Below are 109128 nucleotides of genomic sequence, written 5' to 3' on the forward strand. Positions count from 1 at the left end.
GCTAATCTCCGAGGCAGGACAGATTAAAAAAAACAGCCTTTGATTGTCCTCTCCTTCTTCATACACCGCTGCTTTGACAGAGGGGGTTTGTTTTGCTAACAGGCACCATATTTTACCCATAAACTGTCACCGTGTGAAGTTAATCTGAACCCTGCTGCTGCTGCTGCTGCTGCTTCTCAATGAGAAACCATTTCACAAACTGCAGCTGAGCTACATAATAAAGCTGTCCAATAAGAGAAAACCTGAAATTGTCACTGAAATGAAGTCATTCCCTGGCTATGATTGTTCCACCACCTCCACCACCACTGTGGTCCAGTTCATCAACCAGTTTGTAAAAAGTAAGTGATCATTAATTACAATTAAAACACTGTTCTCATTCAACACTAAGTGAGGAAATTAAAATAAATAAAAAAACATATCAAACCTGAGTCTCCATTAAAGCAGAATAGCAGAAGGACCTAAATCAAAACTGAAGACATTAAGAGAAACGGTGAGAAAATGTTCTCACTATAAGACAGTATATGGATATTAGTTGACAATAATTGGAATTGGGACACGTGAAATGTCCCTCGTTTCATCCATTTTGATGTGAAATATGCAAAAGAAAAGGGAATTGGTTTAATTTAAGTCGACTACCACACTCACGATTGTGTTTCTGACTAAACAATACAACAAAGTTTAAAGAATGAAACAATGCATTGTTTTTGGTTGCACATAGGTGATATTCTTAACTTTCTGTTTTTCTACTGCATCACATTTTAAGAAGTAAATAAAAACACCTTTATCAAAATTGTCTGAAAACTTTGGTTACAAGTCACCTAAAAGTCATAACACAGATAAAGTTAATGAATTAGAAATGTTAGTCAAATAATATGCAAAAATTAATAGCGAAATTTTGTTCAAAATCAGAAACAGAGGCCGGTATCCCCTGACTTTTTAATGAATCATAATTAGTCCTATATTTAAGTCCCATCAGGGTTTCAAAAAGGATCTTTCATTAAACTTATTCTTCAATTTCTATGAGTCCACTTCTTTCAAACTGCACACACGTCACATCGATAATCCTAAATACACATTTAATCTCAATATCTTTCATTTGACAACAAGAAATAACTTCATGTGTAAGATTAATGACTGTAAAAATAACCATCTCACATAACTTCATGGATATTTCAGAGGCTGCAACCTTAGATACTGGATTTGGATTTAAAAAAACAAAAAAACAAGTTTGGATCATTCACTAGACAATTCAACTATTATACAAGACCTTTAAAACGTTAGACTGCTAATTCCTTTTGGGCAATATGAGTACTATTCATCTCTGTACGAGTAAGGTCTATTTAAGATTCTACAATTTACAATTTACAGTGCAAAATAGAGAGATCATCACAAAAGGTATTTACAGAAACATATTCATCCATGTTTAATGTTTGCAATGTAAAAAAAAAGTGTTTATAAAAGCTTCTGTGACTAAATAAAAGTAAAGTATGTAGAATCTGGTGTGTAAATGTTGAATGTTGCAGCTGAATATGCTCACATAACTAAAACTTTGTTTTTGGAACTTCTATATTAACTTATGTTTGTTTAGAAGACCCGCTTCTGATTTTAAATATAAACAGCTCATTCTGTGGCAATGAAAACATAAATTCAGGGGATTATACTCTTAAAACGATGTGTAATACGATGCTACTACAGGTGCATTCCTGCACCAAAAACCTGCTAAATTAAAGAAAACAAAGTCAATATTCACACATAAACATGCGAGACGTCTCCATCGGCTGTGCAGGCTCATTAGAGTGTGGACAAATAACCATGGTTCACTTCTTCCTCTGCGCCTTGCACACAATAAACAGCTCAGACTCCCAGAATATGTGAAAATGTTTGTGCTCTTTTTTCTCTTTTTTAACCCTGGCTCCTTTTTTTTTTTTTTCCTCCTCCTTTCGCCGTTCTTGGCTGTCAAGCTATATTAGTGTCCGATAGAAATAAGTCATTTAGAAGAGCCTCTGTCGACCAGCCTCCTCAGCCCCACTAAAAGCTCCAGGATTAGGTCCCCGAGGCCTTTGTCTCCGCAGCCCGCAGGATTAGGGGAGATTTACTGCGAGCAGAGGAAAAAAAAAGTAGTTATTTCATGGCACTTTCATGATGAAACCTGGCCAAAGCTGTGTTGGCTGGGGGGATTAAAGGCACACAAAGAGTGTGGTTGTGTGTGACCCTCCCCATCCCGGAGCTGCTACCACCGACTCACTCACTGCACTCCCCCCCATCGTCCTACCACCCTCCCTCCCTCCCTCCCTCCGGATCATTTCCCCTTCTGCAGGCCTTGACCACGTTCACCTCCAACCCATTCTGGTGACCACAGTCCAGACCTTAATTAGCTCCTCACTTTTCAAACTAACTGCTAACTGATTCCCATCGTCCTCCAGGTCTCACTAGCGTTCCACTGGCTGAAGAGACGAGTCTGGTCCAATCACCAGGTCGTGAGTTGCTTTGAAAAGACTGGAGTGCAGCGGTAAATGAGGAGTTAGTGGATTTTAGTGCCTCCTGTTGTGTTTTAAACTGCTTGAAAAGGACTTATCCTGGTCTTAGAGGATCCACTTGCACATGCATGGATTACAGGGAATAAAAGACCTAAAAAAAACAAAAACTGAGGCACATCACTGACAACAGTCTCACTGCAGAACAGGTGGAAACTTGCATGCGGGTTTAATAAGTGTTGTCACACAGCACCAGGGGGATTTACACAAGCCTTACTGCTTTGCACCAAAACAACTTCCTCCTGCACAGAGTCAAGCTTTTAAAAGTTCACTTGTTAGAACATTTGACACAAGAAGAAAAAGTAAACTGTTGAGTAACCCGTGTATAAGGACGTTGGAATATTTAATATTATTTGGAGGCTCTTTGATCCTACAAAATAATTTGCATTGCAACTTTTGTTAAGATTTTAAATCACTTAGAGATGCTACAGGCCATTAACAAGAACTATGTCTGAATTTGACAGCTTTAACAACCCTTAAAGGTCACATTATGACTTATTACCCTTTCTTAAAACATTTATTAGTTACTAAAAAACATTTGAAAGCGGAAAAGAGAGCAAGATATTTATATTTATGGCTCACCAGTGTTGTATTAGTTCACTATTACTGACTTTATAACACCTGCAACTGTAATTGAAGCCATTAACTACAAATTGCAACATCTTATAAAGTGTCATTTATCAAAAAAAAATATTTTTTATAATACAAATTATTAAAATGACTTGGATGTTACCCTATATGTTACAATAACAAACGTTATTGATTCATTAACTTTAACCAAGTAGTAAAAGTGCCTTTCACAGGCTGATATAGATCTATAGGTGCCAAGTTTAGTACACACACTTTTATATTTTTGTTTAAAAGTGATTTTAACTTGTTGATTAGGTTTTACATCTACAGTTTACGTTAAAACTGAGAGACAGCAACAAACCATTTTAACATATTTTAAACATTCTTGCAACTGGAAATAAAAATAAATTGACCAGTAAATCTGTAACCCTCAGTATGTAATATAGAGATATAGTCACACCTGTTATGTGCATCATTCTGTGGTGTTTAGGTGACAATATCAGTCCTGGTGACGCGTCAAACACGCACTGGCTCTGTAATATTGACTAAAAAGCTTCTAAACCAAACAGATTCAGCATTAAAACAACAAAAAAAGCAGCAAATAATCACAATTAGGACCATATTTGACGACTAAAATAATCTGCTTTAGACCAACTGTGTTCATGCATGACATCATTAAAGGAATAAACCAAATGGAAATTTGGATTCTGTTGAGAACAGTGACGAGGGCGGAGGGGGAGTAAATTTCCGTCTATTCTTTCTTTCTTTTCTTTTCTTTCGCGTTTTTTGTTGATGTCCCCCTGTTTAACAGATGCTTTATAAAGTAAACCTCCCGTATGTTCAGGCTTTCTCTAATTACTTATCAATAGTGGAAATTTGTATTGACAAGGGCCTGTCAGGAGGGGAGCTTTGTAGTTGTCAGTTATCTCAAAGGACGGCACCCGTCCCCACCCCCCCCCAGACACCAAATGGATCGATCGGCATGCAAAACAACTGTGAGGCCTTTCTGGGGCCGGGATGTTAGTCCGGGAGCATGTTGGCCAAAGCAGGGAGAGCAGGCGGGGGAACTAAAGAGTTCTTCATCGGGGTGATCAATGGGGCCGGCTGGCCTTTGACCTGAGGGAGACAGGGAGCGCAGGCGGCAGGTCAGTCACTCGTCCTAAGCTGCTCTCTGAGCGCCAGGATCACGCTGTGAGGCCTGACACTGGCTATGACACACTCAGGGCTTAGAGAGTGACATTGACCTGGCTACAAACAACACACAAATCTCAAACGCACACATGGAGATGGCCTCGGAATGTCATGTTATGATGGGCAGAGACGAAATGAACAAAGTAATCAATTTGTCTGACGTAAAATGAGTTTTAAAAGTTGCCCCAGACTGTAATAATTCCTCTTTTATACAACCCAGAGATCTATTAGCTCCCAATTAAGTTCTTATGAGCTGCTGCACGGCCCTGTGGGAGCATAGCAATAAGCAGATCAATGGTAGGGACTGAGTAAAGATTAGACTCTTAATAATTGGGCGAGATTGCCAGAGGGAAGGTCAAGCAGCTGAGGGTGAGACAGTCTTACAAAAGTATAAAGTACCTTAAAGGAATACTTTTAGAGTAAAAGTATCTTACCAGAGAATTACTTTGGTAGACGTTGAAGTTACATTTTAAACTTAAAGTATATGACATGTATCAAAAGTAATTTTCTGCTCAGTGGTAATTAGTCTTTTAATCCTTTTTGGAACGAGTCATGAGTTATGAGTTGCACTTCCACTTTTTTTTTTCCACTTAATGTGATAAAAACTATACACAGTTTTACCTTTTTTTTGTGCTAAAGTTGTGTTTCATTATTATTTACCGACATTGATAAGACAAAAAACCCCTAATAAATTGATATTTGAACTAATGATGAATTAACGTAGCAGTAAGTTTAGTATAAGGACTTAAGGACTTAAGAACTATGTGCTCGGTACTTTTATTCGATTATTTTTATTATTGTTTTGTCTTATAAGAATGCCAGAAGAGATTTGTGTTCAGACTGACGTCCTCCAATGTCTCCAGTTGAATATTATGATCACGTTTTTCTGCAGGACAAGTGACTGATTTAATTGCTTCAGGTCTCTTTAGGATGTGGGCAGTATATAATGTTTATTTACGGAAGCTCTCAGAGAAGATAATGCAGCTCTTCATCTCCCAGCATGGGGTCACTTTCAGAGCCTCAGCTTGTAGATACCCCCCCCCCCCCCAAGTGACCCCCACTAGTTAAAGGTGATCACAGCGGAGAGAGAGGGAGAGAGAAAGAGAGAGGCACTGATCGAATTTGATAATGAAGACGAGCCCTAAGCTGCTTCGCTCCACATGTTCAGAATCTCTGCAACTCTCGGTAAACACAAGGACGCCCCCCTTCCCTGTCACTGGGACAATGTGTTGGTATTGATCTCAGCTAACTGGCTCTTTTAATACCTGCGCTCTGTGGCTCGGTCTGGGGAAATGCATACTGACATGTGACGGGAGGAGCTTAATAGGCAAACACACCGAAGAAAGGATGGGCCTCTCCGTTTAGCATTTCTCTCCCATTTTCTTCCACTTTACACATCTGCTGAAGAGAGAATTACTGCCACTGCACCTGCTGTTAAGGATATATATATATATATTTAGTATATAGAGAGTGGCCATTAGGGGCCCAGCACTGTACCGAGAAGAAGCAGTCACACTGTCAAAAACTATTTGGGCAGCAGAAATATTGTTGATTTGAGATTTACTGAAGCAAAGGAGCACTTAAACGGAGTAAAAATAAAATAAGCTATTTCAGAAAAAGGCAGGTTATGATCTGTAAAATGTAAAAAGTAAATGTAATACGCTTTAAAATGGAGTATCAAAAGTAGTATTTTGTTTTAAGTTGAACTACTAGACATAAGTGCACTTATCTCATCGTTTTCCATTCACTAAATATACATTAAGCAGATTAGGTTCAACTGCTTGATAGAGTAAATATCTCATCAGCCAATCACAGAGCAGCAACTCAATGCATTTAAGCACGAAGACGTGGTCAAGATGACTGAGCATCACTGCCGTCTGTAACCTTATTGTACTTTGTTTGTTTGTAACTGTGCTGCTGCTCGTCTTGGCCATGACACAATGTGTATTTTCCTGATTAAATAAAGGTTAAATAAAAAAAATGTCTTAAATAAATAACAACTGGTTACAAACCAAGGTACGAAGAAGATCATCTCAGACCCCACCAGTCGTCACTCTGGGTTAGCCCATCATTTAGTGAAGGTTTCATTAGAACGGGCAGAAGCAGGGTGAATATATAAAAAAAAAGAGCAACATCTTATTTTAACTAATTATTTTTTAATAGAAAAAGATTAACAACCAAAAATACAAAAAGAAACTGCATATGTACAGCACTCTGGGGTTCTTTTCCAACATAAAACAGCACGTTAGCTGATATACACTAAATGATAAGTGTAAATTGTAATAACCAGGGGTTAATTCGACAACAGTGAACCTAGTCTTGTCTTCATGAAGTATTAACACTTCATAGCTAGTATCAGCATGACCTATGTTGTTGTTATTTCATGCAGTGAGACAACAGTGGATATTTTTGTCCGAACTATGAAAACAGAGCGATGTGTTCTTTCAGCTCCACCAAACAGGTCATAGCACAGAGTTTACACGTCTGCTCGGGGTGTTCTTAATAATCAAGTATTATAGGATTAATCAGGTTTGAGAGCAAACCAACACAACAAAACCCGCCGTATAAACAAGAGCATCACTGACGATAAACGAGGTGCAAAGTGCATTTTACATAGCAACGCCCGACAGACTAAGACAACAATGCACTTAAGTGTAACTATGAAACGAGTACTGTGTTATTAAGAAGAAGAAGTGAATGCATTTGAACACAGATGAGGTACTCAAACTTTGGCCCGATGCGACGAGAGCATTTCTATAGTGCAATTTAGGCTGAGGACAGAGTCTAACATGAATATCATATCTATCGTCGTCGTCGTTCAGCAGACAATGCCCCGGCATGTTGAGTAGTTCTTCTGTAAGAAAGGTTTCATTTATAAACTGTTTTGAGGCCTTAACTGACGCCACTTAAATAACAGAAATACTGCTAAACTAACGTTGTTTAGAGGTGAAATAACAACAAAACTAAAGAAAACACTGTCAGGTGGGCTCCTATTGCTTTGAAGGCCTTCGCGTTTCTCGTGTCAGATAAAGTCGGCGTTAGCAACTGAGCTCCTCTCAGTCTGTTCAGCTGAAAATGTCCCACTGTGCTGAACCATCTCTGACCTCTGACCTCCACTCTCTGAGAGCGGGCGCAGGTCTCCCGAACTTCTGTCTCCCTGCAACCAACAGGACGTCCAGCTGAGGAAAGTGAAGTGGAGGGGGTCAGGGGTCATCTTTTAACCTTCGCATCCTCTTTGAGCTTCCAAATCATCAGCTCCATGCAGGCAGAGGCATCTTCACTCGAGTCGTGGCCCTCCACTGGAAACACACGGACAAACAATAAAACCAAGTTATTTCTTCTTCTTCTTTTTTCTTTTTAAATGAAAAAGGGCAATTTCAAAAAACAGGGCGATTTCAATTTGAAGAAAATAGATCAATTAACTTTAACCTGCAACTTTACAACATGTACACATTGTAAAGGATGTTGTAAAAGATGACGTCGACAATTTAACATGTTTACAGTCCCAGTGTTAGCCTATTCAATTCACTTACGGTTACGGTCATTAGTTGTGCAAGCATGTTTACTTAATGATGGTGTTTAAAAACCAATGTTTTTACTATTCATTCTGGATTAAATTTTTGTATTAAATTTCATGGAAATCTGTGAAAGAACCATTAAATATGTCCTCATGATACTGTACCTCCAGAGAATAAAACAAACAGACCTCTTGTCTTCTTCATGTCCCACTTAAAGATACGATACGATACACTTTTATTGTCCTCATGGGGACATTTGTCTTGGACTCGATTTGTACAATAACGCCTTCACAGATAAAATAAAAACAACACGTGACAAAATATAACACTCAAAATTAACAGCATATACACTTTATACATATTGCACGCACCCAATACTCATAATAAATAATAAAAATACAAAAATAATGATAATAAAAGCACCATTTTTAAAACAGTTGAGTTTTCTGTAAAGTCTGCAAACACAGCGTGCTACAGGTATGGCTCAGAAACACCAGCTGTTATCAAACCTAAAAGACCTTAATACCCAACTCAAAAACGTCTCCACCAGAGGAGAGGGAAACTGAGGGTCTGCGGCGGAGATGACTTAAAATGAAGACGCCTACTCTGTTACTATCACCTCCTCATTTCTCCTCTCGTCATGTGCTTAGCGAAGACAGCTTTCACTCCACATGAGAGTCGTGTTGGGATAGAGCCAATCCCAGCTGACATAGGGAACACCCTAGACAGGTTGCCAGTCCATCACAGGGCCAACACACACAGACAAACAACCAATCACTCTCACACCCAACGTGTCCGATTGATCTTATTTGCATTTTTTTGGACTGTGGGAGGAAGCCAGACCCCCCAGAGAGAACGCACAGGCAACCTACACACCTTGTTGTTTCAATAACTGTTTAAAATGCTAATTATTGCTGTTTTCAATGTTTTACATGCAGCAGCTTTAAGGTTAGACAAAGATAGAGATAAGAAAGGTTCGTGAAAGTGGCATCTTAAGGAATCTTGAGTTGTGCTGTAAACCGTTTCATCAGTGTGGGTGAGTGACATCTGCTGGTGACGTGGCCAACATGCAGTCATATTCACATTTAGATTTATGAGCCAATTCTGCATTTTGCATTTTTTTATTAAAAAGGTGAAAACCTGTCGAATAATTGTCTCTAACTTGACTGCAACACTAATATTCATTCACTGGCTACTCATAAACACTGGTTGTCCTGTGTAATGTTTCTCACCATTGTCCTGAATGATGCGTTTGAGGTGGTCAGCCATCAGGTTTCTCAAGGCACGTTTGTAGGGCAAGCCAATGCGGTGAGGGAACACGATGGCTGTGTCTATGACTGAACTGTGGATAAGCTGGAAATGAACAGAAAGAGACAGTGGATATTATTGAAAGCATTTCTTTTACTCCACTCCTTAAAGTATTTGTATTCAGTATTTTGATGCTGTATTTTGAACTAGGATTTTTCTGGGAACTCTTGGTTTCCAATAATATATTAATACTGCATGTCAGTGATTCCAAAAGACGGTTAGGGTCATGGGAGATATTTTTATGGTCCCCCAAACAAATTTGCAGATTTTTTCCGACCTTTTAGTTAAGATGTATATGCTTATGTTTTAAATAAAAATAAATAAAATGAAGTTGTAATTAATTTGCTAAACATAGAAATAGTTAGGTTACCAATTCAAAATGACATTGTTAAAATATTTTTGATATTGTGATATGGGTCACAATAGTTTGGCATGAGTATTAAAAAGAAAGTTTGAAAGTTCAACACTGCTATATTTTATGTCCTCAGCTGCAATATTTTACAATAAATATTTTTGAAAAATGAAATGTGTTTCACAAAGACATTAAGCAATTTACATGTTTATCTCATGAGGGGCTTCATTTAAACTGGTTGTAAATAAGACATTTATGGACAGTAAGCACCTCTGGTAAATTAATCTAAACCCATGGTTCTCAAACTGTGGTACCACCAGTGGTATGCAAGCTTCCTCTGGTGGCACGTGGAGGAAAATCAGAAATACTCTTCTACTGAGCTGAGGAATTTTGACATAGAAAATGAAACAAATAACAAAATAATAATAATTAGTGTCCCCTTATCTCACGCTCCATCTTAAACTAATTTCACTATACCAGTGTGTGAAGTATATGTGAGGAAGAGGAGGATGATGAGAGAGCAAATGATCTTATCGGGAATAAATCTGTCTCCTCCGACTTTGCTCGACCTATTTACACCACTGTATTTTAAAGTCTGTGATAACCGTGTTACTTCCAGAGCTCAATATTCTCTCAAGTGGTACTTGGTATAAAAAGTTTGAGAACCACTGAATAAATGCATAGATTTCCTTGATGGTGATGATACTGATGGTACCTTCAGGGCGAGGAGGTCGCTCTCCAGACTGTGTCCAATCAGGATGGAGTCAGCGCTGAACATACTGAGCAACACGGCCTGAACATCTCTCAGAGTGATGGTGGCGTTCTCCAAGTCCTCCTCTGTCACACCTGAAAACCTGTGGATCAAGTATGAAATGAACGCGGCCGTTACAAAAACACAACACAAAGAATTGTTGTGTTTTCAATGCCAGTTGAAAGACATAAACTCACCGCGTGTTATAGTCGACCACTTTCTTTACAGGTTTGACAAAGGTGTCGTAGATGACTTTCATCTTCGAGTCGATGACGGTCACTCTCGTCAGTTCCAGGCCCAGTTTTGTATAACACTGTTACACAGAAGAGGTAAATAACCCCCTCAAAATATAATAAAACTCACTTTGATAAGTAGATTAGACAGATTTGAGATCACTCACCATCTCACAATCCAAAGCAAACACCCCTCCGTTGCCATCTGGAGGTAGAGGTTTACTGAAAGTTGACACATAACCGTCTAATAACTCCTTACGTCCGTCCTGAACATGTTGCTGTGGAAGTATGGAAAACGTCAACTCAGAGACTCATCATCAAAAACAAATAAAGAAGCTTTGACATTGCCTTTGAAACTAATTCTGGGAGTGTTTTATGTTCAACTGGGAGACACAGAAATAAAGGAAACTGATTGACCTCTAGTGGTCAAACTCAAGTCAAGTCAAACTTAAGTTATATATTTCCTGTGTTATAGATTTTTTAAAAAGCAGTACTGATTTAGATTAAATCAAAAATATTAACCAAAGTACAAAAGGTTTGGGAAACTCAAACCTGAATACAAGAATGAGAGTTTTGAGATATGAATTGTTTCTATCATGTATGCACCGTGCTTCTTATGATGACATTTAACACAAAACAATCAAAAACAGATGCAGAAACGGAGTTAATGTTGATGCTGTAAACCTATCCCAGTCATTTTATGCTGCACAACGTTTGTACCTTTGACACTTGGCATCCTGGAGCACCCACAGCGGCAGCACAGCAGTTGTAATTGGTCTCCCAGCCTCCAGCGACTGATGGAGAGGACAGAAGAGATAAAGTCAGGAACTGACGTTGAGGAAGTTGAGGACGGCAATGGATAAAGTTGGGAAATCCACAATTTTATACATGAAATTCACACTAAATAAATGTAAATAATAAAAACTATGACATACCTTTATGTCTGCGTAATCGTCCCCAGTGATGACTGCATTCCTCCTTTCGGACACAGTTGCCATTGACGTTGATTTTGTATTCTGCCCCACATCGACAGCATATCTTGGAAAACGCTGGGAAAAACATTGCAGAGTCAACTACTCTCACATACGCACCAGCCAAACCTCCACTGTAATGTGTCAGCACCAGAGCAAGGTATGGCCACACCCACTGTAATACTGTTGTACGGGAAACACCGCAGTTTGTTTATGCTTCTTTAAACTAATAATAAAGGTCTTGAGTTCAGGATTTATCATCAGTGCCCCAGTAAATCTGTATATAATATACAGTATATATACATATATACATATATATATATATATATATATATATATATATACATATACATATACATATATATATATATATATATATATATATATATATATATATATATATACACACACACAGTAAACCATCTGCTGGACCATACATCTACATCTAGAGCTATGGGAGAAACTTACGGTCTGCAGGGGGTTTTTTCTCTGGAAGGTTGTATATCAGTGCCTTGCCAGGGGCTTCTGGGTTTACTCTTGGATATCCGTGCTCCTGGAGCTGCTCTTCTGTCATCAGATATGACTTCAGCTTCATGTACAGTGTGACTCCTAGACACAGACAGAGTAAAATTAAATGAATAAATCATGCACTTACACATGGACTCATGCTAATCTCAAACTGGACTGGGTTAAGTTTGGCAGTGTTAATAGTAATGTAAGTAGTATATCCAGTGTATATCCCCAAGATATATGTCATACGTCCAATTGAGCAATGCTATTTTTTTTAATTGAACCAAAGTTTTTTTTCCAATGGATTTTCAATAGTCCATCAACTGTTTTGAATTTACTACGACAGAGATGGGACAAATGGTGGTGCAACTGTGCTTGTGCAAAAGATAAGTGCTTGTATTTTCTGTTTGATAAATAATTAAAAGAGTTTCCTCTTAATCAGACAAATGAGAAGTCCTTTTAATTGTACTAACATTTTGGAAGCATGTTTCTGATGTCACAATATGGGGCAGACAGTTTGCAGTAGCAGGAACTGAAAAAGACACTGAAAGCATGATCCTATATGTCATGACATATAGGATCATGCTTTGTTGTTGGCTGAGGAGAAATGAAATGTGTCCCCTCACCACTGAGTTTCTCCTCCTGCTGTTTTCCCATCCTGTTGATAGTGAAGCTGGTTGTAGCAGCCAGACGACCTCCCAGAACTTCCTCGTGAGACTGGGCCTTCCTGTTGGCAAGTAACCCCGGCTCCTCTGTAAACACACGCACACACACGTACACAACTGAAACAAATGTGATAAAATCCAATACATCTTGTAAAATGCCATAATATATTGTATATTCATAAAGAGTTTCCCAATCTTTTATATGGGGACCGGGGACACACATTTGTATGGTGACAAACTATCATGACCCAATGTCCGACTATTTTTACTGCCATTTCTACAACAAATAATATTACTGTGAACAGGTAAACCAGCCATTTTCAAGAGAATTGTTAGAAAAATGACTCCTCATTGAAATAAAAGGCTGACCATTTCTGTGTTTTTGTTATTGTTTTTGTACCACATTTTTATCACTGGCTGTCACTATGACTTCAAGGGGAAATCATATTTTGGTGAAGAACAAAAACAAACCATGCAAATAATGACCGACAATTCTGTATAATGTACTGTTTGTGCACAGGGAATGAGTGGGGAGAGACATACTGGTGGCAGGTGAGGGACCGGAGCTGCTCTTGCTGCGTAGCTTCTTCAGAGTGTTGACAGCTACATTGAGGTAGATGCTTTTACTGCTACTTCGGTCATATACCAGCTTCTCCTCTTCAAGGGCCTGCAAAAAGGATAAACACTTCTTTCACTGTCTAAGAAATGGCTTACTCTACTGGAAAATAAACAAGAGTCCTGAACACACACTATCACTCTTTCAAAACAGATCACAGTGGGTGTTATTTTTACCATCTCAAAGGCAATATCTTCCGATGGGCAGAATTTCGCACATTCATCGATGAAAGTGTTGAGGTAGCGCTGGCGGACGTTGGTAGGAACTTTGGCCCCAAACTCACAGGGGATGATGGGTCGTTTCATTGAAGTACTCTAAAACAAGTCAAATTACAGAGAGAACACTGGCAGTAAATCATACTCACAATACAGATTAGAGCAGTGGTTCTCAAACTTTTGGAGGAAGAAATTTCCCAGGGCCTCCCCGGCTGACGTTGGCTTGTTGTTAGTATCCGAAATATTGCACATTTCTCTTTTTGCCCCTGTCAGAAACTTCTCTATTATCCAAACCTTGTCACCAGTGTAGATTTAGTTGTGGTACGTCAGTTCCACCTGCTAAACCTTAGTTAGGACTTAAAAAAAAAACAGAACTTGCACCCCTCCTGGAAAGTCTCCACGCTCCCCCAGGGGGGCCCACCCCACAGTTTGAAAAGGGCTGGATTAGAGCAACATTTACCCACAAAACACTGTAAAATGTGTAGCCTGAAAGTTTAAAGAAAAAAGATGAAAGAGACACAACTTGAACCAAATGACAAAAACAAGCTACAGAAACCTCGAGATACCTTCATGGTGGGTGTGTGTGCCACCCTCTTTGCCATTACGGTGGACGTGGTCTTAGACAAAATACCAGCAGTCGTTTGAGCCTTGACAGTCTGATGAGATTGGCTGGGCGATAGCACTCGACTCACAGCTGATTTAGCATCTGCTGAACCTAGTTAGACAAATGTACACAGATGTGTCTTTAAAATCTGAAACCAGAGTGTGAACCCCCCCCCCCCCATGCTGAATGGTGCAACACCAGAGTAGTGGAGGTGCTCATACTTGATTTGGATGATGTTATCTGTGGGCTGGGACGGTGTGCTATTCTCTTCCTCTCTCCAGAGAAGCTGGGGTTGGTACTCCGTGAGGCAGTTTTGACTGAAGCAGAAAGCTGGGCAGCTTGCTGCTGCGACAGCTGCATTCGCTGGTAACAGACCTCCTGGGCGGTGGGTCTCTTGTACGTACGCACCGCAGTCTTAGAAGGTGCGTCGGCCTGAAAAACAGGAACAAGTCTTATTACCAAGTTCTAAATAGGACTCTTATTACAGGGCAAGGAATAGATCAAATCATTAATCTTAATAATAGCGGATTAACTGCAACTGATGGTTCAGTGACAACACCCACATGTCTCATACCTTTCTCTGATAATTGTATATGTGGAAATCTCAAATTGAAGGACCGAATGCACCGATGGGAGGGCATGTGCTGATTCGCTCACATCTGGACAAGTGATTGTCTTTGGGATCCAGAGATCTTTGGAATTTGCATTTCCCAGGCATCATGTAATTTGCTCTCTCTTGCTCAACGTGGGGAAAGACAGTGTCCACAACATCGCTAGTAATTACGGCTCAAGCATCAAGCAATGCAGGGCACATGAAACAGTGAGTGGTGTTGTAACAAACGGCGGGAGACATTTATCTCAATGTCAACTGAACTTCTTTCTGGGATTTCAAAACTTTCAAGAATTTCAAGGACTTGTGGGAACACTGTGTTTGGTTTCATATCATCATCTACAATCACACAGTAATTCATTCTGCCGCAACAACAACCCCATACACACAAGCAGCACAACAAACAGCAACCACAAAAACACAACAAGAGCAGAGGTCGACCAGTATGTAAAAATGATGCTGCTTTCTCAGAAATCTGATCTCAGTTTCATGCAGTCAGTGTAGCATGATATGAAGAGAGAGTGGGCACTGAACTTTGTATTGTTTTTCCATTAAATAATTTAGATGGAATTATCGTTGAAAGCGCAATTAAAGTGCCTAAGACATCATGTTGAATATTGTCCCACATGTCTCTCAGTTAATAACCATATAAATGCTGAATTTGTCATCTATATTCAGTGTTTTTGATCAGTTTACATTGAGTATACCACATACACACAAAGCATTGTTTAATTAAATGATAATAGCTTAAATTCATGTGAACAAGAAATTAAAACAGGCATTTTTATTAAATCTTCTGATGATGCATTGTTCACTGAAGAGACCTCAGCGGACTGGTTAGCTCACTCTCCTTTTGACAGCTGGTTTACAGTCAAATCAGACCCACTGGAAAGCCCCACTTATTCTCATATCACACTTCCTTGTGTGATGTAATCGCACCAGCAGAAGCACACACTGCCTTTGGCCAACATAAATGTCATTATATCGCCTTGTGACCCACTACAGAACAATAGCATATGAAGTTCTACTGAAATTAGTCAGGCCTTTGGTGTCACAGGTGACGACCTTGAGTTCACAACAGTGTCATACTGAGTGAAATGTCTTCCAAAAATCTGGAAATGTTCTGGTGCACTGACGACGACACAATGTAGTAGTAATTTAGTTTGCCAACTATGTGTCTAAAGCCTGGAAGAACATCAGAACAGTTTTTATGTTCAATATTATCAGTAATGTATGTCATTCTCTGGCCTACTGGTCTGTATTTCTGAATATAAGTGTCTTGTAAGCCAGTTTGGGCTGAACTTGTTTTCTATGCATGACATTGAAATAAAAAATAAAGATAATAAAGATTGTTGTATCCTGATGTTATGGTTTATAAAACAGACAGATATAATGTGTTCATTACTGCCTTGTTACATCCTTGTGTGATGGATGAAGAAGTTGTATAACTTACATTTCCTTTGGCAACAAAATGAGAGACTCTCTTCTTTTGACCAGGGAAGAGAGTGGTTAAAGTGCTCTCTGTGCTTCCCTCCTCCACTGAATCCCTGGAGGGCTGAGAGGAAAAACACACAATGTTTTTTCAAATCTAATTCCACTGCCTGGCAAGAGCAAAATGTCCAAATAAAACCAGTATGTGGAAAATGAAGAAGACACAACATGAGTATGGAAAGAAGAACAAAACAGCCATACCAGTTTAGTTTGCCGTCCCTTGTCTTCCTTCTTCACATCCTTGGATTCGTTGAAGATACGCAAACACTCCTCCATGGGATCCGAGTCAAAGTCCAGCTCGTCCTGGAAGCTGGATAAGTCGATTCCAACATGATCGATCTCGTCCTTACCTGCACTGCTGCCCTCCATGCCGTAGTCATCCTCATAATCAGAGGAAGACGGAGTCAGCTCAGAAGCTTTCCTCTTGTTAAGGGATCCCCTCTTTAAGGCATCGGCTGATTTTCTCACCAAAACCTCCTCTGAATCATCATCACTGTCATCAACCTCTATTGGTTCAGCTTGCTCTGGACTCTCATCTCCAAACAGATCAGCGTGGCTCAGACTCACATTCTGTCGTTTCTTAAATCTTTTCTCATTTGATGAGCCGATGTTTTGCTTCATCTTATTGCTGTTTGCAGAACTCCCTTTACTGGAACTGCTACTGCTCCCACTATGAGAACTGCTTTTAATGACTCTCTTCACATCCTTTTCTCTTTTACTACCATCAAGTTTACCATTTTTATGTAAGTGGTCCTTATTCTTGCTGTGTTCCTTTCCCTTGTCTAATAATCTGTCTTTCTTGCTTTCCCTCGCACCATTATCTGAGTCTTTATCTCTTTTGATTGAGTCCGTTTTGACCTTTTCCACAGCTTTGATCTTCCCATCACTTCTCTTTTCATCTCTGCCTTCCTTCTGAATTTTGTCCCTTGTCTTTTCCTTTACTATGATTTTTCTGTCATCTCTCTTCCCAAGACTCTTATTCTCCTTTTTTGCAGACACCTGGTTTGAGCTCTTGATTGAACTTTTGTCCTTACTACTGCTGCTACTACTCTTAGTACTAAACTGTCTGTTTACATCTTTTTCAAGTTTATGGATCTTATCAGATTTAACACTTTTCTCATGACCTGTTCGACTAGCCGCCTTCATTTTCTCTGGACTGCTCTTTTGCTTCATATGAATGTCTGAGTCTTTTACTAAGTCCTGTTTATTCTTCTGTGTCAGAGCATTTAATACACTTTCAGTTCTCTCCTTTCTCTCCTTCCCAAAAGTGACACCAGCTAATCCAGAGTTGTTTTTTCTCTGCTGGAGGTTGCTAAGAGTGGTGGGTCGATACTCTGTTCCAGAGCTCTCCCCATCAGAGTCAGAGAAAGTGTATTTTCTCATGTCTACAGTCAGCTGCTGTGGTTTTTTTACAGCTACAACATACTCCTCGTCTGACAAATCACACGCAAGCAGTTTCTGTTTCTTGCTCCCATCTGTCCTAACAGCATGGGCCACCTTAACCCTCTTGCCTTTTACTGTGATTCCTGCTGTGTAGTTTGAGAGTGGATCATACTCCATGTCTGTAGATGGCCTTGAATTATCCACAGTGTATTTACACTTGGAGGATAATGCGCTGTTTGAACTATTTGTGGTGGGAGGGGAAGAGGGTGGTTGGTGAGCATGTGTCCGAGTAGGAGGCTTTTTCACTGAAGTAGGAACATATTCCATGGAGTTACTGTTTTTCCCCTGGTTATCTGAATCCAAGGTGTACTTGCTGCAGCCAGGGGTGGGATTATAACCTCCTGATGTGATCTGATAACTGCCAGGATCATAGGCCATGTGTGAAGTTGCCCTTTTCTTTTTAGCAGCACCACCCGAAGACAAACTGATATTCGGTCTGGGACTGTACGGTTCATCCCCAATTCGAGAGAGCTTCCTCTTCTCCCTCTCCACCTCACTGCGGACCTCCTCGATGGCCTTGTTGACCATCTCCAGAGCTCCGTCGAGGTCGTCTGAGGCATCCGGCTTCCCATTCTGCTGCTCCTGAGGCCTCACTACTTCTGGGTTGAATGGATCATAACCTTGTTCTGCCGAGAGAGAGACAAGGAAAACAGTGTTAATAACAAATAAGGACAGGCAAGTAACACAACAAACGAGATGCAGCTGAATTAGTTTATTCTTATGTTTTCTCTCATAGTGAAATTACGTGAATACTATGATTTACAACCCGTCGTTAAATGTGATTAAACCTTTGGACAAAGCAGCTTAAAAATGTGATATAAAACCAAACTCTAATATTCAGCAAGTAACATTTGAACCAAGTTTTAATAGAGCATTTCAAAAGTTGCAACAACCCTGCAACTAATCCATGTTCCAGAGTAAACATTTCAGGGGATGTAGGTTATGTTCCGAGATAGAAATTAATAGATTTAAGTGGCAATCTGGAATGAATTTCCTTGCAATATAGGAGAGTGTTGGTGGTCTTGGCAGAGGTGCGCTCTCTCTTGATGGGATATGTACCACTTGTGAATGATGGTTAGACGTTTTTTAAGCCAGAAAAAAATCCATGAATACTTTTTTTTGAGGGAAAAGGGTTGAGATATAAGGGAATATACCCAAGATGACTGCTGTACTAACATACACTTCAAACACATAGTAATTTGCTATTAGTTTGCTACTCCAATGATAATGCAGAGACTCTTGTTTGCTATATTCCTCCAGTAGAACTTATATTAGATGTCAGTTTATTAGGTACACATAGCAAGAAGTGAAGTTCAGATAAGAATTCTGGTTTTACCTATGTGTCAGGAATGTTTTCATTCTCCATTTAGTACAGCACTTCATTACGTTTGAGCGCATTCTTTACTTAGCTACTTAGCATGCACCCTTAATATCATAGCTTTAGTTTGTCCTGTTCTTCACTTTAATGAGATACACATCTAATAAGGTGATGCAAATGTGGCACAGTGTCCGACGACGACACAAAACCGCTTTACACCTTTGTCTCATGGATATTTCCATCAGTGGTGTCTGTTTCACACACAGACACGGTCTTGACTGAGACGTTGAAGGATTTACGTGTACATTGCGGGTTTTATGTAATAATAACAACAAAGCTAAGCACCTCTGTGTGTGGAGTGGAGGTCTCTCTGCTTTTTAACGTCTGTCGTTGCTCCGTAGGACGTTCGTCTTTGCTGGCTGTGCCTGAAGTGACAGTAGGGTCTGTTACACCCATTCCTGCCGTCTTTGCCCTCGGTGCACTCCGTGTAAAACGGACATTCGATCCCTCGAAAGAAGCCGGTGGACCGTAACATGATGTCGGGGTGATTCTCTCATGCCCGCACGAATCACTCGGTCGTTTGTCCGCGTTGTTTCCCTTCGAACTGCAAGAGCGACGGAACAATAATAACAACGTCCCTACGGTGCCATGTTGGATTGGAAAGCGATCGCGAGAAATCGCGCGTGAAATCTCGTGTGAAGTTGCAAGTGCCTCCTTCCCTCTGACGTCACATAGGACGTAAAACGTGATCACTTAATGTACGTCACATAAACCTAGCGAAATCAGACTAAACGGGTTAAGTTACCTTTTCCCCAAATTATGTTTATCAAATTTATGTCTTAACTTTTTATTCATTAATGAATAATGCGGAAGTAGTTGGACATACTTCTGTAAACTTTGACTTGATTGTTATTGCATTAGTATTCAGAAAAACTTATCAGAGCTTAATTGTGATGTAAAAGCCCAGGGTTGGACAACAGTGAGTGAGACAAGTATTTCAACATGTTTATTTTACAGGACAGGATGTGGTTTCCTTGGCAGGTGGAGGTTAAAATGAAACTGAACGATGGCCCCAAACAATCACATGTCAACATTTTATTCATTAATTCATCTTCTACCATTTCATCCCCCACATGAAGGTCACATAGTGAAAGGCGCGGTACGCCCTGGACATGTCGCCATCACAGAGCCACATGGAGACAAACAACCATCCACACGCCAATTTGCCTAAACCTCAAATCTGCATGTTTGGACAGTGGGACTCAACCACATGGAGAACATGTTAATGCCATGCAGGAAGGCCCTTGTTCTTAGCGGGGTTGTGAACCCAGGTCTTCTTGCTGCAAAGGCAAGTCACCAAAATTGGACATAAGGTAACATGGGAGTCATCTTTTTTTTTTTTTAAAAACTGGTTGACATCACCGGATTCTTCCCTCATGGCAGACATGTACAGGTCACAGCAGGAAAACAGCAAATGTAACTAAATTCCCTTCAGCTTTGTCAGTGCACCCTTTACACTTCCACCATTGACACGTTTTAGTTAAAAAAAAAAAAAAAAAGACAGATGATACCGATAACGTTCACAATGGCGCTGTTCACTTCATGCAAGTCAGGACAGCGAACCAACATGCACCCTGAAACCGAGAAGCTAAATGAAACTCCTGCTCCTACTCAAAATGGCTGCTGTGCCAACAACTTATTTCAGGATATATGCTGACTCACTGTCCCAAATCTGATCTCACAAACACCTGTGCTTTTCCTGCTAAAGCTGCTGAAGAAACCTATAGGCACCAAAATAAATCTAATTTTCCTAAACATCCACTAAGGCTAAACTGTATTCAAGACATGTTTTCAACACATGCTAAACTCAGCGTTACACTTTACAGGCTCTAGAAAATAGCTAGTTTTAATCTTTATACATTTGTTTTCTCCAGACAAAGAGCTTGTAAACTTAGTTAAAGAACCTTTACTAAAGTACACATTCTGACTACGTACATCACAGGCACTGAATGTAATCAATTACCGTCATTATTCTGACTACACTAAAGAAGACACTTTACAAATGCTCCCTGAAGTGCTTCATGATACCTACCTGTAGTTGGCCTCTTAACCTTCTCTATTGCTCTGCTCTGGCTTTTTGTGCAACACACACACATACCTGATGCAATCAGTCCATCATCATCATCATCATCATTATCATCATTGACTTCAGCTGTGGTGGGCAGAGAACCACTGACAAAGCTAAGAGTTGATGTTCACATGTTCCTTGAACCTCCACATTTATTTTGACATGGACTCTACTGTGCTGACAGTTCAATTAATGTTGCCTATAGATGTTCTGTTGCATATCCAGTAAAATTATTTTTCTAAGTACTGACAAATGTGATTAAGTTATTTACTGACATGAAGGAAAGTCATAGACAACCTTTAATAAATAAATATAGCCTAATTTGCTAAATACAGATCAGCAGAAATTGAGATTTATTTAGATTCAGTTGACAGACAGGAATCATTTTCAACAGTGTTAAGATGTACAGAAATATAATCCACTTGAGAACTAACAAGTCTCATGACTTTACATCTCATGATCTGGCTGTGGCTCAAACAAGGTCAGTCTGTCCCCATCTCACATTACATTTGATATCATCACATTCAAATTAAAACATTTTCTTAATTTGTTCAGCAAGGGCATAATCTCATGTACCCTACTTGTATTAAGTCATTTATCATAACAACTAACAAGAGAGGATACACTTGTTTTTTCAACAAGATTAAACATGCAGCTGTGAAAACTCTCCACCAGAGGGAAACAAACGCCTGTGAAATTGATCAGTGATCTGAGGTCGTACTGAAAACACACTGTTGTTGCATCATTTAATGTCCACCTTCCATGACTTTTGAAATTGTAGGGGAATGAAAGAGGAATTACAAAGACGAAATATAGTAATGGGTAATAAATGATATCTCACTATATTTTGTACAAAGTGTCAGAATATAGTTAAAATATACAGTGTAGACTACAGATAAAATCAATTAATTTTTTATTCATCTCATATATGACTAAAAATAACATCATGCACAATAAAAATAACAGATTGCTTTAACCTTTGGAGTTTTAATATCAGTAAAAAAAATTCCTACAGGTGTAATTTCAGCTTGCTCAGCTAGTTTAAACCAGAGGAAACAAATCCTAAACGGTTTGTTAATTCAGCAGAAGTCTTTTTCTATCACCAGTGAGACCATGAATCGACACACAGGAGCTGCAGCTCTTGCAGCAGGTTGCATCAGTCGCAACAGGCCCATCTTGATGTCTGCAGTGCCTCCCACAGTCACAGTCATAGTCATGAGGTGAAGCTACTGTCACATTTCAGGGAGTGTGAGGAGACAACTGAGCTCATATTTACCAAGGACATGTGTGACAAAGTCAGTTCAGATATGTGGGAGGGTGTTGCTGATAGAGGGATTTACAGCAGTGACTCAGATGAAATGGCCTCAGCCTTGGCAAAGTGATAAGATGGCCAGTTAATATCCAACTAGCGATACAGGAGGCACTGTTGTTTTCAGCCTTCTGTGGTTTCATTCTAAAAGCCAAAACATTGCAGTCATCAGACGGACGCCGGTATAGTCTGAAACATTTTTATTGCATTTTTTTTTTACAAAAACCATACAAAAATCTGTAGCATCTGTCATAAATGTTGCCTTGAGTGAACTGCAATCATTCACATGGTACAGTAAAGTGCTTATTTTAAATCAAAAATATTTTTTGTACTTAAGGATGAATTTATGTCCAATTTCTTCCCAATGGAGACAATTGGTTTAGGGTGATTTGGGTTAAAGCAGGTGTCAATTCTCAAAAAGCTTGAGGTCTTATTTTAGATTTTTAAAAAATCAGGTCCATGAAACATTTCATCAGTGTTGATGGACTGTAAATAATTTTGGGCTACATTCAATTTGTGGGGAGATTTGTGAACTGTCCATTTGAATGAATGACTGAATTTTAACCCTTCATCAAAATGACATACAATACAAAAGTTGTGAGGCTTTAGGATATCATTTTGTCCCGTTATCACCAGTAAAAGGCAGTCCAAATGGCGACCGCCATTCGACGAAGAAATGGTAATGACCAAAAAAGCTCCAACATATCATTGAGGATAGTACAGAGTATGGTCAATGTGTGTGCGCAGTTTTGTTTTTTTCTGAATATCCAGCCCTATCAAAAAGTAGGGACCGACTTGTCTGATGCTCAAAAGGGAGAAAAAGGCAGAATACTGAAGTGTACAGGTATTTTAAAACCCAAAGATTGCCTTGATCATTAGCTTAATGCTTTGAGATTACAGATAGAAAGTAGTTTCCCAAATGGAGAAGAACAGCTGCATACACAAATTCAAGTAAGTCTTATTATAAGACATAGAACCCCATAACGATGAATCTGTAGAAAGGTATTTTAAGAACTATTACAGTGTCCTATTATCAGCAATGGGTCCTTTGACACCATTTCCAGAGTACCGTTGTTGCAGTGCTGGCAACAGAACATGGACAATCAGAAGTCCCCCACTTTTCACTGGTAGGTGATGGATCATGTATTAAATGTCATGACTTGAAGCCTCTTTTGCGAAATGGCTACAGTGTTATGAGACCACCTCATCACCAGTCCATTAACCTGTCAGTTTCAGAATGAGCATCAACTTAATCTGAACAAAAAAAATTGCCAACTCTTTACAAAAAAAAAAGAAAAAAAAAAGAACTTGCCTTCACTGGGCATGAACGCTCCAGGTCAAATAAACAAACACTTTCCATCTTCTCACCTCATACACCACATACTCTGAACTTTTAAAAACATAAAAAAAAAAAAAATTAACTGGTGTTTCACCTCAACTGAACAGCACCTGCATGAAAGTCACCATATAGAAAATAGAAGCTTATTAACAGCCATACAAAAGGGAGAGAAAAAAAAAAGTGGCACAATAACATGGAGTTCTCAAACATGAAAGTAAACTTAATACAGCTACAACTTTGGAAGACTTGTCATTTTTCTTTATGTGGAATGTTTTCTCTTTTTTTAATTATTTTTTTCCCCCCTTAGAAAAATCTGCCTCTTATTGTCATCAATTTGAAATGGGGGCATCCCTTTAGAAAAAAGACAATGTTGAACACCGAAAAAAAAAAGTGATGTATATTTGATCAAAAGAAAACAGTCACAACAGCCAAAATGTGCTTTTCAACCCCTTAATAGGAGCTCTAACCTTTACTGACAATTTATGATTTTAATCTAATGCATCATTAGATTTGTAGAAAAATTACAAAAAAGGAAAAAACTGAAGGAAAAAACAACAAGTTAATCTTGTGGCAGGGGGACAAATTCTTTAAAAAGAAAGTACATTGCCCAGTTTAACTTGTTTAGCCATTTAGGATTCTGTAGAACTAGCCTGTACCAAGATGCCAGGTGTATTTGAGAGCAAGCCAGGAAGGTCTTTGTTAAAGCAGCCATACATAAAAAAGTCAATACTAACACTTGTCCAATTATGTCGTTAACATTGAATGTGTGGCCACTGATAATTTGGCATATTCTTATAACAAAACTGTATGATTGCAACAGTAAGTTCTCACAATATTGTTACAAAACAAATAATTATCTGCTTTGGGAGCATTAAGTGCACAGCAACTATACAGAGTGACTGTTTTACTGATGAGACAAATTTGTCCTTAATGGAGGAAAACAAAAAAACTTTAAGGAGTCCCCAGCCACATAATGGACCACATCATTCATGAACAGCTTTGACTCCCATACCCATATACTGAATCCCTTTCAGGCAGGAACAGCCTTCCTCTTGGCATATTGCATAAGCTTGTACGAATCTGCATATGGGCCATTCATGCGTACACATACAAAGAAAACATTCCAGATAACTTAATTCACAGTGGATCCAGTTGTAACGTGGGAGCAGCACAACAGGTTGTCCTTTGGTGTCTGAGCTTAGTTTCCAAGATACATGTTCTGATTTCTTCTGAACAGAGTTGTATGAAAAAAAAATAAATTACAAAAAAATACTTCTTCCTCCCTCTCTCACAAATCATAAACTGGCCCCCCCTCCCCAACCCGGACATGTACATTTGTGTGTTTGCTATATGCAGGCCCTGGGCTAATGTGCTTCAAGAAGTGCTGCAAAAGGGCAGAAGGCATTTAGAGGAAGTGCTGCAAGCAGCATCTCCATTTACAGCGAGGCATAGAGCCTAAACGGCAGAGGAATCAAGGCCAGCTAGAGTCTGAGAGAGTGTCCAGAACTGGGAGGGACAGTTCAGGGCAGTCTTGGATCAGGACTTCAATCATAACGGAAGGATGGGGGTCAGGGATGAACCCGTTTCAGGCACAGTCGCCTACGATGACCAGAGGGGCCAAGAGCTGACAGAGCTCTGCAGCAGAGACGGGCCCTCCTTTGAGCTGGCTGTTACGTTGCCTGCGCCTAGCGAGCTTGGAGTTGGAAGGAGGAGAGAGGCGCATTGAAGAGCCAGCAGCAGTAATGACGAATGGTTCTTCCTGCTGCTGCTGATCTTCCATGTCATCCTGTTCCGCCAGCTGCCTGTTCACAGCCATGGCCTTGTCAGCAAACACTGTGAGATCCCTGGCACTGCTGGTTCTAATTGACAACAGAGACAGTTTTAAATGTCGATACTTAAATATTTTATATCTAAGAATGTTATCAAACTGTAACTTCAATGTCCTCTCACCTTTGATGCAATTTTGATGTTCGCAAAGTTTCAGATGCACCCTGACAATGACATACAGACATTTGTTAAAAATAAAATTTAAACTCAGAATAAAAACAAACATTAGTCAATGATATGCAGAAATGTCTTAGTGGATTTAGACTTACCCCCTGCACCCAGGGATGCTGCAGCACCTGGCTGGCACTCAGGCGGTTTTTGGCGTCCCGAACCAGAAGTTTGGATATTAGGTCTTTGGCACTTGAGGAGATGTGAGCCCAATCTTCCTTTGGAAACTCATATTTTCCTTCCTGGATACTTTCAAATAAATTGTTCTGAAATGGACAATAAACATTTACCATTAATTACAATGGCCTGAAAGGACAAGGTTCATAAGTTTTTTTTCCTATGCAAGTACACATCAGATTTTTACCTGGCAGGTGTGACAGGGTTCACCCAATTCCCAGCCACAGTTGCCACCACAACGGCCAACAAACGGAGGGTAGCCGCTCAGCATAATGTACAGGATGACTCCAAGACTCCACAGGTCACAGCGCTTGTCATAGATTGTAGCCTCTTCACTGAAGGCCTCAACCACCTCAGGTGCCATGTACTCTGCTGAGCCACACTGAAAACAGGAAAGGAAAACAAGTTAATAATAGATATAAAAAAACAACAACAAAAGGAATGAACAACTGCAGCAGAGAAAGAGGCTTCTGTGCACACTTTGTTCAGCTGATACCTCATGATTTCAAGTGCTAAGGCCTACAGCCTACTTTTGCTGGAGGGAGCCTATGTCATAGTCACATGTTTATGTACATTGCCATTTCATCTAAAATGTCTTACAAAGCTTTTGTTCATGTGTCTGGGATACAAATAAACATTGTGTGCAATTACACAGAAAAGGACAGCTTGGCTAAAGTGACGCAGGTTAGTGCAGTGAAGAAGAAGCAGTGAGTCAGTGCTGACCATCTAGCCATGCACAAGCCAGGCTAAACAGGCTGATGGCAAAGATGGGCTCAGCTCTGACACTGCCTTGTTATGTAGCTATTGCTGAGGAAGAAACTAGGCCAAACACTGAGCTGGGAAAAGAGGATTTGGTGTCCTGCAGCGTGTTCTTGCCAATTACATAACTTGGAAAAGCCTTTTTTTATATACAAGCTACAAAAAAAAGAGCAGGTCACTAGTTCAGCGGAACACAGATGTTTGTTGATTAGACATATTGAAGCTGCCCTACTCACAAGAATTGTATACTTGTGTTCAATGTCGGGAGAGATTTATCAACAACTAATATTGTCTGCATCATCATTTAACTGATTAGGTACTTTCAGAATTATAGCACATTAGCATTGTTTCCCTTTAAAATGTGTATCCTGCAAACTCTTCTGTCCTATATCCTTCCATCTGTGGATGTGCATGTTTACATTTATCAGGCATCTATTGTGTCCCAGTACCATATCCCAGCTGTCCCCCAACTCCTCCTCCACCCTTATGTAATGACATTTGCTGCACAGGAATCTAATCTCAGACAAAGCTGCTTCTGTTGGAGAGAAAGACACCCCATCCCCCCCATGTATCCACCAACATCACGTCTGGAGTGGCTGCTTCTACAGACAAGCTCCCAGGATTGAGGCAAAACACAGCTGTCCCACCCACACATGACACACTATGCCTCCTATGGTGCCCTGAAAGGTATTTTAGCCATTTTATCAAAAACTGCTACAAAAGGTGAAACACTAATCAAAGACAAGTCCAGGACCAACTGAAACTGCAACAGATAAGAAAATGGGAGAATAGGTTATTGTGGGTCTTCTGCCTCACATTTGTTCTTGCTGTGCTGCTGCAAACTTGCATCAGTCACAACCTCTTCAAAGCTAAGCCACAGACTGTTCAGCTGTTACCACCGGATTCTTTGGAACAGCAGCCTGGGGCTTTCCTGAAACCATGTGACCAATCACACCATACTGACGACAGACACCTTTGCTGTTTGTAAAGTAAACTAAAGGATTATCTGAATAGGCTTACAAGACGTGAACCGGTTATGTGAAGTTGTACCCGCAACAAGACTGGATGAGGGTTGCAGAGGTTGCTGTAGTGTTTCAGTTGCTGGTGTGTTCATGTTACAGTTCCAACCCGTTTACAACTGCTGCACATGAGCATGACATGTGAACATTCAGATTTACTTCATGTTGAGGAGACAGACAGGCAGTTACTTGTGTGGTATTCTTAGAAAATTTAAATTAGCCTTTTCCTCGAAAGGTACCTCTCCTTTTCTGCATTCCTGATACTGCACCAGAGGGCACAAACACAGTAAACAGACAGGTTCTTGTTTTGTTTTTTTAAATCAGGTACTAATAAAGTGGTGTTGCAATAAAAGCAGCACCACAACAACTGTAGGAATGTCCACAAAAGAGGGGGCAGAGTGAAAATACCAATAGTGAGATGAAAATGGGATAACATTGTTCCTGTGAGCAAGACAAAAAAAAAAAAAAAGCATAGCGCATGAGCAGACTGGGTATTTGTCCCTACCAGTTACCCAATAACCTCCCCCTCCCTCTGTCCGTCCAATCACATCTCAGTTGCTAGGTATGGGGGTGGGGGGAGGCTAAAATTTCGAGAAGCTGTATGCGCAGCCTTTGTATAAAGAACATAAAGAAAGAGCAGGCCAGCCCAGGCTGTGGTTGGGGCCATGGGGCGGAGACTAAACGGAGAGAATGGATGTTTTTTTCTTCATACCACAGAAGAAAAGGGAAATGAGCACAAGTGTGTGCGCGCGTGTGTGTTTTGGTTTCAGAGTAACTTCTTCATACCAGAGGACATGGCGTGTGATGTCGTTGAGTGTCAAAATGTGTTCCCTGCAGCCTTGCTACATTTCATGGCTATCACACTGTGTCCTGTCTCCAGGGATCAACTTTTCTTCCACAGAAAATCCTTGGATATGAGATGTAGTTAAAATATCCTAAATAAACTAAAACAAGCAGTCACTGCACTCATAATTATTTAAGGCCCTTCATTTAACCTAGACTAGACATGTGAGGCTTCAAAACTCTTCTTCAAATAGTAAGAGGATGAGCTCTCTATTTCCTCTGCCAGAAGACAAAGATACTAGTGTAAGAAACCTTTTAACCCCCCGCCATACCACCACACTCGCTAAACCACAATCCTTCACCTGCTCTGATCCATCTATGTTGCCCAAAGACAACCAACAGACGCCATGTGTTGACACAAGTAGAAACCTTGCCAGTTCAATTGTAACCATTTCTCTGAGTTTGCAAACATTCCACTTTTCTGGGCAAAGTTCAGAGAATTCACTGTGTTGTGACAATACAGAGGGTTAAAGACTCACAACTCAACAAACCCATGGGCCTAAATATTTGTTTTTGATAAGCAACAGGCATTAAACTAAGAGGTATGTTAAAGTGTTGCAAATAATTCAGCACAATGTGGGAGTAAAGGCTGCCATGCAGGGACATTTCTTTTCAGAAAACCTTGGAAGACCACAAAACAGCATTTTCTCATGACCAATCAGAGAGCTGACCTGCCGCTAACGCCACTGAGGACAGCCCAACAGTAAATAACTTAGACCTGATAAAGACTGTTGTACAGCTTTCTTATCCACAACTAGGAAGAAAAACATTGCCATGTTGGGAAATGTGAAAGACTGTAAAAGAGTATCATTTACAACCTTTGATTAGCTATACATATCAAGCATGCATTTCCCCTACTAGTTGTTTAAATTGTACAACAAACAAGATAAGCATGATAAGCAGCAGCACTTACAGGAGTGAGGAGCTCAGGGGTGGAGATGGGTGAGCTGTCGCTGTTCAACTTGATCCCACTGCCCAAGTCAAAGTCACAGATCTTGACTGGGGAAATCTAGTAAAGGTATGAGAGTTTATTATTATTCAAATACATCTACATTTTTTCAATTTCCATACATTTTGTAGAACATCTTCTTGGAACAGATTCTCAACTGTCCTTTATCATTACCAAGGTTCATACTATAATCTTCAAGTCACTTCTCAAAAGCTTATCTGCACATTAGCTGCCCTTTGAACAATTTGAGTAAAAACATGGGTGCAATGAACTCACCCTGACTGCACTCTCACAGAGAATGTTTTCAGGCTTCAGGTCTCTATGTGCCATTCCTAAAAAAAATAAAAAAAATAATCAAATTGTCACTTTTCTTCATTTAAAATTCTGGTCATACAAAATACATATTAAAACAAGCAGGTCAGTTGTTGTGCTTCATTTGTAATCATTAACAGTGGCTTATTTGTTTAGTATAATGTACAAGTGGAATTACCTTTGTTATGCAGAAAATCTAGAGCACTGGCAATGTCCTGTACAACATCACTGGCTTCCTGCTCACTGAAGTGCTGCCTCTTGTGAATCTGTGCCAAGACTGACCCTAAAAATGGAAATGGAAAATGTGAGCACATCAGCACCATTTACACCAACAGCACAAATGAACATACATTACAGTCTACAAAAAACCAAAAGGAATGTATATGTAGGCATCCTGCAGCAGCTATAATTCACTAACCTCCTCTGAGCTTCTCGAAAACCAGGTAGAATTTGTCTTCCTCTTCAAAGAACTCCACCAGCTCTAGGATGTTCCTTAAAAGAGTAAAAAAAGCCACATGAGTCAGCCAGAGGTATGTCCTGTAATACTCAACTTAAAATGCCATGTGATTTCTGTGATATGGTACAGGATGACTGACTAACATACATCTCAAATTAAGTAAGCCTGCAGAGCCATCACTATATATTCATTGGGTGGCATTATATTTAGCTGGATATGACAAAAGGTAAATTACCTGTGACCCTGGCACTGGTAGAGCATTTCCACCTCACGGAAGACACGGCTGCGGCTGTGACCTGGTCTTTTGTCGATGATCTGGAACAGAACATTAGAAAGGTTGAGCGACAGTTTTAAAATTGGGCCACTGAACAAATGAGCCTGCAGTTCTTGTGTTTTTCCACATCCGCAGGATGAAGGAAATTATGTTAGTGCTGCGAGTGCTGACAAAAACTGAGCCCAAGTGTGAGAGCTTATACTTAGGAAGTATACTTATACTTGTGAAGGCCACCCCCTCACACTGCACCACAAAATCCTGCCTGTGGCCGTGTTTACTGTAGAGCTAGCGTCATAACCGAGATTATATGCTCCATATGCAATTCCCTGGAACCGTTTAACCTTCCAGACCAAACCAGCATTTTTCCAGCTTGCCCACATTTGTCCCACCCAGCAACACAAATGCAAGGACAGTCCAGCCTACTTTCAGTGCTGCCTGCCAAAGCAGGGACAAAACGGAATGGAACATACACAGCATCTCTAAATTTAGCCGCTGTGTGTGACCCAGATGTAAATCTTAATTGCTCTTAAAGAGTCATAAGTACATCATGAGCTTATCAGAATTGTTTGTGATAACAAAAATTATCTTGAAATATGACTTTGCGTGATCAGGATATAAACCACTGAGGGGGCACCAGCTGCATGATGTCCTGCCAAAAAGAGCCCGAAAAGACAGACTGCTGACAGTGAAGCCTGAAATTTCCAGCCATGGTTGTTATTGTCAGCTTGGGAGGCTGTGCATGTTTTTCTTCCTGGTAGGTGGATTACAGCTGCTATTGAGGCCTAGTGGGGCCAGAGTTGCAGTGTGTGCGTGTCTAGGATTAATGCACAGACAAGAGGCCAAAGCCTGCACACTGTTGCTGTCTGAGTCAGCAGCACAAACTGCTCCAAATCAGCTCACATTCTCCTCTATCAAACAAAAACCTCGCTCCCACCCAGATAATGACGTACCAATTAAGAATCAACAAAACACCGCTGACAAATGCAAGTCAGCATAAGTTGGTAGATGGTTATTAGTGAGGTGCTTCATTTAAGGTTTATCCAAATCATATATCAGAACTACAGCAGCTGGCAGCAAAACAAGTTGCTTAGCCACACTGCAGGTTCAAACAGTAAACCAGAGTTATGAAATAATACTCTTCTGAAGAAAAGAGTTGTTTAGGAACCTTATAGGCATGCAAGCACACAGCCCTTGTGTGCATCCTTGATGCTAATGATTATGTTGCAATCAAAACACAAGGAGCCCACACATACAACTCTCCCTGCCTGGAGGGGGAGGGTAGACACAGGACATCTGGCAGCAGAAGTCTTAACCCCTCCAGCTCCCAAATGACCGCCAATGGCGTCAGACCCTCATGTCTCCTCCCCCAGAACAACAAAGTCCCTTGGGACTCAATCAACCAGTGGATCATGGTCACATCTGATAATCGGTTTCTCCATTTCTCTAAAATATTAATCACTATGATATGGACACTTGCTCAGTGGGGAATAAAACTTTGTGTCCATTTGTTTTAAACCTCAGGAGATTTCATCAGTAAATAGAATTTAATGAATTAGATGTGACAAGACAGATTATTGTTTAAGCCCAGAGTCCCAATGGATGAGTGGGTAGAGGCCAAGAACCTTTAATAATAAAAAGCAGTTCAATTTCTCTTAATGTCAGCAGAGACAAATCTTTCACAATGTCTTTTTGGTGATGAAATAGGCATTATAAAAGCAAACAAGGAAGTTTCCACAAGTTGAGACACACACCTTCATATCCACACCCCATTTGGAGAGGAAAAAGAAAGAGAGAACTGCACTAAGTCAGGAGAACAAAGCAGTGTCAACAACCTGGGTCACAACCCTCACCCAGCACCCCCCCCCCCCCTCTGTGGGTTTTGTTTTGGAACAGTTGCCAGTACATTATGTTCTCACTATGAGCGTCCTCTGCAGGCAAGAGGAGTAATGAAAAAGGGGGTGGGTACATTGCTCCCTGCCATCTGATTGGCTAACTAGTTATAAAAACAAAAAGTGCCTGCTTGCAGTGCACACAGAGAAAATGGAAACGCACAAAACAAATGAGAGCCTACGGATATCTGCACCAGAATCTTGAACTAGAGGAAGGAAGATGTATCCTGTCCCAGAACCACAAATTTACTCAATAAAGGTCTCAAGAATGAGCTGAAGGTGGCAAACAAGCACCTACAGCCAACAGCCTAGCTCCCATCTTATTCAACACAGGCTTCCACTTTCATTACAGAATACACGGCACCAAGCAAGGTCCTAGAAAGATATCATCTCCATGCTGAATTCCAGCCTTGATAATCAAACCAAGCAGCAAGCAAGTGATATATGGCAACACCAATACAACAACACTCAGTGAGAGAAATGACTTCATGTAGTATGAATATTTGTTTCAAAAACTATACACTTTGAGTGTGTATGAATGTCCTACCTTGACCGCATATTCTTTGTTGGTGATGAGGTTGATGCAAGTTAGCACTCTGGCATAAGCGCCCTCCCCTAGAACCTCTTCTTGTAGTTGATAGACATCTGTGGCAGAAAGGTTGAGAAAATATTATTTAAATCATAAGGAAAAGAGCATTGCTAGTTGCTAAAGATGTTTTAGTTCCATTAACAGCAAGCTAATGGTAGTGGAATAAAAAAGTTTTTACCCTCAAATCGTCCAGAGAAACTGTCAGTTGCCCGGCAACGCTTTTTCTTCTTGTTTCTCTTCTTGGCATCGGGGATGTCAATCGGCTGGCTGGAGGGCATGTCTGTAAGAAGAGGAGTGTTTATGAGGTGTGCACCCAAACAAACTAAAATGTGAAAAAAAAAACTGCACTGACAATATACATAACTCAAATAAACTCACCATGTCTTGGGGAGGAATCAAAATTAAATGAATCAATAAGATGGGACCCATTTTTAGTGAAGTCATCCGATTCAAAGGGATTTTGACCCTAAGGGAAAAAACAACAAATACATGTGTTAAGGTATGCAATCTTGCTGCACTCAACGGATTAGAAAACCTTACCAAACTTTAAAATTACCAAAACGCAAATGGAGATGTGCATTCAATAAACCTAATAAGGTGTGCACATAAGAGAAAGTAAAAGATATATATATATAATATTTAACGCACTTATTTAAAAGTCATGCGTACCTAACAAAGTGACCAGTGAGTGTGAAAGTGTCAGTGAGGCACATGGTTCGTGTGTCGGCCGTGAGGTGTGGGAGAGCAGCAGATGATGTTTATATATAGCGAGGTGAAGACGTGACATGCTGACAACTGCACTGTGCCAACGGAAATCCCCGCGACAAAACCTCACCTTGAAGGAGCGATGGAATCCGGTGACTCCGGTGACTTCTGCGATCTTATTTTGCACCATTTTGCTTCGATTTGGGTTGATTGTTTTTGGTGGGCGTGCGGCGGCAGCAGTGGTGGGGTTTTGTCGGGATATAAATTTGCACGTCCCCGAAACACCGAGTCGTTTCAGAGAGTCGCAAGTGGTGACACTGCGCTGGGTGGTCAGCTTGAAACGGGAGCCCTGCGGATACAATACAGGCGCAGCACACAGTCAAAAACCGCAAATAACAAATGAAAATAGCTGAAGTTTCAAATAAATATCATAATTTACACTTAATGTAGGTGAAAATGGACAAATGACAGACGGCACCTAACACCACTTAGGCCAATGCTCGTCACATGCCCGTAAAAACAAGCAGCACACGTTAACAGGGCCGCCTTCTTAAAACAGAACTGAAAATTGTACACGAATAAAAAGCCAATGAAACAGAGGAGATAAACTCTTCGTGGTACAGGGGTTAGAGGAAAGACGAGGAACTAGAAAAACCACCACACGTTCGGTGACGAGTGAAGACAATAACAGCCGCAGGGTGGCTAACAGCTAACATGAACGCAGTGTGCACGAGAGCGGAGTCGCGTGCACACCAGTAGAACATATTTAACTGAAACGTTAGAAAACTACCTTTTTATATATAACGTAACGTTACGTTACAATAGGTGATTTAATGTTTTTGTTATTGTTATTTTCATCCAGCACTAATACAGAATAGAAACAAAACAATCAAATTCAAATCAACATTAACTCTTTTTTTTTTTTCTTCCTTTTCACTTACCCCGTTGTTAATATTAAAGCTCCAGTGTTAGCGTCGTTGTTTGGCCCACTGCTCCGACAGCCGCGAGGACAGAGAGGGGGACACGCCTGATAGAGAATGGGTGGAAGGTGACGACGGTTTCGCAGCGTGGGCGATTTTATAACCTCCACACGGAACTCCTCCCACTGCTCTGAGCTGACTGCGTCGAAAGACGTGGATGGATCACGTACTTTCTAGAAGGGACGTGATGGCCAGGTTCCTTTTCGCTTCAACCCTTAATAGCATCCCGTGCATTGCAGAGTTCTTGCATCAGGAAGGCAGCTTGAGAGATTCTTATCGACTTCACCAGTCCTGTATAAAGTACCTTAAAGGGATACTTGAGTAAAATCACAAGTATCTTACCAGAAAATTACTTAGAAGTTGAATTACTTTTTATAATATTACTTAAGTAAAAGTTTATGACATGCACTGTACTTAAGTATCAAGTATCACGTTTTGGAAGTAAAAATATATAAAAAAGTGAGGAGTTAGGATTGACCCATGGTAGCTCAGTGGTAGGGTGAGTTGTCTTTCAACTGGAAGGTTGTGGGTTAAATCCCTGGCTCTGCTGGTCTATATGTGTCCTTGAGCTAGACACTTAACCTCATGTTGAAATGTGTGAATGGGTGAATGGCAAAACTGTAGTGTAAAGCGGAGACATCATGACTAGAAAAGCGATATATAAATAGAGACCATTACCAACTCTTCTTCTTCTGATTTTATTTGGTAGTAACAAGTAGCAAAGATAATTATAGGAAATGTAGTGGAGTAAAAGTACACACAAGTTTTGCTGGATTCTCCGGTTTCCTCCACAGACCAAAAACATGTATATTTGGGGATCAGATAAATTGGACATTCTAAATTGACCATAGGTGTGAGGGTATGTGGATGGTTGTTTGTCTCTATGTGTCCCTGTGATGGACTGGCGACCTGTCCAGGGTGTTACAACACACATGTGTAGGATAAAGTGGTAAAAGATGAATGAAAAAACTTCCGATATCAATAACCCTGAGGTATCCAACATGTCCTTAAATGAAAAATGAGTTTAGCTTTCAGCGTCGTGAGGGGACAAGAGCAGAACATTGCTGTATCTGTCTGTGCACATAATCCTTCTGCAGACAGTGTAGAACAATCTCTGCATCCGTGGCTTATAGAAGACCAGATGGTGACCGTGCATATAGTCAGGCGTCAAAAGTTGCATCCCACTTATTGGGCACATTAAATGTTCAGCAATGCCACTTCTCCTTGTTTACATTAGATTCCTTTATTGTCACTGTACAAGCACCATAAATTTGGAACAAGCGCCTTCAGCAGATGCTTATTTTAAGTACAAGATAAATACAATATAACTCAAGTAAATACAATAACTATTCTATAAACTCTCAGCTGACACCTTCATCATATTTGCATTTCTTTATTCTTTCAATTCTTTCTATGTTGTGTTTTTAATGTCTGTGCAGGACAGTGAATCTACCGTGAAGTGTTTCGAAAGTGGTTTATAAATAAAGACAGCTGGATTCAAAATCGGTGGAGAACACGAAATGGTACGCGGCCATCGAGGCCATATGATGAGACGCAGCGAGAGAAGAAGAAGAAAGGAGGGGGTGGAATTATCGAGTACGTGCGTATCAGCGCTACAAGCCCCTGTGTCCTGTTCTGATGAAACATTTCAGAACTGATGCAGCTCAGCACAACTGATCCACCAGCTCACACAAGATCTGCTGCTGCCACTACACCGCGTCACAAATAAGATCCATTCACAAAAGAACAAATGGTTTGCATTGTGTGTGTCTGTGTGTGTGTGTGTAAACAAGGAGAGCAAGCACACACACACACACAGTCTCACACACACACACACACACGCCCTCTGCCTCTTTGTGTGTCATAAAACTGGAAACATTTGCATTTACAGTGCCATAAACTTCACTGTCTCACACACAATAATGGACGACTGAAGACAGATGGATGCTCCAGAGACATAGGATGTCATTACACACAACACACACACACACACACACACACATCAGAAGTAGGTCACTAAAGATAAGGGCATGATGTGCAGAAAAACATACTGTATGGTGTTTGGTGCAATCCTTTTTGTTTAATTTAAAAAAATAAATATAAAATCAAAAAAATGATTTAACAACACAGAATAAGGCTAAACGACATTACACTCCTGTTTCATAGTTATTAAATACAATTCAATTCACATATAGGCATTAAAATAAGAATGTAACAGCACAATTTCTACAGTGTTGCATAGATTCATAAAGTTTGAATACAGGCGGTGGCAGAATATAAACCCTGTATGAATCCCTGTAGCACTGGGCCTGGTATAATGTGGTGTAAAATTCTTGTACATACACTAAGTTCACGTACCTTTAAACTGCAATGAAGAGTAGAGACTTTCCTCAACATGGATAAAAACACTATTTCTCATGTTTTTGAGTCTCATCTTGTGGGTTCTTAAAAGAGAAAACATTAAAATACTTTGTTATTTGATGATTAGAGTAGAGTTATGTCATGATATATCTCTAAATCAGACCCAATTATTCATGCAATGCACAATAATTATGGATATGAGGGTGTGTGCGCATTGGCCCAGCGTCAGCTCCCCCCACCATGGAAAGAGTATTGCACAACACACTGTACATGTTTTGGAGCCTGATGTGGAGGCTGTTCCGACAAGAGTGCAGACACTGTCGCATGGTTGTGATAATGAAATCCAAGAACTCTGAAGATGTAAAACACACCTGCTAATTGTGAGATGCCACATGTGCGTACAGTATTTTCTGGGGATTGAAGACGGAGGTATTTTTCAACAGAGGCACAGCACTGAGGCGCTAGATCTCATCTTATGTCATATCGCTGTTGTTTTGCATGCATCCCCCAGTGCAGTGCAGGGGTCTGCAAGCTATAGGATGTAAAAGAGACATTTTTGTCCAACAAATGAAGATAATAACATGTAAAAAGGTTTTTATACAGATATACTCTCTATACAGTATATACATATAAAAAAGAACGATGTTTGTTGCATTTAATGAAATTCAAGAACTACAAAAAGGTAACTGTGTACATTTCATTGCTGTTTATACCCAGCCTCTGATAAAGTGTAGAAAAATGAACCCACTTTGAAGTAAATGAAGCAATATTTGGATTGTATGTAGTTCATGCTTGAGAACACCAGCCTGACATAAACAGGTATGCGGATCCAAAGATGAAGAGGACTCCAAATGTTCACTTCTTCATGTCCACACTTACTGCATTTCAGTGTCGCGAATGGCTTCACATATTTCACACACACGTTTGTCGAGCCTTTTTTAATATTGCATTTGACGTAGACATTGAATGCGACGCACAGAATATTAAAACACTTGTATTTATCGTCTCAATCTCTAAATGTGAGGTGTTCAATCAGCTCTGCATGGAGCTGCAGGTTGCAGACCCCTGCCCTGGAAAAATATTTTGTCTTACCTTTAATGTAAAGGTTTGTTATGCCACGTTGCACTTTGTTGACAATCTATATGCACTCTGCTCTATTATTATTATTACTGTAATTTGCTAATCCATAGTTCAGAGAATTGTTGAATGTACCATTCATATATTGTTTATCAAGGGTGTCTCAGTGAAAACCATGTAGGGTTTGTTTTCAGGAGTGTCTGTCTTGTGACTCTCCTCCCCCTCCTCCTTTCACCTCCTAAACCCTATGGTAGCAAACATTATGCAAGCCGTTGGCAGACACATCCAAGAGCACATGGTTTTAATAGGAAAACAAGAACACACGTCAAAGTGCAGGGGGGTGGGTCAGAGTCACTACAGGTCAAAAGTAAGTGTTGGTGGTGGGGGCATCATAAATAACTTCAGGTGCAGTTTCTGATTCAGTGAGAGGCCCCCACAGAGGAGAGGAGGTTTAGAATTAAATGTGACAGAACAGAGAGGCGTGTCTGTCTTGTTTTTGTTGTTGACGTTGATGGTGGCAGTTGCAGTTGAGATTCTAATCCTCTACACTGTTCCGATGCTGTGGCATGTGTTGTTGTATCCCGTGAATCATTGTCACTGCATACAGTAAACTGCACATTTTACACGATGTTCCAGCATTTTTATTAGTGGCCTCAGCACTGGATTCACATAAAAAATGTTTTGTTTTGGGTCCCTGTTCCAATTAATATTCTTCTTTATGTCGAAACACATTAAACTGTATCTATTTCATTCAGTAGTGCAGGCAAATACAAGAATAATGTACAAAAAGCCTGGGTTTGAATATTTTACTCAGTGAAAACATTATATGACTTAAAGTGCACCCTAATAGGAAAGTTGCACAATATATAAACTATATACGTGCACATCATGTACCTGCAAGTAATATACACATACTCCAAATAAAACCATGAAAAGCCTGAAAAGATTAAGTGTGTTTGAAGTAGGCAGGAGTCTCACACTGTACACGTCTTAAGAATGAAGGTTGTGCTGACCTAGAGGCGGATGAGTGACACTTTTCTAAGAAGGCTTCTCTGAATCATTCTGAGAAAATGTTCTCACTTGGGAACAACTCAAATGTGATCCCATGGGCAAAAAGAGTCCGTGTTTGAAAAGTATGAAAAGAGACAAAGAGACAGACATTCTCCAAATTCAATGGAATGAATCCAATATCCAGCAAAATCTTTGAACATACACAAAGAAAAGAAATTACCAGGAATTTTGCCTCTGTTTTTGTTCTGTCCTAACTCTGGAAACTACTGTCCTCACTTTCCCCTTGTTCTGAACCGGTTATATAACCATGCAGAGGAAAGCACTTGGAACGAGTCGCGTCTTTAATTTCTAAGAAAATCCTGTGAGGTTTGGCAGCACACCAGCACCTGCAGTCAGGTACATGTCAGAACGCAGGCCAGAGGGAGGTTTAATGGCTTTATGCAAATGCTTTTACTGTGTTGTTACTGTGGGTTTAACAATATAGAATGCATGTTAAAACATTTTTATTTACATAAAGAGGACTTTGAGTTTCCTGTCTTGTATTGCAGTTAAGGACTATGACCTCCAAATGAACATAATTGTTAAATTGCTTAGGGTTTTATAGGAAAAATAAGCCAAATAATGTATCTTTAAATTGTTTTTTCCCCCCGAAGATTGTCCACAAGTCACAGTCTCTTTTCATTGGTTCCTGTTTCAAACAACCCATTTTTTACTGGAAATGTTGTGAGTCCAGCTGTGCGCCTCCTAAAATTATCATCACCTTCTTCCTCCCCCCCAGTGGCTGTGGCACTGCGTGAGGCAAACCACATAACCGTTGAGGGTGTGTGCTCAATCCAACGTCAGCTGAGTCACATCATGTCCCAAACCCTTTCGCTACATGCTAACAATCACACTGTGCCATCACAACAACAGACAGACAGACAGACACCGCTGTGTAAACCCTGACAGAGTTGGACAAGCTTCTTTCGGTCTGATTTAACCTCCCCCCGCCGCCCCCCCAGGCCTCTCTCCTCTCCAGTACTTCACTTTCTCAGTCTTGCCTCGGCTCAGTCCCCCTTAAAAACTCCCTGATACATTCCATAGCAGAGAAACACAGAGCAGAGGGGAGGGCCATCTCACACGTAACAAGCGTACAGTTTATGCTGCCAGTGTTTAGAGGAAATGACTCCACTGACAAAGAGGAGGGACGGTCCTGCTCAGAGGATCAGGTTTCAGCAGGCAGTGAAGTCATTTCAACAGTGGTTGATGTTGTTGGAACACATAGTTACATCATGGTTTTTATTTTTTTTTTTATTTGTTTATTATGCCTATAAACATCCAGTTCAATTGTGGTCTGACAGGCCAAACCTGCAGCTTCCCTGTGGTCTGAGTACATTTAAGTACAACTACTGTAATAAAGTACAGCTTTGATGTACTGAACCTTCTCTATCATATTCCTACTCCTCTTTATCTCATGGATGGAAAATGTCAATCTAGACTATATTTTTTTAATGACAGTTACACGTTTCATGAAGTCGAAGACACAGTAACTTCACAAGTCTAAACACAAAAACTAGCAAAATAAAGAAATAAGAGCTTTTTTTGGATCGTTTATTAAAGGCTCACTACCATATTTCAAATGTCTATTTTAGCATGTTTTACTAGATGACTTTCACCTCTAAACTTATGAACTTAAACTCATTAAGGTCATATTAACAAAAAGTTTAAAGATTATTTTTGGAGCCAAAATTGAAAAGAGAAATTTAAAAATACTTTTTACTTTACACTGGTGTATGTAATAAAGTGGCCTGTGAGTGTACATTTTACTGAGTCTAAATTAAAAGTACCTTTATATTTTAATAGTTAAATACATTAATCAGACAATAGTTAAATACTATGACAACTATGTAAATTACATATATATATATATGTAATTTACATAGTTGTCATAGTTTATGTACAAGATCACTGTATATAATCCAAACCATTATGAATGATGTCTGCCTCGAAAATCCCACCAACAATGTTGTTCTCAAGCCCTGTTAACGCAAAACAAAAGCTCTCTCTGTATTCATTACAGCACAGTGTGGCCTGATTTTTATATAACCTGCTTAGTGGAATCATTAACCCGAATCGGGCGCTCACTTCCCCTCTTTATGACTATAACTGGGACATTGGACTGATTTCATAAGGGCAAAAACAAGAACTGTGGGATTAGAGGGTGTTCCCGACACAGACTTTGGAGTCTTGACGCCACCCAGTGGTTGTTTTCTTGTAGAAGGTCATCAGATCATGTGCCGCCTTGCCACCGGTGTTTTGTCACGTGAGCTCTGAATCTCGTGCAACCTTCAACTGCCAAGAGTATCTGCAACAAACACCTGCAGGTTTGACACATGAGAAACCTGCCCGGTGGCTCAAGGCCCAAAGTGTAGTATGACACAGACTTGATAACGTTTGCACTACTTTATCACAGGAGATTATGTAAAACGTATAGTATATATAACCATATATATATACACACATACACCTCACATAATCTTAAATGATTGAACACTGATGCAAACATTAACAGAATCAAAAGCTACAGATTTAAATATAAAAACCAAACATACAAATTCATCAACAATAATTATTGGGCAATTTAATTTAAAAGTACTCTGCTGTTGTGGACACTAGAACAAATTCTAAGGGAAACGTTGTATTGAGTGTAAAAATGATTCATCTTTTGCCTGAAAATGACTAACTTATTTATGTAGTAAAATAGTAAATAGTCAAAATGAATAAACTGTAATTTTATCACATTTTTGTGATTCAGCAAAGTAAATCATATAGTGATCAATGAATTCAAATTATAACAGAGTAGAGAGTTATTTTAATGTAGCGACACAGAGATTTTTTTTTTATAGATTTACAGAAAGAACTCGTACTATTTTAGATCAGATTTTTGAAAACAGGAGGAAAGACGATTGAAGATTGCTGTAATGATTTGAGATTCAAACAAAATAGAAAAAACAAAACAAACATCAACACAAAACATACTTCTCTCTTAATACTGTGCTCTGATAAAATGTCTGAAAAACCTTTTGGAAAGCAACACCTCACATGACGAAGTTTCTTGTTTAAAAACCTACAGTATGCGGCTAAAATAGATTACAGTACTTAAATACAAAAATAGACTCTTCTGAATGTTTGTTCTCTGCTGCAGTCTTCCAGACGGACGGATGTGTGGTATGTGTCCTTAGGTCCCGCGCACTGTGCTCCTTCAGTGGCACATCTGAGAGGTCATCTCTTTCTGTAACAGACACACACACACACAAACACAAGAGTGAGCTGCAGCAATGAAGGAAACACTTGTTCTCAGTCTGGACCGGATGATGTCTTCTGAAATGGGATGTGATCACGCGCACAGAGGAACACTGTGATGAACGACGACACTGGCTGCGTAGCAACAGTCGAACACAACCTGAAGCATGTACTGTATTAAAATCGAGTTAGTAGTCTTTTTTTCCACTGGTGGAGTTTGTTGGGACGGTGCTACTGCAAACGGCCACAAGATCAGAGGACGTCAGAACATCTGCTCATGTATCTCCGGGCTTATGTTCACACTGACCTACTTCAGACCATACAGTCTCTAAGCGAGTGCAAAGAACTCATTAACATGAATTAATCAGCACACACTCAACAATACACTCAATAACAGCGTAGCAGTCAGTCAGAGTCGTGCAGCGGTTCAATAGCTCCATTTCATTAGACTGTGATATTAATCCGCTCATAAAATCTAAAAGAAAAAGAAAAGTTGAGGGCACTAACACAATTGTATGACTCAAATGTCTCTCGTTTACATTAATGTTTTCAATAATAGCCAGACACACTCGTTTTGTGAAATGGCTTAAATACACACGATGTATAAATATACATACATATCACAACATATTTATGACACACAATGTGATTCATGTTTACGTGTCCTCTCGCTCTCTCTCCGGGACTCACCAGAGGTTCCAGCTCTTTGTGGTCTGTCAGGTTGAACTCAGTGACAAAGTAATAGAAATGCTTGTAGCAGGTATTGACATGAGCCTCGGCCCCCATCTGTCTCACGCGGTCAAAGTGGTGGATGTAGACGTGGACGAACACGCGGAACAGACGAGACAAAATCTTCTTAGCCACCTGCATGAAGGTCTTAGGGAAGGGAGTACCTGTGGGTCAAACAGATGGAAACGCAGAGGTCAATCCAGGATGACCTTTTACTCTCTGCCCCACAGAGAGCCTCATTACAAATGTGCCCCAATCAAGTGATTCAATTACAACTTGTTTAACAATGACTAATTCAATGATATTTCAGGAATTTGTTCCAGAGGACAGCAGGGATTTCAGAGGTCGTTTCTATTCATAGCCTACTGTACGTTATGTGACCTATTTTTTTTTTTAAATCTACTGCTTAGATGTTTCCATAGTTAAGTCCGACGTCGAGCCAGTGAACATACAGTCGTCCACACATGCACAACACTACAGAGTGAGGTAACAGACCAGCGAGGTTGCCACAGCAAGTGAAAGATAAAACAGCAATGTTTACAGCCCGTACTATGTGAAGGTAATCTAACAAATGTGGCCTCGCACATTTCATCTCAAATGTATCATCGTCTTATCCACTTGCTGCACTCCAGGTTTTTGATGCATTCCAGCATTATGGGAGGTTTTGTGACTAATGCTGAAAGGACAGAGGGATTACTCATTAAGGTCACTCATTAAGAGAAAATACAGACTCGAGCACCGTGTGTTGTGATACCAGAATCATTTTTTAGAATCCACAAAAGTGGTGGTAAAGGTTCTGATGTACTTTCAAGTCAGAGAGGAAAAAAAAAAAAACAATATACTGCAAACACACGCCTTAAGGTGACACTTTGAGTTCCCGTGATATGGGATGGGCACTTAGTTTGTGTCTCTTCAGTGACCAGATAATGACTTTAAATTGCTTTATTTATAATTAATGCCACAGCAGCGTACAGCCCTCCTAATTATGTGTGTAGACATTGCATGTGAAATAGGCGGTGGCTTGTTTTGCACACAAGGTGCGTGCATGTTCCCTATGTGACTTTGCACGATGGTTGAACCTAAACTTTACACTTCTGCTGAACTGAGTAACACTCAAAACCCCAAAAGGGTTGTGATTTTATTCACAAGGTGTGTTCACACACACACACACAACACCTGTGCCTATCGTACATGTCAGCACTTACCAACATTGGTAGGGAAGATGTTCTCGTTGTTGATTTGTACCTCAATCCAGTCCATGAGCAGACTCATGTACTTGGGGGCCGACAGCGGAGTCGGCCTCTTGTACTTGTGCTCATCCTGCCAGCGGTATTCATACTTGGGCCCGCCAGACATGACGGGGCAGGTCTGATCGGTGCATGAGTCGCTGATGGTGCCGTAGATGAGGTTGATCCGGTTGAAGAAGTCGACGACGTGGACGGCCACCCAGTCGTTGAGGTCTTCGCCGTGGGGCAGCTGCACCGCCTGCTTCAGGTCCAGTCCTGCGTTGAGAGATGCCTGGGCCTTCTTATGCAGGTCGAAGCGCTGCGTCCCGGGGTCAAATTTACGCTTGGGGCGGAATGTCCTGTCTTTGTTGAAGACTTGTTTCAGGGCCATGGACATGGTTGTTTGAACGCTTCAAGGTGAATTATTTACTATTCAAATGGAAGCAGTCAGAAGGTTTAGCGTAAACAAGCAGAGCAGAGCAGAGCTTTGTTATGAGCCGCGTTTTGACGTTTGCTTCAGCACGATCTGTGATCCTGTGTGTGATAAAAACAGAGGAGAGAAAGAGAGTCTTTGGTCAGTAAATGCACATTTTCACATTTTTAACCCTAACCCTTATAGAAGAAGTCTGGGACTGAAAGTAATGTTCATTGTTCATAAGGTTTCTGATCATGTTTATAGATAAATTAATACATTCAGCATTTAAACATCAATTAACTGACTAATGATTTCGATGAAAATCTCTTAATTAAACATCATTTTGTTGAAAAATCACTCTGCAATAACCACTTATCATTTTAAATCAGTTAGTATTTTCTGCTTTTCTCTTACAAAGTTACAAAATGAATATTTATGTTCACATGTGGTCCAGAAACTAGAAAAGTGAATTGGTTATTCAGAAAAATCTTCAGTAGTTAAAAGAAAATACTCATTACATGCAGCAACAATAGCATTTATTTCTTGTGTGGGTCTGAACTTGCATGCAGCGATGAATGTGGTAAAGTCTAAGCCCCTTATCCACCTTCCAAAGCTGATAGAAATCTTGCATTCACAGAGTTTATCTTATAGTGTTGCGTAACATATTGAGGTCAAAATCGGAGTGAACACGTGCGCAATTAAATTGTTTGAGGTCAACTGACAATCAGAAAGATGCCTTTTAACAGTAAATATTTGACCTACTGTAGGGACAGGACAATATATTATATTGTCACACATTGTGACAAAAAGCACAATAAATTAGTTGTGGTTAATTACCATGACCAGATTAATCATGAATGAAGAAAATTATTAACATTTCACGTGATTGACTTGCCAACATACCACAACACACAGTCCTAGTGATTCATTTGATTTATGACAACACATGATTTTTGGTAATGTTGCATACATTGTAACACATTTTGTACATTATACTCAAACAACAATTATTTTCATAATTCATCTGTAGATTAACAATTATTTGTTTGGTCCACAGAATGTCATTGTTATAAAGTTTTAATGATATCTTTGTCAAATGGAGCAATGAAACCAGAAACTATTCACATTTAAGAAGCTGAAATATCAGGAAACAGATGAATTGATTATCATAAGGGTTGATCAATAAGATCCATAACAGTTCAATTGTTTCAGCCCTAATTACAGTTAGAAACTATTGTTTGTTTGGCAACACAAGATTTGTTTTTGCAGTTTCTGGTAACAAAAGTAACATTTGTAAAGTTAGCAATGTGTTTTATTCACATTACAACACATATTTTAACATTAATTCATCTGTTTACTCTGTATCCATCGGTTTTCAGAAAATGTGTGCAAAATGCTCCACCCATTTCTTCTTGAGAAAAACTATATTTAAAAAGGCACAGTGTGTAACATTTATGATATTTCTTTTGGCCAAAATTGAATCAACTACCCACAAGAATGTTTGCACAAGTGTATAATAGCTTTAAAAATAAAAAATGGTTTGATGTTTCCTTATCCTAAAATAAGCACTTTATGTGTATTTTATGAAAGAGGCTGCCATCTTGTGCGGCCATGTTTCTACAGTTTGAATAGTTTGAATGGACAAAGTACTACGCAAAAATTGTGAAGCCACTGTAATTTGTTCCATTAGATGTCACTAAGGCGCTTTTCCACAATATAGTTCTAGCATGACTCGGCTCGACCCGGCTGAGCTCTACTCGTTACTACTAATTAGTTCAGTACTGCATGACAAGAGCACAGACTCCATCTGACACAGTCACTGAACTACAATATGGCAGAACACCAGGTTGTAATTTGACTCCTCTTTTAAATATTGAGATTTTAGAAATGTTGGAGATAAACGCATATTTTCAGGATTTTATTTTTCTTTTATCCGATCTACACTTTGGCATTGATCAGTTTGATTCTCCGACGTCACATTTTAGTATCGGCTCAGCTCGCTTGGAGCCTCGCCACAGCAGGCACTAAAAAAAGAACCAGGTTGCAGCTACTATCCTAAATGTAAAAGCAAGAACTGTATAGTGCAGGCTTGTCCAAAGTCTGGCCCGCGGGCCAATCACAGCCCTCTGTCAGATTTTGTACGGTCCACAGCTTCAGTTTATATAATGTATTATTCATGGCCGGGACAGAGTAGGACAGAAAATCGGTTATTATGTTATCTGACTCCATATGTGAAAGAAAGGCAGAATTCTGAATGAAATTAAAATTGTTATAAAACAGTGCCTTTGAAGGTACCTTTTACTATACTAAAAAAAAAAAAAAAAAGGTCTGAAGGGACCATTGGCCTCCAGCAATCTTGGCCATTGTTAAAAATTCTTTGGACACCCCTGGTATAATGGAAAAGCACCATCATTTTTTCACACTGGAACTTTTTGCCCCCTTTTTTCACACAGTTATGACAATAATATCATGAAGTATTTTTACTATGTTCAAGTTATCGCATGTCTATTGCATAAAATATTAAGATCATGTGAAAATGAGTGGATTCAGCATGAATAAAGAATTTGAGAGAAAATATGTGCAAATCTAATGGTTTGAGGTCAATTGTTGAAACTGTAAAACACTGGAACAATATTACATGGTTGTCTGACAAGGCAGGGTTTTAAGTTCATTAAACAGGACCTGGATTCCTCCTCTTCCTCCTCCAGCTGCCTCGTCATCAGCTCAGGTAAACGACAAGTCTGAGCAGAGGCAGCACGAACATGAAACACCAGTCATTTCCTATTTCAGACAATAAATCCGCCGTGAGACCAACACTCTGCGGAATGTCAAAAATAAGCAAGTACAGAACAAAACCGTGTGTTTCCACAATAAAAACACACTTCATTCACACTTGAGTCGTTTTTAGTCGCATTTTCAGCGATGAGAGTTCTAGAGATTAACACGGCGGGGCACATGACGACTGTACCAAGTTTATTCGTGACGTTACAGTGACTAGCTAACACGGGCGGACTTGTTGCTTCCTAAAACAGCTCAAAAACACCAACAGAACGCGACAAATCCACTCGCTTCGGTGCTCATTCGCGCCACAGGTGAAATAAAACCGTGTGAACACTGTAATTGAAGCAGACGGGCGATCGAACGGTGATGAAACGGAACAGTTGAACGCCACTTTACCCCCAACTTACTTGTTCCGCCTTCCTGTTCCGTTAGTTTCCCTCGATGTTTTATCGACAGTTGTCTGGTCGCGGATCAACAGCTTTGCGTCGGCAACACACACACTCTACATTATGGACACATGGTGCGATTCATGTTGTAGAATTTCTGATAAACCCGATAAACATGCCACTTTAATAAAGAAACTAACCACTGACTCCTCCCTACGCAACGAAAAGTATACCAGAGTCAAGTTAGAGGAAGTAACGCTAGCTTCCGGTGGGGAATTTCAAAATAATACAAACGTTTACAGATATCCGCTATGTGCAGAGTATTTTCAGACGGGGGGAGCAGTCGTTTTAATTATTTGCACAGTTTTCCTACGAAAGAAAAGAAACGCTTTCACAGCATAGGCAAAGCTATTGTTTTGGGAGTAACTTGAGCAAACATCAACTGCTAACAACTGGGCTAATGCTAGAATTAGTTTTATTTGCACATACCAATTAGAGATAATGCACATGATTTCTGCATTTAACCCATCCTTAGACACACCAGTAGTGAACACACACACAATCCAGGCACTGGAGCAGTGGGGGGTTGAGTACTTTGGTCAGGGGCACCTCGGCTCTTGACCTATACTGAGATTTGAACCAGCAACCCGGTTACAAGCCCAATTCCCTTCCACTTGGCCAATGGGAATGCAAGGGTTAACTATCTCCTCAGTAGTACAGTAGACACAGCATTTTTAATACAAGGCTGGGATATTGAAAGAATCAAAGTGCTGTTTGGCTCACATGATCTCAAATCATTCAGCTAGAGTAAATTAAACCAATTAGGGGATTAATGTGGCAAGATCTTTGTGAAATTTGCATTTTTTTTCCCTCTTAAAAGTGAATGTGAAATATCAATGTTATTATGTTATTATTGCCACTAAACCTAAGGAATATTAATTCTGGGCCATATCACCCAGCCCGAGTATGAAGGCATTTAATAATTTATTGATTTTCACCTCAGGAATGTGGGTCCCACGACTATATAATTTGAGAGCCATTGCTGTCAACTACAGTAGAGCTATTGGTCTACAAATGACTAAAATTTAAAACTGGAAATGTGTATGTATGTCTCTGCTTAGACATAATGTCTCTGCTGTCTCCAGTCACATTAAAGCAATATTGAAATCAGGATCAGTCCTCTTCAAACAGGCAGGGTTCAGAATTCTGTCACTGACTCTGCATATGTACCTTATATGGACAAAAGGAGGAAAAAAAAAACCTTAACTACACCTTTAAATGCAGGATTAATTATGAAATAAAACCTCAGTGTCTCATAGACTCATAGAAGGAGGATTGTAAGTCATGTTTTCTCATGAGTCACTTTGTGGTGACTCTGTCTCTAATTGACGTACACTCTGTGTCCCTTTGTTGCTTCTCTTTTAAGTTTCTCTTTTTTAAATATTAAGTCTTGCTGTCATTTTGTGTTGCTTTGTAGTAGTTTTGTGTCTCTTTGAAGGAATTTTGCATCCATATTTTCTTTTTCTTCTGTTTTCTATCACTTGACATCTTGCCTTGATGCTTCTGAACATTTTTATTTCCATTTTAGGTGAAATTAACCTGTCCATATTTTCACTTTCATGGTCATTTCTCATTGTTTAACTGAATGCATTACATACAAGTCGTTTCACACACAAATGGTTCCTGGTGTGAACATTTTAGACCTTTATTTTGAAAACTCATTAACTCTCAGTCTTGTGTTGCAGTTACTGTTGCCTGGCAGCTCAAACATATACTTCCTTCAGCTATTTCCATTTATTGTACAACACAATCATTTTGAACAACAATACATCATGTACTGATAGGAAAACCAAAGTCAACTCAGTGATTTAATGTTTTCCCCTGTAAATTTGACTCACAGCCCTTTCACATGTATGTTTCAACTCAAAATACCCCTTTAAAACACATGTTATTTACACCAATTATTATAAAGCACATCATAGGTGGCAATAATCCTCTCCAAAACACTATGAAAGACTTTTTCTGCAAGAACATACCTGAATATTAGTTTGCTTATTAACGTGACGACGTTGACACTTACATTCAAACCACAACAGACAGACAGAGATCCTCCTTACATGGCTGATACACTGAAGGTCATCATAAAAATGCACATATATTGTCACTGAGGCCTGCTTAGCTGTGTTGGTACTGTGTCAGTGTGCACTAATCACAAAAAGGTCTTTGTTTTGGTTGTTTAATGGCCAGTTGAAAGGACGCTTTGTGCACCACTGGAACAGAACGTGGCTTGTTTCTGTCTATTCGACAGGCTCAGCAGCTGCTGCAGCTCCCTCAAGCTTGGCCTTGTTCGATAGGGAGTAATGGTACGACCTCATGGACTCTTCCACCTTCTTGAAATCTGGGCGCTCTTCATGCCTAGTGGGAGAGGAAGGCCCAAAGCAGTCGTTAGAAAGGTTGTGATGAATGTAAGACAGTCAGTGCGTTTGCATGCATGTTAAAAGTCAGATTTTAGTCAGACTAAGACAATAACACATTAGTCCAACTAAAATCGACCTAGACTTAGTCAGACTAACCTACCTGGATAATGCAATTCATAGTCTGATTACTCTTGCATGTATACACTTAGTCGGACTGAAGTCGACGTATAAACTGCAGTACTGTTGCTGGAGATCATATGGCTCATGTATACTTGGACTATACTTGGCAAGTTGTCCGATTGTCTGTCTTAGTCGGACTATGACCTTAACGTGATTAAACGGTAAACTGTCAATGTAGTGTCATATGACATGCTAAACCATTTAGCTACAAGCCCCCGCCATTTGTTACTCATTTGTAGTCTAAACATGGCAAAGTCAATTGTTATGCTGATGATAACATAATCTTATATGTTGACATATTTTTGCCTGGTTACAGTCTGCTTTTGACAACCTCCAAACCTCTTTTATCAATTGAATACTTATTCTAACCTGGTTATGACATTGTTATAATCATATTTGATCACTGCCAAACATAAACATATAAAAAAACTAATCAGTCATTCTTGAACCAGAGCTAAGCTTGTTTCTGCTTATTGTCCTAAAACATAAAAATGATGAATCCATGGTATGCTCTACAGTCTTTGGAGAATTTTTGGAGATGTACTACTATGTAAGACAACAACAAACAACATATGCACATATCTGATAATTAGTTTCTCACTTGTATGTCCAGCACTCTTTCATCAGCTCATAAATTCTCTCAGGACATGCTGCTGGACAGTCCATGCGGCTCCCGCTTTCAATGAACCGGATCACCTCTGGTCCTTTCAATTTCTAGACAAAGTCGAAAAAGACGAGAGTTGTAAGGTGGCGTTCGTGACCAAGAAGGGGTTTTGCACTGCAGTGAATTTAGTACCTTGTAAGGCTTCCCTCCGTAGGAAAAGGCCTCCCACATGGTGATACCAAAACTCCACACATCACTTTTACTGGAGAATTTGTGGAAGTTTATACACTCTGGAGCGTACCATTTCAGTGGCCACTTACCTCCACTGCGAGCCTGTATGACACAAGATGTTTGACAATAAGCATACTTATTCAAAATTTGTAGAGGGAAAAGGGGATTGTTCCAAAAGTGAGGTGAGGTGATGTTTTTAGCACCCTAAAAAATCTGCATTTTATATTGGCCACCAGCTACACTGATTTCCAAAGACACGAATCGGCTATAAAAAATTCTAGTTTCTAGTAAGCATTTGTGTAGTGGGATGGCAATCATTGCCAGAAAAGAAAACACTTTTTCTGAATTTGTGTCACTTTGGCCTGTAGCATGATTGAAAGAAAACGTGTACCTTGTAGTAATTGTTGTCTGCTCCCAGGGCCTTTGAGAGCCCGAAATCACTAATTTTGGCGAATTGTTGGTTGACCAGCAGGACGTTACGAGCTGCCAAATCTCTGTGCACAAAGTTCTTCTCCTCCAGATACTTCATCCCCATCGACACCTGGTGCATCAGGTTGACAAGGTTCTCTGGGCTCACGTTGTCCCTGTGGGATAAAAGATGAAAAGCAGGTCTTTCATTTGCCGTGTACTAAAGTAAATCTTCCTGATGCACATCGCATGTGATGAGGCTAAGAAATCCTGAGGTGATTTAAGAGATTGTAGGTAGTTAAGTGCTCTTAACATTGGCAGCTAAGTGTTGCATTTTAGGTAGGAACTTGGAAAAATTAATAATTGAAACCCCTTAAAAGGAGATTTTGGGCAGATCCTTTGTAGTCATGTGATGTCTTGTAGGTCATTTTGCATTTATAATTTGTTTTTATAGTAATTACCATCCCTTCTGTACTCGCTGTCTGAACTGAACTTTGTTGATTTGAATTATGCAAAACGTACTGAACACATTTGCACAGACTTGGTGAAGGAATGAGACCTGAGTCAGAGAAGGACAAGTTTTGATCATTTGTTTGGCCTTGGTAAAGGTTTGTGTTCTATTATATTTATGTTAACAAATGCAGATTTGTGTGTGATATTAATGCAAACCATATTAAAACACAAGTAATTCCTTTTAACCCACTGCACCTTATGTGTTACTGTATACATTTCTTTTTCTTTCACATGTGTAAATGTCCTTGGAAATAAATGCCGATTCTGATTCTACTGTTTTTAGTCTGATAATGTACTAATGTGTCTACGATTACTCACTTATTGCTGCTGAGGAATTTATTGAGAGGTCCAGCAGAGGCCATCTCCATGACCAGCATCAGATTCTCAGCATTGCAGAGGCCCAGGATTCGTACGATGAAGGGGTTGCTCAGCTGGTACATGATCTCTGCTTCTCTCATCATCTCCTCCTTCACCAGCTTCTCGTTCTCATTCTTCAGCACTTTGATGGCCACGTCTATCTGACCTCTGAATACACCAATAGAAACATTTGCTTGTGTAATGTACATACATAAATCATACATAGGTATAAACTGTATGTTTTTTTTTTTTGCAGACTCACGAGTCAGTCTTCAGGACTCCCTTCTTGACACTGCCGAAGTTTCCAGAACCGAGTTCCACCTCGTCCATCAGCAGCTGACTCCTCTTGATGTTAAATCTCTTCACGTCGTTGGGGTCGTGGTACGGGTTGAACTCGTCGCAGTCCATGGGCAGAACTTCACGCCCTATGGGCTCAGCGGGCGTTGGTGTGGAAGCTGCTGCCACAGCTGTAAAGTGAAGTCCAGCATGTTTAAATCGTATTTTTTATCCATATTTGTACCTTTTCATTTTATATTGATGTGTTTTTATTGTTTTTTCTTATGGTGCAATGCATATTTATATATATATATATAAATATATATGTATATATATATATAATTTTATATATACTGTATATACATATATATATCATATTTATCATTATTATTATTATTATTATTATTATCATCATTAGTATTAGTATTATTATTAGTGATAATAATAATAACAATAAGAATAATAATAGTGGATTACATATATCATATAAGAAGTTAAAATTAAAATTAGCACCTACTCCACCTACACTTTTAAATTGGTACTCATATCTTATAGTAATACAACTGTAACAATGTAATAAGGGGAGAAAAATCTGCTTTCATTCATAAAATGGAGCGGTAGAAACTGCTTTGAGCTGACTGCATTACAGGGGACTGACCTCTAGGTGCCGGTGTGTATCCATTTGCACCAGTCCGCCTCTGAAAGTAAGACAGTGAAACATATCTCAGACAGTGAGAAAGCAGAAGAAAGCTGTTGCTGCCTTAAACAGTGCAGGGTGTCTATACTCACATTTCCAGGAAGACTGGGTGTCTCTGCATGGTCATGAGACACAGCAAGAGTTACATGAACAAATCAAGCAAATAAATTCAATCATTTAAATAATGAATAATGTGAAATAATAACAGATGTTGTTCAGTACTTCCAGCAGGTTTGCCGTTAAGACAAGCCTCTCCAAGAACAGTCACTAGGCCGTCAGGTTTCATCTTCAGGTATTCAACCAGCTGGTGACATTTAAGTTAAAAAGTTTAATTCAGAAAAGGTCATTACCGCAACAGAAATAACGTCTCAAAGGTAAAGGAAATCAGCGTCTACCTGCCAGACAGTGTCAAACTTTGTTCCCTCTGGCATCGAGAATTTCCCTGATTTTTCTTGGAGAATCTGATAGTGGTAAACTGTTTTCCCATACATCATGGAGAGAGCAAAAGTACCTGAATCCTCTCTTTCTCTCAATCTGAACAACACACACACACACACACACACACACACACAAAAGGTTGTACTACTTGTGCAGTAAATAAAAAAACACACATTTTAGATACAGTAGATCTGCAGAGGTCGAGTCAACATCACTTACAGAAACTTTCCATCTGGTTGTGCTCCAGAGTAAAGCCGCCTCTCGCCTTCCTGCCGGGTGATTTTCCCATGATACCAGGGCATCCTCTCGTGGGCCGTAGTGGCGATCAGCTTCTCAAGCTGAGGAGCTTGACTGATGATGGCCTGCTCCATGGCTTCCCCCTGAAGCCAAAAAACAGAACGTTTAAGTGTATTTCGTACACTTAATTAAGTGTATGAAATGTATTACTGTATATTAAAATTATTATATTATTATCAGTTTGTTCTGGCCAACTGAAGGATCAGACAGTCACTGGTATACTTTCATAAATAAGACAATACTCAGACTACTGCCTACCTACATTTGTACCTTCATTTCACTGAGAAGTGCTGATCAGTAGTCAAGATCATTTGTTGCTTTCTGTTCCATTTGCCCGTACTGAACTGGGTAAAAGGGCTTTTGTACATTCGGCACCTTTTTGCATGTAAATTGTTGTAGAAACACTGGAAACTAACTTGAGTTAATTTCACTGGACGCTTTCTAATCCAAACTGAGAGTTCTTGAGACTGACTCCTCAACATGCACTTGTTTTTCATAATATGCTTGTAAATTTAATCTGGATTCTTTTTACTTGTTTTCTGATTGTGTTCTCACTGTGTAAATGTGTTACTGTTGAGCGTTTGCTACTGCCTTATAGCACTTTTCTAGTCTTGATGACCACGCAAAGCTGCTTCACACTACAGTTTTGCCGCCATTCACTCACAGTTTCATATAACACATCAAGATTTTTTCTATCATCTTTCATACCCATTCTGTTGCATGTAGACTAGCAACGCTGGGAATTGAACCCACAACCAGTTGAAAGATGACTCCCTCTACCACTGAGCTACAGTGGCACCCTATAGTTGTGTTTCAATCGTGTGTTGTCTAGTGACATTTCTGCACTGCACACAGGAAGCGATTTGTTTTATGTCAAGACAGACAGAGGCAACCGCACCACTGTGCTAGTAAAGCAAGACGACTTTAAATGGGTTGGAATATGACTGGAAACACAAAGAAGATAAAATTGTACTGCTCAAAAAAGTCAATCAGCAGTTTTAAACCCTTTCTCTCTGTCAGGTCTGATAGTTTTGCTTGGCAGAGCCCTTTTTTTTGTAGATGAAAGACACTGTTATTTGTTTTGATTTGATTTGTAAAGTTATACACAGTATCAGCGATACAATTGAATTAAGGCCTTAAATATTTAACAGTCACAGTTCTACAGAGAGCAGAGCCTCACCTCCAGGTTCCAGGTCTGCCTCACGTACTCTCTCAGCATGTTTTCTCTCAGGCTGTCAAAGACCCCGGGTCGTATCGGTGTATCAGGAGGCCGCAGGCAGGGCTTCCTCAGCATGCACACCAGCCCATCAGGGTCTTTGCTGTAGAACTCACAGAGCTCTGCGGGCCCACAGTGAGGCTTCCCCCCTGTGATGCAGTACGTGCCGTTGAGCTGCTTCTCTATGGTGTAGTGGTGAAACTCCAGGTTCCACACAAGTGAGAGGACGTAGCCGCCCAGACTTCGGAGACACTGACGAAGCAAAAAGAGGCCATCGGACATGCCGGCCAGTTTCAGATTCTGCTCAGCGTCAGAGCGACCGATGCTGCCGTAGAAGAAAGGCAGCTCAGCTGCAGGGTCAGTGGACATGGTAAGACTTCAAGGTGGAATTTGGCTATAGATGGTGGAGAGAAACCAGAGAAAAATGATCAGCATTTCAACAAGTACTAAAGTATAGCAGAATATGAGCAGGGCACAACATTAAATCTAGTCTGCGACCTCAAACCTGTCTACACTCTCTGTACGACCGGCCTTCATCTTCCGAATTATTTGTTGAATAATTGTTGAAACGCAACACAATTTAGTGACACAAATCTTTACAAACAGCCTCACCTCCTTTTCTTTTCTAAATAATGGACAGATTGATGTTTGTGTTCAGGTCTGTTGGCTCTACACAGACGAGCTGGAAAGAATCATATGTCTGGGTGAGAAATTTCACAAGCAGCACCCCAGACTGCACAAGTTTGCACATGAACACATTGGTGACAAAAGCCACAACAGGAAGTCGCAGTCCGCCCTCGCAGCCTCCTTTTCGCCGGCATCTCTCTTTTCAGCCGAACAGGTGCTTTTCCGTTGTAGAACATTCCATCTGCTTTAGAAAGTACGCAAGTTTTCCTTTCGTCAGAGGAAAACTTTGGGAGCGGTGACATTACTGTGTTGTCAGATTAACGGCTGCGCACAGGAGCTGAAGTGAGAGTATGAAGATTAAAATCTGGCAGATTGTAGAAATCGGGTGACAGCAGGCAGAAAATGTCTGATGTAGGTCAAGAGAAAAATCTACAGTGAGCATAAAACGATAACACTCTCAGCTTAACACTAAAGAGCAGATAAGAATTAGTTTTTTGCATTTTAGTGACAGTGAATTTGACCTTCACTTTAGTGCGTCGCTCAGGGGCACCCCAGTCCTTGACCTGTCCCAACATTCGATCTGGTGACCCCTCAGTTGCAAGCCCACTGACTTTCCTCTTGGCCATGTAGTTGAGTACTTGAGATCTAAGAGATTTATGCCAATCACAAATGTGCCACGCTGCTTAATCTTTCAATCGTCTGGTGTCTTGTCTTGTGTGGAGGGAAAAATTAACAATAATATGAAGTTAAATGATCACACGATCACACTTGTAAAAAACCTCAGCTTCCTGGCTACATGTTCCTGTGCCGCTGCCCACAGCCACAGTGGACACACAAGCAGCTGCCACAAGAGACGACTTCAAACCGTTCTCACCACAACAAAAGGCTTGCAGACCCTACACTGTGGACACCACACGTGTCTGCAGACAAGTGATGAAAATCTGTGTTCATCTTTCAGAATTACCTAACAATAGCAACCCTAAAAACAAAAGGATCTGCACCCCTCTCAAAAACATTTTGAATAGAGGAGAAGAAGAAGAAGAAGAACGTTGACATATAAAGCAGGGAGGAAGCAGATGACTGCTGGTGTGGATAAGTTGCTCCAAGACAGGAAAGCAAAACAGAGAACTTCAGCAAAGGTGGATATTCACCAAATAAAAATGTTTTTATTGTGGCCTTGGCATTTCCTCTTCTCCACTGCTGCGCCAAAGCAGACCGACTTTCACTTTCAATCTCCACCTGATGCTGACAAGGTAAAATGAACCCAGTAGGTTCAATGTTCATGAAACAAATTAAAGTGTGACGCTTATGTACACACCATGGTTTGAATTACGGGGGAAGCGGAAAGGACACAAGCTCCCCTGAAAGCCTGTTGTGAGACACTGAGTGGGATCTCAATCTGAAACATCGTCCATTTTTGTGTCACAGGTTACAGACTTAAATTTTCCGTACAATAAGATTCCGGAAATAAATGTCTCCACTAATAAACCTAATGTTATTCCTGCTACTACACCTACATTTTAATGTTACGCTCCCTCTTCACTGCGTTGGCACAGTTGCTGTATTTGAGAGAGAGCTGAAGTCAAGCCAACTTTATTTCTGAAGTTTCCGTCTTGATAGAAGACAGTGACCTAAGGTCTGTTATTATTGTTGTTATTTGTCTTTTATGTAAATCCCCAGTAAATACTGAGCATCACAGATCCTGTAGTGATCATCACCAGGGTCTGTAAGAGAAAGTGAATTTAACAACAAACTCTCCTAACGCACCACGACAACAGTATTAGCTGCACTGCCGTTATTTATGACGCGGCCACACTAACCAAAATATTGACAGTTTTCCAACAACGGCCGAGGCCAATTCTCAGCACATCTCATGTTCTTTTCAAAACAGGATTTTTTATGTCTCCTCTTCCTTTACTGTATATCACGAACCACAGAAGCACAGAGGGAAGAGAGATGAGGCGACGCCACATGCTGCATTTACCGAAAGCAGTTTTGAGCCCACAGTGCTGTGTGGGATCTTTTTTAACACTGAGCATGAACGATACTTTAAAAAGGCACAAACAGACTGACAGTGCTCCACTGCATATATCCTTCCACTCTGCATAAAAGATAGGAGTGAGGGGGAAATGAGAAAATGAGCTGTTTCAGAATAAATAGATAAAGATCCAGTGAGCAGTGGAAAAAAGTCCTGGTTGGTGTAAAGTGAAGCGTGCCAAAAGCTACAAACTAGAGAAGGTGATTTCTCTAATTTCTTCGGTCCTCTGAGTCACCTTGGGTGTAAATGAAATATCATCATCAGGAGAAAGATAAGTAGCATTGATTAATAACAGTTCCAAACAAATCAAAAAAAACTCACAACATTTTTTAAGGACAACAACAACATACGATCTTCAGTATAGGCATTTGGGAAGGATTGGCAGCAAATGTACAGAAAAAACTACAATATTCTGTCATTGTATTGACAACAAAGACAGTGAAACCCGATGAAGATGTCATTAGACACATTTCATCTTCATTTCAGGACCTGAATGATCATCGTCATGGAGGTTTTTGGGGCCACTAGAGTTTGCAGGACTCTAGGAACAACACATTTACAGCTATTAATACTATTACAATACTTTTGGTCAAACATGACTGGTATGACTAAAAACAACCGAGGCAGCGTTTCGTAACTTTGTAATAGATTCACTCACTATATTGTTTCCTGTTTATCGTCACCTCTGCCATGGAGCTTGTGTGTTTGGTCACAAATGTCAGTTTGTCTGTTTTTTGTCTGTTAATAATGTGTCTGTTTGCGAGCAGCATAACTCAAAAAGTCATGGACGGATTTGGATGAACTTTTCTGAACTTTTATGTAGGTTACGACCCAAGAAAGGAATGATTATATTTAGGTGGTGATCCAGATCCTGTTGTGTATTCGGGATTTTTCTTTATTTAACAGTTATTGTGCTGATACTGTGGGAAACTAAGTGGCCTTGGCAGAGGTTTGCTCTTTCTGTGCTTTCACAAGTTACTGTTTGTTCCCTAAAGCTTAAGGTAGGGGTCTCAAACTCGTGGCTCCCTAGTCAATGTCTTGCAGCCCTACACAATACATTAGCTTATATTTATCACATAATTCAATTCTACATTTAATTATATATAAGCTTGTCTAGTGTTTTAATTACAATGGTCTACGTAGTATTTTAATTCTGTTTTACTTCTGGTTCATTTTGCGTCATAAATATGTGGGTTTGCTTTTTTGTCGAAAGAAACACTTTTACTTTAAAATAGTGTGCAATATCATCCTAAATACTTTTAATTGCAACATCATGATGGATTATCAACACCCCTGGCCTAAGGTCACATGTTTAGATTGTTTCTAATTGTCTCATCAACAGAAATAAAAAAGAAACATTCGTTTCTTAGCTAATCATTTCGGGTGCACAGTACTGTTTGGTTTCCGGGTATCAGAAAAGATATCAGAAAAACTAATATAAAACCAAATACTATCCAAAAAACTTAACGTTTCACTAACCACAGTCTGTTACAGTTGGGGGATTATGTTTTTGAAGTGGCTGGATATGGTGAGGCAGTAAAAGCAGCACAGATGTGTTGTTAACAATGTACTTATTCTGGCTGTGGACAGGCCATAATTATCATTTGACTGAAGGAAACTCAAACATCTTATTTTGTAAGCACATCTCAACAAATAATGCATAATCCTTAAATAATAATAGGGACTCTTTTCCCCACAAACTAGTCTTCAAATCAACTGAAGGCGTAGGAGGAGTGTAGCGTGTGTCAGATCAGAGGCCCAAACGCTCCAGACTGAGCACTAATTTCCTGCACCGTTGGAAACAGTTCAACTTACATTCAAGTAAACACTTTTTGAAGGTTATGACTCATGTTCATGTTCATCATTCCAAGCTAAAAAAAATTAAATTAGCCTTGCTGAGGTTGATATGGGCTAAATACCAATTTTTATCACTATCTGATTAAATACTGTATGTCATCGGCTGACAATAATAATAAATACTTGTTTTATTTCTGATAAAAAAAAAAAATGTCTGTGGTAAATTAACAGTGTAATTTTTTGTAGATACAGTACGCTTCAGCCTGGGATCACAAATATGTCCAGTCATTTTTCAGAGACGCAGTCAAACACACAGACAAACCCATTTTGTGTTTTCTATTCCAAGCAAAAATGAAAGCTATTTTAACGTTGCACATACACAAGTAATGGCAAAAACAAAAGCAGCTTTTATAGACTGTCATTTAATCTAATCTGTAATATGAGTGCTCTCCCAGTTTAAAGTGTGTTTGTTGTTATTAAATGGGATATAATATAAGAAACTGTACTCACATTTCACAGAGCGAAACAGAGCGATGCTGTTGCTTCGAAGGCAAAGTTTTATCTGCTGATCTGACACCGGTGAAACGTGCTGTCAGTCTGTGGTGGTGAGTGTCTGTGAAACACACACACACACACATGCACGCACGCACGCACGCACACACTCACACACACACACACAAACACACCTGTATATTGCTATCTTTTTAAATCCTGGTTGGCCCATAACAAAATTCACTGAGTGACATTTAAGGAACAGTTCATTGTCTCATCGTCATGTTAAATGTGAAGAGGAGACATTGCTCAGCACACAGATGACACCTCAGCATCCACCGGTCACTACTTTACATTATGTACTATACATAATTATATATAATTAAAAATTCTAGTAATGTTTAAATTGTGTCCGTCTTTTTTTTCCAGAGTAACCACCATGATACCAACACCTGTGCAATACCCTCAGTATTAACCAATTAACACACACACACACACACACACACACATTCTCTCTCCACCTCAGCAGTAACAGCTGCTTCCTCTGAGTTGCACATCAGGCAGCCAATGAGCAGGAGCTCACTGAATCAAGTTAGATAAGATCTGACATAAAAACAAAACATAGAGGAAAGCTGGTGCCTTCAAAATAAAACCCCTCATTGACTAAATATCCAGTCCCTTAAAAAAACAAAAAAAAAACAACATGCCTCTTGAAAATTCAAATTCAACCTGAATTTTCAGTCACTTTATTAGGTCCACAGGACCCCTGGTAAAGTGTCAGGAGTGACACCAGGTGTTCTGAGATGGTCTTCTGCAAACCTTGGTTGTAACGGGTGTTTGTGTGAGTTTCTGTTGCCCTTTTTTTTTATCATTTAAAACCACTCTGGTCCTTCTTCTATCTGACCTTTGGCACCAACAAGGACTGCTTACAATTTGTGACCATTCTCTGGATGCTCTGGACAGGGTGGAGTGTGGAAATCCCAGTAGCTCACCAGTCTGTGATATACAGATCTCTGGCATCAACAATCATTACATGTCATCATGCTACGTTCAAATAAAATCTCCTTTGAACTGCCATGTGATTGACTATTGAGATAGTTGTATTATTTGGTTGAACAGGCGTACCTAATAGTGTGGCCAGTGAGTGTTTGTTTTCATTCAATTTGTAAATTTGGTGTGTAGAAGATAATACTCTACCTCCAAAGTCCACTAGTGGGCTTACAGCCTACACTCGAAGCACTGGGGTAGATATTTTTTTGTGACAAGTTTGATCAGTAGGCCACTCTTGCCTTTGCAGTAAGAGGACCTGGGTTTGTGCCCCGGTGGGAACAAGGGCCTCTCTGTCTGGAGTTTGCATGTTCTCCCCGTGTGTGAGTGGCTTTTCTCTGGTTTTCTCCCACAGTCCAAAAAACAAATTGGACACTCTAAATTGACTGTAGGTGTGATAGTGGGTTGGTTGTTTGTATTTATGTGGCCCTGTGATGGACTGGCGACCTGTGTCCCTCTATGGATTGGCACCAGTGCCCCTCGCAACCCTCATGTGTCGGATAAATCGGTAGAAAATGAATGGATGTTTGATCAGTGTGTATACTTCATTAGTGTCTAACATTATAAGGGTGTAATGGCAGATAATGCATACACTAACTATAAGTATGCATATGTGTATCATAGATTCAAAATAAAACGCTGGGCCTTGCTTTACAGAGGCGGCCATCTTGTGCCACCATGTTTCTACAGCAGCCTGGAAGGATGTGCATTCTGCATTTTGAAGTAGAAGCGTCAGACTATGAACAGTGTCTGTGCCAACATAAACCTTACGTAGAAACCTGCGATGAAATAGAAAAATATTAAACAGCAGAGAAAGGAGTAGAGTAGAGAAATACTTTTATTTTGAAATCCATACCCGGAAGTGTAGCCATTGCAGTGTGACTGAATTGACAGACATCTGTAGCTCTTTGGTTCTGGAAGTGGACGAAGTGGATTCTTCTCCTCCTCCTCCTCCTTCTCCTTCTCCTCTCGGCTCTGCTTCTCCACCGCCGCTGCTGTCGCTGCTGCTGCTGCTGCTGCTGCTTCTGAGGACAGACGCTCTCACTGCGGCGGAAACTTCTGCCAGGAGACGCGGGAAGGTAGGTCACCGACCCCGGCTACTCTGTGTGCTTTTTCATGCACAGCTGTGGAGGTAAACGGTGCTGGCTGTCGTGATGCTGCCAAGACAAGATTTTGATTGTAAAATCAGTTGCAGGCTCGTTCCTCCAGAAAGTCTCCTGGAGACACTTTGAATGTCGCCTTTATTTAGGGTTTTTTTTCACAGTGGAGTCACAGTGTGGGTCATGCTTTGCAACAATATGGAATTAATTCATGTTGTCTGTTAAGTATTCAACATAATTCCTCCCAGTGGAGACTGAACCATTCTTCTCTCCTTAAGAGCTGATGACAGGGCAGAGAGTGTGTGTGTGTGTGTGTGTTTTTGTCTCCTCTAGGACCTTTCTCTGGCATAAACACTGACCTTGTCAGGACCACTTGTCCTCATTGAGACCAAAACCTGGTCCTAGTGAGTCATGGAGACCAAAACCCGGTCCTAGTGAGTCAGAACCTCATTTCTGAGGCTAAGCCTAGAATTGTGGCCAAGCTTAATGTTAGGCATTAATAATATCAGGTCAAGTCTAGTTTTCAAAATGAATGGAGGTCAAGGTACACCTGCATGTGTGTGTAGGTTTGTGCTTATTTGATACATCTCTAGGACCTTTTCTAGCATACCCACTGACCTTGCCAGGTCCCCATGGAGACCAAAACCTGGTCCTTATGAAGCAGAACCTAATTATTAAGGAACTGGTTATATTTGAATTGTGGTTATTTTAAGGTTAGGGTTAGGTGTTAACAGGTCGAAGTTAGGGATAGCCCTGTGTTTAGGCTGTTCTAATGAATGAATGTCTAGCGTCCTAACAATTGCCCACAACAAACATCCGGTACATAAAAAGTAAAATAGACATGCAGGGTCACCAAAATATGCAGGTTTATGTGCTGCATCTCATCTTTATGTAGTTTAATTCAGAAGAGTTTTAATATTTTAGTTAACGTTGGGTTAATACCATCTAAAATGCATTGGTCCATCACTGTATTTGGCTGTATGGAGGTAACAGATACAGCTATCACCAACAATTGGCGCATGAGTCACTACACCTCACCTTTTTATGTTTATCTTTATGAAACATAACACAAGGCTAAGGTACTGCCTTACCTGTACTGATAGCAAAAATCATCCAAACTGTGTTTGAACTGGACTGACAGCATCATGGTCACTGCTCAGTAACGGTGCCAAAGTCAATTTGTGTTTTAAGGTGGTTTACAAACACAGATAGAGAAGATTTAGAAGTGACCTTAAAATGAAATTGCCTTAAATTGACACAAAGTCAGCTGGCAGTCGTCGCGTTTCAAGCTACCGAGCCAAACTGTCGCATTCAAACATCTTCTCAGATGTGACTGCTTGCTACTTTTTCTTCGTCTCGTGTGTATTTTTAGTGTTTTGGACTGTTTGGACGCCGCACGGCAGATAAAAACTGCACCGAAATGATTATGATAAAAGACAGAGAGGGGGAAAAAAACCTCTCCACCACCACCACCATCTGTGCGCTGCTTCCAGTGCTGCTGCTGGCTGACTCGCATCATGTCGAGTCAGCTCTCTCCCTCACTAAATATTGTTTCAGACTTGAGAGGCACATTTTCAGAGTTAAGGGGAGCACATCCGAGGTTCTCCGGCCTGTTTACGTTCCCACTTTTCATCTGCTCACTGTTTATTTGGGGAAATAGAGAAAGGAATGCCTGCCTCTCTCTCTCTCGTTTAGAACGTTTAGTCTGAGATATATCCGTCATTTCTTTGTGTTATTTCTATCACCTGTTAAGGATTTCAAGTGGAGATCTGTGTAAAACTCTTTGCTGCTGAGGTAGACAGAATTACTTCTGACTCGTCACATTCGTCTCACTGGCCTCGTGGTCCCGTTAGGAAGGAGAAGCCGGGTTTCATGAAATGATGAACTGAACCTAAAGCAACTCCCTGATCAAAGTGCAGAGAGAGATGGAGAGGGAGTGAGCGCGAAGGAGCGGGGGAGTGCTTGACTCGAAGCTAAGCTGAGGGACACTTAGCATCTGTTTGCTCCACACAGACTTTACTTTGAGCCGGTCATATGGCTTTGATTAGTGTGCTAGTTTTCGGATCGCTCCACTCTCCCTGGCAACAGTTGGAGACAAGGACAGCATAGTTAGCCCCAGTCCTTAAAGGAAAATAAAAACTCCCCGTGCATCCTTCTCACTGCATGCACAGCAACAGTCGGCAGTGCTCCCTCGAAGATGACAAGTAGAAAAACAAAAAATATGATGTGTCAGAAAACTGTCTGGGACCACGTCGGGACATGATTACTCTGCAGATTTGGCCCACCCTTAAATTCCCACCTAATTATCCTGAGCCGTGCAATTTCTTCTCTCTCTTGTTATAACAACAACCTCTTTCTTCTGCCCTCCTCCTTTTCTGTTCTCCAAATTGTGATTGCGTTGGAAATTGTGTGGCTCAAACCTCTCTCTCTCTCTTGGCTGCGTTAGTGCAGCCTCAGTCCTGTGCAAAAGTCTCAGTCCACCTCCAGCTTTGTTGCCTTTATGTCTGTCAAATTCATTCAGATTGTGACTCAGAAGTTGGTCTTCATGTATTAGCAAACTGTCAATGAGTTTAACTCATATCAAGCACTTTTCTTGAATAAACCTAATGCACATAGTAGAGCTTTTAGCAGATATTTGTCGACATGAAAGAGTAGAACAAACACAGGTTTTACCAATAACAATAATTAGGGTGCTTAAGAGAGCCAGGGCCGTGCTCTTGTTCAAGTGTAAGTGTAGTTCACACTCAGTACTTGACACTTCAACCTGTATAAGCTGCTTTTTTTCCCTGAAAATATTGTAATTCCTGATTTTTCTGGATGCGTTCCAATAAAGTGAATGAGAAATAATGATACTGTATGGTCACTAAAGCGTTGCTACAACAACAAACCTAACGGCTTGCCTATGACTATTGCACAGCATCGCATATGCTCGATAACCAAGGCTCGTCCAAGCCAAACACTGCGCAGAGAATTGGTGTGTGTGTGTGCTCTCTTGGCCTGCTGACAAACATACGTATTTTATTTCTGCAAAAGTGATACAGCCCAGAGGGAAGGTTTTTTCACAGCAGACCATGGAAGATGTACAACACCATCACCTCACTGAGACAGTTCACTCTTCATTTACCCACATTTATGAGTGCTTTAAGATGGAGCAGTTATTTACCCAGAAAGAAGTTGGTGTGTGAATCTTTTGAATGCTGTCCACAAATCTGTTTAAGCTGGAGCACCAAGGGGCGTCATTTGGGGGGTGGGTTCTGCTCACTCCCCTTGTTCTCTTGTTTAAATAAACAAGGGGTAATGAAAAGCACTTGATATCAAGCAGCAAGTTTAATAACCCCTCAATAAATCGAGTGCGGGAGCAGAAGTAATGAAAATGGAGGGGAGTTTGGCTGGTGCAGGAAATGACTGGGAGAAAGCCTGAGGGAGGGGAAGAGAGAAAAACTTTCAGTTGTTCCACGTATGAGCTGCAACAGGACAAAGACCCCTCAGTGTTTTTAGCCAGGTTCTTCTTTTACTGTACCTTCTTATTGCTGTTGAAAATGAAATTACAGGCACATTAGTGCTCCCCCCCCCAACTCATTAGCCCACTCAGGTTCAGGTTATTAACACTTAAAAAAACAGAGGCTGTACCAGCTGGCTCGAGCAGTTTACACTCTCGCTGTCTCTCTTTCATTCCCCGCGGACCTTGCACTCTCGTCTTTCTATCTCCTCCTCTGCTTTTCAGGAGGCAACTTGTTCACCCCTGCTCTCGTCACCAAAATGTTTCCCATCTGCTTCCGATTACCTTTGGCTGCAGTTGGTTTGCCTCCAGGCATCTGGGCCAGTGTGGCGTCTCCTCTCACTCCTCTCGCCCCAGTCTGCTCTGAGGGAGGGATGCAGGGGAGAGAGGGGAGCCAGGGACATGATGAGGAAACTGGGTGGGCAGACTTGACAGGAGGTGGATAGCAAAGGGTCGAGTTTTAGTTGATACTAAATCCCAACTGAAGACAGAGAGAAGGGCACCCATGCAAGTGTCCTGGTATGTTTCTATAATGGGCACTGTCGGTCAGAGGAAGTCATTTTTCCACTGCTATAAAAAGCAGACTTGCTCTGTGTTGGTCTCTAAGTTTAAAGAAATGAACTCAAATTTAAATTACAATTACAAAGTGCAGCGGGTTTATTTATATCTCTGGACAAAGTTGTGCATGAACAAAAGTCTGTGGTGTTTGTCTAGCTGGACTGGGATGAAATTGTGCCTCTTATGTTAATGCACCATTTTAGGCAATGTTTATGGTGCCAATTATTGTTGTTTTATGTGTTTCATTCAAAATAATTGACACAAAATATTGACATTAGTATTTACCTCAATGCTCAGCTTTTAGTCGGGATATAATAATTACAGTACTCCAATGTAAACAAGCTTCTCACAGACATTCATACCACCCGTCTGCTACCCAGGACACCAACCAATTAGTAAGCTGTACAGTCAGGCAGCCAGCCAGTAAATCACTCAGCCATACAACCAGCCATCACAGTCACAGCCAGCGTAGCAGTGATGGCAACCTGCTGCTCCTCTCAAATTGGCTCGTTTTATCTCCAGGGCCTCTGACATAATACTCACTTCAGGCCCTGTTTGGGCATTAAGCGCAGCTTTCTACAAGATCAATGGCTTCCTTTGTGTTTGAACTCTTTCCGGTGGACAGGCAGCGTAAAGAGCGGGGCCTCAGGGGCCCCAGAATGGGACCTGCTGTTGTCTCTGGTCATCAGAGTGAAAGACAGGGTGTTTGCCCTTCGCCAAAGCCAAGATTGATTAGCTGAGGGAATATCTAACTGATATCTGTCTGATCAAACCAAAAACAATGCCGAGCTGTAGATCAATTAAAAAGACTCAAAAACAAGAAATCTCCAACATTTACCAAGGAAAGGTCTCAACATCTCAACGTTTAACATAGGAGTCTATGTATGTGTGTGTGTGTGTGTATATATATATATATATATATATATATATATATATATATATATATATATATATATATATATATATATATATATATATATATATATATATATATATATATATATATAATGACTTTGCCCACGTTGAGGAGGTACGATAGTAATGGAAAACCATACCAAACTGTTTAGAGTCGAGCCGTGCCGGGTACTAGGTAGTGGAAAAGCACAATTTTTCTCTGGTTGTCTGTCTGTCTTTCTGTGTTTTGCTATGTCCACCTTGTTCCTCTAAATATGTCTTCCCTCTCTACTATGAACTGCCATTGTCTGAACAGTTTCTCTTCTGCAGGGCAAAGAGGGGAGTCTGAACCTGAGCCCCTAGAGAGACACATCCAGGCTTTTTCCCACTTCTATGAGGACTTCTCCAGAATCCATCACCAGTCATTGACCAACACACTGAAGAGGCTGCAATGTCCATCTGAACTCACTGCTCCTCTTGCAGCCATGGCCCAACAGAGTGCTCAGCTGTCCCACTGCTAGGCAACGGGGCATCCGGGAGGGCAGGAGACATGTTGGGACAGAGGCCCGGGAACCACTGCACTGAATTTAGTTACTATAGCTGTTACTGTAGTAACCATGGAAATGCTACGGAGGACTGGTCTGGTCTGCACTGTCATCATCATCATGTTTGTCACAGAGGTCGCAGGAGGTCACAGGGATGAGTTTGCTCAATCACAAGGTGAGAATGTGATTTATAGCATATTTTTCACTGTGTGTGTGTGTGTGTGCTGGGGAGGGGAGGGGACTAATGAATGAGGAATTCCGTTTTATTAAAATTCTAAACCAGAGGTGCAAGTAGAAGTTACAAAACACAGAGACAGTGCAGCATTTTGATGGTACGGTAACACAATGTGAGCTTGAAATGGGACCCATTCCCATTCCCACCCAATCCAGCTGACACAGGGCAAAAGGCGGTGTACACCCTGGACAGGCCTGATGTGGGAACCGTCCTAAACTAAACATCTACATCTGAGATCAAAATCTCTGTTGGAATTAAGCTGAACAGCAACATATTTGTGTCCCTGGCCTTAAATTATGCTGTTCTGATGTTGTGATGTATCCCATGTCATATTGTAAGGTACCCTGTTATTCCCGCCCCGAACAAATATCCTTGACTAATTTGTATAATGACAATATGTGGTTGTAGTTTAATCGTATTTTAATGATGAGCATGCGTTTTACAGTTGTTTAGAGTTAAAGTTAACCCAAATGTTTTAATTCACACAGACACAGTGTTCACATTGAGAACTTTGGGTGAAATGAGGCATAGAAAATGTTTCGGGATCTGACCCGGCAGTCTGACGGGTTGAGGCACGCTCCAGGCCTGCGGGTCTGAGCGGCTGAACTTGAACTGTGCTTGCCACGTGCCGGGACACCCACCCGATCATCTCACCACATAGTGTCTGTGTCTCTCTCTCATTCACACTGAACTGGAATCTCCTGAAGGCAAAGGCATAAATCTCCTGAGTGTCTGTGTCTCATCATCCAGAACAAGGCGGTAATTGTGCATTTCCTTGACTTAACCTCTGACCCCCTCAACGTCATCTGTCTTCAGAAGTCTGCCACACTGCTTCTTTTTAAATACCCCCAAACACTGACGTGGCTCAGATCCTTTTAATTAGTAAGATTTGTCAGATTTTATTTTATTCGACTCTAACCTGACTACTGACCTAACTGTAACCTTAACCCTAACTATACTTCTTCACCTTAAAATTTAATAGTTTACACTATGAGAACTTGCTGTTTGTCCCCATATTGTGATTGTGTAAACAGACTTAGGTCCCCACAACATGAGTAATACCTGGAACACACATATTCTCGTGCGGCATTCTTACTAGGAACATTCATAGACACTTACTAGGAACATTCACGCCCTTAGGTTTATAAGAGTGTTGGTCCTCACAAAGACACACACACGCACAAACTCACTTGCACATGTTCATGTCCTGCATACTTTGAGACAGCCAATCAGGAGCCCTGTTGGATCTTGGTGAACCAGCATACTCACTGGCTCACTGATGCTGATGGGATTTACTACTTGAAATTTGATATTGAATGACAACACACTGTTTGATATGAGATCCCATGAAATGATTGAAGTTCAATACTTGGCTCTACTAAATACCCCGCACTACAGTTCCTCTCAGTTTGGTTTTTTGTCAATTGCTACATTTTCTGGCCTGCAACTCAGGTCTCATCAGCTCTGTCATCACACAGCAGCTTTTTCCAGTGAAAACACCCTAAGCACATCGTACGCATCCTGCCAAACACCAAATAACAGGCAGACATAGTATAACTGGATGATCAACATACTGTCCTAAAGAGCCAGATATTATTTTCAGGATTAGATGGAGACCAAAACAGAAAAGTCTAATTCATTCTTTACTCCAAATGAAAGTGAATACTGTTTCGTGTCTGCTGGAAATATGGAAATAGGCTAACCTTCTCTAACGAGTTCACTGCAACATCTCTTTGTGGTGATAATGCATACGTGCCATGTCTGCAGCTTATTCCATTCTCTCAAGTGGAATAAAATGGATTGATTTGAATTTTAATCAGACCTAAAGATGCTAAATTAGATCTTCCTTGTTTTTATGCAGCTAGGAAAAATGAAACGTGTGCTGCAGCCAGACTTCAGCATGACACTGATTCAACAGATCAGCAGCAGCTATCACGGTTGCCAGCAAGAATGATTAAGTGGTTTTTCCCCGGTCCCATTGTGTACTCCTGTGTCACTTCTGGTATCAAACCAGCCACGTTTTATATTGATTGTTGTTATTGGCCTCACCTGTTTCCAGAAATTGGTCTCAATTAAAGTGTGGCCAGGCCATAGACTGTATTTCATAAGTACACGTGTTTTCCCCCAGTTTGAAAAAGTAAGGCCTATTCTGTCTGACGTAGGATGGACGTAGCACTTTGCCACCAGGGGGCGGCTCCACTGGAAAAAGCACTTTGAATGACAGTCTTTCGGAAAACAGCTACTTCTCACTTGATTTATAACGCCTGTAAACATTCTTCAATAGAAAATGATGTACATTTTCCAAATGATGTTCCTATCTATCGTAAAGTACAGCACATGAGTATGATTGACAGCCAGTACCATCTATTAAATGACTGGTTACAGGTGATGTCTCTGTGAACTTCCAGTTTCAATATCTGACATGATACCGGTCAAATCACAAATCTCGAGGCCTCAAAATGGGAGTTTGTACCACATCATGTATAGACTATTGGCGAGACACACTTGTGAGATATCAACAAGCCTGCTGACTGGTCTGGTTTTCAGGCCTGAGACCTTGAATTTACACATCTATCTCTCTCTCTGTCTGTCTGTCTCTCTCTCTCTCTCTCTCTCTCTCTCACAGTCGTTACTGATTTTGAAAAGACTGGTTTCAGCATAATTTTTTTAATGATGACAGCCAACTGTCCTCAACTGACTGTGAAGACTCTGTCCAACTGTAACATCGGGCAAAAAAATCTTGTAGCGTGTCCCCAGCTTAAGACAGACACGATCAGACATAAGATGTTTGTGATACCTGTTCATTCTCTAGGTTTCATTCCCTGTATTATACGACAAAGAGTGTGGATGGGGGGGGGTTTCTGAGTAAGTGTAGATTCTGTCGAAGAAGCAGTGCTTTGCTGTGTTTTGTCATGAAAGGATGGAGGGAGGGACATGTTTCCATTCAGAGTGTTTCCTTCCACTCTTTCATTTGATGATAACAGGATTAGGGTGATGCCCTGCTCATGGGTGTATGTGTATTTAATCAGCACGGGCTCTTTACTGTGCCGCGCTTTCAGCCAGGGAGTGACTCCTGTTAAATGAAGTCTTGATGTGTGTTTCCATTCTCAATCTCAGTTGAGGTACTGTAGCAGGCTAATACAAGGCTGCTGAGGATTGCTTCTAGTTAAAGGGTAAAAAAAGTAAAAAGTACTTCTCATAAGATTGTATGAGAAGTACGAGTTGAGTAGTGATATTTATCTATTCTACTACAGTAATTCTCTTAGGTATAAGTGTATAAACAGGCGTTTTAATAAAAAACAGTTGCAGCAGTTGTAAAAGCACATTCCTTTCCACATTTGTCCTTTTACAAGTCATGGCTGCAAATGGATTGATAGGTGTTTACTTTCATGCTGCAATGAGATTAGATTTTATTAATGAATTAACAAGGCTATTACAAGTGTACTCATACAAATGTGATTTATGCATTTGTTTACATGATGGTTTTGATTATGTCAACAACAACAACTACTACTTCTACTACTACTACTCTGAAGGCTGATGTTCTAACATCTGCTGTGTATCTGTTTCTCTGGGTAACAACGTAAACTATCTGAGAAACAGTGACATGATAATGATTTTACTCTCTTCTAGTAGCTGAGTTTTGAAGGGATTTTAGATTAAAATAATGTTTTTATTAAGAAGGACATGTCTCTTTCCCTGTGGGAGCAACTAGGCTTGTTAACGTCTGCTCAGACCTGTAGTTCAAACTGCAAACTAATTATTTAGCTCTTTTTATTATCCTCCTCTGTGTGAGGTCTGATTAATTTCTTCCACATCTACTTTATGAATACACTCCCTTCCTTTTCTCTTTAGGAGCTTTCCCTGGGCTTCAAAGGTAATGGTAACCACCTGCCTGATTACGTGTTGTGTTTTTGTGAGAGGAGGATATGCTGTGGGAAAAGCACACAGCTCTTGATGCTTTTGTGTAATTAAGCTGGCTGGGTAGATTAGTCATTGTCTTTTTAAAGGCTCTAGTTTCATACCATAATAACAAATTATATTTTGGTTTACATAATTTTCAGTCAATCAAGTGCGTTTGCTGTCGTGGTGCAAATCTGCATAAGTTGCCTAATTGCATTAGACTAAATGATAAATAAACATGATATAGTATTTGTTGCATAATAAATCATTAAGACAGAAATCATTAAGTACTATTAAACAGACATTTCGATGTGGAAGTACTTTGTTGATAACCATAATGGCAAGCTAAAGTCTAAAGCTTAGTTTGGAGTTAGGTAGGGGTGGGTCAAAATATAAATTTGGTATATCGGTAATCGATACGCCAGGGCAAATATCGATATTTTAATGAATAGGCGCTCTAAAGTAAACATTCCCTGCCTGTTTCAGTTGCCAGGCGTCACTCCTCCATGTCTCCTCATGACGGCGCTGCTCAAATGAATGAGGGGAAACTTTGGCAAAAGTTAGGTTTTACATGTTCTACCACCAAAATTCTCCTTGGATAACAATTCCCATGATCCCATGCTGACATCATCGAACCAGGTCTTGTGTTATAGTTTTGATTGAGAGACTCCTAGCAGCACAGATTACATACTGTGCATTTAAGGAAAGGGAATTCAACATAAAAATAACTAATGGTTACTCATTTTGATTTACATTGTCCATTTTTGCTGTCATAACTGTTTCACTCTGCAAAGTTTCCCATATCGAAATAACAGTACAACCTCAAGTGTCCCCTGTGAAGGCAGGATTTGTTGTTGTGCTTTCTTTCTTCTTTCTAGCCACACCTATGAGCTGCCTGCACAGGGTTTCTGGTACAGAGCTCTTCAAGTCTGTACCAGGGAACTATGGTCTCTGGGTATTTACTCTCTGTGGGAATGGGCTGCTTTTCCACCAACTGAGGCCAAAGGTTTGATTTAAAAAAAAAGAAAAAAAAAAAAGAAGAAAAAACGGGACTTGTATGCCCGTGACCTTTCCCCGTGAGTTGGCTGTTTGGGGCTGTGTGTATTTGGACAATAAATCTCCACAAGGACCCGACACAGCCTGGGACAGACAGGAAGTATACAGTTTCAGGGTAACCATAGCAACGTCCCTTTGGCCTCATGAAGGAGAGGGTACTTGGAGTGGAGGGGCCTTGTCAGCATTGTGCCAAAAAAGTCAGCAAGTTTCTCTTTGCCAGCTGGGTTACTCTCTCAATAAAAAGAGCTTTATTCAATATAAGCCGCACCAAAATCCTCATCTGTTTTTAATTAGAGTCAAATAGATTAAGCCGAGTTTAGTTTTATTAAGTCAATCTGTGATTGTGGCTTCATGTCTTCTTTATTTCTCTCTCTCTCTAGCTGCTTTCCTCTCCAGTCTAGGCCAGTATGAGATTGCTATCCCAGTGCGTGTAGGGCCTAATGGTGAGGCACTGGACACACCTCAACACCAACGAAGAAGACGCCGCAGCACTGAAGACAGACCACCTGACTCAGTAATATGCTTTTTGGACTTATTGACCTCACTTTTCATTATTTCCTTTCTGGTAGTTTTATGTCAACGCCTAAATGTAACTTAATCTAGAAATTACATCATTTATTTATAAACTGAACACTACCTTTCCTGTCGTTAAGCTCTTCTACCAGCTGTCCATGCCACGCAACAACTTCCTGCTGAACCTGACGCTGCAGGGAGGCCTGCTCTCCCACCAGTTCAGGGTTGAGTACTGGAAGAGGGGTAGATTAGCCTGGAGTCACCCTTACTCTCCCCATTGCCACTACACAGGACACCTCCAAGACCAGCCGCTCTCCAGCAAAGTGGCCCTGAGCAACTGTGATGGCCTGGTAAGCCTGAACCCTCTCGGTCCAATCCACAGCTAATGCACTGAGTGAGGTCAGCAGCAGCAGAAGTGCTGGGTCAGCAAATATCAGATAATCTTGATTTCAACATCAAAGCTTGTACTTTTAACAAACCTTGAGACTTAAATCCAGTCTTCATCTTGGATCAAATCAACCAGCGTGGTTCTCAAAGGGAAACATTTTAAAGCAGAACTTTGCAAGTCTGGTTGCTTTTTCTCTAGCATAATGTACTCCTTTTCGGAGTATATATTTAGCACATAGCGTCTTTTCACCTTACCAAACGCACCGCCTGGTCAGGCCAGCAATGCAATCAGTGCTGCTGCCCCAAATTGTCATGAATTGGGAAAAGAAGTTGCCCCCCTCACTCTCCGCATTGACTGTAATCAATGATCAAGCAGCTCGCATGTTGTGCACCGAAAAGGAAATTAACTGCTCACCAGCAGATGGCAGTAGTCTATTTGTCACATGTAAACTGCAGCATACTTGTCACTTGGACGCTTGCTCCAAATGACCACGTTGTCGTTGTATTTGCTTCCAAATTCTATGGAAGAAGGTAGGTGTTTGGCTGATTCATCATTACCGTTTCTCTTCTCATCTTCTGATCGGGGAGCTAAACAGCCAATCACAGTTGACGCTGCAATAAACGGACAGCAACTCCTATTTAACATAGCAGCTTTTACTCACAATGTATTTGGCAAAATTTGAGAAATATTCAACTTTCCAAGTGGCAGTGCGAGCACCAACCAAACAAATCATGCTATGTGCATTTTCCAACATGGGCACGAGCCATTCAAATCACGTCTGTGTTAATGCTCAAACAGTGCATCATCCAAAAGTAACTCTTGGACAAGAGTGTTCAATGCCTCACTTGAACGCTCTTGTCCAAGAGCATCCATGTTTGCCATCACAGACATTGCTTTGCCAACTGGCATGTTACAATGGATGCATATGTGTGACTTAGCCTTGAGAGAGAGAAGGTCAAACACTGTCCACAGTTGGATCAGATGTCAGGTGGTCAATATCAGAAAGTTGCAAGATGTAGTCCTTCAAGTGCTGATGTTGGGAAGATTTGAGTGGAGGGAGGTTTCAGACGATTTAACCAGCACTTCCTTTGAAGCATGCTGAGACCTTTATCATTACCCTTTAACGTCAAGTTCTGGCATGTTCTGTTGGGGGCATCCAAAGGATGTCTGGGAAGCTGGGTTAGAGGAAGCATTACTTTGAGCCTGTCGGCCACTGATCGGCCACAGCAATCAAACCCAACAATGCCGAACTGTAGATCAGTTAAAAAGACTTAAAACAACAGAAAACTGGTGTCTGCTTGTTGATCTATCAAATTTTGAGATTGCACAACCCAAAAAAAAAAAAAGCACCAAACAGTAGAGCTAAGAGCTGCTGCACACACACGTGCTGCCATGATGCCAAATGGGCATGGATACTCTGAATTGCAGTGTATACACAGCTGAGGATTAGATGTTTTCTCGAAGCGTTAATAATTAGCACATGTAATTACTGTTGGTCAAACCAGCATGAGCACATTCACCAGTGAGTTGTCTGAGTGTCCAGAGTGGCATCACTAATTTAATTATGGGATTAAAGGCACCTTAAAAGCTGCCGCATTGACTCAGTCAGGTCACTCTGACTGAGGCCAACACATCTGAGTGAAAATCAAAGTGTTAGTGTGTTACTCTCTGTCTCACTCTCTCATTCACTCTCTCATTGTCTCACGTGTGTGTGAGAAAAATGTAATAACTCTATAGACAAAACACAGATTAAGTGTGATAAAAGTTCTTTCTGAGTCAAAGTATCAGTTTTGCTTTGGTGTTTGTCTGGTTAATTTAAAACATAAAAATTATTTTTTTTTTTGTAAGTGAAAAAAACGTATTATGAAACCTTCACTGCAGCTTTCAGTTTTCCGACCTATTAGCAAGGGAGTACCTGAGAATGTCTAATTTCTGCTACATTAGACGCTAAGAGGTTGTTGTGAAATCTCCTTGGTCTGTTGCTCAATCGTCTTTGTCGACAGGATCGTTCTGCTTTGATAACTGTAATATGTGGAAGTTGTTTCGTAATGCTAATCTGATATTCAAGGGACAAAAACAAATTGAGATTATCGACTTTCTTTGACCACGCAAATGTTGTGATACTTGCTTTTATTCTGTCCCCTCATATCTGTTTTCTGCAGCAGGGGGTGATTGTAGCAGGAGGAGAGGAGTACCTGATCGAACCTCTCGTCTCATCAGATAACCAGACCAGAACAGAGAGGGCAGAGGAGCGCCCCCATGTGGTTTATAAACGCTCATCGCTTCGCCATCAGTACAAGGGCCAATCGTGTGGAGTCATTGGTGAGAAAGGAGATTTTTTTTTTTGTTGTTTTTTATGAGCAGCAGTATTGGGTATTTGCTTTTGCAAAGCAGCCAGCAGGAGAGGACTGTGGTCGTGTCTGAGTTCCCAGTTTTGATTGGGTGTGACCAAGTTTGTGTTACAGGGCGTTGCTGAAAAAGCCAAAGTATGTTCACAAAATTATCTTTCAGCAAATAAAAATCCAACCTTTTACTGTTGTAAAGTCTACTCCACATCTTTAGACAGTGTTTCAGATGATCCCAAGTGTCAACTCAAGGCAAATGCAAATACAGTGAATGGTTCCGCTCGCTGCTGCTGTGCTGTTGTGGATTTCATCTTTTCACATGATGATGAAAAGGTGTGCGTAATCTCCCCAGATGAAAAACCGATGAAAGGAGCGTCTTGGTGGCAGCGAACACTGAAGACACCTCCGCATCACGTCGGCCGCGGCCAGCTGCCTCTGAAGCGCTCAGTTAGCCGGGAGCGCTACGTGGAGACGCTGGTGGTCGCTGATAAGATGATGGTGGGTTACCACGGCCGCAGGGACATCGAGCAGTACATCCTGGCTGTCATGAATATTGTAAGTTTCACAACACAAAAGTTGTCCAAAAAGTCACCTTCCCTGTGTCAGTGCAAATGTGTTATTACACCTTTTTGAGTAAAACAACTTCAGAGTGAGAAGATTTGGTGAAGAAGATGATGCAATAGAACACAAAGGTAAAACTAGAAAACATTTTACAAGCGACATGACAGACATTTTCCCAGTGACTGGTGCAGTGACTTCAAAGAACAAAAGAATCACTGACGTCCAACGCGCTAAACAAAAATAATTTACTGAGACTTGAAAATAAGTTTAACCATCTATTAATGGAAAAAGGACGATCAAGTCATGAACTCATAACCAAAATAATGATCCCTCTATTTCTCTCCAACTATGCCAGGTGAACAGGGGATTCCCTTAATTTAATATCCTATATACGTACAACCCACTATCCACCTATCCAAGGTGATCACAACACACTTTAATATAATGAAAAAACTATCATTAATTTGTGGCTCCTACAACTGGTATACATTTGAGCGTGTCAAAAACTCCAAATTAGATCTAAAATTAGACAGGCTTAAGTTGTATGTCCTCATATACACTCTTTCTATCACTGTAGATCACTTCACACACCTGATCCCTTTAAACCTAAACACACACCTGTTAGGAATGTGTTTAATGGATGGTTGGTCAGCTGCCTTTGTTACAAACCAGGTTGCATCCGGAGTTTTTTCAGAATCACAGAGACCAGCAGTGTGTCTTTAGTGGTGGGGAGCAAAGTGGGCCAAATTACACCAGCCACCAAGTAGAGGTTTTAGTCTCTTTTTTTTCTAGTGTAGGTCTTTTTCTATTACTGGTGGTGCTTTAACTCTTTAATAATCATGTTGCGCTGACTTAACACACTAGTCTGATTCATGGAGTGTTTGGTTTGAGCTAAAATCAGTCTCAGTTGGGACTAAAGACAGCAGGAATATTCAGAAAACAGAAAACTGCAGTTTGCTTTCCGACAGGAAAACCATCACTGAACCAGGCTGTTTTTATTTCAAAAAATAGTGGACGTTTTTCAACAATTTTCAAGACTGGGCTCCTGTTGTCTGTAACTTCTCTCCACAAATCTTTATTTATGATGGATTCATCCATGTGTGTATCAGCTGTTTTTAAGACTGGTCTTTTCTTGTTTCCCTGGAGGTCAGGTTGCCAAACTGTTCCAGGATTCTAGCCTGGGGAATGCAGTTAACATTGTAGTGACACGGCTCATCCTGCTCATGGAAGACCAGGTAAAAACTGTCTCTCTGTGTCCTTGTCCTCACTATTTTCCAGACTGCACAAAAAAAAAACCCCGCTTCCCTGAACAGTGTCTATAAGCTCTTTGTTTGTGTCAATGATCAGGTTAAGGGTCTTTTCCTCCACCACTGCCAGTGGACTGAGTGTGTAAATGTGTCTTGTGAGTAGCAGCTGTAATGAAAGGGACAAGAGGACGTAGTGAGGCATAGTAGAGGGTGGAGGAGTCAGGTAATGGGGGGAATTTGTACCTGTCGGACAGAACTGCTTTGTGACTGTCTGGCTTGCGGCTGCTGTGGTGAACAGTTACCTCTCTGACCGTCGCTATAATCCACTTCCAGAAAGTCTCAAAGGTAGGTTTAGATGCTGATGTGAATCACAGCTTCACAATGACAGACAGGTTTGCACGAAACCACCCGATGGCCCTAAATAGATCACTCAAGGTCCAGTATTTTCTTGCCAGGCTTGGTCAGTCAGTCAGTCAGTCAGTCTGTCTGTCTGTCTGTCTGTCTGTCTGTCTGTCTGTCTGTCTTGCATTGACACAATACGGACACTCATGTTCCCCAGACTATGAATCCCCCTTTGATAAGCCGGCCATTAAAAGTTCAATTTTCACTCAGGAAATAGGAAGAAGCGGGAATATCAACGATGGTTTCTATAGCCTTTAAACTGTTGTCCTCGTAGACATTCGCTCTAGATACAGATGGTAGAATTTAGTTTCTATTTTTGTGTGCTATGAGTAAGAGAATGCAGGTTACAGAGGACCCAGACTGAGGATCCACACAGAGTTTAGCTCATAAAAAGTGCATGACCTTACCAGCGTAGCTCAGGGGATGACGGAGTCTTCTGACTGCCTAGTGAATGACCTTATCAACCTGCCACTAACAGCATGTGATGTGATGTCCGTTTTAATGTTGACCTTTACCACGGTCTGACAGAAGACTCCCAGTGAACTGCGGGGCTGTTACAGCGTGGCTTTGAGGTTTTTTCTATAGATATCCTATTAGGGAACATTTATGATTCACACTCTTCAGAATTAGCTCCATAACTCACCACTCAGATGTGTTTGTCATCTGTGGGATTTAATAAGTAAATGTTAGGATCATTAGCGGTGTGCAGTATTAATGTTATTCTTACTCCAGGGAGCGCTGAGGTTGGGACAGAACCGGGAGTCCGGTGGTTCTGTGTCACTTTCCATGTCTGAAAACGGCAAGCTGCCCCTGAAAAACAAAACCAGGCCAGCAGTGGGCCCAGAAATGAGGGACTGCGGGATGAGGCAATTACTAGTTATGTCACCACATGCATTCCTGGGTTACGAGTTCTCGCCAGCTGTGGCCAGCAGTGCATTCCCCTCGTCTCTTTTTCCTCCCTGGATTCTCGTAGTACTAGAAAGCAACTTCATTCTAATCCTCCCTCCACTTCAACTTCTCTGGTACAGTACAGGGAATTCAGTCTTGGAATCCACACAACTTTTCACTTGGTTTTTAGGATAAACTTCAAGAATGAAGTGTCCTTTAATGTGAGTTGAGCAATGAGTAAATTCCCTTGTTTCTAACACTAAATAAACCATTGGAGATAAATGGTTTCCACAGAGCTGAAAAACTAACACAGTGGGGCATAAAACAAGTCTGAAACGTTGCAATTCAGGAAGAGTGGGGCTGGGTAAAGATAACATTATTGGCCTATCATGTGATAGTTGAAATCTCTTTGTTGTCATTGGAATGGCCATATATCATTAATGTATTCTAATAAAAACAAGGAATTGCTGTTGTAGTTGTAATCTCCATTCTGCCTATGTTTCCTTTCTTTTTCCTCTTCCAGCCAACACTGGAGATCAACCACCATGCAGGGAAGTCTTTAGACAGTTTCTGTAAGTGGCAGAAAACCATCCAACACCGCAGCAGCTATGGAAACGCCATACCAGACAATGGGATCGCTCACCACGACACCGCTGTGCTCATCACCAGGTCAGGACACCAAGTCATAACACCTGTTTTCACATGTTTAAAAAGCCTTTCTTTTAGTCAGAGCAATGGTTTGCTGGTTTCTTAATGTCTTCTAAATGTTTTCCTGTTAATCTAAAGGTGTGGTGTGTAAGAATTAATGACAGCAAACTGTGAGACTACAGATTGTCCCACGTCAGCTGGAATTGGCGACCCTCATGTTGAGAAGATGAATGAATGAATGAATGAATGCTTTGGCTAGTTTGCCTGTTCAGGCCCATATAAGTACTAATAAAAAGGCGTATTCTACATAAACCTTAAAATGATTATACAGCCATACTTTTCGGATGTGCACTCAGTTACTGTAAATAAACCTCCTTCCATCCATCCATCCATTGTCTACTGCTTTATCCAGGGTTAAATTTCTGCTAATGACACTGTCCCAACCCTCTTCCCAAAGGCTTTAGCAAATCGTTTAGGGTTGTGTCTTGTCGTGTCTGGGTCGATGATAGCAAGGACCGCTCTGCCCAGCTCAGAAAGATTTGAGGAGGGAGTGAGAAAAAAAAAACAAAAAAACAATTGAGCCCGAGAGAGGATGAGAAACGAACCAGAAAATACAGCAAAGACTCACACACACAAGACAAACACTGCTCACTCTTTGCATTCCTCTGAGTCCACATTGTTACTGATACACAACAATGTGTAGGCACATATTAAACATGTAAAACACTGGTGCTATTGACTGAGGAATGTGCATCAGCAAACAGCAGAGCCATGGTTTGGTCAGGGTGATCCGATGATTGGGGCTGGACAGAGCTGCCACAAATACTTTTCTTCCTACGAGAATGTGCTTTAAGCTCGTGTTGCAGGCAGTTAACTGAGTCAAATAGAGGGGTGTTAAGAACAGGTAAATGTCATTACTGTTCTTTAACTCTGTGGGGGGGCTTTTGTGTGAACAGCTTGGATTTTATGATGGCTTTTATCAAGCAGAGGGTGGAAACTGTCCAGACAGATGACACCACAGTGACCGTCCAAGATTTCCTGCTATTGTTCTTTTAAAAGTATATCTGTCTGCTATCACTGCTGTTCACTGTCTGTCCCCAGTGTCTGTGTGTATAACAGTGTGTCCATTTCAACTAGGGCTGAACAGCGTTGCGATCATTTTGAATTGCGATTGCAATTGATTCACGGTATCAGAAGGAATGGTTATATCATTATTCTCATTTTCTTTTGGAAAAACATGTTTAGAAGGATTTCTGTGTGACATTTTGTGCAGATCTGTGAGAAACAAAGATGTTCTCTTCAGTCTGTAGAAAAAGATGCATATAGGTCAAGACAATAATTAATCTAAAAAGATGTTTTGACATACATTTTGGCTTTAACAAATAGGCTGTATTGTGATTTGGATTCAATTTCGATTAATTGTTCAGCCCTAATTTCAACTATGTATGTGCCTGTAAGCTATAGACACTATAGCTTATGGACTATAATATAAAGACTTTTTATTTCCTGTCTGCAGATATGACATCTGCATCCAAAAAAACAAGCCCTGCGAAACCCTAGGTAACACACACACACACACACACACACACACACACACACACACACACAGGTTTGCAGATGTCCATTCAGCTATTCTTCTTAGGGCACTGCATTGAGAGATTATTGATAATATTCCTGATAAAATCCTTACCAGCGTACTGTAGTCACATGTAAATGACAAACTCCGAAAAATGTCCAGACCCAAATCTGTAAGTTGAGGTCAAGAAATGAACATAAGCCAGTGTAAAGTTTATTTTTCTTTTATCTTAAAATAACATCTTCAAATGAAAAAGCGAGATGGAATTGCAGCCTCTTTCATTTCCACTCCGCGCCTGAACCTGTGTCCTTTCATACGGAGGTCAGAGACTCAAATAGCCAGAATCAGGCCCAGAGAGTCTAAGTATAATGCTGAACGGAGGTCAGTTAAACACTTGGAATTCATCAAAAACCTGCAAACCTTCATCATGAAAAGATTATTACAGCAACAGCACATTCAGCAAACATCACATTGCTTTCCTTTTAAGTCATTGAGAAACGACTTTTCTGTCTCAGGTCTGGCTCCTGTGGGAGGGATGTGTGAACCGGAGAGAAGCTGCAGTATCAATGAGGACATTGGCCTCGGAACAGCGTTTACCATCGCCCATGAGATCGGACACACGTGAGTAACACCAACACACAAACATGCGTCATAACCGTGACATAAATTGTCATCTAATTCTTTTTTTTTTTGGTAACATTTTCGGGGAAAAAAAGAGGGAGATATAAATCAGTTCACCCCTATCATACAAAAGCTGGGGAAATCATCCATCTCTGACCCACTATGACACAAACTGTCTCTCCTGGAATCCCCACAGCACACGCGTCTCGTGTATCTTTTGTTGTGTTGTTCTGCATCTGCGGCGAGGCTGTCCTTAGATTATACATCTGCACATCAGCGAAGACAGTTGTCTGTAATCCTTAGCAGCATGAGTCACTCCCATCAGTTGTGAATATGTTAATAGTTGTATGTTTTTCTTTCACTCACAATGTTTATTTGCTCGTGGGATTGCTAACATGTGGAGCTGCAGTATGCCGGGTTTTTTTTCTACATCCCGACCTCCTGGGTGATTGTGATTTACTAGAACAGCTGTTCTGGATCAGTTGATAACTAGTCATTTTATCTGCCTGTAAACCTAATTTCTGTCATGAATGCTGACTTTGTTTTTGTTGTTTTTTTTTTCTTCTGTAAAACCACGGAGCTGGTTTATTCTTATTGTTCAGTGGAGTTGAGTTTTATCCAATTGACTTGTGTGTGCACACAACACAGAAGTACGAAGACTGATGGTGGATCCATCACTAGTGATGACCACACTTCACTTTCACCTACTCCCACCCCAGGGCTGAAAACCAACATGACTGTACATTGTGTACTGATTTATGTGTATACATAATATGTGTGTGTGTGTGTGTTCATGTGTTTCACCACCCTCGGTGCAATGTAAAATTGTTTTGACATCAGTTGTGCAGCATTAGATTAAATGCAGGCCAGTTTGTGGTGAAGTGTACCCACATGAAAGGACGACACAGACCAAAACATAGATGACTCAGCTGAGGGATTCAAAGCTTTCAGGAAATTCGGATTTCAGACTCGTTGCTGCATGACGTCATGCCAGAAAATGCCTCTGTAACACATTTTTATACATAATCACAAATAATGATCTGATGGACAAGACCTTACAGAGACAGAATTTCTTCATCAAATATTACAGGAAATGTGTGGCAACTCAAAAAATGGTTGGCAGATGGTGATTCAGTAACTCGGGTAACAGCACAGAACTGGCAGAATCAAGAAACTGAAAAACAAAGTTATAAACTGGCACTTGGAGAAAATTGGTGGAATTCCACCCAAAGGATGAGGAGAACCAGTTTTAAGAGTGAAATTGCTAAATAAGTATGTACACTGAATGGGAGATCACTTAACAGGACACAAAAAGGGCAGGGACATGTGATTAGTGGAGCAGGAAAACCAAAGGCAAAGAAAAATCCAACTCGTTTGATAGTTGGCAACTGAGATCGGGTCAAGTCTTTTACCTTCACACACTATCAGATTTCTGTGTCATCTAGCCATGCCGACTGTCCCCCAACTAGTGCGGACTGGAGCAGACATAACTGCCAAACTGTGAATCTTGGGTAAAATTGGGCAAAATAATCTTGTATGTCCCCAGCTTTAGTCAGTCTAAACCAGCGGAGCTCATGGAGTCCCAGTGAGCACAGATCACTGACCTCTGATGGTAATGATGAAACATGTGGTCATAATTTCTTTGCTGGATGAAGGTGAACACTGACAGCTGTGGACTGTCCTCAGTCATACGTCTGGGTTTTTGTGGGTGTTTTTTTTTAGATTCCAATCTGTCATACTTTCATTTTTTTTCCCCCTCTGTCCTCAAAGTGTTGTCAATGTGTCCTCATGGTTTTTAGGTTTGGGATGAACCATGACGGTATGGGGAACGCATGTGGCCCTCGCAGCCAGGAGACCGCCAAGCTGATGGCCGACCACATCACCATGAAGACAAACCCGTTCATCTGGTCGGCATGTAGCCGGGATTACATCACCAGCTTCCTGGAGTGAGTCCGCCCTATCAGATATCTGCAAAACCACAAATAATTTGGTAATTAGAGGTTTCAAGAAGAAAAGAAAAAAGAAATCACTGTTTTGATGATCAGAGACACATTGACATTAGTGACGAGGTTTGACAATAGGCAGATCTATTTGGTTGTCTCATTTCAATAATTATTTTTTTCTTTGAATATTTCCAAAAAAATTAAGGAGAGCACACCGTAAATTGTCTTGCAATGCAAATATTCACATTTCCTCTCATTTTACCTGTATTTATTTCGATAAATGCAGAAGTTAATGTGCTTTTTTAGATTCACAGGCTAACTGGCTTCTATTCTGTTCTATTCATTTACAACAGTCACTCTCCAAATCTTTCATAGCACAACTTCCTTTGAACCTGGCTTTCAAAATAAGAGCCACTGGAGCCGTAATGCTTGTGAAATAAAATACACATTTCTATCACCTATTTCATTCTACGAGTTAACTTTATAAAATAAAATACACGTTTTCATTCCGCAACCATCATAATCGGTAACAGGAAATAGTCTCACTTCACACCTGCGCAGAACAAAAAAGCATCAATCTTGATTGCTATAAGTTATAATCCATATCTTTTATTTTATAAGTTGAGTATGTAAAATAAAAAAATACATTTTATCCCATTCCATAACTGTTGTGATACATTGGTGGTAACAGGAACTAGTCACCGGCAAATTTAGTCGCACATGCACAAGTTGACAATTTACTCGCATTGTCTCAAATTTTGGGCGCAAAATCCTGCCAAATGATTAACATATTTACAATGATTCCCTTATGTATTTTTTGTTTTTTCTCATGCTTTAGCTCTGGAATGGGATCGTGTCTGAACAACGTTCCACCAAAGCAGGAGTTTGTGTATCCCACCACAGCTCCTGGTCAGGCCTACGACGCTGACGAACAGTGCCGCTTCCAGTACGGAGTCAGATCTCGACAGTGTAAATATTCGGTGAGTTCTCTGTCCACACTCTCAACACTTGTTGTTTTCTGTCATTCCTCTTTCTTATCTGGAAATGCAGGTTGCCTCGAAGTGACATAACATACAGTACATACACAGTAGCACTTTTTTCTCTAAGTATTTATATATAAAACCCAACTAATAATGGGACTTACAGTATGACATGGTTACTACTTCATCCCTTTACAATACTGCACATAATATGCCTATATTATATATATCTTCTGGTTACATTATACGTCTACTGTTTTTTTAAATAATGGTAATGTATAAGTTTGTTTTATTTTATATTTCCATGATTTTATATTGCAATATTGTTTCCGTTGAAGGACTTATAAATCTTATTGTTCTCTTTGTTTAATAAAATGAAATAAAGTCAATAAATCAAGCCTTGATTAGAACATATGAATGATGAAAGGAAGTTAATTTAGCTCATTTCCATCACCGTTTACAGTTGTTTCAAAGTGTTTATCCTCAATCAAGGAAACTTTTGAAAGGGTTTAAAATTGTCTTAATTTGCAACTGCAACTGTTACTCTGTCATTGTTTAGCTCTGTGTAGTATTTTCACTGCCTCCCTGTCTCGGTACATCGCTGTAATTATCAAGTTGACTCTCAATGATGTGAAACATCTTGGAATGCTGATGCTGAATAGCATAAATTTCATTACATGGTCAGCTTTTACTGGGCCATGCAGAGACTGAATGGACATCTGGAACAGCAGACTGCTTTATAGACTCATTATTATCAATACTATGTGGTCAGAGCATATGTACGCAATAAAACGTGGCCCCATCTGTTATAGACATTGCTGCAGCAGGAGAAAAGAAGAGTCAGCGAATCCTCTGTGTCTCGTAGCTTATATGGAAAACTGACTGTTTTTTTTTTTTTTGCTTTACTTCATGCTTTGTTCTTTCCTCTTTTCATTTCTCTCTGTCGTCTGTATTTTATTCTCCTTCCACAGGAAGTCTGCAGTGAGCTGTGGTGCATGAGTAAGAGCAACCGTTGCATCACCAGCAGCATTCCTGCTGCGGAGGGAACCATCTGTCAGACCAACACAATAGAGAAAGGGGTGAATAACGCACAAGATCAAACTTTTTTTTCGTCATTATTGTTATTTAAAAGTGTAGTGTGTAACTTTTACATCTACGCAAATGTCCTTTACATTGAAAGTATTTTCGAATAAGTGCTGATTCTCATTTCTACACGATTCTTAGCATATTGGGGTTTAGATCAGGCGACACAAGCTGCACTGCACGCAGGAAGTGATTCCTTTTATATCAAGACAGACGGAGGCAATGGCAAAATTGCGACCGACAGTTTCACGGGTGAATTCTTCTGCCCAAAAAACGTATTGTTCAGCAGTTTGACAAGATAAACGCTCCCTCAGTCAGGTCTGATAGTATTACTTGACACTACTAGACACTACTAATAATCTTGCATTTTTTCTATTCACCAAGATTGAACAGAGGCAACAACGGCGTAGTTTTTAAAAGGTTATGCACTGCAGCTTTAAGGCAGGACATAAAATTGATCAAGACTGGAGGACAGTGTTGTTCATCTGGGACCAGTCCTGCTCTCCGCAAGACTAAAAACACAGCTCGTGTCTTGCATTGACTCATCGTGTCTGTTGTTTAGTTTGAAAATTGTTTGGTTTTCCTATTAAAATATTTGTAAGATTAACCTTTTTAAAGGGAAATAAGTCCTGAAGAACACACACTTCTTTCAAAATGACACAATGAGCAATCTTGTTTTCTTGGTGTGTTCCCTCTGAGATTTATGATTATGATTATTTTGATACTTTCCGTAACATTTCAGGTGTGAAATGTGTTTCTTGTTGTTTAAGCATGTCTCTTATTTACTGCAGTGGTGCTATAAGAGGATGTGTGTGGCATATGGGACTCGTCCGGAGGGCGTGGACGGAGGCTGGGGGTTGTGGTCACCCTGGGAGGAGTGCAGCAGGACGTGTGGAGGTGGAGTCTCCTCCTCTATCAGACACTGTGACAGTCCCAGGTACAGGTCTCCGCTCTGACCACTAGGTGTTACATTTATTTTGGTGGTATAGGAAGTTCATTCATTTATTTTCTACCTCTTTAACCTCCACATGAGGGTCACGGGCGGCTGGAGTCAATCCCAGCTGACATTGAACGAAAGACGAGTTTATGCCCTGGACAGGTCGCCCGTCCATTGCATGACAAACAGAGAGAGATGAACAACCATCTACTCTGCGGGAGGAAACCAGAGTACCTGGATACAAATTGAGATCCAAACCTGTGACCTTGCTGTGGGCAAACAATGATAGCCACTGTACCCTTGTGTGACCCCGGCATAGGAAATTATATCTGGTAAATCTGCTTATAGAACTCAATATTGAAGGCGCCTTCAAACAATGAATGTATTGTTTGAAGGCGTGTTTTTGGGTCAGCACATCGTCATCACAGTAGACCTTTTGAAAGAGTTAATATTCTCTTTGTTCAAAAATAACAAGTGCCTTCATATAGTGCTGTAAGAGATTGGTGGACATAATCCACAAACCTCTTTTTCTGCAAAATACACTTCACATCACTAAAGCTTGATGAGGCCTAAGTGGTGTGAAAATTGAGTCAAGTGGTTACCGATGTCTTCACTCACACGTGCGTAGATTTAGTACAATGTCTCGTACAGTGGCAATTCTACAAAAGGGAAAAAAACAATTGGCAACATACCGTAACACTCTCTTGTACCTTGGATTGCTGAAGCAGAACATACGCTCCAGTTGAACTTTGCTCATCATGCATATTGTTGTTACTTTATAGAAGTATGTAAATGTAAATGTCTTGGTTTTCGTGTTATCAGAGTGCATCTCAGGTGCATCTCACACAAATGAGCCACGCTGCTCATCTTGAGAGTAGAGCTCACTATGGGTGGGTCAAAATATCGATTTGGTGATGAGTCGTCATCCTTCATGCACTTTCTTCTCTATGTTGTGAATACATAGAGAAATCCTGCACTCTTTTCTTCAGATATCGTGATGTATCGCTGTATGATTCTCTTGCAATATGTCGATTATCACAGAATCGATGTATCGCAATATTATTGGTATCGTGATCTTAGACCATGAGTCAATTTATTTCATTACAGAGGCATATTTAAAGAAGAAGAATCATTTAAATGCAAACCCTATGTAAAACAGAGCAGCAGATACTCTCCCCTCCTGTGTTAAAAAACAAAGCTGAGCGAGTTGTAGCAGCACAGCTGTCACACACTGCACACACATCTAGTGTGGTGCAAGCATTAGAAATGTTAACCTGCTCATCATCCTTTTATTCTATTAGGGCTTGATATTATAATCATAATAATAATATATATATTCTAGGTATCTAATATATGAGTCATCCCAAAATGACTAACAGACTGGCTGTTGAATTACACTCACTGGAGCACTCATCTTGAATTGATTTAACCAGGAATGATTCGATCCAAGTCTGAGGCCAGTGGCCTTGTGTGCATCGTGTTGCACATTTAGCTTCAGCTCCATAATGTTTAAATTTGTTGAAAGTATAGCAGAGGCAGCCATTTGGCGGTGGCTGGCTCTGGCTACCTTCTCGGCTCTGTTTTTAAACCACAGAGGTGTTGTCATGATGGTGTGTGATACACAGTCAAGCAATAATAGAGACAGACGGCAAGATTGAAAACACACTGATGGAGGCAGGAGAAGCCAGCGGCCAGCCAGTGCTGTGTGATGGAGGTTAGATCATGTTAAATTGTACTCAGATGTGACTGACTGGACTGATTCTCTTTGTATTTGGTTGCAGGCCAACCATTGGTGGAAAGTACTGTCTCGGCGAGAGAAAGCGTTTCAGGTCCTGCAATATTGACGTGAGTACCACTGTTCTTCAGTGTCATCAACTGGTTAGCGTACTGTTATTGACTTGATTCAATTTTGTTGTGTTAAGTCATTGCACAAGACTCTGCTGATGGTGTTTATTCTGCAGCAGAGTCGGTTTTACTGCCAGTATTTGCCTTGGTGTTTTGGTGCAAAACAAAGTCAAAGGAAAAGAAGACAAAGGAAGACTTGAAATTAAAGCAGATTAAATTAAGAAAGGCAATTGCTGTGCAAGAGTACGCAGAGAAGGAGACAACGCAACAACAAATTCAAACTGTAAACTTTTAAATATAAACAATGTTGTAAAGCAAGATGGCTGCAAACAATTGAATGGGATAGATGTTGCCCCGCCCCACCCCTGCTTTGCTGGTGTACACACACAAAAAGGGCTCCCTCAGTCAGGCCTGATAGTAGTGCTTGACAGGAGCCAACAGGACAGATGAAGGACGCGCGTACACGTCACGTTACATTGTTTGTGTTCACGTAGACCAAGTGTGACGTCAATAAAAGTGATAACTTTATAAAGAAGTATAAAAATAAGTGAAGAAATTTGACTTTATTGATGAGGCTAAGGATAATGTACTCAGATGTGTGTGTGTGTGTTTCACAGGAGTGCCCTGCTGGATCTCATGATTTCAGGGAGATTCAGTGCTCCAACTTTGACAGTGTTTCTTTCCGGGGAAAATTTTACACCTGGAGGCCATACAGAGGAGGTGAGTGAGTGAACCTATTCTGTCTATGTGTCTTTTCCTCATTAAAATGCCTTAACTAACTAACACATTTTTTTTTTTCTGTTTTAAAATGTATTTAAATCCTTAGAAATCTGTATTTATATTCAAGGTAATCCCCAATGAAACAAGGTAATATACTGTATTACTATTTAGCCAGTGTGTGTCTTTTGTCTGTGTGTATTTGTCACTAATGGGTCACGACTACTCAGCCAGTGAAACTCCGCTCGTGAAGCAACAGAACAACAATTCCCATGATCCTACGCCGTTTCCTGACGTCACCAAAACTTGGCTTTTTGTTATAGTTTTCTTTGAGAGACCCCTAACGGCAGAAATGACATACTGTGAGTTAAACATCACTGTTAACCACTTTTATTACAACCGCTAACAGGCCATTACATCTTGTCAATCCTAAGACCTCTGTGAGCTTGGCTGTCTTTCCATGACTCCCCCAGTTGCACCGGCCGCTCCCCCACACCCTCACTCGACACGTCGGTCCACTCCTGCTCCACTCGTCTTCTTTTTGACATTTGTAATCAGTCAACACAGGTCAACAAAAATAGAGCAGCTAAAGTGTCTGTGTCTGTGAGGAGAAAGTGAATTGAAGCTGCAGACTCTCTCTCTCTCTCTCTCTCCACTCTGGCTCACAGATGCTGGCTGCAGAGAGCTATGCATCCCATCATGCCTTGCAAGAATTCCTTGCTCCTGATGAGCACTACACTGGACGTGAAAGATAAATAGTTTCAACGACATAACTGCCTTTAATCTAGCCCTCCAATAACATAATGGCTTACAGAGATGGCCCGGCCAGCCAACTCCAACTTCAGGCAACAAGTGCTCCTTTCATCAAGTCAGCTGATTTTACAATGGAAATCCCTTGCAGCTGTTAAAGTAGGAACCGTGCCAGAGACTCTGCCCTGTGTTAAGGCCAGATCACACCGCCCAGCCCCTCTTCTGTCCTCTGCAGCCTCCTCACGCTCCTTTTTTTTAGATTTAGGTTTCATTCTTTCACTTTTACCTTCTCACTCAGGGAAGAGCAGCTTCCTTTCCTTTCTCTGTTGTCCTCGCTGCTCTGGATGAGTATATGAACCTCCTGACTTCTGCTCACTGTGATGCAATCTCTCTCATTCTACTTTCTGCCAGAGACGGCTTTTCACTCTCGGCTCAGACAGAAAATTCATTTAAAAAAACAAAACAAAAAAAAAACCCGAACGTTTGTCGATTTTAGCAGCTTTTTTTTAACAAGCTGCTCCACATCACTGTTCTCAGTCCAACATCCTTCACAGTCAACCTTCATTCTCTGTAGAACATACAACCCTGCAAGTTATTACTCACATACGCAGACCCTTCTGCAAACCACGAGTGCCCTGCCAAAGCTAGGCACCATGGGAATTGTATTTTTCCATGGTTTGACCACTTTATCATCTGTTAGCCCTGCCAGTACATACTCTCTCTCTCTTTCTCTCTTTCTCTCTTTCTCTCTCTCTCCCTCTTCTTCCCAGTACATACTGTACCTGCTTCAGCGCTGCCAGCACAAACAAACACAGCCCAGACTGATGTCAACAGCCACTCAAATAGTGGAGTTTGTTGGCAAGTTGCACGGATGAATGAAGGATATATACCACTAGGCTCTCCGGGATTGTGTATGTGTGTGGGGGGATGAAAAGGGTATCGTCTTGCATGTGCACATATTCTACATCATCACCTAGAATCAATTGCCCGTGTTAGAAGTGCTTGTAAAGATTATAAAGGCTCTGCTGTGTACCACATGATGACTTGATGGCTTTATTGCTGCTGCTGCTGCTGCTGCTGCTGCTGCTTCAACAGATGTAATAACATGCATACATACACTTTTTTTTGTTGTTGGTTTAATGTCTCTCATGGTTTGGTCTGTCAGTGACACGTCTGCTCTTGTAAACCATGATGTTCATGTAGATTCAAGAGGATATTTTCAATGAAGAGTATAGAAAACTGTGAAGCTGTACCCACAATAAGCGCTATACACAGTAAAATAAATATAATAGAATTCACACTATAAGCGTGGTATCGTATACATATTACACATTTTGGAGTTCTATTGCACGTCTATTGTCCTGAGATAATAATGTCGGGGAAGATTACGAAGGTAGATATGTCCAGTGTTAAGAATTAATGACAGATCAGGACAAAAGGACTTCCTCACTTTCTCAGGTCCATCGGGGAACTGTGGCCTTCATATAGCAGAAAGGATAACACATCCTTTCTCTTTCTAATTTGCATAGTAAACCCTTTCCTTTGAAATGCAAGAGGCTGGTTTGTCCATTCAGGCTGCTGTAGAAACATGGCGGTGTAAAATGGTGGCCTGTGTAAAGCAAGGCTCTGCCTAAAGTCACACGCAGAGAGCTTGATCTTGGGCTGTGAAAACAGCCGAGTCTGCCAGCGTAGTGATTTTGCTCTTCAGACATATCTGGCAAGGACACCATTTCAGCCAACTTTAGAATCTCCTCTAAAGATAAGGAGCCAATCATAAACCCCAGGCACACTAGAGGGAGTGGTATTACTGCGACATCGAACAGTTTTGTTTATGTATCCAACATGGCGACCACCAAAGAGCAGCTGTCTCCCGATTCGGCTGTTGCTCCACAAAGCGCCACCAGGCCAAAGTCGTTAAGCATCATTGGTCCTTGGAAACTACTAAAGAAGCACATTTGTTAGCAGCTTCTCCGTTACTCTGCATACATCATCCGGATCACTGGTCTGATTGGTTGAAGTTCTATCTAAGTGGTTTCAGAGGCGTTGTGATCTGGTGACTGCACCCTTTCCAGACAAAACATTTTACATTTCCGGTTTGTTATTGTCACAAGATTAGGTTCACATACTCGTAAGCTCAGTGCCTGAATGGAACCACTGTCCCACCTGTTTGCTGTGCTCTTTGTTTGTGTGAGTTTGTTAACATTTATTGAAGGAAAACAGTAGTCCTGTGTCAACCTGCATTTATTCATGAGAAACAGCGACCTTTTCGCCTTCAGCTGCTTGATCTGATGATTTTTCACTTTGCAGCCTTCATTAGCGTCTGATACTCAGATAACCGAACAACTGCAACCACACACACACACACATACACATCTGTCAATAATATGAAACATCCTTCATTCTTGTTTGTGTGTCCAGGTGGGGTGAAGCCCTGCTCTCTAAACTGTCTGGCAGAAGGTTATAACTTCTACACGGAGCGTGCTCCAGCTGTGGTGGATGGTACACCCTGCAGAGATGACTCCCTGGATGTGTGTGTAAATGGAGAGTGCAAGGTGAGATGAGATTTTTTTTTTTTTATGCAGACCTTTTTCTGCAACAAGCTGTACTTTCACGTGTGTGTGTAGACAGTGTACTGCATATACTCTAGTCTGTGTAGTTATGTGCTGGCTGGTGATGATCACCATGACCAGCTGCTTAACTGAAAAATGATCTTCACTTTGGCAGTAATGTTGAATTCCCATTACAGTGCTCTCACTGTAATCCTAACTGTTAATGAACAAACTGCTGTCCTGATGAAGTGGAGCTCTGCAACACGTCCGTCCAACAATTGTAACTCATTTGTCTACGAATGTTAACCAAAAAGAAGTACTGGCAGTAGTGCTGTGTTTAGGTGGATGTCTCTCTGGTTGTTTTTCTTGTCATGATCTGCCCTTGGGATGAATCGTTTTTCTCCTAGTACTTCTGGACATAATGTTGTCTGCTGTTTACAGTTTGTATCTGCACTGCATCTTTGGATTAATCGTTATGAGAACCACGGCGGACTTAAACATTTCTACCCTAACGTAAAAATGGAAGCTTAATTTGCACTGATATAACAAAATGCAGCCCTCTTATTTAGACTGATGTACTGTGGGAGGCTGGAGATCCTGGGTTAATCCAAGAAGACTATTTTGTTTATCAACATCTCTGTTCTCTCCCCTCCTTCACTCATCTTTTTCTTCTGTACTGTGCTGTGCAGGAACTCAGTGACCCTCCAGCTCAGCTGTTTCTCTGTCTGCACTGCTGACTGGCCTTCATTCACTGCAGTCTCATTATCTCGTGTCTCTTTCCTTCTGTGTCTACATCTCTCCATTCCTTTTATTTTCATAGTCTGTCCCTCAACCCCCCCCCCCCCCCCCTTTCTTTTCCTCATTCTTACAGTTTGTTTCTGTCTGCTGTCCAGTCAGTGCCTCTTCCCCCTTTCGCTCTCCTTTATCATCTCACCTCTCATATATTTTATGCACACACCAAACCTCAAACATGCTGGGGGAGAGATCTCTATCAGTTGTTTGCCGCCCCATGCTGGTTTTTCTTCAGTGGCTTCCATCTGTCAATGAGGGAGAATCAGAAGGAGAGCTGGAGATGTGGGAGGGGTGGTAGAAAAGGGGTCTAGCAACAGATGGTCCTGTTAAACACAACATGCTGCTGCAGACAAAAGGCACATCTGGTACAGTCACGTTTTCCTGGATCTGTTGGACAAAATATAGAGTGTACAAAAACATTAGCAACACCTGCACTTTCATGAAATTAACCGAGCACATGCGGTGCTCCTACAGGGAGTTCACCCGTCGACTCACCTCAGTTAAAATTGTTTTAAAGTAAGTTTTTAAGAAGCGCAATTAAACCCCAAATATATTTTATGGTATCGCATGGCTGAGTGTTCTGGGTGCACATTACTTTCCCAAACATAGTGTTTGATTTCCACATTTTCTTTGTTGCAAGTTGAAATTCTTATGAAACCAAATTCTCCACATCCAGGGTTCTCAAACTATTGTACGTGTTCTACCAGTGGTACACAAGCTTCCTCTAGTGGTACTTGGAGGAAAAGCTGAGGAATTTTGACTCTCACTCCATCTTAATCTAATTTCACTATACTAGTGTGTGAAGTATATGTGAGGGAAGAGGAGGATGATGAGAGAGAAAATGAGCTCATTGGGAATAAATCTGCCTCCTGTGAAAAGTCTGTAGCTGACTTTTGCTCAAACTATTTACACCACAGTATTTTATTGTTGGTGATAATGGTGTCACTTCAAGAGCTGAGTATTTTCTCAGGTGTTTCTGGGTATAAAAAGTTTGAGATCAATGGATTTATCCTGTATTTCAAAACAAAAAAGAACAAATTAAATAGACGACCAACCAAAGATTCATGTCATTAAACAAAAAGGTCCAGTTAAGTTGTTCATTGTTTTGTTTTTTGGACAAACACTTTCAAGATATTATCTTACAAGAGCATGAAATATTTATATTTTACAGCACAAACCAGGGACCACCACTGAAAACCAATATTGTTTAATTTTCTGTCTGGTAAATAAGTGAATGAATGACACATAGAGCAATTTCTAGTTTTTAAAGCGTCAACACCACCATATTGCTTGTAAAGACAAAGGTTGATCTTCTATCATTTTACGATTATATATCTCATCACGCTCCAGATTACAAACACATTTTGTTCATACTTTCATTCATACTTTCAACACTGGATTAAGTGTTGAACTCTGACCTTATCAATGTGAAAGTAATAACAAACCTAAGCTTTATTATCTGTCTCTAGGTAATAGATGGGAATCAGAGCAGTTGCCATTAATTCCCTGCACTATTGTTTAGGTTTGGTTGACTGTTAAAGGGTTTGAGTGAAATCACCTGCTTTGCTCATCATGAAACTTATTTATGTCGACAGCCATGGGTTCAGCAACCTAAGAGCATTATGTCTGCACAGGATCAGAAAACACATCTGGACGAACCATCTGATATATCTGTGTTATGGGAAAGTGGTCTGGAAGACATTAGAGGAAATCCCTCAGCTCAGCCTGTGACACCTCTCCACGTTCTGACTGTGCCCCTTCACCTATGACCTTGAGTGACCCCTGCAGCTCATTCGTTCCCTTTCTTCCCACAGCACGTCGGCTGCGATCGCATCCTCGGATCGGACGTACGCGAGGACCGCTGTCGGATCTGTGGGGCCGACGGGAGCAGCTGCTTGAGTGTTGAGGGACTCTTCAACGACTCGCTTCCTGAAGGGGGTACAGAACATTTGTCAGTCCTCTCATAAATTAACTTTTGGGAGGTACATGCTCAAACACGAGAGTATTTTGACATGTCCTTTCTTCATTAGCAGTGGTAAAATGTGGTTTAAATTTTGAATAAAGCATTATTACTGTCTCTTAGAATCAGATTAAGTTAACATGAGGCATTTACAATGGGGAGTTATGGAACATAATTATTCTCCTTGGCCAAAAATGTGGACAAACCTTGGATTCTTAAGCTTTGGATTGTAAATGAGTCTTGGAAAACTACCTTGCCATTTGAGTTAGACTATCCCAAGATATTCAAAATATATCATCTAATTGACAGTTCACCTGCAAAGCAGTATAATGTCGCAATCATCTATTTGACAAAGCCATTAAAACTCAACATAGATGTGCAACAATTCATCGCAGCACCTGTTTTACTCTGGGCTTTCCTGACGAATGTTTAAAGATGAAAGACGTGTATGTAAAACAGTTGGGAGCTGATGCAGCCCAGATTTAACTGAGCTGCATCCAATCACAGATTTGAACAGCCACTTCTCTTATCCACTGTAATGTCTATATCAAGCAGTTTTAATGAAAATGTGGGGAATTACAATTTCTGTTTAACAAAGGTGGTAGATATTCTGGCCAGCCCATATATATATATATATATACACATATATATGTATATATGTACATATACATATATATATATGTGTGTTTATACATATATATGTGTGTATATATATATATATATACACATATATATGTATATATGTGTGTGTATATATATGTACATATACATATATGTATATATATACATACATATGTATGTATGTGTATATATATATATATACATACATATATATGTGTGTATATGTATATATATATATATATATATATATATATATATATATATATATAAATATATTAAAAACATAACTAAATTTACATCATCCCCAAATGCACTACATTGATGCTTGAACAAGACAACTCCTTGAAATACCCAAATAATCTAACAATCACACATAAACACACAAACACGTACACATGCATCCCATAAACTCTATATATCTTTATCCACAAGACACCCAGGGACACGTGGCAGACAGATTTAGGTGAGGTCCGACCAGTGTGGCTTGAGGTCTGCCTGCTGTTGTGTCTATTCTGGGTCACAATTCTCACCACAACACCAACTCCAGAATCTCTCACCCAACTGTCACCACTCACCCCTCTCTGCGATTCCTCAGCGGGGACACACCCAAAAAAAAAGGCAGCCATGCATTGGACCACAGTGACCAGGCCACAGTCTGTCAACCACCCTCAAAATATCTGACATTATCACCAGAGTGAAAAAGTCACTTAGTGGGACTGACAGGTTCCTTGATCCTAGGGATAGTGTTGTTAGTATTGGGGGACTGTGAGATACTATCTAAAAAAAAAAGGGGGGGGGGGGTGTTAACTAGGCCCTACATCTCTGACTCCACACTCTTTCTAAAACATGTTTTCTGTTTAATTTTTTGGTCTCTTAGCCAAAGCTAGGACACCGTCATCGGAGTTATTTTCTCAGATTTTTAAAAAAAACTTCTCTCCACCGCCACAGAGGAAATTTTACATCTGTTTCAGGAACTATTTCTATTTAAAAATAGTGGAATACCCTTTTAATGAGCTGTACTCCCAGAATATGAATAAAGAATTGTGTCATTTATAGAAATGCTATAACAGATTCTGGTGTCAAGGTTCCCACAAGTATTTGGATCCTGATTATAGGGATTTTCTCTTTTTACCGAGGTTAAACATGAACATTCACAGTGGTTCTAGTTTATCCTAAAAATGTTTGAAGAGAGTGAAACCAGGATTCGACATATGGAGACAGTGACGTCCATGCACCGCTAACTACACGTGACATAGAGCTATGTCATTTGTAGTGAATGGTAATTTGGTAAAGCTCACACTTCATGCCAATTACTCAATCACCCACATATTCAAATACACATTCACTCACTAATTGTAACATCAGGGGCGTAATTTGGGATTCAACATTCTGGAGGTGGGTCCTTTTTACTTTTTGGATGACCCACTCTTCCTTCCTTCCTTCCTTCCTTCCTTCCACAGCCACTCAGCAACACATGTAGCTGACATGTATTATTACATCCTCTAAAAATTCAGAATTAAACTGCTTAGAATTGGTTAACTCAACATTAAATTATTTGTTTTAACATTATTAAAAAATATATATAACTCTTCCTCACAAACACGTCATAACCTGGTTTCATCTCTAACTTCACTCTTCTGGCCTCAAACGGATCCCTACCTGGCAGAATCACTCATCATCTGTTAGTACCAAACGTTGCTTTGGTTCTGATGGTTCAACCATGCAGGCAAAGTTACACTGATGGTAGAATTTATTTTTTCTCTTGACTCACTTTTTAGTGATGCTTTGTTATGTAGTTTGCGCTCAGTGCTTTCAGCAGTGATGTCCCTTTAATTTTCTTTCCATATGTCCAGCCTGTGGCTCTGGTCAGCGGCGAGGGGTTACTGAAGTGTCATGAACCAGGGATTTACAGCTCCTTTGCTCTGTTAACACCACTGGTCCTTGAATTGTTAACAGAACATCCTCACTCTGTGTGTGTGTGTGTGCGTCTGTCTCTGAAGACAAAAACTTTAAACTCTGTCCCTCTGATCCTGTGCGCCTACATTTAGACTCAGACCTGGGGTCAGTGTGACCTCTCAGAGAACCACAGAGAGGTCATAAGCCAAACCTCTCCTTTCCTCTTGTGGTAAAAATTATTTTATCCGTCAGTTGTTTTTTTTTTGTCTTTAAATTTGCTCGTCGTTCAGCGAGGCTGAAGTTATTTACAGCACTGCACAGCAGATCATAGCTAAGAAAAGCAGCTGGAGGTCGGATGAGCATAAGAAAGAAAAGGGACAAGAGACTAAAACAGATGGAGTGAAGAGAGGAGAAGAGCCGGCTCTTGGCATCGTCCTCACTCTCCAACAAAGAGCCGAAGCTAGCAGCTGAGGCCGGCTGCCCAGGAATGCAGCTGGAACCTCAGACCTCTGCTTAGTCCATCAGTGTCCCACAGAGCTGAACACTACGCATGAGTCAATCCAGCGATCCCCAGTGAATAAACCTCCTTCACCTTGTTTTGAGTTTTGTTTTGTTTGTCTGTGTGTGTCTCAGGTTATGAAGAAGTGGTCCGAATTCCCAAAGGATCAGTGTTCATCCACATACAGGAGCTCAACATCTCCCTCAACTACCTTGGTAAGATGATATTCAAACTAACTGTTGTTAATATGATTGTCCCTCAAGGGAACCTCGGTGAGGACACAACCGCTAACTTTACAAACTCATCTGAATATCAATGAAACAGCGGTACGTTGTTTGTTTTGCCATTTTCTGGTTAACAATTTAAAGATTTAGATTTTTTAATTTTTAATATTCTTGAATTTGTCAGGGTTTTTTTTGCACCTGAAATGTTGTAGCAGGAAAAGCCTGAACAGAGTCCGGTTATCAGTATCACCTCTGCTTATACTTCTGTCATTATTGTCTGCTTTTATAGTTCATTCAGACTGCATTAATTACATTCAATGACACCAATCAAGAGTCAATGGAACAGATTAAGCTGTTTGGCATTGACAGAGGCCATTTGGCAGATGGGCACAACCCACATACTCAACTCTGCTGCTCAACCCACAAATGCATTTTCCTTACAAATGTGGCACCATTTAAAAGGAAAATAAACAGGCTTTCAAATGGTATAAGATTTACTGCAAGAGCTGTAGCCACCAAAAATCAATAACACAAGTGTAGTTCACAAAATAAATAATACGATCAGTATTGGTATGATGACTCAGGGTCTTTAAAACAGCTCCTGTTCTCCTCAGGTTTTTAGTCACAAAGTTGGCTGATGTTATGTCAGTCAGACTGTAACAGACATTTTGACTTGTTGTAATTAGAAAATGTAATTTCTCTTGGCAAACTACATTTTACATCCTGGTGTTTTTCATGCAGAGAAACCTGATGAAATGACTTTCACCTGTGATTTACTGGCTAAGAGTAAAATGTCAAGATATATCATGAGCTGCCAAATAGTTTACGTCACTTTGCCGTTTGTAGTGATGAGTCGGAAGTATCAATGTTGGCCATATTTAAGTTCTGACTGCTGTTATTTCCCACTGAAAATGAACTTTTTCCACTACTTTCAGGGGAAACAAAAATCAGAGGGGTGCTAAAAGCTGTGACTTCATGAGTCTGATTTATTGTTCTCTGAAAACTACACGTTTTTGACAGCAGTGGCTCTCTAAGCGTCTGTCACGGAGACAAAACTGATCATGTTGCTGTATTCTATTCTACTTTAAGAAATATTTACTCTCTTTAATCAGCATCCCTTTCTTCCTCTATACCGCAGTGCTAAAGAGTAAAGGTGACCAGTATTATATCAATGGGAAGCTGACCATTGACACACCACGCAGGTTCGATATAGCTGGTACCATATTCCACTACAGGCGTCCCACTGATGGGCCAGAAACTCTTGAAGCTCTGGGGCCAACGAACATAACACTGATTGTCATGGTAAGAACAAAAACACTGTTATTTTTTTCCTCTCTACAATGATTTATGTTCTTTTTAGTGTAAAATGTCTGTATATGTGCAGGTGCTGGTGAGGGAGGAGAACCCAGGGATCCACTATCGTTTCAACCCCCCACTCAACAGGGAACCTCTGAATGGTTTTGCCTGGCATTACACGTCCTGGTCACGCTGCTCCGCTCTCTGTGCAGGAGGTAGAAACACAACACACACCACCAACGCCGAGCAACAAACTGTGTCACTTAAGAGGACACCTGTAAATATAAACCACCACACCAGGGCCTCTTTCTACTTTCATAAATCTTGTCACAGCAGCTGCAGGTGTTTGGATCTTATTGTTTTGGTGGATATGGCACTGATGTGTTGGCCTTTAGAGTGTCATAGATCATTTTTTTCTTCTTCTTCTTTTGGCTTCTCCCTCTCTAGGAGTCACCACAGCAGATCATCTGCTTTAATCCACATATTTGATTGGGCAGAGATTTTTTTTTTGCACCCCTCCCCTGACACAATCATGAGTTCTCGCAAAACGTTTAGTAATGAAATGTAAATACAGCAGTAAATATCTGACCATTTATTTAATAAAGTTTTAGAGGAAACAGAGCTTCCCTTGCTGTCAAAGAGCAATCGCCTGTGACTGATTGTGCCCCCATGGCTTGGGTCAATTTAGTGTGTCCAATTAACCCAATCCTTTCCACTAGGCCAGAGGTCTCAGTCCCGCAGCCCACAGGCCATAATGTGGCCCCGTAGTTGATTTTATTCATCATGTCATAATGCAAACATGACCCGCAAACCTCTTATGTTTAGTCTTGTGTGTTTGTCTTCTCTCACGTGTCAGGTGTGCAGATCCAGCAGGTGGTGTGTAGGAAGCAGTCCGATCATTCAGTTGCCTTCAACCACTTCTGTGACAAGAAGAACAAACCAAAAGAGAAGAAGAGATCCTGCAATACTGAGCCATGCTCCCCATCGTGAGTTCAACAGTTTACCCCCACTGAAAGCTTTTCATTTTAGATGCATTTGTGTGTCTTTGGATTGTTTGTTTTGTTTGTTTCCAGTTTTAGAATAGGTTGTTTTCTAGTCACAATAATATAATGATGATGTTTATTTTTATTTTCATGGCTCCGTTCAAGAACAGTCGTCATTAAGTTGCACAAGACAGAGACAATGTTATCCATTCATTTTTAACGCTTTATCCTCCACGTGACTCACAACCTACAGTCACTTTGAGTGTCCAGTTCACTTAATCTTAGATTTTGGACTGTGGGAGGAAGCTCGAGTACCCAGAAAGGAGCCACAGACACGGGGAGAACATGCAAACTCCAAACAGAAAGACCCACAGTTTAACAGGGATCCGAACTGGTGATCTTCTTGCTTCTTGTTAGGAAGAAATGCTAGCCACTGCATCACCGTGTCGCACTAGAATATTAACAGTTAAGAAAAATAACAACAAAAACAATGCAGTTAAACTAAGACAAGCCTGAACAAGATGCTTTTTGAAAATGTCAACAGTGAAGATTTTGCCAGACATTTAAAAAGTTGGAAGAATCAAGACATCATTTCCCCATAGATTCTGTTTGAAAGTTATACTAATGGGATAGTATTGTCTGGTTGGACATGATTAGGTGCATTATTATAGGCATTGGTCAGGTTTCCAGCTCCAATTAACATTACACTAATTTAGTATGTCCATATTCTACTATACACTGCATGGAAACTGATGAAGTACCACCGAATGGTTGTGCTCCTCTCTGCTCGTAGCTGGTGGACAGGAGAGTGGTCGGAGTGCAGTCGCAGCTGTAACGGCGGCCTGCAGACTCGAGAGGTTTTATGTAAAAGGAGGATTTCTGTGACGGAGGAGAAAGTCCTGGATGACGCAACCTGTTCCACTCCACGTCCCTCGCTCACTGAGCCGTGCAGCAACCACAGCTGCCCCCCCGAATGGCTGGCCCTGGACTGGTCAGAGGTGGGTAAACGGCATAGAAAACTTGAAGCAATTCCTTCTTTTGTTTTTCCTTTCCTGACGAACCTTACAAACCCAAACATCTGCCAAGAAGCCGTGAAATACAAAACAGAGGCGTGGAACAGACAAATCACAATCAGCATGTTGATTCACACATGAACACGGTTACACTTCTCATGTGGGAATCCCCAAGACTATGTTTTTATTCTCTTGGAGAGTGAACTGGAGGCTCTTGGAGGAGTGAAGACGTATGATGTCCTCCAAGTAGAGTACAAAGGAATGTAAATCTATAGTGTCTGCAACTGTTCATGTGCACGGATAATTAAATCCTTACTTTGAACAGTAGGACTGTATATTGTTCATAAAACTACAGGTATTACTGCGTCTTTTATGTGTCCGTAATTGGTTTCTAGGGGTGTTTTCATGAACACTCACTCCGTTCCGGCACAAATCAACCGGGGTGAGAGACCGCCTAGAGAGGGTCGTCTCAGCTCGGTTGCAGTCTCTCCACGGAGCGCTACATTTGCAGTGTGTACACAATTCACAAGTACTGTAGGATCCAGCTGCATTTACCCACAAACCAGTACGACCAACAGCGCTGTTGCAACAGTGCCACTGCCAGAAACAACAGGAGTCTAGACTTATAAATGGGCCATATAACCAAGCTGCTTACCTGATGTGTCTTCGGCGTACAAACTGTCTGCTGAATAGGTCATTATATGCCTCCGGAAGACATCTTCTCCTTTGGAGGTGTAGCAGCAGTGCATCTTCTTATCGTCATCCGATGTATGGCATTGTTATCTCGGCGTAGCCTAGCTGCTCGCGCAAAGTGGAAATGTTCACATACTGAACCCCAAAACTCCAATCACAAAACTGTTTATTAGTGGGATGTATCAGTTGCAATCAGAGGTAGTTCTTCAAACTAGTAAGTAGAACAAGGAAATGCGATAATTATGCAAAACCGAAAATGCTATAATAGTGTTTTTATTTACAGTGTATATGTACAAATGAAAATGGTCGATATTATCATCGAGCAATGACCAGCTGTGTTGTCTGCAGACTTCCCTCTCAAAATCCACACAAGACTGAGGCAGAAAAGGCTCTGCTGTCGTGTATGTTTCTGCAACACTGTCAATCAAAAACTGGTTCCACCTTCGTCCACAGTTCCTCCAATCATCATGCAAAAGCCCAGCACCCGCCCACTGCTCCATTGACCCCCAGAGAAGCTGAGCTTCCGTGGAAGTGACATTTTTTCCGCATTTGTCCAATCTCCGTCGAGCTCGCTGCAGTGAAAACAACATATTCTGTGCCATCCCATAGAGAACAGTTGTAGCTGGTTTAAATTCACATAAGATGTTGCGTCGTCCGTGATAAACCGCTGATTCTGAACGAACTAGCACAAGTTTAGTATTGAAATGTAAATACAACACAGTACATATTTGACGACATTTTAGAGGAAGCTGAGCTGAGAAATCACCACTGTTTGCAATCTATTACAACCTTTTCCCAACGCCCACTACACTGGATTATTTTCTATTTTTTCCAGACATTGATGATTTGTTGATTGATGAGTATCCAGACATGAAAAGGATTTCAACAAACAACATAAAAAACAGACGAGTGCATCGAGCTTCCACTGAAACAGACTGAAAAGTCCTTGACCTCATCCTGTTTTTTGTCCTTGGACTAGATCTTGTTTTCACATTTCAGGATCAGTAGAAACCAAACAAAGTGATGTCAGACCTGTTGCAGTCAGTGGTGAAACTGTGTGTAACGTAGAGATGCCAGCTGATTTACAAGAACTTATTTCTTGTGCAGCTGCTGACCTCTGCTGAATGGATTAAGATTTTTTCTTTGCATGTTTGTGACCGCAGTGACCCTCTGCTTCACCCTCCCATCGCCTCCATCGCACTGCCCTCCCACCTGATGTTTTTCCCTTTTTTTCCCCCCCCCTCCTCTCTCTTTCTTCATGTCCCTCTCTGTGTGCAGTGTACGCCCAGTTGTGGTCCCGGCTTCAGGCACCGCTTGGTCTTGTGTAAGAGCGGGGAGAGCGGTGACACGCTGCCTGAGTCCAAGTGCCCCAAGTATGGCAGACCCACCTCCAGGGTGCGCTGTAACCTGAAGCGTTGCCCTCCCCCTCAGTGGGTGACCGGTCCCTGGGGAGAGGTGAGACCTGCTTTTATGCGATGTTTTGTATTGATACACAATACTCACTACTCATGCGTGTGTTTTGTTGTGTTTCAGTGTTCTGCCAAGTGTGGCCTCGGTCAGGGGATGCGTTCGGTTCAGTGTCTGACCCACAATGGTCAGCCGTCCGCTGAGTGTATGGAGCATCAGCGACCAGCAGCCATGCAGCAGTGCAAGAGCAAATGTGACCTCAGTCTGCCCATCAGCACAGACAATCCCGAAGGTAAGAGGGCAAAGGCCTTTCCTTACTGTCATGTTTCAGCAAAATACAAATTTTTTTTCACACAATAATTATCCTTAAATGTTGATTTTAGAAGGTTTTATATCAGGGATTGAATCAAATCTATATTTTTAAAGATGGATGGATTCAATGAGTGCAGTGTAAACCAGAGTTAAAATGTGTGTGCTGACATTAAAAGTACTCAGTTTTCTCAGCAGGTGGAGGCATTGTTGTGCTTTTCTAAAAACAGAGTCAACATGTCAACATGTTGTGTAAAAGACAGGGTGGAGTCAATCTCTATGCCCAGGAATTTAAAAACATGTCCTTGTGCAATGGGTTGACCCTGGATGCTGAGAGGTATAAAAAGAGGGCTTAAAAGTTTCTCTCTGCTTCTTTGTGATATTTAATTCCAGAGAGTTTTGATTAAAAGTCTGGGCTAAATATCTAAAGTCAAAATGCTGTTAATCTATAAGTTTTTTTGTAATAATTATTTTTCACCAAACTCTATTGACCTTTCAACCCAGTTACACTGTTCTCTTGACAGTAATAGACAGTACTTCCGAAAATGTGTAAGTATATAAACAGTTTATTATGAATAAATGCATAGATAACAGTAATACATTTACATTTGTTGTACTGTATGTAATGTAATAACGATAATGAACGTTTTATAGCAGCTCAAGGTTTTTTTCATATTAAACAATATATTAAATATTTGTAAACACGTCATTAAAATGGAACAAAAGAGGAAGAAATTATATTAATATCACACTTGAAGTGAGATTATATATAAAGCCCAGGATCCAGACGACATGAAAGCATTCATTTTAAACGGCGAGTGTGGAAGAATTCTTCGTAATCACGGTGCTTCATGTGTGTCTCCTTTCCAGAGTGCAAAGATGTGAACACCGTGGCCTACTGCCCCCTGGTGCTCAGGTTCAAGTTCTGCAGCCGGCCATATTTCAGACAAATGTGCTGCAAGACGTGCCAGGGACACTGACAGCGTCCGTCCTCGTCTCCTGAACACACTCACTCACTCACTCACTCACTCACTCACTCACAGTAAGCCTGAAACCGTCCCACTGAGCCGTGTCCCAGTAGCAGCAGCAGCAGCACCCACACTGCCTCTGTCAGAGGAGTGGGCCTGTCAGACTGTCCTGGTCCTGGATCTGGTCAGGGGAGACCATTTTCAGCCAGAATCCAGATGCCTCACTGGGCCTAAACAGCCTGAGTGCAGTTTATACATTCCACTGGAGACAGGGCTTCTCAAACCTGGAGAGGCAGAGAGAGGGATGAACCCTCTGTCTGTCTCTCTCTGTCTCTCTCTCTCTCTCTCTCTCTCTCTCTCTCTCTCTCATACTTAATTGGTGCTACTTTTATTTCACTTTGGCCACAGGACTGGTGTCTTTGCTTCAGTGGCCTCTGTTTCTTAAACCTGTTTGTTCACAGGTGCTGTCTGTTTAGTTCTGAATTTTTAAGACAAAAAAAACAAAACAAATCCACTTTGTAAAGAAAATTATTTTTCCAAATATATTTGCTCATGAAAAGGAATATCTTATGTTATGTCGTGTAAAATGTGTCTATTGTTATCTGGTCAGTTGTTACTTGACCGCATCGTGTTCTCGGATTCTTGGATTTGCACAGTGTCAGCAGTCACATGACGTGTGTGTGTGTGTGTGTGCTTTGTGTCTGTGTTTTGGATCGGATTTGACTTGATGTCTCCATCCATTTCTTCTTAGTTTATTGTCCATGTTATCACCTCAAGTCTTCACGCACCACCTTCAGTAATGTGAGCAAAGCCAGAGCTCACATCGCCGGGACCCCCTACGTGACCCCGGCACGACTCGACTCGCCTCGGCAACTTTGTTTTGCTTTTCCGTTAGTGATAGTACCTGGTGCTTTTTTCTTTTCTTTTTTTTTAGTACCTGCACAGGCGAGGTTCAAAACACATTACACATCTGACACAAGAATCAAACCAACCAATTTTTTGCCTCAGCGCGTCCAACAGGGTCCTCGCTGTGACTCAGCTGAAGTGTGAGCAGAGTCGGATTTGCACAGTGTGTGAAGAGGAGTAATATTGTAATGTTATGAGACATTCATTTACATGTCCAGCATCTGTAAGTTAAGTTTGCGTCCACTCGAGTGAACCACATTCATGCTGTCGTCTTGTCCTTTGACACATTGATTTGAAATCTATTCTTTGCTTTCATTCATAAACAGGTATAATTTAACTGGCTGTTCTTTCTTAAGAACAATGATTCACAGATTCGGTTCTTCAGGGCTTTCAGGTGTGAGTCATGGTGGTGTTTTTGATTATGGGACTTTTACAGTCACGTCATCATCGGAAGGAGGTCACCTGACCCAAAGCTGTGTAGCACAGATTCATTGACACATTTTTAAAGATGCAGTTTCAGTAGTTTTTCCGTCCTGTAGAGAGTATTTTTAGAAACGCTGAGACCTGATGTCTCGTCTGAGACATCAGGTCTGACGGCATCACTATGAAGTCCACTGTGCTCTGAGGTCAGCTGTGACGGGGCCTGACACACTGATCACTGCTGAGAGCAACTCCACTAAATGTCTCTAAATGACACATCATTCCATTACGGGGGAAAAAGGAAGCTACAGCTTGTCTTTTTTTTGTAATAGCTGCAATGTTGTGTATTTTTTCGGTGCTTTGGTTTTGATTGGTGCTATTAGTTCACTGTTGTTGTCAATGTGTTGGTTCTGAGTTACAGTTTTATTTTGGTTTTTATATCAGTTTGAGCCTTTTGTGATAATCAGCAGAGCTGGCCTGACGTGTGTGAGCGCAGCTGCTAAGGCCACGCGACTTTATTTCTCCTGAAATGCAGCTCACAAAACAAGGTGTGAGGTTATGTTCTTGAGGTTCATCACACAAAAGCATTTTCAAGTGTTTCATATATTAGAATTATCAAATTATGTTGAGTCTGGGTCAGACTATCTAATCCAGGGGTCTCAAACTGGCGGCCTCCTAATCGATTCCTTGTGGCCCACCAGTTATTGTCAAGTCATAAGGAATGATTTCTGTATGGTTCCTTTTATTAATAGATTCATATTTTATTGTTCCATATCGACACATTTATTTTGAAAATCTGTTAAACACAAATACCGTCACAAATATTGTTAATATTACATTATCGTGATGAAATATATCATTTCAAGTTCATACAGCCAACCTCGACTGAATGGTTGCTTTTTTTCCGACCACACTAGATGCTCATCAGCCGCTAGGTCATTTCAGTTTGAGACCCCTGAGCAAATCTGTAGAGAAACATACAGTTAAATAAGTACAGTACTTTTATAAATGTGTATGCCATTGGATTGTACAGCCGCCCCATTATTATTCAAGGTAGGAATACTATTTATAACGTTTTCAGTTGCACATACTGTCGTACATCGTCCTGTTTCAGTGTTTGAAAGACATTTTTCTCTGTGTCGACCTAAAAAATCAAGCTTCACACTGAGGTGGTAGTGAACTTGTTTTGTCTGAAATAAATAGGAGGGACAGTACCGGTAATCTTTTTTGTTTGTTTGTTTGTTTTCCACATGCCATCTATAACATGGAATGAACTGTATGTTGTCTGATATTATAGAGAAGCTACATCCATTTGTCCCCGTGTACATCTTGTTAAAGAACTATTCAACTGATTAAACATGGTGCATTGTTGATTTAAAAAAATAATTAGAGTGTTTTGTTTGTTTTTAGTCAGGAATAAAAATTAATTCTGTACTTCATCATCCAGACTGATGCTGAGATCATCGGTGATGGTCTTCTATTTCTGGAGAAAACTCTAATGGTTTAGTTAACCCAAGAATCTCATCGAGGCTGAAATGTGATGTTCATGACAGTAACTGGGTTATTGTGAAAATATTATGCAATGGAGACGCCACAAAGGTTGTTTTTCCTGAAAGAAAATCAAAAAACCTGAATTGAATTTCCCTTCTTTTGCATTTTGCAGAAAGACATACAAGACAAGACACTTGAAAAGGGGATTTTTAATCTCAATGTGTTTTTTTCTGGTTAAACAAAGGTTTAATTCATTAATGAATGAATTCATTTTAAAAACTTTAAAACATATACATTTATAAATGTACAGATTTGTTACATAGGTGGAATAGAGTTGAAT

General features: G+C 40.7%; 5 protein-coding genes across 6 annotated transcripts; 1 reads left to right on the forward strand and 4 right to left on the reverse strand.

Moving 5' to 3' along the window:
* Nucleotides 1–6431: 6431 nt before the first annotated feature.
* rexo1 (REX1, RNA exonuclease 1 homolog) lies at nt 6432–19571 on the reverse strand. The gene is made up of 16 exons (XM_058638762.1): nt 19246–19571; nt 16341–18208; nt 16102–16203; nt 14260–14470; nt 14001–14149; nt 13396–13533; nt 13147–13270; nt 12565–12690; nt 11897–12037; nt 11393–11506; nt 11178–11251; nt 10625–10735; nt 10422–10537; nt 10189–10327; nt 9046–9166; nt 6432–7594 (listed from the first exon to the last, which is right to left on the reverse strand). Exons 1-16 carry the CDS (start codon nt 19433–19435, stop codon nt 7506–7508), a joined length of 3813 nt encoding a protein of 1270 aa, XP_058494745.1. The 5' UTR covers nt 19436–19571; the 3' UTR covers nt 6432–7505.
* A 2951-nt stretch (nt 19572–22522) lies between these two features.
* On the reverse strand, nt 22523–34742 carry mknk2b (MAPK interacting serine/threonine kinase 2b). Its single transcript, XM_058638194.1, has 14 exons — nt 34586–34742; nt 33775–33993; nt 33318–33405; nt 33118–33219; nt 32898–32995; nt 30423–30502; nt 30149–30222; nt 29909–30013; nt 29695–29750; nt 29383–29478; nt 26036–26230; nt 25773–25937; nt 25627–25667; nt 22523–25535 (listed from the first exon to the last, which is right to left on the reverse strand). Exons 2-14 carry the CDS (start codon nt 33832–33834, stop codon nt 25262–25264), a joined length of 1434 nt encoding a protein of 477 aa, XP_058494177.1. The 5' UTR covers nt 33835–33993; nt 34586–34742; the 3' UTR covers nt 22523–25261.
* Nucleotides 34743–41895: 7153 nt separating this feature from the next.
* Nucleotides 41896–48135, reverse strand: mob3a (MOB kinase activator 3A). The gene is made up of 4 exons (XM_058639428.1): nt 47914–48135; nt 44290–44844; nt 43046–43248; nt 41896–42344 (listed from the first exon to the last, which is right to left on the reverse strand). Exons 2-4 carry the CDS (start codon nt 44705–44707, stop codon nt 42315–42317), a joined length of 651 nt encoding a protein of 216 aa, XP_058495411.1. The 5' UTR covers nt 44708–44844; nt 47914–48135; the 3' UTR covers nt 41896–42314.
* Nucleotides 48136–49580: 1445 nt separating this feature from the next.
* Nucleotides 49581–60544, reverse strand: LOC131465811 (tyrosine-protein kinase ZAP-70). Of its 2 annotated transcripts, none has more exons than XM_058638720.1 (13): nt 60499–60544; nt 55491–55920; nt 54233–54393; nt 53971–54109; nt 53798–53879; nt 53668–53690; nt 53537–53576; nt 52865–53069; nt 52564–52770; nt 51716–51908; nt 51286–51426; nt 51091–51203; nt 49581–50307 (listed from the first exon to the last, which is right to left on the reverse strand). In XM_058638720.1, the coding sequence occupies exons 2-13, from the start codon at nt 55893–55895 to the stop codon at nt 50190–50192; spliced, it is 1827 nt and encodes a 608-aa protein (XP_058494703.1). In that variant the 5' UTR covers nt 55896–55920; nt 60499–60544; the 3' UTR covers nt 49581–50189. The 2 variants fall into 2 exon arrangements, with proteins under 2 accessions (XP_058494703.1, XP_058494702.1); XM_058638719.1 differs by lacking the exon at nt 60499–60544 and adding an exon at nt 56139–56365.
* A 1903-nt stretch (nt 60545–62447) lies between these two features.
* On the forward strand, nt 62448–108683 carry adamts10 (ADAM metallopeptidase with thrombospondin type 1 motif, 10). Its single transcript, XM_058638918.1, has 26 exons — nt 62448–62606; nt 67909–68298; nt 73698–73831; nt 73971–74180; nt 76381–76540; nt 76916–77118; nt 78276–78359; nt 80185–80330; nt 81826–81869; nt 82401–82506; nt 84306–84452; nt 85288–85429; nt 86401–86508; nt 87304–87449; nt 89231–89294; nt 89912–90014; nt 93180–93313; nt 95917–96040; nt 99213–99293; nt 100441–100604; nt 100687–100813; nt 101455–101584; nt 102375–102579; nt 104566–104742; nt 104821–104986; nt 105874–108683. Exons 2-26 carry the CDS (start codon nt 68196–68198, stop codon nt 105981–105983), a joined length of 3318 nt encoding a protein of 1105 aa, XP_058494901.1. The 5' UTR covers nt 62448–62606; nt 67909–68195; the 3' UTR covers nt 105984–108683.
* The last annotated feature ends 445 nt before the right edge of the window (nt 108684–109128 follow it).

Source organism: Solea solea, chromosome 9 (assembly GCF_958295425.1).
Source record: "Solea solea chromosome 9, fSolSol10.1, whole genome shotgun sequence".
Taxonomy (NCBI): Eukaryota; Metazoa; Chordata; class Actinopteri; order Pleuronectiformes; family Soleidae; genus Solea; species Solea solea.

Excerpts from the sequence above, each read along its gene's own strand:
- adamts10 (XM_058638918.1), top strand. The coding sequence starts at position 68,196 with ATGGAAATGCTACGGAGGACTGGTCTGGTCTGCACTGTCATCATCATC. Across the intron at positions 87,450-89,230 it reads AGACACTGTGACAGTCCCAG|GCCAACCATTGGTGGAAAGT; the intron begins GTACAGGTCTCC and ends ATTTGGTTGCAG. Across the intron at positions 90,015-93,179 it reads CTGGAGGCCATACAGAGGAG|GTGGGGTGAAGCCCTGCTCT; the intron begins GTGAGTGAGTGA and ends TTGTGTGTCCAG.
- mob3a (XM_058639428.1), bottom strand. The coding sequence starts at position 44,707 with ATGTCCATGGCCCTGAAACAAGTCTTCAACAAAGACAGGACATTCCGC. Across the intron at positions 43,249-44,289 it reads CATCTTCCCTACCAATGTTG|GTACTCCCTTCCCTAAGACC; the intron begins GTAAGTGCTGAC and ends TTTGACCCACAG. Across the intron at positions 42,345-43,045 it reads ACAAAGAGCTGGAACCTCTG|AAAGAGATGACCTCTCAGAT; the intron begins GTGAGTCCCGGA and ends TGTCTGTTACAG.
- LOC131465811 (XM_058638720.1), bottom strand. The coding sequence starts at position 55,895 with ATGTCCACTGACCCTGCAGCTGAGCTGCCTTTCTTCTACGGCAGCATC. Across the intron at positions 54,394-55,490 it reads GGCAGACCTGGAACCTGGAG|GGGGAAGCCATGGAGCAGGC; the intron begins GTGAGGCTCTGC and ends TTTTGGCTTCAG. Across the intron at positions 51,909-52,563 it reads AAATTCCTCAGCAGCAATAA|GGACAACGTGAGCCCAGAGA; the intron begins GTGAGTAATCGT and ends TTTATCCCACAG.
- mknk2b (XM_058638194.1), bottom strand. The coding sequence starts at position 33,834 with ATGGTGCAAAATAAGATCGCAGAAGTCACCGGAGTCACCGGATTCCAT. Across the intron at positions 29,479-29,694 it reads TCTGTGAGAGTGCAGTCAGG|ATTTCCCCAGTCAAGATCTG; the intron begins GTGAGTTCATTG and ends TACCTTTACTAG. Across the intron at positions 26,231-29,382 it reads CCCCTGAGCTCCTCACTCCT|TGTGGCTCAGCAGAGTACAT; the intron begins GTAAGTGCTGCT and ends TCCTGTTTTCAG.
- rexo1 (XM_058638762.1), bottom strand. The coding sequence starts at position 19,435 with ATGTTACGGTCCACCGGCTTCTTTCGAGGGATCGAATGTCCGTTTTAC. Across the intron at positions 11,507-11,896 it reads GAAAAAACCCCCTGCAGACC|CGTTTTCCAAGATATGCTGT; the intron begins GTAAGTTTCTCC and ends TGTTTTTCCCAG. Across the intron at positions 10,538-10,624 it reads TTGCTTTGGATTGTGAGATG|TGTTATACAAAACTGGGCCT; the intron begins GTGAGTGATCTC and ends TCTGTGTAACAG.